General features: G+C 41.7%; 5 protein-coding genes and 1 long non-coding RNA gene across 7 annotated transcripts; 3 read left to right on the plus strand and 3 right to left on the minus strand.

Moving 5' to 3' along the window:
* Window positions 1-7,502: 7,502 nt before the first annotated feature.
* Window positions 7,503-51,481, plus strand: dmxl2 (Dmx-like 2). 2 transcript variants are annotated; one of them, XM_088004191.1, is made up of 55 exons: window positions 7,503-7,934; window positions 15,239-15,364; window positions 15,628-15,699; window positions 15,824-15,902; window positions 16,108-16,252; window positions 17,600-17,666; window positions 17,779-17,951; window positions 18,957-19,137; window positions 19,234-19,414; window positions 19,506-19,724; window positions 19,821-20,092; window positions 20,691-20,960; window positions 23,055-23,284; window positions 24,510-24,712; window positions 25,894-26,015; window positions 26,291-26,380; window positions 26,481-26,589; window positions 26,693-26,812; window positions 26,909-27,136; window positions 27,360-27,637; window positions 27,730-27,902; window positions 27,988-28,639; window positions 28,719-29,048; window positions 29,134-29,253; window positions 29,537-29,672; window positions 31,066-31,176; window positions 31,865-32,034; window positions 32,234-32,331; window positions 32,440-32,605; window positions 33,675-33,936; window positions 34,044-34,246; window positions 34,353-34,736; window positions 35,344-35,526; window positions 35,627-35,917; window positions 36,005-36,196; window positions 36,647-36,723; window positions 36,807-36,937; window positions 38,029-38,274; window positions 38,559-38,741; window positions 40,671-40,861; window positions 40,967-41,100; window positions 41,194-41,279; window positions 41,381-41,582; window positions 41,890-42,007; window positions 43,819-43,884; window positions 45,620-45,706; window positions 45,917-46,038; window positions 46,156-46,294; window positions 47,930-47,990; window positions 48,068-48,195; window positions 48,300-48,377; window positions 48,478-48,569; window positions 48,650-48,702; window positions 48,806-49,023; window positions 49,592-51,481. In XM_088004191.1, exons 1-55 carry the CDS (start codon window positions 7,848-7,850, stop codon window positions 49,799-49,801), a joined length of 9,345 nt encoding a protein of 3,114 aa, XP_087860317.1. In that variant the 5' UTR covers window positions 7,503-7,847; the 3' UTR covers window positions 49,802-51,481. The 2 variants fall into 2 exon arrangements, with proteins under 2 accessions (XP_087860317.1, XP_087860316.1); XM_088004190.1 differs by lacking the exon at window positions 38,559-38,741.
* Window positions 50,987-60,657, minus strand: gldn (gliomedin). The gene is made up of 10 exons (XM_014979045.2): window positions 58,324-60,657; window positions 57,904-57,955; window positions 57,799-57,816; window positions 57,576-57,674; window positions 53,759-53,851; window positions 53,561-53,677; window positions 53,325-53,405; window positions 53,117-53,242; window positions 52,877-53,027; window positions 50,987-52,800 (listed from the first exon to the last, which is right to left on the minus strand). Exons 1-10 carry the CDS (start codon window positions 58,846-58,848, stop codon window positions 52,335-52,337), a joined length of 1,728 nt encoding a protein of 575 aa, XP_014834531.1. The 5' UTR covers window positions 58,849-60,657; the 3' UTR covers window positions 50,987-52,334.
* Window positions 60,658-62,294: 1,637 nt separating this feature from the next.
* cyp19a1a (cytochrome P450, family 19, subfamily A, polypeptide 1a) lies at window positions 62,295-65,334 on the plus strand. Its single transcript, XM_014979046.2, has 9 exons — window positions 62,295-62,580; window positions 62,663-62,813; window positions 62,903-63,057; window positions 63,151-63,315; window positions 63,397-63,511; window positions 63,598-63,706; window positions 63,796-63,958; window positions 64,168-64,409; window positions 64,891-65,334. The coding sequence occupies exons 1-9, from the start codon at window positions 62,385-62,387 to the stop codon at window positions 65,146-65,148; spliced, it is 1,554 nt and encodes a 517-aa protein (XP_014834532.1). The 5' UTR covers window positions 62,295-62,384; the 3' UTR covers window positions 65,149-65,334.
* Window positions 65,335-72,715: 7,381 nt separating this feature from the next.
* Window positions 72,716-95,603, plus strand: tnfaip8l3 (tumor necrosis factor, alpha-induced protein 8-like 3). The gene is made up of 2 exons (XM_088004192.1): window positions 72,716-73,191; window positions 94,500-95,603. Exons 1-2 carry the CDS (start codon window positions 73,146-73,148, stop codon window positions 95,060-95,062), a joined length of 609 nt encoding a protein of 202 aa, XP_087860318.1. The 5' UTR covers window positions 72,716-73,145; the 3' UTR covers window positions 95,063-95,603.
* On the minus strand, window positions 73,548-99,569 carry LOC106911184 (uncharacterized). Its single transcript, XR_015762486.1, has 3 exons — window positions 98,595-99,569; window positions 88,591-88,741; window positions 73,548-73,633 (listed from the first exon to the last, which is right to left on the minus strand). It is a non-coding gene; the product is annotated as an uncharacterized LOC106911184 (long non-coding RNA).
* A 6,843-nt stretch (window positions 99,570-106,412) lies between these two features.
* LOC148160183 (uncharacterized) lies at window positions 106,413-107,691 on the minus strand. The gene has a single exon (XM_088004617.1). It carries the CDS (start codon window positions 107,655-107,657, stop codon window positions 106,413-106,415), a length of 1,245 nt encoding a protein of 414 aa, XP_087860743.1. The 5' UTR covers window positions 107,658-107,691.
* Window positions 107,692-112,391: the final 4,700 nt, after the last annotated feature.

Here is a 112,391-nt window from a genome sequence, read left to right on the forward strand (position 1 = left end):
GAGAGACTACACATAGGAGCATGCAGCAGCCACAAAGGCTTCACCCACTGACTGACAGTGTGGCTGACAGGTGTCCAGCCTTTTTAACAGGGAACTTAGTTTGACTCCACCTGCTCCAGCCTTTAACCTGCTGAACAGACTGAATATCACAGAGTGACTGACTGTCTGATGCTTTCTGCTGCTGCAGTGCAATTATTAGGGTGTTACCCATTTAAAATCCACACAATGTAACGGGATTCTTACCCCGGATTACAGACTAAGGGTTGTGCAACATTTACATATGTTTGAGAACCATTGGATCCCAAAGTTAACCTATGGAGCAAGCATCTGCATTAAATAAACTGTTTAACATCTCATATTGTCTTGCAGCACGTCATCTGTTTTCTTTGATGTGCTGCTTTGTTAACAAATAACAGTCGGTGTCTGAGTAACTTGGAGAGTCTTATGTGGGATAATGAGCCTGGTATTATCAGTGGAAGTGTGTCTGTATAAATGTGTGCGTGCCAAGCCCTTGATCTTCTCCTCACACTTTAGAGTGACCTTGCAAATCTGTTTATGCCTGCCATCTGGCCATTTGTTAAATACTGTGCTTTGTATCTAACAGCTCACCGCGTGTCCATATATGTCGTACGTTTGCGCGGATATCCGGAAAACATGCTCATGCGCACAATGCAACGCGAAACCCTGCTAAAATTAGTGTGGCGTCTAAAAGATGCCATCTTGAAGCTCGATAATGTTGGGATAAAACAGGTAATCCTGTTAAAGCACAGTGGGTGGTGGGGAACATTAATACAATAACGCAAACACAGAGAGAACTGCAAGAATTGCATTTCTGACCAAACTATCTGACCTAAATAGAAATCTAAATCCCCAAAAAGTGAAGGCTCTAATTCGCACACGCACACGGCGCCAGAAAGGGCCATGAATCATCCCTGAAACAACTGCACTTGTGAGAGATCCATCAGCTGGTCCAAGGCTGGCAAGACAGGAAGGCAGCAGAGACAGATGGACTAGTTTAACCACAGTAAGAGAGGCTGACCTTCTTCAGAGAGGAGAGAGGCGAGGAGAGCAAGTGTGAAGAGGGAGAGGGAAATGAAGGGACGATGTCAGAGACGGAGACCGTCCTCTGAAATAGCTGCCATTAATCTTCTCTATCTCTGCAGGCACAGAAATCTCTGGCAAATCAAGCTTCCTCAGCACAAGCAAATGACGTGGAGAGCAGCATTAATTAGATCGTGGGACGAGGAGACGCGATTACACTGGAGACTCTACGCAGTTCCTACAAAATGAAATATATTTGAATTACAAGATGTACGCTGCTGCTACTTTACTCCAAGACGAAAAATAAGAGACGAGCATATAACCAACTAGAGCAAATCTTTAACGAAGCTCTTCCTACATTACTGTTCAAATTATTTTTTTTAAATTGTCTTGTAGATGCTGCAAGCCCATCAAAGCCCATAACTGAACAAGGCCTCAGTGGAACTGAACCCTATTTACAGTAAACTGCTTCCAGCAACAATCCCAGTTAATAACTGGTTACTGTAATCCACAGTAACGATGACTAATGGTGGATTTAAAAAGTGTACACACGCGCTTGTTATAATGCCAGGTTTATGCACTGCCAAGAAATGAGACCAAAACAAACCAATCCAAGATGTTTTTCCATCTTTATTTTGAGGTATTGTTTCAACTTAAGAACAAATAAAGCTGTCAGAGGGAAAATGTCTCGTTGAAGGAAGTCTGCATACAAACAAAGCTGAGGATAAAGCATCACAATGACTTCAAATATATGTCAAAACAAACTATATTAGAGTTTTACCACAAGAACAAACTAAAAATGTGTGTGTGCGCGCGCTCATTAAATTGTGTCCTTTGTACACAACATGTGGGTCCTTTCACCACCGTGCTTTAAAAAGGCCCGTCTTTAAGTCTGCCCTCTGGACGTTATCGGATCATCTCAGACAAATGGAGGTTCCGAACGCAGCACTTGACACATCTATATCTCATTCAGTGTTCAGGGATCATTTTAAAGCAATGTATGAAAGATCCAAAGTAAAGCTTAGAAAAGACCTTGAAAAACTTTCTTTAAAAGGTCTCAATACGGTTAATGTCCTGATAAAATGAATACGTAAATGCATGTATGCATTTAGTTTTTGATATCAAATCTTTACTTTCACTTCATTTGATATATGATGTGTCTCTCGTTGTTTTCTAAAACCCAACCAAAGAGATAACTGTGTAGAAATATCCAGAAAAAACAACTTCTTTAGGATTAAAGCACAGCTTGCACTGTATATTACAAAAAACGACTGTACTGTCAACGTTTGATTTAATCAGATCAATTTCCAGCAAGGGTAAAAAGTTTCACTGTTTTTTTCTTTCTGTATAAACAATAATCAACAATAACCATTGTACTATCTGAAAAATTATGCAATAGTTAGTAAAGAAAGCAACAGATACCGTAATGTGTTTGTGCAGCCCGTAACGGTCGCAGACCCACGTTAATGTTTTTTTTTTTTTTAATTATTCACATATTCTTTTTATCTGAGCAGCCATCATGTGATTGCTTTTGGCTCCATTTGTGCAGCTGAACACATTCGGCTTTGTGAAACGGTCAAGAGGAGCATAAAGACGCTGTAAATGACTGAACGCTTCCGGATCTGAGACTGGGAGCGTGTTCAGCACATCTGTGCATGAATAGCGCAGAGGGAGGAAAACCTGAGTGTCCTGCTTGCACGTCCCTCACTCATTCTGCTCAGTTTGAGATCCATGCGGGTGTTGGTAAAAAAAACAAAAAAAAAAAACAGCCAAAGTGTCTCAGTTGTGTTATTTAATATTGCATATCTGCCATTAATAGAAGAAATCTCATTCTCTCTCTGAGAAGATTGTTCACTGTTTCGTTTAAAGATTTTCTGGAGAATTTTGTCCTGCGGTTAGTCTGGCTTTCTACCACAGTCCAAAAAACATGACAGGGAGCTTAAGTGGTCTCTTGTGAATTGTCCTCGGTTGTGGATGAAAACATTTTCCGAGCTTTATTGAGCTTAATAAGAGTGTGTCTGATTACTTATTTAGTGCTTTCATCATTCCAATGAATGAAGTTTAATATTTTTTGCATTGTCATAAGCTACAGCCATTTTGCTTTTCAAATCAATAAAACATTATTTTTAGCATCCTATGCAAACCTTCAAACAGAAACAGATTTTTATCTGATATGTTAAGAGTTCACATGAAAACACATCTTTTTAATTGCCTATTATTCCAAATTTTTTGTACTTTTTAAAAAACATTTTTAAAATTTCATTGGTAAATTGTGTTTTTTTTTCTTTTTTTTCTGATCTGTAAGTTAATGTAGAGTTTGAAACCAAAGCCAGAGGAGTAAAAGTCCAGTACAACTGAGGTCATGCTGAGGTTTTTTTTTTTTTTGCTCCTCAGGTACCTTTAATGCTAATGTCGGATTAGAGCCTGGTGCTCTTGCTAGATCTAACCTGGCTGGACAGGTTAAGGAGTATCGGCCAGACCGAAGTGTGCGCTGGCTGAATTTTATGAGCTAAGCTTACATACAGCTAAGATAAAGAAGAAAACACACAAAACAGCGTTACAAAACCACAAAATAAATTTAAAAAATGGGACGTCTCCACGCGTGGAGCCACGGGGCCAACTCAGTTCTGTCAAGCGTGAAAATTAACATCGGCAGATGGAACAAGGTGACATTACGCAAGGGAAGAGAGATCAGACGAGCAGCAGTTTAGATGAGAAACTTCAACCTTGCCTCGAAATGAGAGGAATTAAAGAAATGGTAACATGGTGGACAGAGGAAACTGACTTGGCGTGCCCAGGGGAATGGGAAGAAGGAACGAAAGCGAAGCTGACAGGGAAACCCGCAGGCAAGAAACTAGGCTATACTTGGATCCAGCAGGAGAGGAGGGCACAGGACTGGGATGGCTAAAGAACTGCTGTCAGTGACCCATTCTACAAGGAAGCAGATCAGCTGCAGATGATGGCTGAGGTATTTGGTTAATTCATGACCTCAGAAGAAATAGTTTCGGCTGACAGTGGAGTTGAGCTCCGAGTCTGAAGCTAAATAATTTGCAAATTTCATTAATTGATTCTTCGACTGCATTACATTTCCTTCAGTTGTAGCATTTGTGTGGAGAAGTATTGAAGTCGTTGGTGTTGGTCAACCAATCAGAATCAGACTTTAAAGAACATGTTCTCACATTTCAGGCAAACTAATGAAATTTTTCTTTTATTTTTATCACATTTCTCAGACTTATGGGAGAGTAAATATCTCCTGGCTGAAGCCCTTTCAAGTTCAAAGCATCAACAAAACATTTTTATTATTTTATAGACTTACTTGTTTTAGATATTTTTAAAAATATTTTTAAATGTTTATGTCAGAATGACACCATATGTGACACATATCAGAATATGTTGACACATGGAGACTGATTGTAACACTTCAGGGTCAGACACACACGTTCATATCGTTATGGCTCAGGATGCCTCTCGCAAGGGATAAGAGGATGTTAAATCTAAAACATTCTTTACAACATTTTAAAGAAAAGCGGCTCTTGTGGGTGAAAGTTCTGATCTGTTTTTGATTCGATCTCTGATGGCTCAGAAATAATATCTTATAAATTTCTGTGTGTTTGGGAGGAATGTAATCTAATTACCAAACGACAAGTGTATCCTGCATTTCCCACATAATCTTCACTGTATTTTTATTTTATTTTTTTTAGCTGCAGCTTGCAAACATTACATTTCACCAGTATTACTGACACATCTGTTTGGGAGCATGCAGAAGGTCCATTACAGTTTTGCCACAAGGAGCTGAATGTTTTTGCACCTCGGGGGGCCAGACTGGAACTCCCTTCAGCAAGCAGCCATCCGTGAAATGGGAAAATCTATAACCCGTTTAATTCTGTTCTCTGTAGATCACAGCCTTCTCTCCAAGTGACACGAGAAGGCCTGCAAGCAGCGGTGACCTGCAGACAACCTTCCCCCGTCCTTCCTGCAATATTGAAATAAACAATAACTCTTAGGTTGTCCAGTTCGCCCACACTGTTTTCTCCTGACTAAGCACTTTAGTATTTGAGTTTCACAATGCTACTACATTTATATTTAGACATATGTTTTTATTTCAGCATGCTTGGCCAAATAATCAGTACTTCTCGAGCATTAATTAATAGCTTTTTATAATCTACACCGGATTCCTCATAGTCCTTGCATGAATAAGCAGTCCGTGGAGCTGTCTGTCTGCTTTTCTCTTGTTTGATTAACGTGGTTTGAGCCGCAAGCTGTCAAGAAGTAGATGCGTTAGGACGATCACCTTTTCAGTTAAAAGGAAAACATTTCAAAACTTCATCCTCCAGGGATGCAGTCACAATCTTAGTCACTCTGGCTCTCTGCAGCCTGCCCTTTAGAACTATTCAAAGACTAAAAAGATGAATGAGGCAGATATCTGGCAGGGACTCACTGAATTTCAATTTACTGGATGGCTCCGTAGGTTACATAATGCCAAACATGGATTTTTTTTTTTCCCCCACCTTGCTGATTAATATTGCTTTCAAGGGCCTATAGCATCCTGGATGCAATTTTAACCAAGTGTTTTTAGTTCACTGACCGCTAAAAATATGAAAATAATAAAATAAAATAAAGAAGTAAGCCAAAATGACTGATTCATGCTTCTACTTTTTTGGTTAAAATGTAGACCAAGTTGTGTGAGACTTTTGGTGCCATTAAATGGGAAATGTAGAGATGCTAAAACATTTTGACTTTTTTAAACCTGCCGTTGTTGACGCGTTTATGCGTGTGTCATGTTCTTTCTGAACTTTTGCTCTTCAGCTTCCTGCTCTTGTTGTCCTACGTGTCACTGTGGCCTGAAGGCGACTCCTGCCTGATATCAGTGTGGTGTGAATAAGTAGGCCACCGATGTGACTGTCAGCTGTGTATCAGTTGTATAGATCTGTCCCCCTACTTATCTGGGGACAATAAAGCAGATTGCTACTGTGAATCTGTGAATGGGGGTGTAAAAGTAAGCGTAGATATACAGCAAAAACTCCCTGTGTGCTGCTCTTAATCACATCAGTGAGACAGAGGGGAGCAGATAAGGAGATGAGAGACCGTCACCGAGAAGTTTAATTAGGTCTGCCTCACTCACCTTACTCTACAAAATATGACGAGTAGATATCACTGTCCCCTTTTTTGTGTCAGTGGCTTTTAAAACAAAGGACAATTGGAAAGAACTGAAAATGTTCTAAAGATTGTTTTTTTTTTGTTTTGACATTTTGACAAAGTTTCTTTTGTCACTCTTTTGACAAAGTGAAAATCATGTTCTATGGCTTCATTACACGAGGAGGGAAATATTACAAGCTTTTATTTCTTGAAATAAAACCAAAGATTCAGTGTCAGAAAACTGGAAGATTACAAGATCAATTTAAAAAAACATATTTTAAAGAGAATTATCAGGCTTTTATAAAGTATGTTCATTTCTATGCACTATATACTTTTTTGGGCCTCCATTTGCATTAATTTGCTATTAGCAACTTATATTTTATATATATTCAGCAGCAGCAGCTTTATTAAAGACACAAATAGGTCCATAGACAGATAATTAAAGAAAATAAAAAAGAAGGAAACAATCACATAAAAAGATAATAATCACATATCGTATACAAGTCACTGATTTACCGAAAAGCTAGACCGCCAGCGATTCCACATTGTGGACTTAAACCTGACTGAGCTTTGTGAAATATCTGTTAGTATCTGGATGATGTTTGTAGAAACCTTACTAGATAGAACCAGACTATTGTCAAGGCAGAATGGCATCAAGTGATTCGCAAATATTGAACTTTTATCAGAAATATCTGCATTCATGACGCCCACAATTAAATATTGGTATTTACTACTAAATGCCACATTTAGTTGTATTTTCAGGATTCTAAAATTGCTGACCCTTTGCTGTCAAAGCAAATAGTGTCTTGATCCAAATGCCACACAAATTCACTTTAGTAAATATGAGAAATGATGAAGTAGAACTATAATTGAGCATGCAAGACAAGAAAACTGGCTTTCATAGGTGATGAAGACATCTGAGATCAAGCTTTATTTTACAAGGTCCATGTTAGTTCATGAAAACATGAGAAAACAGCTCTCCTCTGACATTCCAGTCACAATTTATTTTTCTAAAGTATGTTTTCATTATTACGTGCGCATTGTTTGCTATTTTGTCTATGATTACATATAAACTCTTAATACTCACTTTTTTTTGCCTCATATGATCAATATCCTCAGTTCCACGAACTGTATAGAGCAACAATTATAGAAGAGCTGTAAAGGGAAACAGGACGAGCTTAAAACTATATTGAAACTTATTTATTTAAGCTTCGTTCTCTCGTAGACACAATAACAGAATATTATTGAGGGATTCATACACGTAATTTGCCTGCGTTATTCATTAATTCCCATTTCCATATCTAGACGGCACAGATCTATGGCCATTCAGTCGTGCCTTGACAACGTCGGGAACGCGCATGTCAGGATCGTTGCAGAGATCCTGCTGCCTTGGCTCTCACGATCAATCGTGAGGATGGTGTTGTCTGCGAGGGGCTACGGACGCCTCGTTTGTTGTTTTTAAAACAGATGTCGGGAGCCGATGAAGTCACATGAAAACGGACTCTAATACCTCCTGAAGCCGACTGTCTGTGGAGAAAAAGACGCCACTGTCAGACCAAGGACAACGCTAACATTACTGATGGAATTCCCAGTCGTTGCTAGATGGAGAAGCCGAAAGGGTGGACTCGTTATAAATAATTAAAGAACACTGCTGCTAAAATAGAAGGAAAATGCATCTGCACCAGGTGCTGACGGGAGCGGTGAACCCTGGGGATTGTTGCTACTCGGTGGGGAGCGTTAATGACATTCCCTTCACGGTGAGGCTTTGAATTTTATTGCTGTTTGCACAAAATGACAGCGGTTCGGGCTAACCACTGACTAGCTAGCTGGGACAGTTCGCCAGCTGACGCTTACGTCCACCGCAGACGCGGCTGGCGAGCGAGCTAAAGCACCAGCTAGCCGGGTTACCTTAGCAGAAGAGCCGCACCGACATATTCCCAGAGTCCAGACTACAAGTAGCATCCTAGTCACGTCCCCTTTCTGATTTACTCCCACGGCCGTCATTGATAAGCTAAATATGCTGCGAGTGACATGTTATCGCATTGAGCAACCCAGGCACTCAGGTGACCTTTAGCTGCATCTTAAAACGTTAGAATTACCGCAAGGGAATCCCTGTTTTTGCGCAGCCATAAGGTTATTGAGGAAACATATTTACTACGGGACCAACTCCGACTAAATAATGAAGCTGGGCGGTGCAATTTTACCGAGACCAGAATAGCGTTTGAGCATTGTATATTCTTGTATGTGGTCGTTGCACAGGCTAAGCTCGCTACCATTTGGCGTTAAATCCTCCTCACGGATCTTTAACTCGCTGTCATCCCAGCATCAGCTGCGCCTGCCATGACGTAGAGAGCCATATATGGATACATGCGCTAAAAAAGCCTGACTGGCACAGTTTGTTGTTCAGATTCAGAATGTTGTACATTTTAACCCAACACTGTCTACCACAATTTTCACACGCAGGACTCAGAATATAGACGAATATTACCGAAAAAATATGAATTATTTATATTTTAGATGCTGGTGTAGGACAGCAGTCATTCAGTAACCTGTTTATAAACATGCTGATTAAACAAGGAACACACAAACACACAAAAAAAAAATCTGTGTTTGTGATTTGTTGACCCCTTTGGGTTGTAAAAATCAATGTGTCAGTATGTGGTCTGGCAGCTTCCCAAAATTACTGTGTGCCTCAAGTAGATAGCACAGAGAAGCCAAATCAATATTCCATTTTGTGCAGTGGGTGATGGCAAAAATCTACAGTCTCTGGTATGCAACGTGCTCCTACTTGTTGGCATTAAGTGGATTGGTCCAGGCAAAGCATTGAGATAAGGAATGTAAATAACAAAATGGAGGAATTCTTGAGTCAGCTGGGTTATGAATGCCTGCACGAGGCTTATCGAACATCTTGTAAGGGGGGAAAAAAACAACAGAACCTTGATTAGGAGAACACAATATCCTGAAATACTGTTTTGCTAAATGATCCGTATGAAGTATTGAAGGTAGCCTGTGTTGTGCCAGTTTGCATGACTTGAATCTGCTGAATGTGTGTTAGAAATTCTTCAGCAGCTTTCAAGCACAACAGCAAACAAAAACGAAACTGTGTGGACCTGTTCCTGAAACACGTTGCTTATGGTGTTATTTATAACATCTTTTAACATCAAAACATGCAGATGGATCGCTTTTCCTCTTCTTTTTCTGATTTTCCCCCAATCTGCTGGACAATACAAGACAAATATTGTTAAACTATGGCAGGGTCTTCTCCATCCTTGCCCTAGAACCCGGTTTCCAGATGAAGGCAGTTCAAATGTAAACAGGCGGATGTTGAACCCGCGGTCATATCTGCTCAACAGCAAAGGACAGGCATGGTTGTAAAGCTAAAGCCTTGGTAGTCGCTACAGGGCCCTGATTTCTATGTCTGGTGTTTTTCTTTCTGTGTTTGAGAGGGTTATTTGAAGAGCACTAGACATCATGTCCAATGCGTTTACGCTCACACTGACCCCTAAGGCTCCTAGGCTTGACCCTGACAAAACACACACACACACACACAAATACATAGCTTACGTCGACCATGAATGGACAAGCTTTGGCAAGGCATTAACAGCGATTCATGGTTAGATTTATTCTTAGATACGATAAGAGATTTCCTTAAAGTAACACCGACGGTGAACCTTGTCTGACCTGTTAGATGGTGTTTATGTTTTTTTTTTTAGAGTCTGCCTCCAGACTAGCTAAAGGCCTTTTACATTAGTAACTGAGGAAAAAATAGATATCAGAAAATATAATGCTGGCTAATTTTTAACCAGCATTTTAACACAAGATTTCCCTACAAAAACGTTAAAAAAAAAAATAATAAAGATAGAAAGTGAGACTGGTTTTATGAACTTGCTTTTTTTTTTTTTTTTTGCAGATATGCTTGGTTTTGGTGCAGACTAATGGCACTTTCACACCAGAGTTGTTTGGATTATCTAATTTGTTTGAGCAAGATTGGCTGTTGTTGGAGCTGTGGTTTGGACCTAATAAGCCAATCTATCTGTATGATTGATGGAAATCTGTGTGACCCGAAAATTATAGGAGTTTTTAGCTTTGACTCATGTAATGTCTCAACATTTGTCCATCACTGAACAGAACTGAACGGGACGCATCAGAAATTGTCCGATTCTGTTTCTCTGTTGAATTAATTGGACTGTTTGTTGAAGAACTGTAATCAACAAGACTACTGAAAGCCTCTTTTTATTATTATTATTAAACTAAATTAAATTGTGTTTTGAGTCATTACGGGGCTTTTGTAAGTCTAGGACATTTTACAAGGACTTGCCTATTGCCTAAATAGAAATCACCAAAACGAATCAAAAATGCAGACAAAATACACTTTATCTGGCAGTAATTATGGCTGAGGATTCTTGTTTTTCACCTCAATGTCGCACTTTGTGGAGTGTCTGTGTGTGCGCGGAGTCTTGTAGTTGGCTGAACAAAGAGGCCACTGTTAAATGTGCTGTTTGTAGGATTATTGTTGTGACGGAAAATGTTAAATAGTGTCTGGGAGCAGGTGCAGAGCTCTTTATGTTTAATGGTGAAAGCCTAGTCAGCTCTGCGGACTCTATGTGTACACTTACCCCGTATGACTGTGCAGACTGAATAACGGCTGAATTTTATTTTTATTTTTTTAAGGTTTATGTCTGCTTTTTTTCTTACTTGATTTAAAGGAATAACCCACCAAATTGGATAATAAAAAAAAAAGGCAAAGCATTTTGGGCAAGATGTACAACGTTTTATTTCTCTAAGGAATTTTCTCTCGTGTGAATTTAAACTGTAACCAGAATTCAAAGGCGAAAGCCTGATGGAGAGGCACCAAGCACGGCCTGGATCTCGTGCAGTTTTCTCGTTATAAGCATCTGTTTTGTTTGCTGTCATGTGACACAATAGCAAAGGCCCCAAAAGTATAACTGCACACAGAGGGTCAGAGTACAGGTTATATGGATAAACTGTGCCTACCAGCTGACAGAACCATCACAGTTAACGACGGGTCAACAACTGATGAACTATAGTCAAAATGTTACCCTCTAAACATGCTAGCTGAGACAAACATGGATCTCACACTTGATACTAGCAGCTGTGGTTGTGGAAAATGTGTCAGTTTTTGATGTATGAAGGCAGAAGTGTTTTATCATTCTCCTTCCTCTTATCTGTTTCCATCAAAGCACATGACTGCTTTTGCTCCTTTTGTTGAAAACACACACACAGTTAAAAGCAGCTTCATGTTTGTCCTGTAATAGTTTACCTTTGCTATCTTTCAAAAGTCCGCAGTTTGCTGACTTTGCTTTCAAAAGTGATACGGGAAGAAATCTAAAGTAGGTAAAAAAAAACAAACTAACCTATGCTGTTGATTTTCTTAGAGCACTGGTTTTTTTTCCAGACAGTGCTGCTGAAAGTACAAAATTAGAATAACCTCTAAAAACCTCAGATTTTTTTATTGTTTATTTTAACATGACGTTTTAAAGTGCAGTTCCCTGTTTTGAGGCTCTGCTTATTGTTACACCATATCCAGTTGTATTCTTGCTAGATAATGCTTTTATGTCAAACAACTTTGGGGATTTTGCTGCATTTGCATTGCACTAAATAAACCACTGAATGGTTTATGCTGCCTGGATTCAGTGGAACGATCAAAAGCAGTCTGATCAAAAAAGCAGTCATTGATCTAATCTGATCAATGACTGCAAATATTATGTAATTTGATCTAATTCAATCAAATTAGATTATTTGATCTAATCTTTTCTTGGATCAAATACTTAGCTTTTCTAGCTTTACAGTGTTTTGATTGGACGAGGTTTTCAAAAGATGTCGGAATTTCAGCTTAGTTCATTTGGAAAATAAAAACATCTGTCAATCAGTTCCATAATCTCTAAATATATAAAATAGAAAATGAATCTTTCTGTAAATACGTCAGTATTATCTGTTGCATTGTCCATTGATTAATCTTTTTTTTTTTTTCTAAAGTGCGGCCCAAACGAGAAACAGAACTGCTCAAAATGTAAAAGGAGCGTAATATAAAATCCTCAGAAAAATATCTGGATAGTTAGATTTCATTTTATTTTATTTGAGCATTGCTGTGGAAATGTATCTTCACAATTCTTCAGAGTACTTACCAAAGGTACATGAGTAGGAAATGGTCTGGTCCAGGTGTACAAAGTAGGTTGTTGTTCTGATAAAAAACCTTTAATACATGCTAGTAATAGGACCTTAGTTTCTCAGTGAACTGCTTTCAGATACATTATTGTTTTTACTTAAGACCCTACTGTCAGTTTACTGACAATTATAAACAGCTTTTATTTAAGAACATCTTTCAGTAAAAACCTGCAAATTGTTGATTTGTATTTTCTCCGGAAAAAGGAAGATGATTATAAAATAATGTTCTAATGATTTCTCATTTTACTTTTGACGTTTAAGTCTTCCCCTTATTGCTTTTTCCCACTTTAACACGTGTACTTCTTTTCCACAGAAACCGGCAGTCACATGATGTGCTAAAATGCTTTTTTGTTTCAGATCAAGGCAATGACTCGCGTGCCACAGAATTTAGGAAATATAAAACTCTGTTGTTGAAGAGTTTTAGTTGTGTGGGCCACATTGTCTTTTAAAGTACAATCCTGAATCTCTATATCATTGTGTAACAATAAAATTAACTTTTGAATAGGACCAAATTTTAAATTGCCTCGTGATCCCAAAGCAATGTTTAAACTTTGAATATTTTTAACACGTCTTCTTTTGTGGGAAGAGAGAAACGATGCAAGCACACCGAGGCTCAACGCGTCCAAGGTGTGAGGTGTGCTGCCGACAAACTGGGTAGAGTGAGCTCTCATATTATGCTTGTGTGTGTGTGTGTGTGACTAAGAGAGAGAGGTGCAAAGCAGTCCTAGACGGTGCGTGACAGTGACTGCTTTTAATTTCTGCTGTAATGTGCAGGTGGAAATGCTGCAGTAATAGTAAAGCAGCCGCTGCAGCTGCCTTAGCACTGTCTACATCCTACAACCTAAATCTTAGCGAGGTCCAAACATGAGCCAGCAGCGGTCTCCAGTGTTAACTTCACCCACTGGCTGTGGCGTTGTGCCGCTCCGTGACCCAGCAGTTCTCAGCTTCTCCTCCTGTTCTCCTGAATAATGAAAGACACGAGTCGTCATCTTGGCCGCGCTGCTGCTTGCGAGGCCAGGCTTGCCTGTCTACCAGGTGCTGTTATCATCTCTGCCATTCTACTATTGCACGCTAGCTGACAGCTCTAACTGCTCTCAGATCAATTTACCTCTCCGTTCATGCTCCAAATCCAAATACAGGTCGTCCCACTGAGCCTGCTGGGATATAAGCCGGTGCTGTATTTATTTGAGCAGATGGTTACTTTTGAATTCTGCAATGTGTGTGGGTTATCGGCGATGTTATATAACTGCAGCAATGTGTTTAATATTAATTAGGTCTGTTGGAGTTTTGGTTTTCTTTAACGATAAATAAGAATGCTGCAGTAATTGTTCTTCTGTTGTTCCTTTGAGAATGTTTCTCTTTTTCGCCTTGCCTTATAAAATCAGCTGTTGCAGGGCCGTGTGGCGTAGACCAGAAATGACCTATAATCAACCCTTCAGTCAACATTAGTGTGCAGTAATGCACGATATTTTTAATGTCGAAATAGAGCCACGTTTGTGATTTTCTTTTCAAAGACGGTAAAATCAAGTGAGAGTCTTTCAAGGATGCTTAGAAGAAGAAGTACGAATAGGGAAAAACACTGCTTCCCTGCAAGACAGTTAAAACTATGGAAGCCTTGGTGTTTCATCTGGACAGCAGATGCCCTGCAGCCATCCGCTGTAAGGACCAGTTGTCCCTCAACATATGTAGCGAGATGTTTGAGCGTGTTGAAGCATGCTGCTTTGCATGTCTCTTTAGGAATTAACAATAGGGTTACAGACTTTGAAAGAAATGCCTGTGCAAGGTTTTTTAATGTTTTTAGTACTTGCATTTTAAAATACCCTGGGTTCTATTGATTACAATCGATCTGGTCATTTGCGAAATACATAAAACATTTCGAAGCAAAAGCAGGTTCTTGCACACCCGAGGTTTTTCCTATAAACTAAATTGGGAAAGTGGCACATACAGCAACACCAAGGAAACGCTGTGAGATAATGTGCCTGTTTTTATTTTCATGGTTGGTTCCAAATCATCAATAAATATCAGTTGAAGAGTTGTGTAAAGTCTAGCGGTGCAATTTAAATTAAGTTTTATTACAGCACTATTTGCAGTTGTGGAGCCCTGATCATACACAGTGAAAAGTATTGAAAGAATGTTTGTGATCATTTTTTTAAACCTCTTTTCAGCCACTGTTACCATTATCACAATGAAGACCAGAAAAATATCGTGCTGAAATCCTCATCCCTAGTTATTCAACTGCTGTGTTTTTGTGCAGAACCTTCCCACTGTTTCTTTTTGCTTAGTTGGATGCAAATGATTCTTTTTAAGTAGAATTTTGCAAATATCCCCTTCAGTTTTTTTACCCAGCACTATTTTTACGTTAAGTTACTATTTTGCTCCTCTACTTCCAAAAAAATAGAACAACATCCTGTTTTACTATTGTGATTTAAATTAACAAAAGGGAGTTGATCTGTTGCTTTTATGCCTCATTTTGACCTGCAGATACGCATACAGGATTCTAATAATCATCTCTAGTCAAACTTTATTGCATATTTATAACAGCTCGTGTTTCTGCTAATGGAAAACTGATAGTTTGTTGCAGCCAGAGATGCTTTTATTTTCCATTTACCAACTGCACCGCACAGCTGGATATGTGAGTCACGATGACAGGTGCACAAGAGCCTCCCACACTGTGCATTTGTTTCTTGCATATTAAAGGACATGACGGTTTACTTCTACATGCATTTGCGTATCCCGAATTTTAATTGGCTTGTGTCGAAACTGAAAGCTTCAAACTGTGGACGCAGTTGTGAAGAGCTAGTGTACAAGATGTCATCTCGGGCGTGAAATTTAAAACCTTTCAGCCTTGTTTCCTGTGTGTCCATCTCGTCTTCAGGCCTACGGATCAGGATGCGATGTAGTCATCTTGGCTAGCGACTTCGACTGCGTTCAGATTATCCCGGGAGCTCAGAATGGAAACATACAGGTGGGCTGTGTGGAGTGCTCCCACCAGCTTGGCAGGGTAAGTGTTGATTACACCCTTCAGATTCGTTCGCACATAGTTTTTGTCCGTCTGCGAGAACCGAGGATATTATCAATTATGTTGAGCAGAATGAGGAACATTCAGCCCTGTTTGCACCAGTCTTGTACTGCCCAAGCTCTGTCTGCTATCCTGCGCTCTTGTTTCACTCCCCTCTCTATCCTTCTGTCTTCTGGGAATGACTGTGCATAAGAGCTGATGGGGTGAGTAATGCTGCGATGATGAACATGGCTCTTTATTTTTAGATTGCCGCTTCTTACGGAAACACAGTCTGCATCTTTGAGCCGCTTTCTATCAATCCCAATAAACGCCACAAGGTGAGTACAGACACCAGCATATTTCACTGATTTTCGTGATTTCAGACAGCCTTCAGTGGATTTTCATTAAACTTGTGTGCAAATAACATTGCATGGTGTGTCTCGCTCTCCTACCGACTAATAGCAACTTAACTATCAGTGGCAAAAGACAGGACAGTTCTTTCTTGATGCCATCACCTACAACCTGGCCTGGGACCCGCAAGGTATACATACGCTTTCTGTGTTTTTAACCTTTTCCCAGAATAAAATGATCCACATTTTTATACACAGCTTCCACCCTTAGCCCCTTCGATTTGTCCGTAATGACATCTGTGGTATGAAAACATGACCGTATGCCTGCTGCGTTGTGTGCTGTGGGAGTCGCCGTGGGACGTAGGGTGTGCTAATGAAGTGCTTTTGTGACCTCAGGGAACCGTATCCTGGCAGCAACTGAACGACTCCAGCTGTGGGCTCCTCCACTGGCAGACGCTCTCATAGAAGAGGAGGATGGGCAGATGATGGAGGACAAACCCCACCCTGTCCTCAGTGACTGGAACTGTGTCTGGCAGTGCAAGTGAGCGTTTGCCTTTTTCTGTCCGTATAAGTGAAAATCATCAAACGAGTCTGTTGTCGGCAATGACAACACATCTGTTGATCCATGCATCATAATTATACGATCGTCTCCAAGCATGGCAGTTATGTTCACTGCCATGTCCAAAATCATAAAGTACCTACTCGGACCAATTGATTCACCAGGAGAGTTCACATTATACTGAGAAAACATTTACTGGTTGTGCAAATGTCTCCCAATGAGTCTGTCATTTTTATTTACACTACTGGTGAAAATAATTTGGTTTAATTTGGGAAAAAAGTCAATGATGCTAAAAGTAATTATTTTGAAGCTGTAATGGTTTTTCTTGGATCACATTTGGATTTTTCCTCAACTTAAGTCTAAGGTTTCAGTTGGGTTATTAGCTTGGGGTTGAAATGGTTTTTCATCAGAGAAGAGTGTCTGTGTTGGGTGAGGAGAGATCCGCGCTCTCTGCTGTGTTCACTTCCACAAAGCTCTTCCACGTGTCCTGCCTCGATGGTCTTAGAGTTCTCACTCCTTCCCTTTTTCTGTTTTGCCAAAAAAGTGGCTGCACATCAATTTGAATGATTATGTTAAAAGGTTTCAGTTCCTTCTGTGATTTCCGTGGAAGTTTCCAGATTATGCCACTGAAGACATTACGTCATTGTCCGCGTTGCCTTCCCGTGACTCAAAAGCCTTTTTATTGTTTCAGAAAAGTGAGTTATATACTAAAAAACGGATACAGAGATCATTTTTTAAAATGTTTTTTTATACTTTCAAGATTTTCACACAAAAAATTATGAAGGTGTATGCACCTTAACCTTTAGTTTTTAAATGTCACATGATATAAAGAATGTTTTTTCCTCTCTAAAAACCACTGTCCATTTTTGCTGTGGAAAATGTTATTTTAAATGTTTTTGCTTTTACAGGTTCAAATCGAAACCAACGTGATTTTTTTTTTTCGTCACCTCCCTGTACTCTATGAAGTTATTAACTTATATTTTACACCCTGAACCTTGCGGAAGTATAACTTTTCCTCGTAAAACGTTATTGGCGGCTATGTTTTCTCAGAAAAGTGAGAAAACACTTGCGTAAAATGACTTTATGCCCAGCTGTAAGCCACTCCACAGTCACCAGACCTAGCTTAAAGCTGTGTAAACACACACACGCGATGTTACTAATTGGTATGTGATGACACATGGAAAGCCAGTGAAACAGGGAAGTGCAAGCTCACAGTGACGCAGCGCTCTGGACTTCCAAAATGCCTTTGGTTTTGTTTTTGTGCAGTCTTCCCCATTGAAAAGTGAACGTAGCCAAACATGTTTGTGCTTATTGTTTTTTCTTTCGCAGGACCGCTGCGTCCATTCACACCGCCAAGTGGTCTCCCGATGGGGAGTACTTTGCAACGATTGGGAAGGTATGACTTTCATTTAAAAAAAAAAAAAAAAAAAAAAAATGGAGCAAAAACTGATTGTCTGTGTGATGTTTGTCTCATGTGATGCCGCGTGTTGATGTCTGTGTTTGCATAGGATGACTGTTTACTTAAGGTGTGGTATCCCACCACTGCCTGGCGCTCAGCGGTGGTGGTCCAGGACCCATCTGACAAAAAGTCTCCACCTGTTCACTTTTCCTTTGTTTACTTGGCCCATCCTCGCTCAGTCACTGGTATGTCCTGGAGGAAGACCAGCAAATACATGCCCAAGTAAGAAAAGACAGGATTCTGGTCAGAATAATGTCTTTTTGTTCTTTTAGTGTGAACAGTGCATGCAATCTTTTCAGCTGTTTTATCCCTGGTTTCATGTTTTAAACAGACTGTCATAAAAAATGATAACGTTAATGGTTTTCCCTACGATCTTTACCAAACTGGGTTTTTTTATTTATTTATAATGTTCTGAAAACTATATCAGTGCATCTTTTTTATGCATGATTCTTTTTACAGAACACGCCAACACATGCTGGACCTTACCCTAAATTAACAGTCACAACTAAATATTTATTCCTACCTCATAGCTTAATGATGATTTACTAAAGTGCCTCGTTTTACAAAAATCACATAGTACTAATTGCATGAAGCCACTGGGAAATCTTCATCAGGTAGCAGAAAAAAGAAAACATTCTTATTTTGTTTGAACCAGCAAAATAGCGCTTCTTCCTTGGCCTACTAAAATCCAAAGTGAAAACGTAGCCAAAGTGTCTCTCAGGGTGTTGTGTTTCAGACGGCATCCGAATCCCAGGATAATTCAGGGCTAGCTTTAAATAGCTCCGGCAGAAGAAAAGACATTCTGTAGAGCTTGATCAGACTGTGTTGCAGATGAGATGCTTCCCGCATTGATTTGTTTGACAATTGAAAATATATATATATATTTTCAGATATTAATTAAGTTTTTATCTAATCCAAGGTTTGATCACAATTAATCCGCTCCCCTCTAATATAAAAAAAAAACAACAGATCTGTGTTTCAGGGAATATTTGCCTGGTGCAAAAATATGCTGTAAAGGCTTCATCAGTCAAAGTATTTTTGATTGGAAACTGGACTTAATCGTTTGGAGACCAGGGATATTTTAAACACCAGGGCCGACAGTCATATTGATAAGATATGACTCTGTCTGGGTTTACAACGATTGTCTTGACATCTTTGCATCTCGAAAGCGGCTCAGAAAGTTTCGGTGAATGAATCTCGAACGTGTGATTTGCTTCTGATTTTTAGGGGAACGGTCTGCAACGTCTTGCTCACGTCCTGCGAGGACGGTGTGTGCAGGTTATGGTCAGAGACCCTACTACCAGAAGACAGCCTGCTGGGTGGGCAGATCACTGAGAACACACACACTTTCAGCTCCAGCCTCCCGGGTCTGGCAGGAAATAAGGACAAAATCCAGCACGCTTTAGAGGTGCGTTCTGCCTCAGCGCGCTCATTTGAAAACTGCGACAGATATTCGTGAATCTGCATTTCTCATCGTTTTTGTTTCTGAACTCCGCTTGCTTAGTCAATCCACCACCTGAAACAGTTGCGCCGGGGCCGGCGGCGGTCTTCTGCTCTGGTGGCCCACAGCGACCTGCTGCCCTCTCAGCTGGGCACACAAGACGCTCACACTCACCGCCACATTGCTCACCATGCCAACGCCCTGTGTCACTTTCATATCTCTGCCAGTATTAACCCAAACACAGGTAGGTTTCCTGTTGTTTAGACGTTTTCACCCCCGTGCAGAGTTTTCATCTTCACCACAGGTTCTTTCTCGCTCCCTCTGCTCCTTCCTAGACATCCCCTCGACGCTGGCTGACTCCTCAGTATTCAACCCTGAAGACAGCACCGGTGGTGGAGGCTTTGTGGTTCACTGGCTTAACAACAAGGACCTCAGTTTCACTTCATCAATGGACCTTTTTATGTCGCAGCTCCGCAAGTTCTCCGAGCAGCACCTGGACCAGACTACTGACGAGCCTCTAGACGCCGAGGGATCCCCTATGAAGTTTGATTTTGGTATGGTTCACTTTCGGTTCCTCCAATGACTTTCTAAGCAATCCTAAAAGTCGCATAAAGTGGTGAATAAAACATACGTTTTCTTTGTCTTCTTAGACCTGGATGAGATGTCTGACAAAGCGTCCTCGGAGCACGGAGAGGAGGGGGATTCAGGGGAACAAGGAAGCACTAAGGCGTCCTCCCCTGGATCCAGCTCCAGCATGCCGTTACCGTCCATGCTGCTGGAAAGGAAGATGGAGACTCTGACCATAGAGTGGAACAAGAGTCCAGACATGTTGTTCACAATACACCCCGCTGATGGTTCCTTCTTGGTTTGGCATGTGAAGTACTTGGATGAATTCAACCAGGGGATTTTCAGACAAGTTCAGGTAATCAAGAAGATTAGCTATGAATATTTAGGTAGGCGTTAATAGCTAAAAAGCATCAATTTTAAGAAACTAGCACTGCAAAAAGATGTTAAAGATGCTGTCCAGAGATGTATTTTTTTTTTAAAGTTACAAATGTAGAGTGACATTAAAAAAAAACAAAAAGCATGGATTTCCACTGTGGGGTATCTAAACACACAAAAAACACAGTGAAGAAAAATACAACAAATTCTGTTGTATTTTTGAACACTCATTGGCTATGAGTGTTCATAGCCAATGACATTTAAGAGACAGAAGAGCTAATCAGCTGGTTTTAGTGAGCAGTTTGAGAGACCTTCTGCAGGATTCTGAAGCGTCAAGTTATTGAATCTATTTATATTTCTGTTTTGAGTTATTCCTTATAACTAGATTTTCTCCGTATCCACCACTTGTAAAATGAGCAAATGCCATATTCAGCTTGTATCACCTCATGTCATATTGCTGTGATTTTATGTTTTAACCAGCTGTACAAAATACAACAAAGTATCAATTTTATTACAGCTATAGAAAGAAAAAAATCACTATCAACAATTTTTTTTTTCCTCCTCCAAATCTTCGCCAGGTCTCCTTCTCCTCGCGCATTCCGGTAGCATTTCCTGCAGGTGATGCCAACTCCCTAAGTAAAAACATCCTGATGTACGCCTGCACTTTGACTGAGAGCGAGAGCGCTGGTACCGGCGAACAGGGAAGAATGGTCCAGCGGATGTCCCGCTCAGCGTCCATATCCACCGGCCTGGGCTCCACCGCTGTCTCTCCCTCACCAAAACTTCGCCCTGGCATTAGCCCTGCCGTCATGATGGTGTCGAAGCACGTCGACGGATCTCTCAACCAGGTACAAGCCTGGGAATCGGCGTGTGATTTCTCACATGAATTTCAAATGACGTCTTTTATACTTTGCATCAGGGCCGTGCAGAGACCACTAAAGGGGCAGGTGCCCAAATAAAAAAAAAAGGCACATTAATAGGACAGACTATTAAAGCCACACAGCTTTCAGAGTTTAATAAACAATGATAAATTACAAAACTGTGAGATATACATTCAAAGCTAAGGAAAATCTCTATATAGAGCATACAACTATGCATATGTAAGATATTTTATTATGCAGGTCTATTTTGTTATAGGAAAGTATTGCAATATTCAAACCCGCAATTTAGCAAAATATGTAAATCAGAGCTAGACCACACATATTTTGTCTTTACAGAATTACACTATTAAAAATATAAACAAGGGCACAATGCAACCTTTTAGTGGACTGTAATCTATAAAAAAAGAGCTGCCTGTTTGCTACTGCAGTGGAGATGAAGATGGTCCATTCAGGAAAGCAGAGCTGCATCAAACTTTAATGTGGAACTGCAGAAAGACGGGGGAAAAAAAGCAAAATTTGAATTGTTAATGCATGTCACTATGAGAAAAACCTACTGAGTTTTGCTTAAAAAACTTTTAAAAAAATTAAAATCACACATTTTTGTCTCATGAAGTGATTTTTTTTTTTTTGCAAAATAAACTTATTTGCACATGTCAGAAATCTTTTCTTGCTATTCAAAGTTTTTGTTTGTGACTCAAAGTTTTGCTTGTGATTCTCACATGACGTCGGGGGCAAAGACTAAAATCACAACAAAATATTTCTGATGTGTGCAAATAAAAGTTTGTTTGGCAAATAACTTTTTTAGTTCATGAGACAAAAAATATTTAATTTAAAAAAAAAGGTTTTTAAACAGAATGTTTTGTTTCTTAAAAAAGAAATCATTACATTTCCAAAAGTTTTGATTACAATTTTATTTTATTTAACTGAGGTTAGTTTTTTTTTTCATTGAATAATTGGGGAAAAATTTAACTACATACTCTGCGAACCAGACCCTAAACTTAAAGTCTGGGTTGAGTTTTTTCCCCTTCATTAATGACACACTTTTATTACATATATTATATCTATCATGGTAATTCAGGTTGAGTTATTTTTAATTCTAAATTAATATCCTTGTTGGTCTTTTATTTAAGTGCTATTCTTCAAGATACATTTACCTAACGCCAGAATAAATGCAGTGTACATTATGCAGCAAAGGAAATTAACAGACATATATCCATAATGGAGATAATAGGTTTTGGACGGGCGATGAGCATAAGCGATACTGAAGAATGACTGATATCATTAATGATACAGGGAAGAAGCTTTTTAGTTATCTTGCTTTGCTAGCAAAGTCGTAGCTAGCAGCTAGCTAATAGCACAACAACAGCAGCCTAATGTCTGCATGATAAAAATACTGAATCGATAGATAAGAACAGTTTCTCCTCCCCTGGCTGTCTCCTCCCCTCAGTCGTTCTTCAGAGAAAGGCAGACTAGAGGCCTGTCAGTGTCTGTTGTATTTCATTACCTCTCTGCTTAAACCGCTGAAGCAGAAACGATACTTTCAACGTTTTCCGTCATCTGACAAGCAGCAAGTCTGCTCCATTTATTCACCAAAAACGTTTTTTTTTTTTGTAATTCACCAAAAACTGATCTGTAATCTGGAACGTTCGCTACGTTGAGCTCCAGTTAGCCGCCTTATCTCGCTGCGCGAGAGGCAACTGCGTCATGCGTCACGGGCAAAAGGTCAAAGGTAACAAGGTGACCGTAAGGCTTATTATGTTGTACAAAAACCCCCAACAAAAAAAAACAAATAATTTTAGTACATGTTATTATGTGCCAGAAGAGGGCTTAGAAAATAGTAATACAAAAAAATAAATAAATTTGACCAAAAGGGCACTTGGGGGCAAGGAGCAAAAGGGGCAGGTGCTCAAGCACCCCCAGCTCCCCCCTATCCGCCTCTGCATGTGCCTGCTTTGCATAATTTAATAGTTTCCTCCTCAGCTATAACATCCTACTGATCAGATTTGGTGGTGCTTTATGTTTTTCCTCACAAGCTGTCTTCTTCGTTCTCTTTAACCGCAGTGGGCGGTGACATTTGCTGAGCGTTCCGGCTTCTCCAACGTCCTGACTGTTTCTCACAAGATTCGTTACTGCGGCCACCGTTTCCACCTAAACGACCAGGCCTGTCACACTGTGCTCCCGCTGCTGCTCACCTCCTCCCACCACAACGCGCTGCTCACCCCTCCCTCTGCCCCCAGCAGTTTGGAAGGGGAGCAGCCCCAGTCCTTTCCTCCACCAAAAGGGCTCCCCAGGTACAGAACAGACGAATAATGCAAACAACTAATTCTTTATTCATCAGGCTGAGCGAGAAAATAGACTGCTAATCATTGTGATGCTGTAATGGAACATTTTGTGATGTGCTCCTCACCCCTCTTCTGCTTTAGGTTATCTGCGTAGTCTTATCATGAGATTGGTCAAGACCTCTGCATTGTCACATAACAGCAGGGGAGAGCTCCTTGATCCTGGAGGCCGTCTAAGTGTTACTTCCCCCGACCCAGAACTTATCTGCCCTCTTTAGCATGGAAGAACAACTTCCTATCTTTAACAATAGACAAATGTCCAGACCATCTGTGTTGGGCTCCGCAGAATCCTTGGTACATAACAATCAGGGATTCACACCTTTTATAGGTTCTGGTCAGAGAAGACAGACTTGATTGAAGAATAGTTATGAATCCCTGATTGTTATGTACCAAGGATTCTGTGGAGCCCAACACAGATGGTCTGGCCATTTGTCTATTGTTAAGGAAAGGAAGTTGTTCTTCCATGCTAAAGAGGGCAGATAAGTTCTGGGTCGGGGGAAGTAACACTTAGACGGCCTCCAGGATCAAGGAGCTCTCCCCTGCTGTTACTTGACAATGCAGAGGTCTTGACCAATCTCATGATAAGACTATGCAGATAACCTAAAGCAGAAGAGGGGTGAGGAGCACATCACAAAATGTTCCATTACAGTATACCAATCTGAATATGAAGCATTTTCTTCTGTATCTCGGGATCTTCTTACATAATGAGAGCAACGCCCACAGACGAGCCCATCTCAATCATTGCTGTGTCCTCCAGATCAGAAGTGCAGAGTTTTGTTTAGTGCTGCCTTTGCTTCCAGCACGTAGACTAATCAATACTGCCACTCCAGTTGCCTGAAAATGGCAAATGAAAATCCATCCTGCACTCAGAGAAACATTCTGCATGATAAGAAATAGATAGCTTTTTTTGTGCGTCAGATGAAGGCTGTGTCCAGCCAGAGCCTGATGGGTAATTTACTTTGTGTGGAAAATTCACGCATCTTTTAGTCTTTGTATGTGTTTACAAATGCAGCTTTTTTTCAAGAATAATGTAAAAATAAAAAATTGAATTGTATTGACATTTTATTTTGAAAATGTCAGAACTTGTTTAGTGCAACGCATCCTGAATGACGATTACAATGATTAAACTTCCTGTCTACTTGAAATATGATTTCACCTTCTACATTTGCACTGACAGGAAGCAGCTTCGTAATGCAGCTACAAGGACTTTCCACGACCCAAACGCCATTTACAGTGAGCTGATTTTGTGGCGAGTGGACCACATCGGACCCCTGTCCTGCACCGGAGGGGTCTCTGAACTGGCCCGCATCAACTCTCTGCACACGTCTGCCTTCAGCAATGTGGCTTGGCTGCCTACACTGGTACCCAGCACAGTACTTGGTAAGTGCTTCATATAAGGCTGAACGATGATATATAGGACATATATCATCATCAATGTGTGCAATGCTAATATTGTGAAGGACATCTAGCATTCTGTTAGATGTTATATTCATAATAGGGATTGCACTAATCAATATTATGTCTCATTTCTAACCTGTTTTATTTTATCTTTAAACAGACCAGTTGGTCTGTTCTAGTGTATGAGTTTATTTCTAACATCACTGAAAAACAAGAGTTAAAGAAGCAAAAAATATATAATAGTAAACAGTAAATAAAATAGCTTCAATGATTTTACATTATTTACTGTGTAACAGCTGGATGTTATGTTTATCGGGAGACGTATAAACTTATTAAATCCAGTAGCTCAACGTGAAATTTAATTTTGTTTGATGTGTCAGTAGCCATTACACTTTTCTTAAACGGTCATTAAACTTATCTCAAAATAGGATTGTTGCAAAGTTAAAAGTTGCATTATTAGATCTGTGTTTAATGAAGAAGAGATCCCAGACATTTCCAGCATAATGCCAACACTTCCAAATCTAGCAATTTTCATAAATAGGCGTAATGCTTAAATGTCTTAGAACAACAGTGTTGTGCTCCTTTCAGCTGAAAGTTTCACTGACTGTTTTTCTCTAGAAGCCTGAATTAATCTCAGACGTGTCTCTCTATGCACAACATAGTTTCTCTTTTAAACAGCTCATTGCATCTTTGTTTTCCATGATTACATTTTTAAATGCTTCAGTGTCGTTTTTTTTCAGTAACAGCACGACTTGTACTTGGCATAGTACATTCACTGGTTGGAAAAGATCACATTGTTGCATTTGCAACTGTAACAATAATGGTTTTTTTTTCTTCTTCTTGTTATATTAAAACCCAAATTTTTATTTGGCTAAAACATCAGAATTGTGTTTGACAAAAGAGTTAGATGACATCAAGATGATGTGCTTGAACAAAATAATGTCACATATCCACCAAATATCAAGACATTCTAGACACGCATCATAGCTGCTTACTAGATATAAACATGTTTGTAGCCCATAATATAATTCCTCTCACTTGAAATATATTTATCAGTACATAATAATGAATTAATTTGATATTATGTCATATTTAGGTGTTGTTATGAGTCTGTGATTTGGCTATGACATTACTTGAGCTATAAACTGCGTTGTGTCTGGCAGGAACCTACTGTAACAGTGCCAGCGCCTGCTTCGTGGCATCAGACGGTAAAAACCTGCGTCTCTATCAAGCCGTTGTGGACGCCAGAAAACTACTGGATGAGCTGTCGGATCCAGAAACATCTGTGAGTGAACACGTTCATTTCTGCTCATTTGAAATATGTTGTTTCTGTCTTGAATATATGAAACCTATGAGGATATATCTTCCAGATTTCTTTGCTGTAAAGCTAAGGAGTCTGGACTTTTGTTTCTCTCATCTTTCCCATATTTTTTTTTTCTTTTTGTGAAGACTAATACGTGCTCTACATCTTTAAAACCCTCTACACCTAATTCATGCCACGCATGACAATTAGTGGAGTTCACGGCTAATCACCAAATGCTCATGCATATTTCTGTTCAGAAACTGGTGGGCGAAGTGTTCAACATTGTCAGCCAGCAGTCCACAGCCAGACCTGGATGTATCATCGAGTTGGATGTCATTACAAACCAGGTTAGCAGCTCTGCTTTCACACGCAGCTCACATCAGCGATGCGCAGCAGTTCGTCAAAGTCCTTGTTAACCTTTCTGATCCCGCGTCTCTGTGCGTCCAGTGCGGCTCCAACACCCAGCTGCTTCATGTCTTCCAAGAGGATTTCATTTTAGGTTACAAACCTCAGAACGAATCAGAGGCTTTCACACCAGCCTTCTCGACTGGAGAAGGTAGAGGGAGACTGCAAATTTAACTGGGATGTTTTCTTTCTGTCAATTACGGTCGTTAAATACCCTTTTTTTTTTCTTTTTTCTTCTTCTTCTGCGCATGCAGATTACCAACCTGCCCCATTTTCTGAGAAGTTCTTCTTGGTGGTAATAGAGAAAGATCTTAATGGGAACTCTGTGCTGCAGATGTGGCACCTGCACCTCCAATCCGTGCAGGCCTGCGTCGGTAAGTCCAGCTTTGCAGCAAGAGATAGAAATCTGATTTATTTTGGATATTATTAACAATGAAGAATATCATATTGATATATGTAACTCTTTCCAGATGAGCCCAGCCAACCATTTAGTTTCCAGAGCCAGCTCCTGGTTCCCAGTCAGGTCGTGAATGCCGACTCGTCCCCGGAGACCTCTCCAATCAGACCCCTGCCTCGATCTGCTTCTTCAGCCAACTTGCAATCAGCAAGCAAACTTATCCTCAGCTCCAGGCTGGTGTGCAGCAAGCGACTAGACTTACCGCATGGGGTGGAAGTTACCAGGGCAACGCCATCTGCAGGTTGGCCAAAATGAATTGTTATCTTCCTTATATGACGGTTTTATTTTTGCCTTGCTGGCACAAAATGTTTCACTTTTTTTTTTTTTTTTAGCTATACTCAATTAGGTTTGAACTTTTTCCATGTCATGGATAATTTGGAAAAGCATGTGTCCAGACATTTGGTTAATTTTGGTATTTAGATGAAACATTTCATAAATCATCTACTCCCTGCTCCTTCTTCCAGGTCACCTGAGCTCCTCCTCCATCTACCCCGTGTGTCTGGCTCCGTACCTGATCGTTACCACCTGCTCCGATTCTCACGTGCGCTTCTGGCGCTGCGCTGTAGAGGGCGACGATGGACACGACACAGACAACCGGGTGTACCGCTGGGAACCGTGGGTCCTCATGAACGAGGAGGAGGACAACAACAGCGCAGTGTCTGTGTCGGGACGGCCTGTCGCCGTTTCCTGCTCCTACATCGGCCGGCTAGCCGTGGCCTTTAAGCAGCCGCGGCACGGACTGGTAGGATATGAGAATTGATTAATCATGATTGTCTGCAGGACTTCTACTTTTTCTCAGCCAGGATTCAAACAAAGCGTCCTTTTTGTCTTCAGCTGCACAATTCTGTGGAGGACTTCTCCATGCACGTTTCCATCTATGAGTGTGAATCCACTGGAGGCTCTGAATGGGTCTTAGAGCAAACTGTTCACCTTGACGACTTTGTCAGACCTTCTTCAACACTGGATCCGAGAGTCAGCGTGGACTCCAACCTTTTTGTCTACAGCAGGTCAGAATGGAACCATTTACTTTTTATTATTCGATACTTTCTGTATCTTACAGACGTGTTTTGCTGGGGGTTTTTTACCCTTCAGGTCTGATTTGTACATGAGCAGAGACCATAGCTCACCCAACATCAAGCACTTCGTCCACCTGGACTGGCTGTCGAAGGAGGACGGCTCCCACATTCTCACAATTGGGGTGGGCTCCAACATCCTCATGTACGGCCGCATCTCTGGCATGGTCAATGAGCAGACCAGCAGCAAAGAGGGGGTAGCAGTAATCACCCTTCCTCTAGGGGGCAGTATCAAACAGGGCATCCGTTCACGCTGGATCCTGCTTCGCGCCATTGACCTCCTGTCGTCTGTGGACGGGACGCCTTCGCTGCCGGTCTCCCTGTCCTGGGTGAGGGACGGCATCCTGGTGGTGGGTATGGACTGTGAAATGCACGTGTACGCCCAGTGGCACCAGGACAAGAAGCCCGGCGAGGGAGAAGAGGGCAACCTGTCATCCGCAGACATCGCCGGAGGTCAGAGCGTGGTTACCTCCTCCGTCTTCGAAGGGAGAGCCAGGTCCAAGAGCGTGTTTGAAGGAAGCACTGGAGTGGATGAGGCGCTCCGCGCCCCCGCAGGTCTACATGAGGGTGGACTGTTCGAGGCGGCTCATTCTCTCTCCCCGACTCTGCCGCAGTACCACCCAACTCAGCTGCTGGAACTCATGGACTTGGGAAAGGTCAGACGGGCCAAGGTAGGTACCTTTCCGCTCGAAAATGAATGTTCAGAAATAGCTACTTAAAATCTTAACGCGTACGTCTGAATTTGTTCAGGCCATACTTGCCCATCTGGTGAAGTGCATAGCCGGAGAAGTCGCCGTGGTCAGGGATGTGGAGGCAGGTGAAGGCGGATCCAGGAGGCATCTCTCTCGAACAATCAGCGTGACCGGAAGCACGGCAAAGGACACCATAGTGGCCGGCCGAGACGGAGGGAGGGATTACACGGAGATCAACTCCATCCCTCCACTGCCCCTGTACGCCTTGATGTTGGCCGACTTGGACACCTCATTCAAGGGAGCGGAAGAAAGCGCCAAAACGGCTAAGGTTGTTGACGGTGATGCGGCTCAAAAATCCTCAGAAGACCAGTATGCCGATCTCTTCCAGGTGAGCTATCAGAATTACTGTGTCTTCACTGAAGGTGCATTTTGACCTGCAGGTAACTAAAACTGTTTCCTGAATGTTCAAACAGGTGCCAACAGTTACTACTGATGACTTTGTAAACTTTGCTACTGATAAACCAGAGAGAAAGTCTCGAGTCATCAACCTCTCTCAGTATGGGCCCTCTTATTTTGGACCAGAGCATGCTCAGGTAATGCTCACTTTATTGACCTTGCAGTTTCTGTGCAGAATTATTATTTTTTTATTATGTGGCTAAATGTAGAGTAAATAATACAGTAATGAAGAGAATTAAGCACATTTTGATGTGTTAATACTTTATTTTGATAATCTCATAATTTAATTACTGTGTGGATTGAAAGCTGGGAGAAACTTGTTCAACAGTTTCCTTCTCTGCACAAAAAGGGGAAAAAAATCTATTTTTCAGTTCTCTGTTTCAGTTGTTTTTTTTCTTTTTCTTTTTTGTTTGTCTCCAGGTGTTATCCAGCCACCTCATGCACTCGAGCCTCCCGGGACTGACCAGGCTGGAGCAGATGTTTTTGGTGGCCCTGGCCGATACGATTGCTACCACCAGTGCTGAAGTTACGAGCTCCACTGATCAGCAGTACACAGGTTGCTAAAGGCTTTGAGTTTACCTGTATCCACTGCTGTTCCTTGTTTTTGTACCTCGACGGTTAACGCATGAGTGAGCATTCTGGCCACAGTGTGTTTATTCTACTTTAAATGCTGCTTCAGTTTGATAGTAAAAATTAAAGATCTTATGGTAATTCTCATGCTATCTACCCAACAGCAGCAGGTGTTCTGCTCCTGCATTAATATAAATCTCATTGAGTATTTATATTAATACCAGAGGCGATGTCACACTGTGTGAGAACAAGCAGTTGCTGTAAAACAAGCTTCTTTTTAAAACGGCGTGATCTGACTTTAAAAACGTAGTTTGGCTGTTATCACCACTAAACACTAAAAACAATCCCAGTGTTTATCCCTCAAAGAATGAAAACTCTTATCTTGACTCTATGCCATGGGCAGAAACAAAGACTGAAAAGAATAAAAGAAAACCTCTTGTGTTGTGTACTGTAATTTATCTTTGTTGATTTAATTGGCATGCTTCCATAGAAAAGAGTTTCAGTTCTAAAAAAGAGAAAAAAAAAAAAACTGAACCAAATCTCCAACCTCCCGATTGCTTGGTGCGTCTGTAGCCGTTGACTCCATAAGCTTTTCTAATGTCTGTAAACCTAATATTTCTAACTCTGCCACTGACTGTAGAGCTGTTCAGGCTGAACATAGACACCAGCCTGCATGGTGAAGCAGATGTTTTCTCTTTGAAAACAAACTCAGCCTTTAAAATGAAACATGACAGAGCTTCTTTTAGCAAAGTAAGTTTTTAGTTTTTCAGTAACGATTGACTTTGAGATTGTAAGAAAAGTATTTCGTAAAATTGTTTGCTCCAGGATAGCCCATATTTTCATATTTAGGATTATGCAGCCCACATTTAAGCGATGCAATTTGGCATTGCCTGTGAAACGCCAAATCAATCAATATGTTTTTTGGAGGGTTTTTTTGCCCTGCCTTTTTGTCTAACATCACTGTAGTTATTAACCTTTGTAAGAGATAATACTCTTTAAAAGTTGTTATAAGAGTGTAAGACAAACATGCTTTTATTTGATTGCGTGTCCCAGGTGTCTTTAATCTCCAACCATCAAATCTTCAATGACCAAATCAACAAAAAGTGCCTGAACTGTTCCTCCGTACTTTTTCATTATCATCGTCTTTTTTTCCTTCTTCTTCTTCTTCCTCCTCGATTTTCCCTCTTGTTTATTTAGTCTTTTGAGAGCAAGACATAAGCAGGTTGTTCCAGGGCAGAGGAATCACAGAAGAAGGTTCACGGTCAGGAAACGTATCTCCTTTGACAGGATTGCACGAACTGACATATTACAGGAGGGGCTTTTTTTGCATTTTTCTGTAGCCGTTACTTGGTAGTAATAAATCTCTTCTGTTTGTTTAGGTGGCGAGGCTCTTGATGAGTGTGGACTGAGGTACCTGCTCGCCATGCGTCTTCATACCTGCCTGCTCACGTCTTTGCCTCCCCTGTATCGCATGCAGCTGCTTCACCAGGGTAAAAAAAATAATAATGATAATAAAACATAGTTTGTTAAATCACCAGTTAAGGCTGTCAGGTGAATCAAATAGGTCTCATTACATTGAGCCGTCTTGATCTACAGCACAAAAAAGTATTTAATAGTGTTATTTATGGATATGTGTTTGTGACCTGTGTGTGTATGGAGTTAATGAAGTTTTACTCATTTAAAAATGAAGAGATGCGCTTCTAGTTATAGTCACGTACACACACCTTTTCCAATCTGCTGCAGCTTCCACCTGGTACAATCTGTATTACCTATTTGGAAAGTCTTTAATTGCAACATTTGTGTACATTAGGAGGAGGTGGCTCAGTGAAATGTAATGTATTTCCTAAGCAGTTATCCTTCCTGTAGAGGGTGTTTCTGACCTTCTGCTGTCAAGCTTGTAATCTGTCTCACGTTTTTGTCAGACATCATTTTTATTTCTGTACTAATACCCCAGTTATTGCCCCTGTGCAACATTCACATCTTCTGGGAAGCTTAGCTTTTGGTTTTAATTAGCTGACAACTGTATGCATTCTGTGCAATAAACACAAGTTTCACTTTATCTATTAAATCCGCGTCGGGTTCATGTTTCACTTTTATTAAATCTGTTTCTGTCCAAATTCAATTCAAGCCAATCGTGCCTCTCTCTCCTCTCCATCCCTCCATCCGTCTCCATGCCAGGCCTTTCCACGTGCCACTTTGCCTGGGCCTTCCACTCGGAGGCGGAGGAGGAGCTGCTGAACATGATTCCTGCCATGCAGAGAGGCGACCCACAGTGGTCTGAGCTGAGAGCTGTGGGAGTGGGATGGTGGATACGCAACATCAACACGCTGCGGAAAATGGTGGAGAAGGTACCGATTTAAAAAAAAAAAAAAAAAAAAATCAGCCTGAACACTTTCAGAAAATCTAGAATAAAAGTGTAAAATAACCTGCGATTTTTATTGAGAAAAATGTCTAATTTGCTCAGCACGTCTGAGTATTTGCTGTTGTGAAGTATCAGTTTAAGGTTACAAGTAAACCAAGTAACTGAGCCGTTTTGTGTGACATCAGCTGGGCAAAGCTGCGTTCCAGAGGAACAGCGATCCTTTGGATGCTGCGCTCTTTTACTTGGCCATGAAGAAAAAAGCCGTTCTGTGGGGTCTATTCCGGTAGGATCATGTCACGGGATGCACTGCTGCTCTGTGTATTGTGTGTTTGTTTTCAGTGTATTTTTAAACCTCATTGAGATATTCAACAGTCTCATTTTCATCTCTCAGGTCTCAGCATGATGAGAAAATGACTCAATTCTTCAAAAACAACTTCACTGAGGACCGCTGGCGAAAAGCAGCTCTAAAAAACGCTTTCTCCCTGCTGGGAAAGCAGCGCTTTGAACAGTCTGCTGCTTTTTTCCTATTAGCTGGCTCCCTTAAAGACGCAATAGAGGTGAGGAGAAATAGACACACAGGGTATCTATTCTGATTTACACAGATAGATACCCAGGAACAGCTTATTACTTCTGAGTCTTCTCCTGATCTCTGTTTTCATTTCCCTCACAGTGGCAGTAAAATGAAAGAAATAAAAGTCTATGAAATTAAAATTTCTACATGAAGCATAATAATGATATATGTTGCTGAGAGCAGCCTGGCAGCCTTTTGAGTAAACACTTAACGCTGATAAAATTCATAACAATCTTGTATATTTTTCTTTGGCCTGAGGTTTACAGCCGCACAGTCAAAACATGCAGATAGAAAATTACAAGAAAGCAACTTTGAGCATTATGTGTTTCTAACTCAAGGTAAAGTGAGACAAGAATGACCAAGTTAAAGAAATCTAGAATGGCTACGTGCAAATTACATGTTTAGGTCCATGCTCTGTGAGCACTGTTGGATTTTCACATCAACAAAATAACAGGGTTTTTATATTGTCTGTTATTAGTATGAAAAAATTAGGGAATTTATTTATTTATTTTTTTACATATTACCATGTCTTTAACTGTGGAAAAATCGGAGAACAGTTTGAGTTTCTATACTTTTTCTTATTCTGCAAAGACAAAACGGTGGCATTCCAGCAAAAATAAAAGCATTTTTTTCATCAATTTATGTTAAGATGTTGATCCGTTTTCCTGGTAATGCTAATCATAATGTTGTTTTTGTCCAGTTTGATCACAGTAGTTTATGACTTAAAGACATATTTACAATTAAACATTTAAAACAAAATCCAAAAAGGCTGTTGTCTTTTGGTTTTTGGTCACCACTTCAACTTAACTCTGCATTTATTCAGTTAATTTGTGAAATGAAGGTATCACTTGTCATAAATTACAGGATCTAATCCAGAATGTGTTGGGAAGATTTGTAAGAACCCTCAAACTTTTAGCTCTATTAGCTGTTGCTCTATAATCACTCAGAAAAGCAGAGTATTATGAGTTCAACCGTTTAAAAATGTGTCATTTTACCCTTCATATGAAGTTTAGTTGTGCTGCACTGTAGACTGAACGCTCCTTCATGACGTGCAGGTGTTGATGGAGAAGATGGAGGATCTCCAGTTAGCCATGATAGTAGCGCGGCTGTACGAAGCCGACTTTGAGAATTCGTCCACCTGCCAGGGCCTCCTGTACGAGAAGGTTCTGGGCTGCAACCGGGACGGGAGCGCCTATCACTGCTCCAGGCTGCATCCAGACCCGTTCCTTCGCAGCATAGCCTATTGGATTATGAAAGATTACACCCGAGCCCTGGACACACTCTTGGAGAGAAACCCAAAAGAAGAGGAGAATCCAGGTAAGCAGAAAACCTGGGAACAAAACGAGCCTTACTTCCTTTCGTCATGATTTTTGTTGTATGCAATCCTTATTCTTCATCTCCTTCTCTTCCCTCTTGTGCGTCAGATGTGATGGTGAAGTCTTGCAACCCTGTGGTGTTTAGTTTCTATAACTACTTGAGGACACATCCTCTGATCATCCGTCGGCACTTTGCGAATCCAGAAGGCACGGCGACCAACGTGGGCCTCACCGCTGAGAAAAGCGGTGCAGATGAGATCAACCTTATAGAGCGCAAACTGTTTTTCACCACTGCCAATGCACACTTTAAAGTAAGCTCGGTTCTGAAATGGTTACTGTCCAGTAGATGTCTGGTATCTCTGATGCGTCGTAATTATGTGATGTTGATCTGTTTACCGTGTTTGTTTCGTGCTGTAGGTGGGCTGCCCGGTTTTGGCTCTGGAAGTGCTCTCCAAGATTCCCAAAGTAAGCCGGAAATCTGGCTCCTCGTCTCCCAGCAAAGCTCCGTCGAAGGCAAACGTGAATGCGAGCCAGCCGTTAGAAAATGGCACCCAGGGCGGTTTGGACTGGGGTTCCTCTGCAGCGCCGGCTCCTGCCTGGGGAGCCAACAACGGCGTCGGCGGGCTGGACTGGAGCCAGCCCGTTGTCAAGGTGGAGGAAGACGAGCTGCAGCTCGACTGGGGCGATGACAGGGAAGACGATGAGGATGAGGATGAAGATGGCTTAACCATGAAGAAACCAGAGATTGAGGACAAAGGCTCAAAGAACGATGGTCCCAAACTGCAAAGAGAAGACTCACAGGTATACACATCTATTAAAAACTGCTCCAGTCACAGATGAAATCTATTTGTTTTTGTTTCCACTTTGCTTTAATATTCATATTTTTCTTTTCATAATCAGTTTGAACAAACTGCTATATATACAACAATCATACACATAAAACAAACGTCTTGAGTTGGGAGCAGCAATCCCCCCAAAAAGTCAATCTTTATTTTCTTTGACTCAATCCAAATGTCCTGTGTTCTTTGTCGCTGTTCTGTAAAATGTCCATTGTGTCCTCTTTTCCTTGTGTTGGTCTTCCTGTCATCTTTTCCATCATTTTCAATTTCTACTACAGTTTGTATCTGTTGCGTTATAGTAAGGGATCTTTTTACCGGCTACCAGCTGTATTTAAACCTGGTGAACATTCATGTACTGTATCACAGTTAATATGTTTGTATTTAACTTGCAAACAGTTAATAGCCAGATTTGTTCTTTATGACACTAAAAGCAGCCCAAGTACTTTGAGTGAAAATCATGGCTTAGAGGATTATTATTAGAAGATGATGTAATATTTCATACTTTATAGGACTGCTTTTTTTTATATAGTTTTTAAAACCTCTAAACACTCAGTTTTCCTGTTTTTTAGGGCGAATCCGAAGTGGATGTGATTGCAGAGCAGCTGAAGTTTCGTGCGTGTTTGAAGATCCTGATGACCGAGCTGCGAACGCTGGCCACGGGTTTCGAGGTAGATGGAGGGAAGCTCCGCTTTCAGCTCTACAGCTGGCTGGAGAAGGAGATTGCAGCAATGCACAAGATCTGCAACTACAAGGTAAACTCCAAGAAAACAAACTCAGCTGGGGAGAAAAGGAAAGCTTTGCCCGTCTTTTCTGATTTAGTAATTCTCTGGACATATTGGTTGAAACACACAGGTGGAGGGAAAAGAGGAAGGCCCAGAGTTCGAGAGGGACCGTACGGCGTCTGTGGACATTTCAGACGAGGCGCTGGAGAACATGGAGGCCGGGGCTTACGAGCGTCACCAGATGGAGCGACGTCGCCTTCAAGCCAAGCAGCAGCACTCTGAGAGGCGTAAAGCCTGGCTGAGGAAGAACCAGGCCCTGCTGAGGGTCTTCCTGTCCTACTGCAGCCTTCACGGAGCCAAAGGAGGAGGGGTCACCTCCGTCCGTATGGAGCTTCTCTTCCTTCTGCAGGAGAGCCAGCAGGTGCGCGCCACGCTGCCATTCACAATCTTTTATTGGCCTGCTTGAATGTTTGGCACGGTTTCAAACGCCTCGTCTGTGTCTGGGTAGGAGACAACGGTGAAGCAGCTGCAGTCCCCGCTGCCTCTGCCTACAACCCTGCCCCTGCTGTCGGCGTGCATCGCCCCCACCAAGACGGTCATAGCCAATCCCGTTCTCCACCTGAGCAACCACATCCACGACATCCTCTACACCATCACAATGATGGAGGCTCCACCACATCCGGACGTCATCGACGATCGGGTCAGGACTCAAAACTGGAATTTTTACGTTTCAAACTTGTGGGGATTGAGGAAATGATGATTTCATGACCACTCGGAGCACTTCTTGTTAAAAATATGCTAACTTACAGAAACTCTGTGTCGTAACTAAGGTGATTTTTCTTTTTATCTACTCCTTAAAGCAATGAAAACTGGAGCAGTGGATTTTTTTCTCTTCATCTCTATTCATATTTTATGGCAGAAGTTTGAGAGCAGCTTGGAAAACATTTGGCACCATCAGTACCAAATGTCACTGATGCTTAAGACAGAGAACAAGTTGCAAGCTTCTTGTCAATTCATGTGTGCTTGAGTTTGAATGCAGCCCGATGTTCTGCCAAAAACATTTCTTTCTAAGGAAAATGCTGCTGGAGTTGAAGTGTGCAGCTTTTCCTTGTATTTGTTGTTCATTTCCATGATATTCTTTCATCCTCAGGTAAATGCTCTTCACACGCTAGCAGCGTCTCTTTCTGCTTGTGTCTACCAAGCCCTATGTGACAGTCACAGTTACAGGTAACCCCAGGTCCATCAGTCAGCGAGAGACTTGACTCCTGCATGGTGAAAATAAACACTTTTCTCTGCTTTTGTCCTCTCAGCAGTCAAACAGAAGCTAACCAGTTCACTGGGATGGTGTACCAGGGGCTGCTGCTAAGTGAAAGGAAGCGGCTTCGCACAGAAAGCATTGAAGAACATGTTACTCCAAACTCTGCTCCTGCGCAGTGGCCTGGTAACCAGACACTCTTCTTGGGGTTTTCCACATTTGGGGGATGGATCAAAAACTCCATCCCCCAACTACATTACTGCAATTATTTCTGTAAACATCTGCCTGCTTTAGATTTGTTATAAGAGCTTATGCCGAAAGAGCAGATAGAACAATGAGCTTGATTTAAGTTGCAAAATGTACTAAATAAATGAATAAATGGACATCGTAAATTCAGACAAAATTATACCAATGACAGAAACCATTCCCCCGAAACATCAACATTTCAAAAGATGCCAAAAACACCACAAACATTAATGAATGGGTCAAGGGCGGTTTAGCTGAATTGAAACATTAACTGAAAATAATCAGTTGTCCTATTTCAGGACCTTGAATAGTTTTATCACAAACTTCTCAAAAAAAAAAAAAAAAATTTCACCAACAGTAAAATTAACAACCCTCGACAAAGCCGCTGAAGTTTGAAGCTCCCAATCAGGTTTTTGTTGAGTTTTGGGATGTGAAAGCCAGACAGGTTCACTCCAGCCAAGTACAGCCAGCACTTTTATAACAGCGGCTGGATGAATGAACAGGCCTACAGGCTTGGTGGAAGTTGGTTAAATACCTGCAGTTACTTTGCTCATCTTTTTCCCCTGGTGTTGTGACCCCCCTGTAGAGCTCTGGCGCCCCACACTTCGAAAAGCCCAAAAAAGATGACAGAGGCTATAATAATTTTCCAGAATCCTCACTGGATGAGGAAGTAGCATATATGAAAGCATCAAAGGGTTGACTTGGAGGAAATGTGAACAGCAGAGGGAGGTGTTTGTGTGTGTGTGTGCGTGCGTGCATTTGTGTGTGTGTGTGTGTGTGTGCAGGGGGCGGGGGAAGCAAAGCAGACAATCTGTGTTTATGCAGAGAGGCAGATGGTGTTCTATAATAGGAGCTCCATGGCCTTCAGGAAAGAAATAGAAAGACAGAGACTTATCACTCCATCATGCAAATGTTTCATAAAAGAGCTCTTCATTGTGTCTGTTTTTTTTGTTGTTGTTGTTTTCTATGACTTTGCAAATAATTTTGGGGAAAGAAAAAAAGCACCGTGTCCCCCCCCCCCCTCGCTGCAGGTGTGTCGTCCCTGATCTCCTTGTTGACGTCTGCGAGGGAGGAGGACCAGCCGAGGCTCAGCGTTCTGCTGTGCGAGGCGGTCGTGGCCGTTTATCTTTCGCTGCTTATCCACGGCCTGGGTACTCACAACAGCAACGAACTCTTCCGCCTGGCCGCTCATCCCCTCAACAACCGCATGTGGGCGGCTGTCTTCGGAGGAGGAGCAAAAGTCATTATTAAGCCAAAGAGGCCTGAACTTCCACCAGGTAAAAAAAAAAAAAAAAAAAAAAAAAAAAAGAAAATGCAGTTTTGTATTCACACTCAAACGGTCCTCACATCGTCCTCATCCCCCTTTGCCCTCCTCTGGGTATTCACATCCCAGCTAACTCTGATCGCATCTTGCGCGTCCGTGGCGACCGCTCCATCCTTCTGGAGTCTGTCTCCATCATTTTTTTTATTCACCTACCCCTGACCTGATGATGTTCCAAAGATGCTGCTGCCACTGGTGTGTAGTGTCTTGTGTGAGTGTGCCCTCTGCCCTGTGTCCCAGTGCCAGCTGAGTTTGAGGCAGCCAGTCCAGAGGAATCTCAGGAGACAGGAAGACCTGAGCAGAGCCACCTCTCCCCAAACCCCTCTCCCATCCCCACTGAAACCCAGCACCCCAATCGACCCCCTCCTCCTGTTTCAAGGGGAGAGGGGCTGGGCACTGTGGCCCCAGCAACTAAGGCCAGCTGTGAGTAACGAGGCTGGTAGATTGCAGTGCTGGTTTGCAGGATTGCGGTGCATGGTAACTGTACAGGTTTGCGTTGTTGCCGATGCTTGACTGACTCTCCTGCCTCTCTCTCTCTCTCTCATGAAGCTCCCTGCTGAATGCCCTTCAAGAACATTAGAACTGATTAGTGCTATGAAGACATTTGTGCTCATTGTTATGATAAGCAGCAACCATGTGAGGGTGTGAGTGGATTTGTGTGCGTACGCAGCATCGCATGTTCATGTCGTAATGTCTCCTGTGCTCATTTTTGTTGTGTCACTAAACAGCTGCCCTTAGCCAGGAGTGCTCAGTGGCCAAGGCTGAGCAGGCCTCTCAGACTAGATCTGAATCTGAGACTAAACCAGGTACACTCGGAGAGGGTTTAAGAACAATGTGTTATCTAGAATACTAGAAGTATGTCTGCTATTTTTATAGCCGTGTTTCATTCTGAATGTTCTGTGCCTCGTAGCTTTTTCACATCTTGACACATTACAACTACACGCCTGGTTGGGTTTTGAGGTTTTATGTCGTAGACCAGCACAAAAGAGTGCATGACTGAGCAGAAACTCGAAGAGGGATTTTATGAAATCTGTAAGCGATACAAACAGGTTTAAATAAACAGAAGTAGTTGAAGGATATGACTACATTTTACACTCTGAATGGCATTTTTAAGTGAAGTAGTTAGATGTGAAAGAGCGCAGAGATTTTGCCACAATTTTTCCGGAAATTATGGGATGTTCCATTCATTTCAATGGCGGCTGAGATTATCACAAAAGCTGAATATTAATATTTCCACGTACAGTGGAAGATGTCAAACTAAAAGACACAATGTCCTGAATGAGCGAAATACGGCAGAAATTGAATAAATAATAGATTTAATGTGTGGCTCTTTTGCCATGACTAAGTGTTTTTATCTGCATATAACCTAATGCAGTACCTGCGCTGCTAGAAATCCAGGTTTACGGGCAGAATTGAACACCGTTCATTAATAGTATTTCACTCTCCAGCTGTTTTTGTGTGGAGAGAAGATTGGAGCTGGCATTTGGACGGCGCATCTCTGTCACGTCCGATGCAGCTCTCAGCCGCGGCCGGGAGGCTTTCAAAGAGCTTGTTTGGAGCTCAGACGATCGTAAATGTCAGACCGCTGAAACAGATCTCGTGTTGAAACTCTGCCCTTTTGAGGTTCGCTGCAGTCTCACCTCCATGCTGCAGAAACACAGCCATGCAGAAGCGACATTTATTTTTAGCTCCTTATTGACATCCTTAACACTTTTTTAATGAAATAGACAATTACGTCTGTCTCACTTGAGTGCTGTGGATTGAAAGCAATCCTTTGTTTATGACTACTCAGCACATGTGTCATCTGTGTTTGTCTTTTGTGTGTTTTTAAGTATCACTTCCTGTTAATTTATTTTCCTTTATTTTAAGTTATGTAATAGACTGTGTGGTATCTGTGTGTCTAACTGCACTGTCTACTCTGGTTTGTGTGTTGTCTTGTTTTGTCTGGTGCAATGCCAGAGATAGTCACCCAGGATGATGGTGCAGGTTTGTGCATACCCTACAGTGTCTTGCCCTGTGTCTCCATCCTAAATGTGTTTGTCTTCATGTGTCACCCTCTCCCAAATGCCTGAGTTTTCATTTGGGTGGTAAAAGAGACAAAGCCAGTGCTGGTATTTCTGGTATGACTAAGGTTGTTGTTTGCAGTTTTAACTCCAAGTCCATGTGGCTTAGGCCCCTGATAGAGTGTGGATGCGGTGTTCCTCCTCCTGATCTGCTTTCACCTGCTTCTGGAATGAAAATGAGGCTGAGTCTAAGCTCATCCTCATTATTCTCGCAGCCTCCCCGACAGCTTTCCTTTTCTGAGGTCAGTCGTAAATATCTTAAGCTCCTTGTCGCTCCTTCACATGCCAGCGGCCCCCCCTCAGCCGCCTGCGGAGGACGTGGACCGATACAGACGCAGATTCAACATGAGGATGCTGGTTCCTGGACGCCCCGTGAAGGAGACGCCTGCCACCCCGCCTCCTGTGCCTGCAGAGAGACCCACCTACAGAGAGAAGTTCATCCCCCCCGAGCTGAGCATGTGGGACTACTTCGTAGCGAAAGTAAGACATTAACCTGACAAGCGGTTCGTGTGACGCACAGCCTCCGCGTTACATAAAACAAGCATTTTTTTTCTCTCTCCGCTTACCTTCCTCTCTTCCTCTCAGCCTTTCCTCCCGCTCTCAGAGAGCAATGCTTTGTATGATTCAGACGAAAGTGGCGCTGAGGATGACGACGATGATGACGATGCCTTCCTCTCGGACACACAGATGACGGAGCATTCGGACTCCAGCTCCTACAGGTTGGCTCCATCTTTTCCTGCTTAGATATAACTTTCTTTTTTGAGCCGGTGTTTCAGGTTGAAGTCTTACCGTTTTGTTTTGTTTTTTTTCAGCTGGGCTTTGATCCGTTTGGTTATGGTCAAACTGGCTCATCACAACGTCAAGAACTTTATCCCTCTCACTGGACTTGACTTCACAGGTACTCTGCTTAAATCTAATGTGGACCCACACATGCAGCATATCAGTGCACTTCTGACTATATTTAAGCACACCATTTCTCTTTGTTTGCTGTGATCTCAGATCTACCAGTCACTTCCCCTCTCAGCAACGCAGTGTTGAAGACTTTGGAGAACTGGGAACAGCTTTTACTGGAGCGGATGAACAAGTTTGAAGGTCCGCCTCCCAATTACATCAACACCTACCCCACTGACCTGAGCTCGGGATCTGGGCCCGCCATACTGCGACACAAGGCCATGCTGGAGCCGGACAACACGCCCTTCAAGTTAGTGCATTCAATGTCATTTTTATTTCAAGACTCTAATTTCACAAGCATTTGTATTCAGACCCCTTTACTCTGACGCACTTACATACAATTTGGGCACAATTGCCTACAGTTTGTATATGTATACTTACGACTGGATCCTGTGAGTTCTTGAAAATCAAAGCCAGATGTTTTTTTTGTTTACACACAATTATGGGGGGGGCGGGAAATACTATTCTGGCAGGTATTTTACGAATTGCTGGAAAAATCTAATTTTAATTTTAAAAAATTAACTGGATCTTTTCTTTTGCCCTATTATTGTTTCCAGGAATAAGAGCCATCAGTCCTTCCCAGTTCGACGTCTTTGGCATTTCCTGGTCAAACAGGAAGTTCTCCAGGAGGCTTTGATTCGTTACATCTTTACCAAGAAAAGGAAGCAGAGTGAGGTCAGCGGAAGATTCATAAAGAAAATCCTAGTTCAGTTTTCCCTGATTAGCTGACTAAAAACAACATATCTACTTATTAAATGGTTCTTTATTTGATCTGGCCCGTTGGATCAATTTTATTCCATATTTTGTCTGTAATTAAGAACATCCTCCAACATGATTATTTTGTTGGTTTGAAGAGATCCTTCAGATTTTTCCAGTGATGGTTTTATTTATGTGTTATGAAGAGTCTTATCTGCGATGAATAACTTTATTAATGTTCTCACTTTAATTTAACACAAAAGTTTTCCATGTGGTTGAAAATCAGAGCAGGACTAAAGCAAAGTCAGATCTCAGCTTGTTTTCTTTCTTTCCTTCTTTGTTTATTATTATTATTATTTATTATTATTATTATTTGCATGGGGACACATGCTAAGTATAAACAATTACAGAACACTAACATTTATAGCCTTAGCAAAGTTGTAATACACATCACCAGATAGACCTATAATAACACAAAACGCTATAAGACAATAAAATCAATGTAGTAAGATAAAATATACACAGCATAAATCCTAGATTTAACTTGAAGTAGACAACCATGAAACGAGAAGAAGTCATGGAAGCATCATGGGCTTGCTGGTAACCATGACTACAAAGCTGGTTTTCTTTAAGAAAGTCTTAAAACGTTCCAGTCTGGAATCAGTGTCAAGTCCACATATTAAAACATTACAAAACATTTCCATTTTAATAAATGTCATAGAGGCACAGGCAAAAACTGTTTTATAAAACTTTAAAATGGTTTTACTTTTGGATTAAAAATGTCGTGGCGATCTAATGACAGTTATCTACTGCAGATAAGACATTGACTACTCATAAGTACATGATAAAACCCCACTTTGAAAATTTTGAACTATTCCTTTAAGGAAAGGGCAAAATATCCGTGTTTGATGACATTGCTTTTTTAACCTTCTCATTTTATCTTGCAAACCAGTTGAATTTTTTTAGACGAACAGACCAAGAATCACAACGTTAGATTACAATAACCATTATAGTGTGAGGATTAATTAGGCTTATTTAAACGAAGCAGGTACCATTTTGTTTGGCCAAAGGAAGAAAGCCATTGAGTCTTTATTATGATTTTGCCACATGTTAGTACAGTTTTCCTCCAGTATGAACAAACAATCTACAAAGAGCTCATGCAATTTTGCATTGAAAGCTTCCTGCTTTGATGTCTTTTGAGACCTTTTAGTGAGATTATTTGGACCAGTGAGGAATCGTCCACCAGACAGAGTGCAGGCCTGACCGTCCACCATAACGCTGTCGGACAGAGGAAGTTGCCCACTGAGCTTTTTCTCTCTATTTATGTTTTTTCTTAGTTTCATTATCTTTGCTTTGACTTCTCATCTTTAATCAGGCACAAGACAGATCACTGCCTTCTGTGATGTCTGGATTTGTTTGGAAGAAAGTAATCACTTATACCCCCTCCCACCCTCCCCCCCCCCAAAAAAAAAGAAAAAGAAAAAAGCTTTTATATCTATGAGACACGTTCCAGACGATTCATGTGCTTAGTCTTGTATTATTACAAGTGAGATATCAGGCAGCAGCTACAACATTCAGATTCACTGTTCATCCATTCTAATGACGAGGACTTTATTAAAATAGACAAATTTAGCTATTTCTATTTTTTTAACAAGATTACAATGACATTCTGTGAGTCCTCTTCATTTTCATTTCATGTTTTTTTTTGTTTTTTTTCTGTTTGTGCATGTGTTTTGTGTTGTGCCATGTTGGTTTGTTTCGTGTCTATATTGCCTCTGTGTGTTGTGTAGTCTTTAGAGAACCATGTGGACCGTATAAACCCAAACTGCATAGCTGGAGCTAGCAGTCCCTATAAGGTAGTATCATTTACTGTCCCAGCCCGGGCCCTTTTGTCTCTGAGCATCACTGCAAAGCCAAGCTTGAAGGAGAAAATGTTTAAAAATAAAAAAATAATAAAATAAAAAGTCTGCTGCACCAGCTGCATAAGGTTTTGGTTTTGCGGTTTGTGGCGTCACCAAACTGGGTGAAGTTCTGGTTTTCTCCTCTCCAGCTTGGCCTAATAGTGACCGCTCTGGCTTTTTGATTTTATTTTTATTTTTATTTTTCCATAAAATCTCCTCCTGGCTCTTAGGCTTAGATCTGATGTTTGATCCTTTCCTCTCACTGGGACATCCGTTCACATTTCTCCTCACAACCAAATCCTAAAAATAACACGTCTCCCTTCGTGTCTCACTCCTTTTTTCCTGCCTAACTGGACTGATTCTGCTGGACTTAAAGCAAGCAAGCGATGGCACACTCAGTAGATCGACTAACTTGCATGCTCACTGTCAGGGCTGCGGGAGGCTTTTGTAGCTGTGCAAAGTGTTATTTACAGCAGCAACTCATATCTGCAGTCTAAATATTTTATACTTACATTGAAGCCATGCGTCTACCATGCAGTGGTGCATCTCCATAAACTAAAGTGATATCAGAAAGTTACATTTTAATTTTTTTGGTAATTCAGTTTTGAAAAAGTGGAACCTTTTTACAGATTGCCTGCTCATAGAGTGATATATATTTGTTTCTACTAATTTTAACATAAAAAGAAATGTAAAATTCAGTTTCTTAGAGCAAAATAGTTTTTTAATGCAAGAAAGTGTTAGCCTACTGAAACAAATGGGCAGTTTCAGCACCAAAATTAAGACTAGTGGTGGAAACTTCCTTGTCGCAGGACGTTATATCCATTTCATAGCCGGCTACAATCTGATTAATGATAGGCCGACACCGGTAACTTATCAACCAGCACCGATAACTGAGCAGACGATACTCACAAACAAGGAGGAGGCTACTCACTTGCGTTAGCTTTAGCGTTAGCGTTAGCCTCTCCTAGCATGCAGAGGCTACATGCTAGCAGCCTCTCCTAGCATGCAGAGGCTACATGCTAGCAGCCTCTCCTAACATGCAGAGGTTGGTCACCCACTGCATTTCCTTCTTCCTCTGCCGGCCAAATGAAATACAACATCCATCCTCCAGTCCTTTCTCGCCTCAGTTTAGCTAAGTTGTTTTGACATCATTTCTGGTTCAAGACTGGGTTAGCACAACCAGTATAACAGCTGTTGCTAAAGGTAACATAGGTCGTGACATTTCTGTGTAAAAAAATCTATTTTTATTAGTTTTATGCAATAAAATATACAGAGAGGAATACGTTGTTCATTATATGAGCTTTAACAACCATGGAAATGAACAGAAATAGATGGTTCAAACCATCTACATATCACTCTGAGTAATGAATCTGTTTCATTTCTTAAAATTGAATTACTGAAATAAATAAACCTTCTGATATGATTCTAATTTAATAAGATGCATCTGTAATACTCTTATTATGGCCTTTCTCTTTTATTTGAATGAAACTTCAGGGTGCGGGAATCTTTTCTGATGCCCCAAGTCGACATTTTAAATTTACAGTCCTTTCCTGCTTCACTAATTTTACCGGGAAATTAATTTAATCTTCTTTTCAAAGAGCAAATCTCTCTGTCTTTTACTGACTAGCTTCAGATCCCTGAGCTGCAGCTCTGATGTCTCCTCAGCTTTGGTTTTTCTTTTGCTGTTCAGGTAGAGGCAGATCTGGGCTATCCTGGAGGAAAGGCCAAAATCATTCACAAGGAGTCTGACATAATTATGGCGTTTGCCATTAACTGGGTAAGTGTTTTCACATTTTGTGTCTGAATTTTTCTTGGAAATATGTATATTTTTTTTGCCAGCATGCAAGAAGTGAATTGACATTTGTCAGAAAATGTCCTTGAATTTAACAAATTTGTGTTATTTTCAGTAAAGTTAGAAGCAGTTCCTCTCTGTTAATCATTGCCCTTCCTCCTTCTCCTCTTCCTCCCTGCTTCCTTCTTTTCTCAGGCTAACTCCAATGAGATCGTGTTGGCGTCCACCCACGACGTCCAGGAGGTGGACGTCTCCACTCTAGTGGCCGTCCAGCCCTACACCTGGATAGGAGACGACTTTGATAAGGAATCCCGAAGGTCAGAGTCGCATCAGATGAAAGAATAATTTTTTGTTGTTGTTGTTTCCTTCTAGCACAAAAAACAAAACAAAAAAACAACTAAATCTGCACAATGTTTCTCTGTTTTGCTTTACAGCTCTGACGACTTGGACCCCCGCTCCTCTCACACAAATATCGCCCAGGCGAGCTCTGTGTCCTTTGCGCCGCCGCCGATGCCGGTCTCTGCATCCATGCCGTGGCTCGGTAGCGGTCAGACCAGCATGGGGGCCAGCGTGGTACGAGCTACTTTGTTGTAAAATTTTGCACCAGGCAGTGTTGAGTTTGCAGTTCCTAGCCTCTAACAGCAGGGGGAAACCCGGTTCTTTTCCCAACTCTGCTGATGGGTGAAACTCTATGAAGTGACTCTACTTAGCCTTTTTTTTTTTTTTTGGTCTAGTGGTCTACATGCGTTAAAACTTGCTCGTATTCACTAACAGCAGAAGGAACGTAAAATGTCAGATTCAGTCTTTAGCTCCAAGTCTCCGCTCATCCGCAGACAGTCTATGTTTTTAAACCTTATCGACATCGAGCCAAACAAAGCCGCGCCGACTAAACACCTGACCTGCTGCTGAGTCTATGAGCGCTGATACAGAGGAGAGGGCAGCTCCGCGCGGCAGAGATCGCTTGCTTATAAACTCAGATAGCTCCCGCAGCCGTCTGCCCAAGGTGCAGATTTGCGTCAGAGTACCTTACAGCCAGAGACCTCGGCGTCCCAGCCAGGCTGATAAATGTTCGGTGCGATACAGTGAAGAGGATGGGGCAGGCGGTGATCCTCTGCTCTGCTTCTGTCGTTTTCTACACATCCGAATCCTCGTGCCCTGCTCCGCTGAATTGTGGAGTTTTTTTTTTCTGCAATAAAAACGGGATCATTTTATAATGTTCCTGGTATTTGCTTTTGAATCTTTAGCAGGTGAAAAATGAGTTAAAAAGTGGAATTTTTCTAGAAAGTTGTGATTGTTTTTCTAAATTATGGTTTATTTACTTATTGGGACAAATGTACTGACTTGTGTAGAATATTTGACCCATCCAAGATCAATTTTATGGAAAATAGATTCGAGGAAACGTGTGGTTCAATATTGGGGCAACATTCAGCTTATATATGATGTATTCAGCTAAATTTGAAGGTGGCTTCACCTGAGCTGAACAGAAAGAAAAGACGAAACGTTTACTCCACTTTTAGGGAGTATATCACATTTTGCCGCTGTGTGGTGTTTTGTTTTTTTTAATAAAGTTTCTAAATGACAAGAAAAATGCTTCACAGCAACATTAAAAGACACAAAGCACCAGGATTTTCTTTTTAACACCTCATGTGTTTGGATGACCTTTTAATTTTCTTGCTAAGAATCTTAAAAAGTTGCCAGATGAACGGAAGGCTGTCTCAGAGCATCACCTCAGTGCTTCACTGTAGGCACAGCGTTCTTTATTGCAGGCATTATTTTTGCTCATCCGTAGCTTCAAAGCGCTCTTGTTTTGATTCCTCGCTCCACAGAGCAGAGTGGGGCTCGTTTAGTGCGTTGCGTCCCTTACTGTGGAAACTGAAACCTCAGTGGCCGCAGCCACCAGGTGCTGTAACAGTTTTTGAGCACCTGCCTCCTCAGGAATCTGGTTTCAGCCTTTACTTCCTCTTTTGGCCATGCAAACACTTATGCAATGCTAAATCCTTTTTGTTTCTAATTTGCAGAGGGGGTTGAATAATTTCAGATTTATCTGAAATTGTACAGTTTTAAAGTGAGTGGTTTACCAAGCTGATATAAATTAACTGTTTATAAATGTACATAAACTCTATTAAACCTCTATTTTCTAATTTTACCAATCTGGATTGCTGAACATTTTAGAAGACTTTATCAATATTAACTTTATTTTTTTTCCAGATTATGAAAAGAAATCTGAATAACGTGAAGAGGATGACATCGCACCCTGTTTATCAGTATTGTAAGTGACTCCGCTTCGCTGGTTTCAACAGTTAGTTGTGATGAATTTTCCTCTGACATGTCGGCGTTGTGCCTCAGACATGACGGGAGCTCAGGACGGCAGTGTGAGGATGTTTGAATGGAACAGGCCGCAGCAGCTCATCTGCTTTAGACAAGCAGGCAACGCTCGTATCACCCGGCTCTATTTTAACACCCAAGGCAATAAGGTACACACATACACACACACACACACACAGAGAAAGAGGGAGAATATTGGCTGTGTTTTGTCTGCTCGCTGGGTTGTTCTGATTTTTCTGAAATCCTGCTGCAGTGCGGAGTTGCTGACGGAGAGGGATTCCTCAGTCTCTGGCAGGTCAACCAGACGTCCTCCAACCCCAAACCGTACCTGGTGAGGTCGACTCACATCAAACTGTTGGCAACAAAAACAAACGCTTCCAAGTAAATCCTGAAATCACTGTTCTTCATTTTTGTTCTTTCGTTGCTGTCAGAGTTGGCAGTGTCACTCCAAGACCTGCGGCGATTTTGCGTTCATCACGTCCTCCAGCCTGATCGCGACAGCCGGACAGTCCAACGACAACAGGCAAGCGTCCGCGCCGAGAAACTAAATCCAAGACGTTTTGTTTTTAAAAGTCAGGTTGATTATTATGTTAATATTTGCAGAAATGTTTGCTTGTGGGACACTCTGATTTCACCTGGCAATACCATAGTCCACGGTAAGAAACCTGATGTTTAAAAACATAAAAGCCACAGGTATTAATCCACCATAACAAGCTGCTCTGTGATGCACCCTTCATATTTCTTCCCCGGCCCCCTCAGCGTTCCCCTGTCATGAGAACGGGGCCACTGTTCTCGAGTACGCTCAGAAACAGCAGCTGCTCATCACTGGAGGCAGGAAAGGCTTTGTGTGTGTGTTTGACATCCGCCAGAGACAGCTGCTGCACACTTTCCAGGCCCATGACTCGGCCATCAAGGCGCTCGCTCTGGATCCCTTTGAGGACTTCTTCGTCACCGGCTCTGCAGAGGGAAACATAAAGGTAACCAGTTTTTATTGGATTTTTTTTTTTTTTTAAAGTCTGATTGACATATTTCTTATGGTAACTTAAATAAATACGAAGTAGTAGTTATGACTTAAGTAAAAAGAAAAAAGAAAGAAAATGGACCACATTCCATAGCCTGTAAGTCTTTGGACACTCCCCTTTTGGTCTCTATCTGGTTTCTGTTTGTAGAAACAAAAATGAAGCAAAAAGTAAAAGCCCGAGAAGTGAACTGTGCTACGCATAGCACTACGTGGAACTACAGATCAAAATCACAATAGATTGAGTCAATGAACCTTGGTACTAAAGTACAAACTAGAATCAAGAAAATTGTAAATGTTTTATTCTAAAATACATCCAACATTTATTCCGGTGTTTGTAAAAGGTAACAGATTTCTAAATGCTCACACGACATCAGGCCGAGACACATTTGCTTGTGAAGTTGTTTCTTTGATCAGTATAAACAACAACAGTGAAACATCCTCTACAAAAAGAATTGTAAATATTGATTTGAGAAAAAAAAACAAAAAAAAACACAGTGATGTCGGATCTGCGTTCTTCTCTCCAGGTCTGGAAGCTGGCGGGCCACGGCCTCATGCACTCCTTCAGCAACGAACACGCCAAGCAGTCCATCTTCCGCAACATCGGCAACGGCGTCACGAAGGTGGAGACGCGTCCGGGGAACCGCATCTTCACCTGCGGCGCGGACGGCACCCTGAAGATGAGGGTTCTCCCTGACCGCTACAACATCGCCAGCAGCATCGTTGACATCCTGTGATGCCTGCTTCCACATCTGACGGTCCAAAGACGAAAAAGACAAGTAGAAAAAAAAAAAAAGACAAGCAAAAAAAATGCGAAGGCTCGTCAAACGGCCTTTTAAGTGAGCATAGTTCGTCAACAGCTTGCCACGCTTTTTGGCACCTTTGAGTGCGCAGAGGTCATGGGTTTACTGCGGGAGTAGGTGTCGTCCAGAACGACAAAACCAGAGCTGCAAACGTTTCTTTTCGCCCCCGAAGGCTGAAAACAAAAAGTTACAAGCAAAACGGTATCATACTTGATTTTAAAAGCTAGATTTGTTGTAATTTTATTGATGAATCTCTTCTCATAGAGTGTGTCCATAGGGAAGTTATGCATGTCCTGTTCTCGTTCCGCGGTGCAATCACAGGTCTATTGATAGTGCTCTGTAAAAGTGCTCAAGCAAAAACTTTTAAAAAGTGTGTAACTGTCGTCATTTTGTGCCCACAGCTGAAATCTTTTAGCATCTACTGTAACCAGCTCTGTGGTTCGTTATTAAGTCAGTGGTTTCCGGTGTGATTCGAGTCGTTGGAATCTGCTTTTTGTTTCAATAGTTTTGGCCCCTCCGGCTTCTCGCCGAAGAGCCGACGGCGCGTCGCTCTTAACGGCGACGCCTCTCTTCCCCTTTCCCCGGCCCCCTCCGTCCACTGATCACTGGCTGCCCATCGCTCACTGTGGCCTCTCCAGGTTTGAGTTCGACCCGATCCAAGTGTGTGTTCTCTCTGCCGTGTCTGCCTACCAACCCGCCCGCCTGCCTGTTAGTGCGACAGCCTCCCTGCTAGAACATCGAACGCCCCCCACCCCCGTGACTGTAACTTTAAATGTTTCATCTGTGTCGTCTAACGCTAAACACCCGACCGCCCAGAGCGGAAACACAAAGGTTCACTGCTGGTTTTTGCACAAAACGATATCAGTTGTATGTTTGTGAGTTGTTTTCTTTTGTTGTTGTTGTTTTAATTGAGTTGAGTTTAATATTTAAAGTATTTATGTGTTTGTGTTTGGTTTACTGTTCCTTTGAAGAACTGTTTTAACTTATTGCCTTTTATTTTAGGAATGTAAGAGCTTTCACTGTTTCCGATTGGACGACGTGCAACAGTCTACTGTTTGTGTGTTTACCTCGCCAGCTGTTTTTATTTCATCCATGAGAAAATAGATATTTGCACTCAAATTCTGAAGACACTAAAAGTTTATTTCAAATATATAGGTTATCAAAGAAACTGTTGTATACAAATGAATGTCTGGCTTTATTTGCCCTGGTAGTAAAGCGTTTAAGATAGTTTTACTATATAAATTATATAAATATATATATATATATACAGTACGAACTACAACAACAGCTTGTACAAACATGAAGACATTTCTTTCTTTTTTGGTTTGTATCATACCAGTTGGATTAGTTGTGACTTTTGTTAAGTGTGTGGTATTTATTAAAGAGATTAGTGTTCCTCCCTCTTTCTGCCCACTACATGTGCTGTATGTGTTTTAGGAGTTTTACCAATGCTGTTCGTTGTGCGTGTGTGTGCGCGTGTGTGTGTGTGCATGCAAAGAAAGCCAATATCATCGTTAGATGTTTGCCAGGGCCATGGAGCCTGGGGGTGTTTGTGAGAGACGGGTCAAGGTAACAGTTTTACCTTTGTAAAGTGAATAAATGATTTTTATTTCATCGGGTTTGCTTTCTTTTTCTTTTTAAAAGTTTTTTTTTATTGAGAGGCGTAGTCAGTCGGCACTGATGCTGATTCACCACAAACTGTAGAAAACATGCAAACATTGCGGCTAAGGCCAAAATTATCCATATGCTTGGCAGATTTTGCTTTAAAATTGTTTTCATTTAACAAAAAGTTTGTTTCTGAAAGGAAGTGAGACTTTCTCAAAATCTCAGTGTTTTCCTTTTTTTTTTTTAACTGCTTATTTACATATTTCCACATTGTATCTACAGCCACAACAAACTGTAATATTACTTCTAATTGGAAGTAATATGTTGGTAAAATAAAGTTTAAATGTAAATCTGCCCTGGATATGGATAATTGGGGGGTATAAACTTTACAAAATATGGATTGCCATTATCATCAAAAACAGACACAGAAGGTAAATCATTGGTTCAGTTTGCAACAACAGGTATTTATCACAGCTTTTTTTACTTGTAGTGGGGAAAACAAGTTATTTTTGGTGTTTAAGGAGATTTTGGTGCTTGTTAAAAGTTGCAACATTAAAGATACTGAAATGTTAAGTGTGTAAAGTGAAAAAAATACAAAATTCTAAAAAAACAACGAGTTCAGTCTATTAGTAACACTGAAATCCCACTTTCAACTCATGCAAGAACAAACGCACAAATAATATAAAGTCAGTTTCCTGTAAAAAAAAAAAAACTATTTAAAATCTGTTCAGACTCATTTGGATAAATGTTCCACATGACAATGAAGGCTAATGTATATTTCCCTCTAAATCTAGTAGTGCAATAACTGTCAACACGGGGTTTGCTTCGAGAGCATGACGTAATGGTTGTGTCTGCGTGGTTATCACTCATCAGAGATGTAATGGACCACATAGAGCCTGACGTAGCTCTGGTCCCAAACGTACAGGTGTCTATCCTTCGGGCTGTAGGAGAGCATAGCCAAAACTCCCCCAGGGGACCTCAAGTCAAATGTCATATTCACTGCCTTCCCCTTCAGCAAGTCGAAAGCAAAGGTAACTCTGGCGTCCTTGGTGTCGGTGACGTACAAGACGCCACAGGCGATGAAAGCGTTGCCGGCCTTGGTGCGGGGGTACGTGGTGTTTATGTAGGACGTGACGGAGAAGGTCTTCTGGTCCAGCTGGGCTACCATGATGCTCTCATCCGCTCCCGAGGCAAATATCAACCACAGGCCGTTTTCGTCTGCCGCCATCTTGAAATAGGTCTTGGAGTTTGTCAGCAGATACGACAGGTTGTTGAACAAGGCGTTGTCTATGTAGAGAGTGTGAAGCCGCCTGGTTCTGAAGTCAAATCTGGGAAGGGGCAAACCAAAAAGTGGTGAATTCATTGAAACTGGGATGGAACCGCTCTAAGACAAATAACACTTACCTGGCGATGGTAGAAGTACCAGCGATGTGATAGTAGAGAGAGCCGTTGTGGACGGTGTGGCCGCAGCCTTGGTAAAACTTCCTAACATCCACCGTCTCGCTGCTGCCGTTCTGGAAAGCAGCCATGCTTTGGTACTCCTTCACCATGCGACCTGAGGGAGTTTCAGGCACAACGTTCACCCAACCACCGTCTCGGTGTGAGGACTCCTTGGCAGAAACGAAGAGAGTCAAAGCGGCTCACCTGAGAAGTGTTCTGCCACCCATATCCTCTCGTCGTCCAGGTGAGCTGTGTCTTTCATCCACGTGCCAAACGTGCTCTCCATCTTCGCCACAATTCTGGGATTTATCAGAGACTTGATGAGGCACTCTGAGGGAAAACAAAACACGATTAGATGCTTACGCCTGTAGGTAATTGATTATTAGCGCTGTGGAAAAAAAAACACGCTCACCGTTCTTAACCGGCTTTTCGTGAAGTTTCACAGCTTGTTTCACGGTCAAAGTTTCGTCGTTTGGCACGGCGTGCAACAACCCTGTCAGACAGTGTGATCGGTTTAATGTTCTTCCCTTCTCACTCCTGAAAGTTATGCTGAAGTGCTTGAAACCTTCTAGCACTAAACATGTCAAATTCAGAAATATGGGATGATTGTTTCGTCAAGCTTTAAGGTTATATAGAGTTCAAGTCTACCCAGAGTATGAGCGGTTTGCAGGTGAGCTCTGTGGTGCCTCGTCCTAGGAGGCCCTTGAGGCCCAGGAGGTCCCATGGGTCCAGGAGGCCCTGGAGGGCCAGGAGGACCAGGAGGCCCTGAGCAACAAAAGATAGCAACATGAAGATGTCTTAACCTTTGCAATTTAAGAAAAGGCTTCTTCTAAACTGTCTCCTTACCCTCAACAATGACATCATTGGATGGTTCATATGCCTCTCCGGGTGGACCAGGCTCTCCTTGTTCTCCTGGTTCTCCTTTCTCACCCGGAGGTCCTGTAGAAGACATCATGTTAAACAGCAGAAAATCATCCAGTATACAGGTGCTGGTCATAAAATTAGAATATTGTGATAAAGTTCATTATTTTCCATAATGTCATGATAAAAATTAAATTGTCATATATTTTAGATTCATTGCACACCAACTGAAATATTTCAGGTCTTTTATTGTTTTAATTTTGATGATTTTGGCAAACAGCTCATGAAAACCCAAAATCCCTGTCTCAAAAAATTAGAATATTATGAAAAGGTTCTCTGAACGAGCAATAAAAATAATCATCTGAATCAACAAAGTAACTCTAAACACCTGAAAAAGATTCCTGAGGCCTTTAAAAACTCCCAGCCTGGTTCATTACTCAAAACCGCAATCATGGGTCAGACTGCTGACCTGACTGCTGTCCAGAAGGCCATCACTGACATCCTCAAGCAAGAGGGTGAGAAACGGAAAGAAATTTCTGAACGAATCGGCTGTTTGCAGAGTGTTATATCAAGGCACCTCAGTGGGAAGTCAGTAGGAAGGAAAACGTGTGGCAGAAAACGCTGCACAATGAGAAGAGGTGACCGGACCCTGAGGAAGATTGTGGAGAAGGGCCGATTCCAGACCAAATTAAATTTTCATCTCCATAAAACTTTTCAGCAGATGGAAGCATGAAGTGCTCCAAAATCTTCTGATAGCTGCTGCATTGATCCTGCCCTTGATAAAACCCAGTGGACCAACACCAGCAGCTGACATGGCACCCAGACCATCACTGACTGTGGGTACTTGACACTGGACTTCTGGCATTTTGGCATTTCCTTCTCCCCAGTCTTCCTCCAGAGTCTGGCACTTTGATTTCCGAATGACATGCAAAGTTTGCTTTCATCCGAAAAAAGTACTTTGGACCACTGAACAACAGTGGTCCAAAGTGCTGCTTCTCTGTAGCCCAGGTCAGGCGCTTCTGCCGCTGTTTCTGGTTCAAAAGTGGCTTGACCTTTGACCTGGGGAATGCGGCACCTGTAGCCCATTTCCTGCACACGCCTGTGCACAGTGGCTCTGGATGTTTCTACTCGAGACTCAGTCCACTGCTTCCCCCAAGGTCTGGAATCGGCCCTTCTCCACAATCTTCCTCAGGGTCCGGTCACCTCTTCTCGTTGTGTAGCGTTTTCTGCCACACTTTTTCCTTCCTACTGACTCCCCACTGAGGTGCCTTGATATAACACTCTGCAAACAGCCGATTCGTTCAGAAATTTCTTTCCGTTTCTCACCCTCTTGCTTGAGGATGTCAGTGATGGCCTTCTGGACAGCAGTCAGGTCAGCAGTCTGACCCATGACTGCGGTTTTGAGTAATGAACCAGGCTGGGAGTTTTTAAAGGCCTCAGGAATCTTTTTCAGGTGTTTAGAGTTACTTTGTTGATTCAGATGATTATTTTTATTGCTCGTTCAGAGAACCTTTTCATAATATTCTAATTTTTTGAGACAGGGATTTTGGGTTTTCATGAGCTGTTTGCCAAAATCATCAAAATTAAAACAATAAAAGACCTGAAATATTTCAGTTGGTGTGCAATGAGTCTAAAATATATGACAATTTAATTTTTATCATGACATTATGGAAAATAATGAACTTTATCACAATATTCTAATTTTATGACCAGCACCTGTACCAAAACACACTGACATTTTTTTGTGACATACTAATACACAGGCTTTGTTGCATCCATAATGCGATCCATTGTGAAGTGGAAGTGGGAGAATTGGGAGATTTTCCTAAGTCATTCAGCTGAAGGCCAAAACCACAGTAATGAGTAATATTTGCTGGAAATGTGAGGGGAAAAAAGAGCTGTTTCCACCTCCTCTGCCATTCACGAGTAAGACAATGCAGCATTGAAATATCTGACTAAGCGAGGTGAACTAGCAAAAAGAAAAAAATACCATCTGCAGTTACAGTTCGTCTGCTCACACGGCTTAGCAATCAACACATTCCCTTTTTATTGTTGCAGATTTACTGTGTTTACATAAAGAGCCAAAAACATTATATTTCTTTGCGTGAAAGAATCAAACAAAGCATTTCCACAATGCTTTCAGATTCCCTCTTAAAATGTTATTTTATTTTTGTATCATAGTCTAGTCCAGAGGTTCCCAAACTGTGGGGCGCGCCCCCTAAGGGCGGCGCCGTGTCATTGCAGGGGGGGCGCGGAAAGCCGTCTGGATGAAAACAAAACAAAACATGAACACTGTATGCGCTGGGTTTTTACCTTAGAATGGCCAACTCTCTGTTATTCCTATGTCAATTTGATACAGTAGAGGCTTCCACACTTCCCATATTTGTGTCCTCTGTCACTTTTATCAGCAGTTAAAACTGTTTAATCCGTTGTTAACATGTTGTAACCTGTTTTTCCGAGCCGCCTTTAAACGCAACATGAGCGCTACGACGCTCGCGCTGGGTTTCCACCTGTGAAGGAGACCTGCTGCTGCTGGGCGGAGCTACAGGTGTGTTAGAATCACGGCAGCAAACCAGCAAAACGCAAAGAACTTTTCACAGTTTTTCCCTCCAAACTAACCGACTGAGTTGAGTAAAGCTGTTGGATGCAGGTAATGTTAGCTAAAAGATGACTAGCTAATATCAATACAGAACCTTAAGCTTAACAAGTACCTTGTAGGCTACCGGTGTTGGTGTCTATTTTCACACGCGACGTTTCAACCAGACAGCCATTTGTAATCCACAGGGGGGGCGCAGAAAATGTTTGGAAACCACTGGGGGGGGCGCAGAAGAAAAAGTTTGGGAGCCTCTGGTCTAGTCATAGTTTGAGGTAGAGCTGAGATTCAACGTAAAAAAAAATTGTTTTGATTTGCTCTCAAATGATTATTTTTACATTTTATTTAGGAAAACAGCAAAATAATCATGTCAGTGTCTAATTAAAGTTTTCGCACAAACCTATTAACGTTGTCCAAAAGCTGTCCAAAGTTTGAACAAAATAATAATAATAAAAGAAAGTACAGAAGCACCTAAAGGTCAGAAGTTTGACAACATGTCAAACTTAATGAAACATATTTATACCAATATCTATATTTTATCTGTATTTTCTTGATATTGGATTCATACCAAAATATGCAGCATCACACACCTCTAGTATGCCAACAATTTAATGAGGCTCAAACCATCTGAGATGCTCAGTTTATTACAGCAGCTACCTTCAGGTTTCAAACATGCAGCAGCCATATCGAGTCTCAACTTTTCCAAACTGAAATGTTGATTTTAAGCAGCCTTCCAGCTGATTTGTCTTGCTTGTCTTACCTGGATCAGAGAGAACAGACATTATGTGCCATAAACCTAATTAATATGTATTTATTTACTTACTTATTTATTTAAATCCTTCAATAACTTAATGGTTATATTTAAAAAAACTGCACTATGAAAGTCATGCCTTTGCTCAAGTGAAAGGATGTAGTACTACAATTCAAAAGTGTAAAAACAATATGTAATACCAGAGTATTACAAGATTACAAAAAATTTTCAGCCCCAAAATGTTGCTAAGCAGCCTGTGAACTGGGCTTATGTTTATTTATCCCATATGTATCTGAATTCTCCAGTAGAGCGCGTTTGTTCGTAGTGGATTTTTTAACCCTCAGGTTATCTTTAGCCCTTTGATTGTTCCATTATGCCAGTAATTCCTCTCTATTATGTCCATAACTGCCTGGAGCTTTAATAAAAATGGCCAGAGTAGATCCTCCCTCTCTCCATACCCTTCTTCCCTCTTTTTCCATCCGCTCCAGGCAGTCCATTCAGTCCTGGGATGCCATCGGTCCCATTGTGGCCTGGAAAGCCGTCTGCACCAGGCAGACCTACACAATAAATAGATTGAATGGAAAAAATAAATAAATTAGCAGACAAGCAGCTCCTCCACTAATGGAAAAGAAAAATAGGTGGCATTTCAGATTAGGGTTTAAGATGTAAGGCTTCACTCACCCGGCGGCCCCGGCGGTCCTGCAAAGCAAAGTGTGAGGTCGTTAATGAGTAAAGTGTCAGCTCTGTCTTTACATGTAAATTTGCAGCTAGTTCATGAAGGCATACCAGCGAGGCAGACTCCCTTAGTGCTGTTGCAGATGTCAATCAGCAATTTGATCTGCAGAGGAAGAAGGAATATCTAGATTTACGATTATAGTGAAGGGCATTGGATTAAAATGTGAGCAGATTTTAAAATACATGCAGATAAACATTATTTTTGATTAAAGCCCATGCTGATCTGTACGAATAACAATGTCGGAATCTTATTGGTTGAAAAATTCTCCTGTTGCTGTAGTAGTTTTGTAATCTGCAGATTGCGTTAAGCAGCTCATCGTCTCGGATGCGTCATAATAAACTGGGATAAAATCAAATCTGCAGCCTGTGATGATGGAACAAACCAATTTAGCTCAATTGGATTTAAATACAGGATTTAAAACAGGAAGGTGGCTGACTTTAACAAAATGATCAACAGCTCAACCATCTCACCGGCACCATGGAGTAAGTCATCATCATCATCATGTCATCCTGTGTGTTGTAATGCTGGCCGTGTCGGTGCTTGTGCTTCAGTTCGTGCTTCATCTCGTCCTTCTCCTCCCCGACCTCCTGGCTGGCCTCCTTCAGCCGTAACCCCTTCCCTTCGTCGTCATGGTGACGCTCCCGCTGCAGGTCCTTCTCCAGCTCCTCGCTCCTCTTGTTCCTGGAGTATTGCTGGTACTGCGAGCGGTCCCCGGGGCCCGCTCGCAGCCCCGCCGCTCCCCTCGGCACCTCCTGGAAGAACTCCACCACTGAGCTCTGCTCCACCTCGGCCAGCCTCGCTTCGGTCTGCTCCAGCCGCGCGTGCTGCTGACTCTGCTGGACCATGAGGACGAGGAGGCCCACGGAGTTGACCAGCGCCACCACGCACGTCCCGTACAGCACCATCCGCTGCGGGACGGTCATGCTGGGGGTTGGGATCCACATTGTCAGAACCTCACCTCCTGGTTTCTGAGGGTCCACGACTTGCTTCAACATTCACGGGAGGATGAAGTTCCAGCTTAGGCTCGGAAGTCCAAAATACCAAATCACTGTGGTCGGTTGAATTCAAAAGAAAACCATTCGAGCGCTCCAAATAATCCCGGTGAGCCTCAGTGCGAACCCTCTACCATGGTGGTCTGATCTGAAGACTGACTGGTAAACACAGTTGTGGATGTGCTGTTCACCCAGTTGCAGCAGAGGTAGTGTGTATGTGCGCGCACGGCCAGCGTGGGAGTGGGCATTACACAATCTTCTGAGCTGGTCTGGGAAGAAACCCCGGCCTGTTCAGTCACCTGATTTATATTCATCAGAAGCCATTTTACTGCACCGCCGTGGGCAGACTGACATCACGCACATCAACACACGCATGCACATTTTGTGTGATGCACACGCAGCGGCGCTCACATGCATAACACATGCAAACATTCAATGCGCCCTGCACAAAGTTCTTTGACGTTGCGTTATAATTTGAATTCAGAGAAAGCAGACAACATCAGAGAACATCAATGTCACCGCGGCGCCTCTAAGTTGGTTCATCTCCCTCGGTTTCCGAGCGCCTTTGTCTTCCTCTCCCCTCCGGCTCCTCAACCCTGTCACATCTTTGCGGCTTTCATTCACCGACGGCACCACTGACCCATTTCTTTTCCTTCGATTTGGTCCACGACGGGGACATTTCACCTGAAGAGTGACAGCTCAGGAGGGAATTACATAAATAACGACCTCCTAAAACACGGAAAGATCTCAGAGCTGGTAGCGGTACCGCTTTGGAGTTGTTCAAAGCCGAATCACTTAACTTTTCTGGAGATATTCACTGAAACAGACTTGATGCCTTTTCCAGCTACTTTCTGTAACTTTTGCGGATAAAGACGTACAGATTTCACATGGATGAAGGAAGAAAGCAGATTCTCACTACTGCTTTTAGAGTTGGCGTGGGGGCTCATGCCTGAGGCTGTGGGTAATGGACAAGCAGCTTGAATTGCTCCTCCAGATGTGTAGACATGTACACAGATAATGTCTTAAAAACATGGAGGCTGTTCCTTTGTTGCGCGTCATTCACTGCCCCAAGCTTAGCTGATAAAAAACAGAGAGAAGCCTCCATTTGGCAGATGAACGCCAAAGGAAAATGTCAACTCCTGTACAGATGGCTCGACTTGAAGATGTTGCTATAGCTGATGCTGTTTCAAATTTACAAAGTAAACATTTGTGTTTTGTGATCATCTCCAGGTTTAATGATTTTCCTGCAGAGCATCTTCATGTCTTCTTCCAGGCAGTTGGACTCGGGAGTTTATGAAGGATACGGAGATAACCTGCCGTATGTTCAAGGAAAGTTCACCCTCCTGCTCAGTGCTTGCAAGGTTGAGTTTTATTAAAATCTGTCTGGTACAGTTCAGAGAGGAGGCCAGCTAAAAAAAAAAAAAAGCCATGATGAACATTAAAACACTGTTTTACAGAGAAAATCTTAATCAAAGAAAGCAGCTGCAGCTGTTAAAACATCATAAAAGTTTAAACTTTACTAGAATGAAAACATTTAAAATCATATTGAATCCTGTGAGACTCGCAGGATAAATATGCCTGTAAGATTTAAAAGTTTCTGCTACTGTATACAGTAAGTGAAGTTAATTGCAAAATTCAGGGAGCGGACCATAAAACTGCACTCTCTCTGGCTGCTAGCTCCACGTTTTGATGAGAGCTTAGGGCTGATCTTCTCTCCATTATCGTATCTTTCTTCCAGCCCTGCAAAGCCCTCCTAAACTCGATGAGTTACATTTGTCAAGGTTTCTTAAGGAAGTCGGTGATTTAAACCGAAGTCTACTCACATTTTCCAGTGCACATTTTTCATATTTTTGTCAGAAAATATGGGCAAAGATGGGGTTAGGGTTAGATAGGGTTAGATGGGGTTAGGTTTAGTTAGGGTTAGATGGGGTTAGGGTTAGTGTTAGTTAGGGTTAGGCAAATGGTTCTAAAGTTGTAAGTTTTGATTGCAAGACAGAGGCAAACATTTGTTCATCATCTAACATTTAACTGTTCAACCATCGCCTAATCTTCAGATGCAGTAAAGACAAAGTTGTGGTCGACCACAGCCCTGAACCCAGAGACAAGTTTACCGAGGGGCTGCAGTTGCCTAATCATGCAGAACAATCTTGGTCTGAGCCGTCACCCAGGCCTCGGTTATTGTGGCAGGCCCTGAGCGCACAGTCGCGCGTTTGAGCCGTGCGCATTCTTGAACTCGAATGTGGGCAGTGAGTGAACTGACAGAGCCTTTCATGCAGAGCGATTAAACACGGCAAAGGGAGAGATGAAGCCAAACACTGTGGACTTTGTCTTGAATTACAACCCTCAGCTCCCCAAACAAGATGTTAAAGGAGGGCGTTATGTATGTTACATTATTTATATTTCAAGAAGGCAGAAAGTTTTGCTTCCAGCAAAGAGTGCACACTGTTTTATTTCTTCAATGTTTCTCAATCAACTGAACGATAATCATGAAAGAGACGATTTCTATAAATAATAAAATTCAAAGTTTGATTCTAAAAAATCATATTTGGTGAATTGCATTATGAGAACAAATTGGCTTCCTAAACCCAGGAAAGCTGTTGGTGATTATCATTAGACAAAAAAAAATCCTAAGCAGCATGAATTTCTGCCTTTCTTTATAAAAGTTTTATCCATCTGTGAGATGTGGTGGTGGTATTATGGTGTGGGCCGGTTTTATAGTATAATAAGTAAGAGAGGGGTTAATATTAACAGGGTGTAGCAGGTAACGTGTAGGTCTGAGGTGAAACTATGAAGTTTAGGAAAGGGAAACAACTGCTTAGTATGTGAATGAATTTAAAACTAAGGAAAACAGATGTTTTAAAGTGATGTCTGAGGCAAATACATAAAAAAATATATTTGCAAACGATTAATAAAAGCAACTTTTTTATCCCATTTGTACCTTAACAACAGATCTCGAAATCCTCATTTAAATCGCTTATTTTGAATGATTCATGAGTAAGGAGGCAGACCCTGTGAAGCTCTTAGAAACCCTAATCTGACCAAACCGAAAGCAACAAATCATATTAAATAAAAAGTGAGCTTGTTGTATATCATCCCAACTTTATCAGCCCTGCCTGGCCTGCAAAGACGAAAACTACCAACGAATTTGGCTGCAGAGATAAACCTCCCATAATGGCAGCGATAACACGGGGTTTCCCATACACTCTGAAACCAGCTGTTGTGCGTAGGATCACATTCCTCTGATGTTCAAAGGACGACTCGATGCTTCTCATCAACAAAACGACAAACAAATGGTCCTGTCAACATGCACTCGCTCAACTAAGACCTGTACGCTGAAGGGCACAGGCGCAAATCCAGCTTCTCAAGGTCCTCCCTGTATTGTTTACCATTTTCCAAAGATGTTGTGGCTTTTGTTTTACCCTGACCTGGCTTGTCACCAGCTCAAAGAGCCTATAAAGAGAAAGCTCAGGCAGCTTTCATCATTTTACACTGGCTGGGCTTGAGGAGCTTCGTCGACGCCGTTTTGTTTGCTCCGTCTTATGGATTCGATCCCTTCCTGTGGCGGGACCATGTCTAATGTGGATATGGATAGCGCGGTGACAGACCTGGTGTCCATTTCCTTAAACGCCACAGCACACCTGTCACCTGGCATCCCGATAGCAACAAGAACCCTCATTCTCCTCGTTTGTCTGCTGGTGGTGGCCTGGAGTCACACGGAGAAAAACACGGTTCCAGGTAGGTCCGGCTTTAGTTTCTTAGCCTCAGACAACGAGCTTAGAGCAAGCTCCAAGAAATTCACTGTCATCTACCACAACAGGCCCTTCGTTCTGCCTGGGATTTGGTCCACACTTATCGTATTTGAGATTTATCTGGACTGGGATTGGCACAGCCAGCAACTACTACAACAAGAAGTACGGAGACATTGTCAGAGTTTGGATCAACGGAGAGGAGACCCTTATACTCAGCAGGTTGGTTTTCTCCTTTAACGCTAAATACGCTGTACACATCTGATCAACTTTTATAACAACCTGTGCATCTCTTTCTCTCCCTTCCTCAGGGCCTCAGCAGTTAATCATGTTCTGAAGAATGGAAAGTACACCTCCCGTTTTGGGAGCAAACCAGGACTCAGCTGCCTCGGCATGAATGAAAGAGGCATCATCTTCAACAACAACGTGGCCCTGTGGAAAAAGATACGCACCTATTTTGTCAAAGGTATCTTCTTAGAGCCTCAAACCGGCTCTGTGGAGTGCAGATAGTTCACACGACTGTAAATCACAAACACTCCCCCCCGCCCCCCTGTTTTAGCCCTGACAGGTCCCAATCTGCAGCAGACGGTGGAGGTCTGTGTGTCCTCCACGCAGACCCACCTGGACAACCTGGACAGCTTGGCTCACGTGGACGTCCTCAGTTTGCTGCGCTGCACTGTGGTTGACATCTCCAACAGGCTCTTCCTGGACGTCCCTCTCGACGGTGAATACAGCCGGGCGTCTCATAAAATAAAAGAAGTGGTGTTTCAGAGCACGTTGAGCTAACCGTTTGTGTCGTCTGCAGAGAAAGAGCTGCTGCTGAAGATTCACAGGTATTTCGAGACGTGGCAGACGGTGCTGATCAAACCTGACATCTACTTCAAGTTTGGCTGGATTCACCAAAGACACAAGACAGCAGCGTGAGTCAGTGTGCCGTCGTGTGCATATGTTGACCTGTAGGGGTTTATTTTTAACGGCAAGGCAACATTGATTTACCTTCTCACAGCCAGGAGCTTCAGGATGCCATAGAAAGCCTCGTGGAACAAAAGAGGAGAGAAATGGAGCAGGCAGATAAGCTGGACATCAACTTCACGGCAGACCTCATCTTTGCACAAGTTGGTGTAATAATTGCATGGTTCCAAACAAAGCCTTGAGTGTTTTATTTTTTTAAATTATTATTTTCTCCCCATCTCTTTGCTCCCAGAACCAAGGCGAGCTGTCGGCTGAGAACGTGAGGCAATGCGTGCTGGAGATGGTGATCGCTGCTCCGGACACTTTGTCCATCAGCCTCTTCTTCATGCTGCTGCTCCTCAAACAAACCCCCCATGTGGAGCTGCAGCTGCTGCAGGAGATAGACACCATCATAGGTGAGCTGCTCACCGCGCTGAACTAAACACTGTAGTGTTGCATCGCAAAAGCCGCAAGCCTGATGCTTTCAAGTGAGTTGGATTCAACACTAAACTAAAAGGGTTGCATTCAGTTGTTGCTCCTGACATTTATTTCAGATAACTTTCTTAGTCAGTTAGCTGTGGAATATCCCAGCTTCTGGTAATAAAATAAGATTTTTATCTTGAAGGCGACAGACAGATGCAGAATGGGGACCTGCAGAAGCTGCAGGTGCTGGAGAGTTTCATCAACGAGTGCCTGCGCTTCCACCCGGTGGTGGACTTCAGCATGCGGCGAGCGCTGTCGGATGACGTCATCGACGGTTACCAGGTGCCGAAGGGCACAAATATCATCCTGAACACGGGCCGCATGCACCGGACGGAGTTCTTCCACAAGGCGGACGAATTCAGTCTGGAGAACTTCCAGAAGAATGTGAGTGGTGAGAAGGTTCACGGTCCAAAAACAAACTTTTAAAGACTGCTGTAGTTCTAATTTAAATGTTTAATGTGTAAATGTAAGGGAGCAAACTTCATTTTCAAACTTGTTTGATTGTTGTTTTTTTTTCCTCTTTACTATCCTCATTGATGTGGATTAAAATCTGATTAAACCACTTGGCAGAAGTTTCAGCGAGGCATTGCTGCAACATTTTGAGTCTTCAGTCTGCAAAATGAATCGTGTCAGAAGAAAATCCTTATGTGAAAGTCTAACCAACTGCTGGAAACATTGATGATTACGGTGGATAATGACTGAAAATATTAGCTGTAGAGAAACTGAAATATGGCATTCGTTATCTGCCTGAGTGAATACAGTGTTTGAAGCTGCAGCTTTGAGTTTTTGTTTCTTAAAACTCGACCATTTCAACCGGCTCTCTGCTCACTCCTCCCCCTCAACATGCCGCCTGTCCTCTTTCCAGACTCCTCGCCGTTACTTCCAGCCGTTCGGCTCGGGCCCTCGCTCCTGCGTTGGCAAGCATGTCGCCATGGTGATGATGAAATCCATCCTGGCGACTCTGCTCTCGCAGTACTCCGTCTGCCTCCACGAGGGCCTGACCCTGGACTGCCTTCCACAGACCAACAACCTTTCCCAGCAGCCCGTGGAGCATCAGGAGGAGGCCGAGCAGCTCAGCATGAGATTCTTACCGCGACATAGAGGAAGCTGGCAAACGCCTTAGACGCACCAACAACGTCCACATAACATTGTATGGATGCGCCCTCTGTCACTATTGTCTTGTGATTGTACAAAGCACTGCTGTTTCATTTTACGAGTCATATATTTTGTGTTTATACTTATTTTGTTGTGAACTATGTACAATGTAAGTGTATGCTAACTTTGAAGTAAATGTAAATTATGTTGAGAATGTGTGTTTTCGTCTTCCTTTTGGTGGTTTTAACGCTGTATGAAAACTGCTTAATTTAACTGGAAATAGTTAAGAAATAACAGTTATTGTAATACATAATATATGCTTATCAGTACAACTAAAATTAAACAGAAAGTGTTGCACTAACAACTTTAGAAACATTCATGGCAGTTAAATTAAGAGTGAAAATGCAACATTAAGTAGAAGTAATTTAAATAAAAGCACATGGTGTGCAGGTCAAGACATCTGTAATGTATCATAAGCATCTACTTATAAGTTCAGATAATTTTTGAAAAGCCAAAAAATAAAAAAAAGTTTAATTTTTTGTACATGATGATATTGATCAGCAGAGGGCGCTATTGTACCTCCAACAGGCCTGCGGTTTATGGTTTAGCAGCCACGTCTAAATAAAGTAACCAATCTGTTCATTTTGTTCAACTGGACTTCCTCTGGGCAAATTTCACAAGCTGATGCTTTGCTTTCTTTCTTTTTCTTTTTTTGCTTTCTCATTGTCAACACCACTTCAGGAAATTAGCAACAAAAAAAAAAACGAAAAAGAAAAACCTCAAGAGCACATCTCAGAAGTTTGCTTGCCTCAGGATGCCCTTAAAACAATAACAGAGATAAATGGAGGGAGAAGGTTTCCTCTGCACAGCACAGTCCCTCTGGAGATGTCAGTTGTCAGCTGTCTGTCAAAGATGCAAGACGGCGAAACATCTAAAACGAATGAGTGGGCTCCGTCCTGCACTGACACAAAACCACCTGAGACCTGCTTTTGCTGATTAAAGACAAACGAGGAAAGAAGAGACACACGTACTTTTTTCGTAGCAAATCAGCATCCGCAACAAAGCATTTCAGAACGTCGGTGACAAATTTACTGATCGTGTTCGGGTTGGGTTGGGGTTTGTATATCTGCATTGATGCCTGCTGTAGGATGAAAACAGATCTATGTTTAAAAAAAACATCTGTAAGGGAGATTGGGTTTTTAAACTTTGCTGCAAAACTGTTTTACATCAAAACAGAAATGAGAAATTGCTATAAAGACATGGCTTTTTATGTTAAGATTACAATTTATATATATATATATATATATATATATATATATATATATATATAAAACTCTTATTAAAGAAAACAAGTGTAACGTACAGAAGCAGTATGGAAGAACAAGACGTGATTTGATTTCCAACCTGTTCACACCCACTATTTGAAAACAGTTAGTGCAGAAACACAAAGCATGAGCATCCAGTAGAGATGTCACTGAGTTCCTGTTATATTTGACAGTTCCTCATCTGAGTTTTGCTCTGTCTCCCAGCATTTTTTATTTATTTATTTATTTATTTATTTATTATTATTATTATTATTATTATTATTATTATTATTATTATTATTATTATTATTATTATTATTATTATTGCTTTGCTAAGCTAACCTGTCACATCCTGGGAGGTTTGACCACAGCCTGAGCCACTGATGAGGACAAGCTGGATCCGGTGAAAGGCTGGTTTAAGTTAAAAGAAAAAAAAGAAATGAATAGAAGAGGATCTGTGTTCAGCTGAAGTGTTTCCTCCAAACGCGATCTGACAAATGTGTTAACACTTACTGAAGGGTACAGAAGTGGCTTCAGGCACACAAAAAAAACAAAAAAGAAAAAAAACAAATAAAAAACATGCCAAAATTATGGACTACTCACACCAGGACCCAACTACTGTCATATCCGTTTTGAAACATGGTGGTGGGAAAACATGCCCATCATACAATCTACCTGAGCTCGGCCAATTCTGTCAAGAGGAATAGATAGATAGACGTTAGTGAAGCAGATTGTGCAAATCTGATAAAGGATTTCCAGGCTTGATTTGCAGCGAAAAGTTGGTTCTGTTCCCAACTTTTGACCGAGACAGGCTGAACGTACAGTAAATTCACGGCTGAACCAAAAGCCTCAAATTGTTGAGAATAATTGGATCCACAATGGAAAATAATAAAATAAATGTGGCTCCAAACTGAGGGACGCCAGACATCTGCAGAATAGATCTGTGGTAACATTTAATTCACATGCACTGCTGTTGTTGGATCGATGTGTGTGTGTATGCACGTGTGCGTGTGTGTGTGTGTGAGATACAGTTTATGCAATACTTTTAAGAAGGAAGTGAAAAATGCTCGTGTTTTCATTTTGTTCATCGGCGCTTGTTTATGACACAAAGATTTTACTGCATGCAGTGTCATGTTATTGTTAGGTTGACTATGATGAGACGTCTGTATTACAGCCTGCTGAGCTGCATTTCACTTGGAGTCGCTTGTCAATACCGGCTAAACTTTATGTATTTAGTTATGAGAGTCTATTATGTTTATTTTGTGGTTATTGGAAGCCTAATGGTCTATGTATGCATCTAATTCGGCTTCCCAATTACAAATTCATGGAGCCAGGATGACAGATGGCTTTTAAAAAAAAAAAAAAAAAAACTCCAGCCTCGCAGCAAAAGTTTACACAGTCTTGCCTCGTACTCTGATTGACACTCTGATTGATTACATACTGCTAAGGACCCACACAAACACAGCCACCGACAAACACACACCCACACATCATTTTCAGCTTAGATTCTCAAATGCCAGCGGCCATACTGTCTTTCTGTTTAAGTCCCCTGCTGGATTAGTGCTTCATTAAAAAAAAAAAAAAAGGAGCACTGGTGGTCATGGAAACATCCAGTAGAAAGGAAAAACTGGCAGTGTACTCATCTCCCTTCATCGTCGGAGCGCTGTCACTGTGAATAGTACCTCCTACAGTCAGCAGTGACACTGTTTTCCATGATGCTCCCAGACATTTGCCTTTTTGCATGCCTCTCTGCCTCCCCGGTAATGAGTGCACCAATTTTCAGAGCATTTCATAAGAAAGTGGGACAAAATATCTCACCGAGCTCCAGTCCTTCTCATCAAGCTGCTTTGTAACAGGAAACCCAGGCAGGCAGGACCGATCAGTCTTTTATGGGGCTTTTACTTGCCAAACTCAACTCATTTGTTTCTTGTTAAACAGCAGAGGAGACTGGTGACACTCATCGTCCCAGCACAGTTTTCTGCTTCAAGTTATTTCTGTTTGTTGTTGTTTTTTTACAAACAAGCCATGGGGGGTGGGGAGGAGTTTGAAGTTTGAAGGTTTTCAGAGTTATGTGGCTCTTAGTATCCAACATGAGCAGCTCTAAGAGTAGAAATCTGTGACATTCTTGGTCAAAAATAGTTGCAGAGATATAATTGATCATATCATGTATTATAAACCAAATGAGCAAAACCAGGCTTTTGAAGGATGCATGATTCCCAAAAAGAAGGCAAAAATAACCGAGATGTACCTTTAATCTTGGCTTCTATAAACATTTCAGCACGGTGCCTTGATGGGATGCCACTTAACAAAGCTGGTCTTTAAATGTTTTTGACACTAAATATTCTGAGGTCAGTTATTGGTGGTATTGTAAAAATCTGGAAGAACGTTGGAGCAACAGCGACGTGACCCGTCTTAAAACCGAGGTTTGGGGTGCGCACAGGCTACCAACTTTGATTAGATTCAGAGGCTACTGATTAAATGTCATGCTATGTTCAGATTAGAGCAAAAACAGCACACAGAGAGCTTCATGGTTCGGCTCAGGTGGTGTTAGATGCGGCGACGCAAAGCGCTCCAGAACGGCGTACGGAGACAACGCCCAGGCTGGAGTCTGACCTCGTAAATGCATTTCTGGTGGAACGGCCATAAATTCCCCAAGCACACTTTTACACCTTTTAGATAGAGTTTGGTTTCAAAACCAGGTTGAAATTAAACAACAGAATCTAGTACAGTCTTAAGAACCCGTTTAGTGCTGATGACAGACGGCACCAAAAGGCTAAAATTAGAGCTCAGCTGGTACGACCTACACGGAAACCAGAGAGGCTGCACGGCGCTCACTGATAAGATCTGTTTTGGTTAGATATTTTTGTTTCTCCAAACACACAAAGGTGCAGCAGACAATCATTATACTGTTCTGTCTCAGGCCAGGAGCGATGTGTGTGCTTCTTATTCATGCCCACACATCCACTCTCCATCTCACATCAGGTCAAAAAAAAAGAAAAGAGAGAGACAGAAAGAGCAGCTTTATTGCCAGGATCAAAGAAGCGCAGCTTGTTGTTTTTACTGCCACATCTTTATTTTCTTTACTATTATTATTATTTTGCCTCCGCAGAATTGCAGAGGCGAGTCGACGTGACACGCAAACAGGCAACAAATGCACGCCGAGTCAAAGACAAGCGAGCCTCGGGCGTTGGGAAGGACGGCTAATGCCATCTGGTCCCCAGCGTTCCTGCTGAGCGGCGTTCAGGTCCACACCTGGGACGGCGGCGATGCCTGTGAGTTCTGTCGGACCACCGACTGAACGCCCACCTGCCCCCAACGCGCCGCCCAGACTCATCTAGCAGAAATTAATTCACGTTGATTAAAAAGAAACACAACTTAACGATCTTTTCACACATGCATGGTGCCCGTGTGTTACATTTATCACCACTCGACTGGTTTCGGTCGGGATCCTGATGGGTTTGTAATCGCAGGATCTATAAAGGCATTTTAACAGCATTGGCTAAAAATGACCACTGACTCTTGGAGATGTTTCAGCTGTGAAATTACATCACTATTGACAAGTCGTCGTGGAAACATTCAAAAGCAGATGCTTAGAAAAGATATAATGGACCCTGTTCCTGCAGATACGGGGACACAGCATCAGTCCATTGTGACATATTCAGTTCTAAACACAGAGTGCATGATTAAAACAGGACCTTCAAGCCTTCAACAACCCATGTATGGAAGAGAAAAGCTCAGACATCAGCTGACGGAGAAGTGAAGTAGCAACAAAATCAAGAAACCTTCTGATGTTTGACATTAGCAGCAATAATCACAGCAAATTCAGGTTCATCTAAAGTAAAAGATGAGTGTTATAACACTCATTTTAGAGTGTTATAACACTCTAAAACATGAACAGTTTAATTTGAAACAGTAGATTGGGGATGTTGAGAGATCAATATCATTTACCAACACCAAGACTCATCAGTCTGTCCATTTCGTATTCGCTACGGTCCCATTAACAAACTTTTTATTCTTTCAGAAAATTTAATTTGTTTTTTTAATGCAGCTCGGTTCTTCTCAACCTTTTTCTGTGACAGGCTTTTAAAGGGAAAGATGGAGAAAAAAAAAGTCAACTCTTTAACTGAATGCAGCTGTCAAGGTTGTTTTTCCTGCCCTCAGAAATCTGACAGATACCTTCATGTTTTCTTCTGATTCTGAGTCCTTGGATATTAATTAAGTTCTGATGTGAGTTCAGCCGAATGAAAACATCCTTCAGTGGCGCATCCAAGGACTCGTTGTCAAGGTAAAAAATAACACTTCCTGTGAAAGAGAAGAAATAGTTCTTCCTTTTGTGTTGGAAAGTTGGTGTTTCTTATGTAACCAAAGTGATGGTGTTATGGTGTTATAAGCTCAAATGTAAAGCCTCTGTCACACCTTTGATCAATAATCCTTACAGCAGACGCTCCCATACGGCACACTTTGCCCGGTGGTCTTGACTTAATCCTCTCTATTCCAGTGATCCTTACCTCATCTCTGCACATCAGCTTTCCACAATTAACTCTGATTCTGCGATGTAAAATCTAGCAAAAATTCATGTAAAATCTTAGTGGCGAGCAGAAGTGTTACTGCAATTTGAACTTCCACATTTTGGTATGCGTCAACCAGAAGCCTCAGCTAAGATGTATTTTATTGGGATTTTATAAGATGGACAAAGTAATGTCAAATTGCGAAACTGATGAAAAACGATACAGTGGACCGACTCCTGATATTCACAGAGGAGAATAGCTGAAACCTGTGAATATCTGAAGCCCCTCTAAAATGCTTACAGCTGCTTATTTTAATAGTCAAAACACCAAAAATGCATTCATAAACATTAACAGGCACATTGGAAACTGCACCACTGGCAGAAACCAATATCTACAGTGTGAGAGTCCAGCCAATCAGCAGCAGGCAAAATTAAATGGCTGCTTTTCAAATGCGAGCCATTAGCAGCTAAAGTTGGCTAGCATTATAGTAGCTTCCCAAGCTGCACTTTCTTTCAAATATTTTAAATATGCTCTATGAGAAAAAAAAAATCAGCAAATATTAAAATGGACTTAACTAGGCCATTCTGACACAAACCAATCCACTGCAGTTGGAACCTCATGCTCAAGTCTTTCTTATTTAACTGTGTGTGTTATATTATGAAGCTGATTGCTCTGCATTTGTCTTCACAAATTAATTTGAAGTTACATTGTTTGTTTTGTTTCTTTTCCACAAAGCATTTTGCATGATGGTCAAAAACGTCAGTCCTCGTCTATCAATTAACAACACCTTGGTCCAGATGTTTACTTCCCTACGTTTCTCATGCAAAGCTGCACATACGATTCGTTGCGGCTCCTTTCCAGCAAACGGCATCCTGCCTCAATACAAGGCCAGAATTATGGATCCAATAGATTCAGTCAGCAGATTATCCCTCTGGAGCCGTGGCTCTCTGCTGCTCCTCCAAAGTGACCATGGGCCTCTCGGCTGCTTCTCTTCTCTCTCCTTGCCTGAGTACTTCATAGTTCGGTTTTAGTCGTGCCGTGCGCCGTTTGTCCTCAGATGACAGACTGAATATGTAAAGCTTGGCATATTGTTTTATAACCTCCTCTTTGCTTAAACTCCCTCACAGAGCAGCTGAACTTACACTGAGAATAACTCGACCATAACTGGACTCACCTGCTCAGTCGCTCATTAAGGCATAACCTCCATTATGGGTCTTCTTTTCAAACCACTAATTGTCAAACCCCCTGCATGAGTCTCAGTCTGCTGATCTGCACCCGCTGACGTTTATACGTTTCAGTGGCATGCACCTGGCTACTGAATCACCAGCCGCATATTTGAGATGATCTATGAATCTTAGTGACCAGTATTCACTGGTATTCAGAAGAAAAATCCCAACAATGTCTCAGTTTCTATGCCAATTAGCGGTGGATGCAGTTTTTCAGGTATGAATCATCAGCCGAATATCAGGCTAAGTGATCCAAACACATCTGAACCAACCAGTGGTCGTCATGTGACCACAAACAAATACCGCATTCCTGATTTTAAACTGTCCGGCTTTGGGAAAAGGTCATGGGATTTTTTTGGTGCTGCAGTTGCATTTCAAGTCTCCGTGAATGAGTCCTTCCCATTGCTGTGCTGAAACACAGGCAGCACTCTTAGCCAGTGACAGAAAGGGAGGGAGAGAGGAAGAGCGAAAGAGGAAGAGACAGCGCTCGCAGCATACAGAGAGAGGTAAAGAAAAAAAACAGTTTGAGTAGAGGGAGAAGAGTGTCACAGCAATGAGGAGGAGGAGGAAGAGGAGGAGGAGGAAGAGGAGGGACAGAGTGGCAGGAAAAAGGCAGGGAGAAATGCAGAGGGGGACGGACTGAGAGTAAGCAAAGGGGAGGGAGCGCCAGAGACGGGAAAGTAGATGAGAAGGAGAAGTAAAGAGGGAAAGTGAGGGAGCTCAACAAAACCCAAGAGGACAGACAGCTCAGCAAACCAGCAGCGCTCCTCTCACAACTACAGAGATCCAGGCAGAGGGAGGAAGCTCAGCTCGTTAAGAGGGAGAGAATAAAACACCAGAAGTTGCATTTTTTTATTTTTTTTTTTTCATGTCTTCTTTTTTCCCACTCGGTTAAGAATCGCACTCTTCTCTGAGAAGGAAAGAGACGAAGGAGGGGAGAGGACTAAGAGAGTTTCTGCAGCCTCCGCTCGTCCTAAAAGGGGGAAGATGGATTCAGACTCTGGAGAGCAAAGTGACGGAGACATCTCGGCAGGTAAGCTCATTTTACTGTCATGCAGGCGGCGCTTACAGTTACACACACTCGTCTTTTGAAGTGTTTTGCAAAGACTCAGAAAGTTCATCGTCAGCTTTAAATACGTCATCAGACTCCCAAACTTCACATGAAGCAGCGATTTACCCCCAAAGCAACCAAACCGTTTGACATTTTCCCGATGCTCTCCGAGGCGTTGGAGAGAAGTCGTGCTTTGATGCTGGTGGCAGGCACAGCGTCACCGGGTGTCTGGATGAAAGCTGCCTCAGTCGCCACCAGGAACAGGCAAGCTCTGACACGTGCAGCCGGTTTGTTCATCAACACATGCAGCCAGAGAGAGAGAGAGAGAGAGAGACTGCAGGGTCCCCAAACGCCTGGATCCTCCTGATGCATCGCAGGGTGCGAGAGAGGATGAAAGCCTTTTCCAGTGGATCCACAAAGGTTGCTTCATAAAAAGGAGAAAAGTTTACGGTGTGACTGAGTGCACAGGGCAAAAGTTTACAGCAATAATGAGGAGAGTTACACATTAAACTCTCAGGCAGGGTTTTTACTGCGGGCGGTTATCTGGATTGTGGGTCTTTACAGGATTTAAAGCAAGACGGTGGGGGATGAAGCCAATTGGGGACGCATTTTGAGTTAAATTGCAGGACTTGACATCATCAACAAGTGAGGCGTTTCTCTCCTGCTTGTGTGCGTACAGCCAGACAAGGCTGTCGATCAGCTCTGTCCAATGATTTCCTCCTTTCATTTATTCCTTAATCATGTCGATGTGGCCTTTTCCATGGACAACATGGAGCTTTCTGTATTAATTATGCCCGGATGAACCATCTGTCTGTCCATCTGGACCTTTGTCTGTCTTTCCATTTGGTCCATTTGAAAGGAGAAGGGAACCTGAATATAAAGAGGCTTTATTACAGCTTTATTCAGATCATAAGAAGAGAGTAATAACAACCTGAGCACAAAAAAATCACAACGTTCATGGATGAGGATGTGGGTTGTGCCCTAAAGACGTGTGTTAAATTCAATCTACCAATGATGAGGATGGATGAAGAAGGCTTGTTGTCATTGGAGGCAATGGAGAAAATAAATTCCCACATCACTACTACTAGTGTCTGCAAACCCACAGCAGTGTCTGATCAGGCTGCTGGCCAGCAAAAGCAGCTCCATGTTCATGAATGATAATCCGCAAAGGGGAAAATCAACAGGCTTTCCTGTGATTTATTAGCCAAGGAGCTAAAATGATTAGTCAGATTAATTGTGATTAATCAATATTGAAGTAACTAATTTAGTGATACATTAATCATTAGCTGCTGAAAGAGCAACACACTCAAAGCAGGAATTAGACTGTATAGAAAATATGCACATTTTGTCTTTAAAATAATAACCTTTTTTGTAAATATGTTTTGTCCAAAACTCCTCAAATGCCATAGTTTTATAGTTTTAGCTTCACCTGGTTCAAATTATGTAAAAAAAAAAAAAAATAAATATATATATATATATATATATATATATATATATATATATATATATATATATATATATATATATATATATCTTAAGCACCTTTTGCTATCCATTTAGTAATTGGTTAATCTAAAAAAAGAAAGAAAACAATCAACATGCCAGCCCTGTATTGATGCCAAGTCAAACCAGAGGGCTGAATTTTTCACATGTTGATGTTAGAATGAAGTTTTAGCTGCCAGTGCATCGTTTGCTACAAATAATCAAGTTTACACTCCAGGAATGCTATGTTGTTGCATTTTAGGCAATAAAAATATTTTAAAAATGAGTTGAATTACTCGTTTTATGAATCTTAATGTATTTCTAATGTTGCATAGAAAAGGCTTCAATGAAAAATGTGCAAAAAGTGTCACTTTTTTCATCCAATTAATCGTCAGAACAGTCTGTAAATTAATCGATGACTAAAATAATCGTTAGTTTCATTGTGGCAACAATACCAAAAAAAAAAAGACTTCCTTTTGTTTTTGTGCCAAGTATATTTTTAGTATGAATGTATGAAAAGATAGTTCCAAGTTATTTAATTTACATAACTTTTCAGTGCTTAATAGCGTGGAGATTTTTTTTTTGTCACCTTCACTCCCCAGATTTTAAAAACCCTGCATCTGAGAGGAACAATGTTTGTTGGTTACCTTTGCTTCTCATGCTGAAAGGAACTGCGAAGGCCGGATATTTTTGCAGATCGAGAGTCAGTGAAAGCCTGACTCATTCTCAGAATGCATCATGTTTTGTTGCTGTGCTGCAGTTCCTGCCGCTGTGTTGCTATCAGCGGCAGGATACTTTATCCCACAATGAAACGTGATACATGGCATTCTGGAAACAGGTTTATTTGGAATCTCTCTCACTCTCACACACTGCCACCATTTTTAATTTTTTTCCCCAGTGATGATGTGTGACTGAACTCAGCTTGATGCGCGCATACCTCGCTCCACAGCGTCAGCCGCATAAACACCGAGGGATTTTGTTTCAGGTGACTCTAGAACTCGAGTCGCTGATAATTGCTGTGTGCGGAACATTTTATTTGTTGAGTTTATTTCACCCTCACATTCCTGCCCAGGAGCCTTAGGTCACAGTTTACCTTCTCTGAATTTCACAAAAGCCGCGCTGAACTCAGAGTGCGTGCCTGCGCTTGGATATTGAGCCACTTATTAAGCTTCTTCTACCTTGATCTCACGCAGTTGTTTTGAACACAGAACGTCAGCGGAGGTTTACGATGTTTGTGGAGAACATTGAGACGGTAAAGTCATGACAGCGCTGTTGCTGACGAAAGGAAAATACGGTTTTTAATCACCTGAGGGGGGAAGCTGGCGCGGCTACGCATGCACGCACGCCAAAACTGTAAATAAAGGCAGTCGACCGTGTGGTCTTTGCATTTTGTTGTATGTCAATATGAAACCTGCTGGGCAGTTCCAGCAGCACGGCACAGATCCACTTCCTCTGCCACGAGAAAGTGCTGGTTTGGTTGTAGAGCACCCCCAGCTCATAATGTAGATAAAAACCATGCTGGAACTAGTTCCAAATCATCTGAGCCATCAAAAAACAATGCACTTGAGATTTTCAATCCGTGTGGTAATTTTTTATTTTTTATTTTTATTTTTTTATCTTTGTTTTTCGGGTCCACAGCAAATTGCAAATCAAAACACAGGCCTTATCCTTGAAATGTTCTATTCATGTCATACAGATAAATGCAAAACTAGCTTAAAGTCTATGGAGACGTCTGTGCAGCATAAACTCCAACAGAAGGAAAGGCTTGTATGCTACAAGGCTTCTGCTTCCCAGCCAAATGTAAATGCTGACATATGTTCAAAACGGTCTATAAATAAAGCGAACCTTTTCTCTCATCCAATTTATTTCAGATGGAGTGAATCTCAAAGCCAGAAAAGGTTCTTCACATGTTGCTCAAAGGGAGAGAAAAACATTTTTTAGGTACATATGTAAATGCCAGCATTAAAAACAACAGGAATCAAGTCCAGCATTTTTGAAAAATGATCCTGACACAGCAGGAATTATGGGATGCAAACTCAGTTATTCTGCTAGGCATTTACAAAAAGAGACCACATCATTTACTTATTTCAATTGAAACAAATGAAAAACAACAGCTTTCTAGTGAAGTTGTTGTTTTTCAGATGTTCAACATCAAACATCTGATGTTTGATGTTGAATAACTTTGATTCTGATGTTTGATTCTGTCTGTACCCGCCTAATTTAGAGCACAAATGATAACAGTGCATTCTGTTTGTACTTATAAACAGTTTCCAGTCAGAAAAATGTAAACTAAATCCCATGAAGTCCAAAGTCCTGCTGAAGAAAGTTGGAGTTCACCATGAAGTTCAGAGTTTGGTGTCAAAAATGGCTGAGTGATGACAGAATGCAGCAGAAGCTGCTGGTACTGGCCACTTATCGGCACTTTTAATGGTTTGTATCCGTTTGGACCAGAGGTGCACAAAATGTTACAAAAATATATTTGTGAACATGTTCCTTTATGTCCTAAGTTAATTATATTAGGATATATGATATATGTTTGGACTGCTAAAAGTAACATGTTTTTTTTAATAATGAGTACTTTTTTTTTTTAAATCTAGAAATTTGTAGTTCACTCTGCAAATAAAGTCAGGTGATTATTTCCAGTCTAGATGATCATACGTTCTAGAGCAAAGTAAACAAAGTTTGGGGGAAAAAAAAAACAAAACCAAAAATATATATTTTAAAAAATGCCAATTTTCAGCTGCTGCTATAGTCTCTAAAAACTGCATCCCTGTAACTGATCCTTAAAAATATAGTTAGATCAATAAATGTAACTAATCTGAATCAGTTGATGTATTGATTGGGTCATTGATTGAGCTGACTGATGTTCTGCAGTGTGACGTTACCAAAGCATTCACTGTAGCAAGTAACTTTGTTAGCATTAAAAGCAATTAGCATTAGAAACTGTTAGCATTGGGAACTATCTCTCCTTTGTTCATTTACTAGACGTTTGACATTACTTAATAACTAATTAGCAAATAGCTGTTAAGTTGTTCTTCACGCTCAAACTAGCAATGAAACATTGCAATCTGTTTTTAATATGTAAGGAGTGTCGAACTGGTGCGTCAATTAGCAGTTAGCATTTAGCTCATTTGATGCTCGATGTTCATATTAAGCAGGTCATTGTTTTACTATTAACTCATCCCCTGCTGTTAGCTGAAATGTCTTTAGGAGTCAACGATTACAGTAGCTAAAAAATATTTTTGGATTTCATGTAAATATCTGTACAAGTCTTCGAATATTATCACATTTAAGTTGGTTGGTTGAATTTTAAGTTTTTAAAAGACAAGTCTGAATTTCAAAATCTTAAATTATTAACAATCCAGACAAAGAAAAAAGTTTCAAAATGTGCCAATAAGGCAACATGCTGTCTCTCAGAAGAGCACAAGCTCTGAATTTCACGAACGTTTTTATTTTCTTCTCATTCCCTAGCTGGTTTCTTTCCCTCATTTATAATCACTCATCTGTCTACATCTGTGCCCATTGATAACTCTGTCCTTTCATTATACGGTCACAGTCTGATCTGCAGCCCACGCTGACTAGACGCTGCATTTCACCGATCTATCAGATATCTCTAATGTCCAGTTTGAATTGCCTCTGGAGTTGTTATATCATGTTGGTGGAGAGAAAAATCAACCCACGGAAAAGTTTTGGCTGAGTCATCATGGTGATGCGACTCTTAACACCAAACCCCAATCAGCCATCTGCAGAACTATTTCCAGCGTTTTGTTTTTCAGTCCGTTTTTCCAGGGAAGATGGTGTTGATGAAAAGCTTGGCTGTTGTAATAATAGATCTGCGATCCATCAGGGCATGAGGGCGGCCGATGTGCCTCCATTCCAAACTCGCACCAGCAGATGTTTCTGAAGACGCAGCTGAAGTTTGATCTTCCGCCAGCCGAGTCCCAACTCTCACCCGTTTACACACCCACAGACAGCAGCTTTACCAGAAGCGAGTCGTACCGCTTGAACTTTGCCACATTTTGTCACATGACAACCACAAACGTTTTAACGGGATTCTCTGGGATCGGCCAACATGCACAGAAATAGAAAAGGACGTGTGGCCTTCCCGTTTTCTAAAAATAAAAACTGTATTGTATTTAGCCTAACTCTCTCTGGTTGTACATGATTTTAAATACGTGCATCAGTTGCCGTTACACGTTGACTTGTTAATAATGAACCCACCTTGCTCACTGCATGATGAGTGATAAGTAAAGGAAAGAAACCGAGCTAAAATTGAGAAGAAAAAAACAAAACAGATTTTTGCAGTGAAATTCAGTGTGTAAGTTAAACCTACCAAATGCAACAAAAAACATACTAGTAGCATAACACGGTGGTGGCAGCATCATGCTATGGATGTTCATTTCTTTAGCAGAAACAAGATTAAAACAGAGCATTTATGAATTAAATTTGTTAGAAGCTGTGAAAAAAAAGAGTGGGGGTGAAATGGGTTTAACTCTTACAATGTCCCTAGACTTTTATTTAGACATAAATCTGTAAAACTTTCTTCTACTTTGTAACCATGCATTTCATTTGTTGGTCTATCACATCACACACTCCTGCAGTGAGAGACGACTGCCACATCCTAAATGCACAAAGGAGTGTAATCGCAGATCCTTCCTCCCAGCAGCTGCTGGATATGGAGTCACTTATTCAGCTACTTTTAAGGTTGTTTTGAATACAGAATGTCAGAAGTGGGTTGCACCCAACAAAATCAATAAGTATTTACATGTAATTTTGTATTTTATACGTCTATGTTGGCATTTGTGCAATCATCTACTCTGTTATTACTCATGTCATGGCCACACATGAGACAGGCAGCTAGATCAAGTCAGCCTGCAGTCACTGCAACACGTTCATATATGCTCATCCACACTCTTTTCCCTTTCCTCTAGTCTTGAACGCCACAAATGCATGCAACCTCGACTCTCCCCTCCTCTGCCTTTAATCTGCCCCACAGATGCAGTCTGCACAAAACCAGCTGCGCACACACACACACACACACGCACACACACACACCCACACACACACACATTACTACACACAGGTTCAGGACACTGAGAGCTGGGTCTGGAAAAATATAACACTAACTGAGGAGAGGAAAGAAAAGAGGGAGTTTAGCTGCAAGTGGAAAAGACGACTCAGGAGAAAGTTTTCCAATCGCTGCTGCAGAAAACTATTCCTACAACTCCCAAGTCACTGCTAGAGCATTTTCCCCCGGTGTGCAGATGCATGTGCTGACACTATAACTCAGTGGCATTTTATAGGGATAGTGGGACATTTGAGAAGGGTTTAGTCCCCCTCCACTCTCCTCCCACGGCAGAGCTGTTATTAAAAACTGATATTAAATTGAGTGTGTTACGGTCTGTGTGTGTCGATGGAGAGTCGGGCTGCAGCTGACGTCTGGTCCGAATGTCTTAAACATTTTGCTCTGATGCAGAAAGTCTGAGATGTGATGCTTTACGTTTCCACGTTGGGATTGCTCAAAATAGTTTTCTTCAGCTTTCAGTTTCAGCTTTAGTGACGCGTTTATGGAAAGGCGCCGCCATCTGGGTTCTGTCTTCGCTACCTTTTCCTAAAATACACGCTTACTACAGCATATCCAGATGGTATTAAGCTGAAATTGCTCTCCGCAGAAGGAGCTAAAGTGTGTTTCAGAAAACAAGGTGAGGTAGGAGGCTAGTTGTACGCACAGCTTTTCACACTTCGCTCTGGCACAGCTGAGGCGAAGTATGCTGATTGTAGCATTTTTTTTTTAAGGCTGTGGCAGGAAAAAGTGGAATAACTATGAAAAACCGGTTCGGCAGTACGTCACATTAAAGCTTTGTACCTGGGAGTTCTGAGCACTTTGTCAAGAAAAAATAAAAAATACTTTGTTCCTCACATGAGAGCCAGGATTTAGATAAACTCTTGCAATAATTAGGCTTAGGTCCAGAGCAAAAAAAAAAAAAAAAGCGTTAGAAGAAAGAATGCAGTCAGAACACAAAAAGCAGAAATGTGCATTTGGGTATTTATTCGAGTGCGAGCGAACCACAGTTATTTCCTGGTCATTAGTTAGCGGTAAAAGTTGGGAGTAGAGAGCTTTGGCTTTTACACTACGGCGTGTCAAGCAGGCTGAGCTCCTGAAAGGCCAAAGCTCACAGCATTTCCAATTTTATGACTCCAATCAAAGCGAGAGCAACCTTTTAATTTAGGCGCACAGACAGCTGAAGCCCTGCCCCGTTTCTGGGTTAACCTTTGCCTTCTTAACATTTGTAACTGGGTGTGCGTTGGGGATTACTTCAATCTGTTTGCTACTGTCCTGTTTGTCTTTAAATAAACATGTGGCATCAAAAGCCCAAACGGCATAGATTATAGGTCAAGAATCCCGGAAACATCTTGTTTGTAGGAGAGGGGGTGGCGGGGTGACGTATAAATCAGTCAGTGGTCGAGGCGGCGTTTCTCATTCATGTAAAGAAACCCAGTTAAAAGAGAGTAAACTCAAACAAACCAGGAAGAGGAAGGCCTGAGGAAAGATGTCGGTGCTTGGACGGCGGCACGCTGAGACTTGGCCACGGGTCGATGAAGGAGAGGCTTTCTGAGGGGTCCGTAAAAAAATTTAATAAATGTAAAAAATTAAAAGAATGCTTGCTTCCTTGCCACTCTGCATTGTGGATGTGGTAGGAAATGGACAGAGAGGAAGAGACAGACAAAGAAAGACACTTCAATCTGGAAAGATTCAGACGGAGAAAAAGGAACAATTAAAAGATTAAATGACAGGAATGAATAAGTTCTTTGGCGCTCGGGCCCCGGTAGCTGATTTGAGCTGAGATTTGATGTGAACTCGATGAACATCCCGATAACCGATTAGGGATGCTCTCCCCCGGGGCCCGACACTGGTGGTGGAGGTCAGGAAAGGGTGCCATCCTGGAGAGCCGAAGGTTGTGGGTGGAGAAGGGGCGGTGGTGGGTTGAACGCAGCTGGGAAGCGGCTGACGGCTTCGGTGTGGATCCTTTTATGAAGAGCTTGATTGATCATTGGACGCGCCGGGTGAGGTCCAGAGCTGAGGTCGGAGATGAGCATGACGCCGATGGGCGAACGGAAGAGGCGGAGTCTTCCAGCTTGAATTTTTGCTATTAGCTCCATTACAGGCAGCTAATTATGCAGCTGCAGACGATGCTAGAGGTGGTGACAGTGTTTTAGGTGCAGGTCTGTCTCTGAAGTAACACAGAGACAGTCTAAATATGGGCATCCTGTCTCTTACATCAACACCTTCTTTGTTCTCTCTAGGATCCTGTCACAATATCTTGCAAAAATGAAGAAAAAAATGAAGAAGTCTTTGGTTGTATTCATTCCTTTTTATGACGGCGAAGTTAGGAAATCCTCCCCAAATGTCTTGCCTTTCTTTTCCCCGTATCCCTCCCACTTTCATGGGATAACTTCTATCAATCTTGACTGAAAGGTGTGAAATTAAAATGTACATACTGTCCGCCCCGCTCACTTTTTCCTCGCCCTGTCTTCTTCTCGACAAAACTCACAGCTTCCTTCATTCGGATGAAAACCACAGAAGAAACTTTGAGTCCGGGTCTCGGGGGCCGCAAGACTGTTTGGATTTTATTATCGTCTTCTTCTGTATTTTATTGGGTCCTGGTTTCACGGTCTGTCATTATGGCTCTCTCTGTCACATAAACAGACACGCATTCATCTTTCTATAAATAGAGAGGTGCTCTTTTATGAATCAAATAATTTCTAGGGAAGCGCTGCGGCTTGATTCTTTGCTCAGCTGCATATCCAAATCGTTGCGTGTCTGCAATCCAAACAGCAAACGTAGCGAAGGGAGGAAGGAGAAAAAGAAGAAAGAAAGAAAAATAGCAACAAAAAAAAGCAAGAAAGGAAGAAAAATGTGTGGCGGAAGTTGACGTTGGACAGAAGGAAATCTGTCATTTTCTCATTTAGAAGTCTTGAGTATTTTTGGCTTCCACCAACACCCACACAACAGGAGTAGTTTTCCAGAAACGATCCCAGAGGAGGGAAGCTGAGAAGTGGGATCGCCTCCAGCCAGTTCCCATGCCCAGCTAACCAGCTAATTGTTGGCCTGACTCCATTCGCTTTGTGAACAATAGCACACAGGAGGGAACGACATCTGCCGAAGACATCAGCTGTACAGGGTCAGCGTGTCGCATTCTCTCAGGAGCCTGCGGTCCAGTACTTGTGCCCTCTCCGGATGTCCTGGATACCACTTTTTGACGTCATCATCTTCTCCTGCATTCACAAAAAGAAAGGTGCAGCTCTAAGCGCCGCTGCATCTCTCACCCCCTCTCTCGCTCCTCTCGTGGATGCAGCAGGCCTTTGGCACATTAATCAGTCAAAACGTCTTTTGCCTCTTCCTTCTTTCGCCTCGTCTCTCGGGCTCAGCTCTTTAGGGATGTGGCCATTAAAACCGAGAGACAAAGAACGAGATGAGGGACTACGCATTAAATAAGGCTGAGCCGGCGGCCAAAGGCGATCTGCTCTGTGTCCTTCCTGATTCAGAGAAGTTCCTAAGTGACTTCCTTCCTTGCAGAAGAGACATTTAAACCATTCCCCAGACAAATAGAGCTATTCTTTCAAACGTTGTCTTATGGTGGGAGACTTGTCTGTTACAGGTGCATTCATCTACAAGCTTGTGAGGTCTGTGGCTGACGACTCTTGTACTACTTTTAAATGGTTCTTGTGCTGATCGGTAGAGAACAGAATAATCGTCCTCAGACGGGATATAACGACGCTGACTGAGATTACTGTGAAGTTTAGATGTTTCCATACAGAAACTCTGATGTGCTTCTAAGTAATTTGAGAACTCCCAAATGATGACGAGATGACTGCGAGTTTCTTGACCCTGCATTTTGTGTTAAATATGGGGACGACTGTGGATGAAGTTTACATTTTCCAAATTCTAGCCAACAACTAAAAAGCAGCAGGAAATCTTAGACATATGTGTTTGACTCCCATCATCATAGAAGTGAATTTTTCAGTGCATCCAACCTTTGTTGGTAATTCCAACATCTGTAAAATTAATGCCCTCGTGCGTCGAAGCAGCTCTGGCAACTTACGACATGTTGCTTTTCTTTTCCTCTGTTTTTCTGAACATCTAAAGAAGTCTAAAGTCTTTTGTGGAGATGAAATTGGAATCTGGATGTGAAAACAGCAGAAGGAACAGTTTGTTCTAGATGTCAGATTTTGGAAACGTGTCGTATTTGCAGTCGCTCCGAACGCGGCCGTAAGGTTTCAGCTCTAAATGCACAAGCCTGTAACGGAGATATCAGCAGATCTTGTTCAACAACACCCGAGGCAACGTGGGGGGTTATTCTTTGCAGCTGACCCGCGCAATTAAAATGTCAAGCTTTGTTTTGAAAAGTAATTTTTATCACTGCATTTTAATGGAAGAAGGAAATGAAACTTATTCACTTCTCAAATTCTGCCAAAAGTGTGTGAAGATGTCACTGTTTTAACTTTTTTTTGGCATTTCTGCACCAAATAATTCAGTAAGTTGTTTGCAAAAACTAAAGGAAATGTATTCACAATTTCAGTGGTTTAAAACCAAACAAAGCCATGTAAAATAGATATTAATTAAAAAAAATAATCTGTCCTTTTATTCACGCTGTATTAGAAAAATATGTCAAGAATTACTGATACTTTCATTCTAATCATTAGAAAAATCTTTGAGGCCAAACTGATCAAACGTTTTTTTTTAAATTGCTCTAACAGCTTTTTACAGAGTTACTTTTAAAGTTGATCTCTAAGTTATTAAGGAGTGAAGGGCTTCTTGCCATCACCCTAATCTTTAGCTCCCTCCAGCGATTCTCCATCAGATTCAAGTCATGTAAATGTCACATACTGTATTAAACATAAATCTGAGCGATTTTATTCACTTACCGTCTTGTTCATTTCTGTTCTTTGTCTTCAAGTTACTGATGTTTTCATTGTGCAATCTAGGCTCTTTTTTTTTCTTTTTTTTTTTTTTGCCTCTTACAGTTTCCACAAATAAAAAGTAGGCTAAGCAGAGAAAGTATCACCTGCATAAAAGTAAAACACAGCAAAAAAAAAAAAGGACTCACTTTGTCTTCTTGTGCGAAAAAGTGATTCCTAAGGTTTTAAACCCATTGAGGCGACTTCTGCCGTCACATCCACAACTCTAACTGATCTACATCTATAAAGACTGGCGAGTCCACGACCCCACTTCATTCAGGTGCCAGTCATCGAGATATTCAAACCGAGTTATTTATTAACGTCGAAGCTCTGACTGCTCCCCTACATCTTGAGCAGCTGCTAATGGCATCTTCCATCTCAGGTTTGGCCTTTGCAGACTGCCGCGCCGTCAGACTGCCGCGCTGCTGAACGACACTTGCTACAACGCTGCATTGTCCCCGTGGTCCTTCTCATGTTTGATATTGTATCTTTCTCAATTGCAATCACTTACTTTCATCCAGAAACACACACACACACACACACACACACACACACACACACACACACACACATGCAATATAACAGACTGCGATTGTGCAGGGGCGGCGTGTCTGAGTCATCTGTGTCGTGTTGTGGGAGTCAAAAATACATTTTGGTGGTGCAGATCCAAAGTGAGGAGACAAAAATGACTACATTTCATTCCTTCTGGTTTTTTTTTTTTTTTTTTTGTTCCCTTCCCCATCACATATGAAAGTCGGTATATAATTTGCAGTGTTTACTATCTATTTGTGCTCTCCAGAAGAGGGAGAGAGAAGCTCTCGAGTCTCGGACTCAAAAATAAAAGCCTTTCCTCCAGTGCTACCAGCTGGCACAGGCCGCCTCCTCTGCTCCCTTCCTAAATCCACTGGCCTCTCAGGCCTGTTTAACACTTTACCCAGCAAGCTATTAAACCCCCGTTTAAGTCTTGCCGAGTGACCCGCTCCATTGTTCTGCTCAAGCCTTGTAAATCCAGTCAGAGAGGCTCTGCTGCAGCTCCTTATATTCAACCAAAGGCAAACCAGAGAGCCAAGGCAATGCAGGAGGAAGTTCAGCTGTCAGCCTCCTGTTCTGTGAGGAGCTCTTTCCCCTGGTGGCCTTCAGGGCTTGCTGAAGCTGTATTTGTGCTCTGTGGATTTAAACTTCACAAAGAATCGCCTTTTTTTAGACTTTTTTTTCTCCCTTACGGTCCAATCGCGAGCTTCTTACTTGTATGTGAAACGCAAATTCTAAAGGTCGACTTTATGACACACCTGGAGGCCCAGAGGAAATTAAGGAAATTGCAAGAAATGGAAAAACATGTCTGGGGAAATTATAGCTGTGTCAGCTTTTACGGGGTTCAAAGTGTGACCTGGTATCCACTCGTGCATTTACAAAACAGGGCTGCCTGTGAATGGAAAATTGGTTGCAGATGGAAAGAAAATGACCAGCCAAAACTTTTGATGGCAATAAATGGGTTTCAAAGAAGTGTTGCAGAAATCAACAGCGTTTTTTTTTTTTATTGTTTGTCGCCGTCGAAAGAGCACTCTTCCACCTTTCTGCACTTTGGAAAAACAGGCCATCTGTCAGCAGCCTTCATTGTTTGGCTGTTTGAAGTAACACTTTTTGGAAAGAGCAATAAATGCGAATCTTTTGGGAGGAAAAGTAAATACAGGCCTAACTGATTCAGGCATAGCCATATGAAATGAATGTCCATAGACCTCCATGTCTCTAGTGTACCCAGATAATAATGTTCAGTGTTGGCTGGAAATACGTCTCTTGCACCTGTTCTGGTAGAGTAACCAGGTTTTGTTCATACTGGACACATGTTATCAGCAACAACCTCAAACAGGTTTTGTGTGTATGAATCATATTTTTCTTTTTCAATGTCGCCATCTAGGAACAGCAGTCCTTCTAAGGGGGTAAAACGAGTTTGTCCGTGTCGACCTTATGGTCGTAAGGTCAAGGTGGGGCCCAACCTGGACAGATCACCAGAACAAGACACCAAACAATTTACCACACACCCTCAACTCAGGGCAATTTAGAATCTCCTTTTCACCAAATACGCTTGTTTTGGACTGTAGGAGGAAACCTGAGTCCTCAGAGAAAACCCACACAAATCATTGGGAGATTATGGAGACTCCTCACAGAAAGGCTCCAGCTGGACCCACATTACTCTGAGGGAACCAACATAAAGAAGAAAAAAAAAGTCTATATAATATAAATCAATACCATATTAGTGGTAAACCGACTGCAGATGACAATTGCAGAGACGGATTTTGTCATTTTGGTCAAAATTTGGTCAAGTTTCCTTCTTCTTCACTGTTTTCATCTGCCTTTTTGTCTGAGACATACTTGTTGCTTATCGTTGCGTGGCAGAGAAGGAGACGTGCGTCTCAGATCTGGACTTGAGTTACGCTTAAGGACCAAAAACAAAGTCTTCAGATTGGAGTCAGAATGTGAGTCTGTGGTTTACATACCATCACCCCTAATTAGAGGTGAAGGTAAACCATTTGTGAGCCACAGACCACATGTCTGTCTGATGGAGCAGAGCTGAGTCTTCTATGTGAGGGTGCGCTTGATTTATTGCCCGGGAACTTTTTTTTTTTTTTTTTCCAGAATGCAGCCGATTAATTGCTCGTATGTTCACCATTGTTCTGACAGTCAGTAAAATATTAACACGTCTCCATCAGATTTGTTGCTGTTGTTCGGCTAGCATCGTTAAAAAGACACATCTGGCTTTCCCAAATGAAAGCACGCTCTGTTCTATCCAGATAGTTTACTTTCTTAATGATGGCCTTTGTTCACACATGTGCACCATTTCTACAGATTAACCAGGATTGCAACTCAAATGAAGCAGCAGTTAACTAATGATAACCTTATTTAATCCCATGCTAAACTGTGCTGCTTGCACTAATGAAGATTTCTGATACGTTCTGATTGAGTCGCCTCAAAATTATTTGATCCCTCAAGGATATTCGTGGAGCATCATAATGTCTGTAAGTAAGACATTAGACGTGCCTCATTCAGCAAAACTGTGTGAATTCGACACGTGTGCACAGTTCAGAATTGCACAGATTTAACATCCATTAGCTTAGATTTTATGTTCTCAGAGAACCAACATTAAATTATTTGTGTTAAATAACTGCACTAAACTGCAGGTAAATGTTATTTTTCACTTGATAAATTTAATTAGGAATATTTGCTTTGAAGAACCTTGTATTTGTTTTATGATAAATCAGCTTGCCATACTTGTGTTGATAGAGACCTTTATATGGGAGAGACACTTTCGCTTTGCAGTGAGCTTATCACATACCTTTATAGGAAACATATTTCCTAGTTTCGGTCCACATTTAAAAGCACATAAAAAAGAATAGAAATCCTGCTGTAAGGTTAATATTTGGGTCTTTGGGATTGAATGTCCCCAGCTTTTTGCCAGTGGCAAATTCCACAGCTGAAAGTAAAATAAACTTAAGATTATATTTAAACTGCTCTAATTACATTGATGGTTTTTTATATCATAAGCCATTCAACGCCTCCTATTTCGATCCTTGTGAAGCGCGAAGTTGTATTTTAAGCAGGTTTGGGCTTCTGGATATTTTTTCTTCTAATTTATATGACATCCAATTCAAATCATGTATGCTTAATTATTAGGTAAAAATATTTTTGAATATTTTTGATGACATTTCTGTTACACCAGTGACAGAAATGTCATCGAATCCGCCACGAGGAGCAGAGACCAATCCTATTTTCTCCTACGTCCCTGCTGCGCCATCATCATCCACACGTTCCTAAAATATTCCAGATATCCTGACAGATACTCATTCTTTTCATGGTGACGACGGCTGCAAATATTCAGCTGCCCTGAACTTGCTTCTCTCTGCCGTTGAGGTATGAAGCAAAGCACACCTTAAAATAACTTACATTCTGGGCTTACAGGGCCGCCTCAGTCAGACGTGTGTGCTCTGCTGCGATCCGGCTGATAATTCCCCCCTGGCTTTGACTCAGTGAAGGCCAGCCGCGCTCCTCCGCGTTAGCCACCGGCCCCCGCTGATGGCTCACTCTTCTGGTTACTCTGGAATGAAACCAACACAAGCATTGGGATCCGAGCCCCATTTAGCATTCGGACTACGACAGAAAATGTGCAGAAAATTAACCTACTTGATGTTTATCTTTGCAACACATTCAGATCTGATAAGGTGTCAAAATCAACTTTGTCCGTTTATTTTTTGTTGACTTTATGAATAATTAACTGATCCTCCATTATTTTACTCAATACGAATTTGATTTATTCTTTGCTGATTCTTTTCATCATAGAAATATTTCATCCAATAATATGGTACTATGTTCAGTGGTCATTATTTCACTTAAGAAATTGTGATTCAAGTCGCAGAATTCAACTCCTGAGAGAGTCAAAGTTCATCTTTATCTCATTAATCAATTGATAGAGGTAAGTCTTTATGCTTGAAGCCACAGAGAGAAGCGCTGACAGGTGGTTTTTCATATTTTCCCGTAAAATGGTACATTTGATTTATTAGCCATGGTACATTCCTGGATGTGGCTTATTAATAACTCATAATTTAATTATGTTAGTTGTAGATTTAAAGTCTTGAGCTCATGGATTTCTCTCAAACTTAAAAATCTTAACTCGGGTCTTTTCAAAGCTTAGCTTGTCCTTTGACATTTTCGCTGCTCAGCTGGCGTCAGTCACTTCAAAATAAAAGCACTTCCTGTTCAATGCATTGCAATAACAACATGCTTTCATTCGCGCACTACTTTGCGTACTTATTTTGTAACTTGTAATTAGTTGATCTTATTGTGTACTTTGTAGATGTGGCTTTCAAATAAGCTTGTAAATCCTGAAACTCATAACATTCTTAAGAAAAGGCTCCGACTCTAAGCATCCAGCCAATTTGAACACAGGGACTAAAAGGTGCCACCTATGTCATTACAAATACATTTACAGATTCTTCACAGAACAAAAGTCATCTCATTGTTGCTATTTTTCTTTCTACGTAAAGGGCTGAATATCATTTCTTACTCCATCCATCCATCATCTTTACCTGTTTATTGTTGCAGAGTCACAACTTTTCATTATTCCTCAGTGATTTTCAAAATAATTCAGCTTTTTTTTTTTTTGCATGTTTACATTTAGGAGTATTTCAAACAATATTAAGTCACATTGTCACATATTAAGAGACTGCTGTACAATTGTATAATTTTTATTTGTGCCCCATAGCAGTAGATTGCCATAGACAAGATGGCATGCATCCAGTGAGAGAATGTTTATCCAAGTCATCAGAGAAACGAGACCTGACTTGGGTTTGGAAAATGGATTTCTGAGCTTCTCTGTATACCTGCAGTATTCTCTGGTCAGTTTGGGGGAAACAGGAGAAGTGTTTTTTTGTTGGAGTTTCTGCACACAAGGGCTCGAATGAGAACATAAGCATTACTTATTCGATAAAAATAAAAACTACTGCATCCACAGAAACTTTAAATTATTTATCTTTCCTACTAAAAATAAAAAAAATGCATAGGCTTGTTTAAACATGCTGCTGTTGCCTCACACATGGATCATTTTCCTTGGCAGCTGAACATCTAATCTCAGTCGCATCCTGAAGCTCATCATTCATTACAAATCTAAGACCCTCTTCTTGATACACTGCGAGTGTTTCTGGCTAAAATGGAAATGATCCGTCCAGTTGGACGCTTTCTGCCAAAAGACGCCTTCGGCAGAGCTGGCCTGGCTGTTCTCCAGGTTCCACACTGGATGCATGCTCTGATGCAACGCAGCAGAAACTGTTGACTCAGGCCTCTAAAAACATCAGGCGGGACAGAGAGAGACTGTCTGGTCAACAGCCACAGGCAGAGAACAGCAAGCACCTTACTAATCCTCACGTTAAAGTAAACTTCACAAACTCCCACAGCACTCGTGTTCAACCGCTTTGATGGGGCCAGCGCTTGTGCAAAGGCCCCAACATCGGTGGTTTGTTTCCCAGCAGCGAATTCCCACATGCCGCATGGAGCGCCTACTTTATTTCAACACTTCAGGACAAGTGAGGCAGTAAAAATAACGAGCAGGTAGCGGAGACGGTACAGGAGCGGGATGAGGACGAGGAACAGGGCGGACAGTTTTCTCTCCTGACAGCTTGGACTCTTCTCTAACTCCTTCTGACACTCTGGTTCATGCATGTCGTTCATCACAGCCTCTGGGTGACAGGCTGTGTGCGAGTGTGTGTGTGTGAGAAAGCTTGGACATCTCAGCGTCTTCATGTGCACTTTCCGTAATCATCCACCCTCGTTCGCTCTGTATCTTTAGCCAGACTCTGAATCACCCACCTCGTCAGAGGCCTGTTTATAGCCTCGCAGAAGCAGAAACAAACTCTCTCTGCAGTCATTATCTCAATCTGCGTTGATTGTAATAATCAGGGATCTCTCTAATGAACAAAAGATGAATGCGCTTAGAGAGCGAGTGGCTCCACAAATTGGTAAAGTCTCATATCCAGAGCAGCTCTACAACCAGCAGGCTGTCACCTTTATCGGCGCGTCCTGTCGGGTTTCTGAATATCAGAGGCTCGCTGGAACAAAGAGCCGCTTGATAGAAACGGGAAATGACAGTGACAAAGAGAGCCTGTTGATGAGCGGCGCAGATCTGACTAATGAAAACCAGTTACACACCCTGATGCTGCTATTCAAATATCATGGAAACTAGCATGCACTTGTAATATTTACGTTGATATATTGTTTTTTTTTAGCCCGCGCTGTGCTGTCACTATTCTTCACATGAAGAGCAGTGAGAAGGAGAAACTTTCAGTAAATTGTTTAAAAGTGTCGAAGGTGTCCTCCTAGGATTATTTCTGTTATGAAATTATGTTTTTTAATTAGATTTTACAGAAAAGGAAGTGAAGTCCCAGGATAAATTGAAATTTCTCAGCTGATTTGGTAGCTGCTGAAAAGTATTTTTGGTGCATATAAGAATAAAGACATAGTTGGAAAAAATAGCTGTTGTGGAGTAGTGATTAAACAAATAGCTGAAATATAATGAGTTTTGGTAATTACCTTTTAAAATTGAGCAGATGAAATGGCCACATAAATATTTAAACATAAAACATTTAAGAGTTTGATGAAATGTGTTAAAACAATATTCGACATGGCAATAATTACTAGTTCGCATAAAAGAAAAAAAAATTAAAACCCAACATCAATCTGTGCAACTCGCTTAGAATCAAATAAACACATTGAAACTATCAGTTTCATGGCACACAACCTTTATATTCATATTTTATTTTGTTTAAATAAATATATATTTATATTTTTTAGGTCTGGGTATCAACTTTCCCAGAAATGGTCTAAAAAAACCCTCCTGAAGTTAGCCATCTCCACAGAGTGATAATTTTACACCCACCAAGCAACACTGCAAAGGTTCATGTGAACTAATTTAAATGAAGATCTCTGCTGGTGTTATCCAAACAGATCAAACATCTGGACGAATGACTCTTCCCAGAACAAACCGTGTAGTTTTGGACAGCCAACCTAAAATATAACCACCGAAAACTGAAAGTCTGGGGCATGACGCCACTGAAATGGGGCATAAACTCATAAGACTGCACAGGCATCCAACAGCTGGTTTATGTCTCTCCCAGCCACCAAACGTGGGTTCGTCATTAGCCCAGCTAATTTTTTTGGTTAAGAGCACCAGACCTGTCGAAGGAGTAGGAGGGCCGTAGTTGTGGTGGTGCTGGGGGAGAGTGAACGACTGTAGACAAAGGAATTTGCCTTATTTGTTGTTAAATGTCATGATGGGCTAATTGTATTTCATGAAATGTCATTTAGCTTCAGACCAACAGATGAAATGTCACTTCTCCACATTCATGTGAAATGCCACGGATTAGGTTTCTCCCCGATGTGGGGGCTGGGGGGGGGCACCACTCAACCTCTGCTCTGTGTTTGTATTTCCACAGCAAACAAGCAGATCATGATGCGACGCTGGTGTGAATTTAAAACATGCCAATAATATCCGTCTGGTAGAAACAAAACGCAGTGGCGACAAATCGTGCGTTGTTCCTTGAATTTGGCCTCCTCCTCTCCCCGTCTTTAGAGGAACATGTGGAGGAGGAAGAGGAGGCTTGGCGATGTGCCCGCGGAGCAGGAGAGAAAAGTGAAGCCTCTCTCCTCGCCTTTAATCATAAAGGAAGTTATCCGGTGTGTAATTTGAAGTTGGGTGGCGCCTAAATAAAGCCCCACTCCTCACATTCACACTGACACGTGCCAGCCTGCCGGCTCCCGCTGGATAACCGAACAGAGAGCCTTTCATGTTCGCCTCTGCAGGACAAATTGTGGATCCAGAGGGACTCCACAAAAAATGGGGGATTTGTTTTCCGGACTTGTTAAAGACTCCTATCAGAGGACAGCTGTTTGATGTGATCCAGAGCCGACGGCGAAGCCTTCCAAAGACGGCGGCCTGCTCCGGGGAGGCCGCCGCCCTGCTGCAGAATGAGGCTGCGCCTCGTTTTGAGTGCTCATGTTTCTAATTTGTTTTGTTTTATATGAGCTTTATTCACTGTGACGTACACAGATGTTTGCCTGACATGTGTCCGTTGTTCGTGAATGGGTTGTATTTTGCTGTCATATTTACTGAAACTACCTCAACTGCATCCAGCTGCATAAACGCACAACAATAAGTTCAGAGAACATAGTTAGACCTCTGCATTGCTTTGTTAAAAATAAAACAGCGCATACTTATTTGGGGGGGGGGTGGGGGGTTATGAATGTAAGGTCAAAGAAAAGTTTGGACTTTTTTTTTTTTTTTCAAATAGGTCAACAGTTTCAAAAGCTAATTTATCCAGATGGACTTCAGCTGGTTTGTGCAAACACACTGAACACCACGGAGATTAGTCAAAGCTCATAGTATAAACACGTACAGGGATGCACGCTGTGTTTTGTTTACAGTATCAAGATAAAATTTCAAAGACTCACTGTTCTCAAGATAAAAAAAAAAAAACAGAAGACTGCAAGGTACTTTCTAGAACCTACACGCTGCTTTCTTAAACAGCTTGTAGGTTTCATTTCTGGTACTTTTTGAAACTTAATAATACAGAGTCATTTCCTGGTAGATTCAACTTACTTTCCCAGAACTTACAAGGTGCTGCTCGGAAATCACCACTTTCAGAGACCAGAGTGTGTTTGCTTTGCATGTATCCTGTACCAGTAACCTGAAATACACAGGTTGGCAAAAAGGACGTAAAGGGTATTTTTCTCAATTTATAGTCTAACATAAAGAGTACTCTCCAGAACGTAAAAGTTTCACATATTTTCAGGTTTTTCAGGAAAAAGGAAATAAAGAAAAACTTTCTTAGAGCTTGAGAAAACATACTTGGCAGTTTTGTGAAGCTGCAGGTTTTGCAGAAGTATCCTTGATGTTCCAGAAAATGAACTTAGAAGGACTGGAATGTTATCATACAGGTTCAAGGACGTGTTCACAAAGATTCAGGAAATAACTTGCCAGCTTGTGACAGAAACATGTAATTCTCTTGGAAAGTAAAGTATCCCTTAAGTACTCCTTAAACACAGTGTGAATTATTTTGGTAATCTGCAGTAAGCATGTAATTATGTGTCATTTTCAAAGTGCAAATAAGTTACCTCATCATGCAGTACTCTGTAAAATGGAGTACGCATCCTGTAAGCTCTGATGAATGACCGTTAGCATTATGAACACAGGCTGTAGAAAAGCAACATTTCAGCAACATTTTCAGCTGGTTTTTGATGTTGCTGTGAAACTTTGAATTACCTTCTCGTCTCACATCCTGCTCTCTGTTCCCTTTGTCTTCCTTCAGGACAGGAGAGCTTTAACTCTCGCTCCCTGGCCATGCAGGCCCAAAAGAAGATCCTGAGCAAGATGGCGACCTTGGCGGTGGCCAACATGCTTACAGACGACACCAGCAGCGAGATCCTGGACGAGCTCTACAAAGCGACCCGGGAGTTCACCAAGAGCAAAAAAGAAGCGCACAAGATCATCAAGGACGTGATCAAGATTGCCCTGAAGATCGGCATCTTGTACCGCAACCACCAGTTCAGTCCCGACGAGCTGGACACCGTGGAGCGCTTCAAGAAGAAGATGAACCAGGCGGCCATGACGGCGGTGTCGTTTTACGAGGTGGAATATACCTTCGACAGGAACATCCTGGTGGAGCTCCTGCTGGAGTGCAGGGACCTGCTTCACACCCTGGTGGAGGGGCACCTGACCGCGCGCTCACACGCACGCATTGATCACGTTTTCAACCATTTTGCCAACGGGGATTTCCTGGTGGAGCTGTACGGGGACGGAGAGGAGTACAGACTCTCTCTGAGGAAGATCTGCAACGGCATCAACAAACTGCTAGACGAAGGAACGCTTTAACCTCTCGCACCTCTACTCGCTCCTTCTCCACTCGCTCCTTTCCCTGCCGGTGTCTCCTGCCTCCCATTTCCTTTTCACCTGCCACTCCTGACAGCAAAACACCCTGCCTCTTCCTTATCTCTCTCGTCTTCCTGTTTCTTCCCCATCCATTTCCACGGAGGTTGTTGTAACATCTTGCTGCTGTGGGTCAGTGAGGGATTTCTTTTTTTTTTTTTTCCATTTAGAGTGTCTCTTCACTCAGTAGATCATTGCTGCAAACCAGGACACCGTGTTTCACAATATACGCATTATACATTCCCTTCGTGTGCTAAAGTTGTACTGTACCAACAGCCAAAAAAAAAAAAAAATACTGTAGTAGAGAGCTTGGATATGGAAGATAATCAGTCGTAGTCTCTGTGTATTTTGAGTGTGTTCAAAAGTTTGCGATTTGCTTGAGTAACGTTGCGAACTGTGTCATGGTATATTTGTTATGAGTCCGTGTCAATCTTCTCAAAAAGGGTGATAACACTTGTCTTTTATTAAAGATTTCTTTAAATCGGTACTGCGAAGTCATCCATTCATCCAAGAGGGGGAGGGTGGGCGTCCATCTCATGAGGTCAGAGGGTCACCAGCGTCTCACAGCAACAGAGAGACACAAAACCACGGGAACACGTTCACACACACGGACCTTACCACAGGGGCTGCGTTTCATTGGCTAATGCCCATTTCACATAACAGCGCAGTTACCACGTGCGTGACCGTCTCGCAAACACAAGCTACAGTAGTAAACACATGCTAATGTACATTGTGGACTAGCAGACCGGCAGAAAGTTTTTGCATCAGGACTCGAAAAAGAATGGTTCTCTAGAACTAGAGTCTAGTTGGGGCACCCCTATGTCTTGAATTTGGGGGCGGGGGGATCATATTTTATTTATCACTACAGAAGGGTTCAGTGAACGCGCACATGAAACTGGTGGGTTCGGTACCTCAAAAAAGGTTAAGAACCACTGCTTTAAGCATTCCTGCTTCCTTTCTCTGGGGTAATCTGAGCCAAAGGGTGAGTTGAGTCACCCCCTGCTGCTAGGAAACAGTCATATTCATCATGTGACCAAATAGTTAGGAGGAAGGCCTCATTTCATGGAGTCTGTGAAGTTGTGAAGGTAAGAACCACAAGAGTAAAGTGGGTAGATTTTTGTGTAAAAAAAAACAAACAAAAAAAAACTTATCAGTGAAAGTGAATTTAGCCTACCATATGTTTCATAAGAATTATGTTTAAGGTCATTACTAATATTTTAAAATCTGTTTTAATATATGAGCTGCAACACTTGGTCAGAAACCTATCATTAAAGCACTTTAGCAAATAAAGTCAAAATGGTAGATTTGGGTGAGTTGAGTCTTTTGGCAGGAGAATGTCGAGTCATGACAACTTTTTTTTGGACATACTATATTATTAAAACAGTTACATCTACACTTGTTTGATTGAAGGAATGCACAATATCCTGAAATATATGCAGAAATACAAGTTAGTAACCAAAGCATAGTTGGTTTGACGTAATGATCTGTTTCATCTTCTCCCAGTCTCCCCCAACACATCCCAACATGGCCCCTCAAGCTCGCTGCACTGTTTCGGATCCATCAGATTGTGGGGTCTTCTTTTATCCACTGTAGAGATTTTCAGGCAGATTTAATCCTGAACTTTGGCTTGGACTTCACAGAACATAACGTTTTGTGATGCTTGGACTGTGATGCTGAAAAATTAAATCTCGCTTCATCTTTCTTGTAGGAAACATTTTGGGTGAAATCAGGCTGTTAGAACAACAAATAAATTCATCCATCATATTTTATAGAAAAGCATTTCCAAATCATAATTTTGCAAACATCATATCTTAGTGTACCCCGCCTCTCGCCCGGAACGTGAGCTGGAGATAGGCACCAGCACCCCTCCCAACCCCACTGAGGGACAAGGGTGAAGGAAAATGGATGGATGGATGGATATCTTAGTGTTGGTGTCTTTTCATTAAACATACAATAAGTCCAACAGTTCAGCTGTCAGTCAGTTCCCCTGACTTGGACTTTCATACAATTAGGTAATTTGCAGACTCTCTCCAAACTATGATGATAGCATAACAATGAGTACATGTCAAGAAACTCCAACAATCAACTTTTATTTCGGATTGATGTAACCTCAAAATGACTGAATATTCCAAGTGAAGTAAAAAGCTTCACCAACACGGGTACTACTCAGGGGTTGAAATCAGTTTATTGTAGATTTTTATTTGTTATATCTGTCCCTCTATTTTGATAATCTTTGGTTTTGCATGGATTTAAAATGATATGCAGAACATCAGTGTGGACACACAGAGCTAAATGTAACAACGCTATCAGGAAGGAGAGACACACAAAACACAGAAATGCAAAAAGGAGCAGCTGAACAATAGACACACTAAGCTGACTTTCACAGCTGGTGGATTATTTTAGGATTTGATTTGACTACCAACTAAATAACACAGCTAATTATGTGTTGCGTCAGAAAGAAAAAAAAAATAACCGGTGTACATCGCTTGTAGTTTCCAGCTTTGAAAGTTTCCTCTTCCTTGAAAGCCAACACGCTATCTGAATAACCAAGACAGACCAGCTCTGACGAGGTGTCGACTGCTTATTTATCTGATTTTGAAGCACATAAATCACCATGTCGACAAGTCGCGGGATTTGGTGTTTGAAATTAAACGGTAAGGATGCAGATATATTAGGTCTGAAGAAGGAACAATAAATGGCCCATGAAGCCGCTTCTTTCCTGCCCATTTGAGCCGCACGCAGACCGAAGTGAAGATTTAGTAGCTTTTCAAATTGAGGAAGGGAGCAGAGATTTCTGGTTCATTAGATGCCCTCTGCTCCATTCGGCTCCCGGTCTGGGGAAACATATTACCGGTGGCTTGGTGCGACTCCAGCTGGATAACGTCTGCAGCCAGCGGAGAGGACTTTTTCAGCTTCATGTCTCTGTCTGCTTGCAGCGTTGCAGAGCAGACAGACCACCCACCTTCTGAGCCCCCGTTTGCGCTCACACAGTCACACATGCACATTGATGTCAATTACGTTTCTGGAAAGTAACACTGATTCATTTACCCTCGACATAATCTGCCCCCTCTCTTAAACTCTCTCCTTCCTGGCTCATCCTGAGACTTGATGAATAACAGTCTGAACATGCAGGAAAAATGAAGCGTGATAAAAATTGTTGATTCAAATAATGATCCTCTATGGGAGAAAGGAGAACTAGACTTGCAGACACATATTCCTTGAATTTAATCCCTCTATCTTATCTGTTGTAACAGTTCTTAGCTTCTTTTCTAATCGGTGTACGCAAAAAGATGGCTGGGTAGATGGCGAAGATTAGTTTGATTTCTGCTGAGTAGAAATGGCCTCTCTCTGCCTCTGCTATTTTTTCCAAATGATGCTTTATGTTTTCCACCAAGTTTATGAACATGGATGTTAAAATAAAGAAATCTAAATTGGGAGTAGGGGGTGTGTACGGACGTGAGTAGAGTAATAAACTTACAGGTCCAGGACGCGTCTAGATTCCTCCCTACAGTCTGACGTGGGTACTGCAAAAAGGACAGATGTAAAGACAGTCACAGGTGTGAGATAGTCATTTTTTTTTAGAAAACTTACTTTTAAGATAAATTAGCTTTAGAAATATAAATAATGGATGACTCATTATGCATGCATTTAAAAACAAGCATACCTAAAGTACACATGTATGGAGTTATACTCAATAAATTAGAGTGTTACCAAGTTGATTTATTTCAGCTTGTGTCATGCTCTGTTGGATCAATCTGAAGTCAATAGTTCTGAATTAACATAGAAAGCTGGATGAAAACAAACTCAGAGAGAGATCATGAGGAAGACAGAAAATGATAATGGAAGAATCAGCAAATAAAACAGAGTTTATACCAACACAAGGGTGCTGAATGATATTAGTTCCCTCCAGGTGAGATTAATCAGGGGGATTTGGAACAGCTTTGAGAAAGACGAGAGAGCCAACCAGTGAACACACAGGGACGTGAACTAAAACACAAATCAATCTGCAAAGCAAGAGGGGAAAAAACAGAAAACACAAAATGTCACTCATTATTCCTACATTTAGCTAAAATAAACAACTATAAAAAGAAGGAATGTATAATCTGATTAAAAGTTTATATATTCTATGTAAATAGAGATTGTCTTGAAAGCTAGCAAAACTGAACCAATGGCATAAAATGAAAACAAATGCAAGGGATGTTTTTCTGAAGTATCTTCTAAACTCTACACAGATAAAAAATGGTAACCTTTCACAATGCCCCTTAATATGAGACATGGAGTCAGTGAAGCGTCCAGTCTGCCCTCAGTCCGACTTCAGAGGCAAAAACACAAACAAAAAAACCCAGATCCAAGATGGTTTTTGCCTTTTGTACAGTTAATGGTCCCATCTTGTTGTGAATCATGCTGAAGGACACGCGGTCAACGAATGAAGCCATGAAAGCAACAAAAACAGAAGCCCTTGGCCAAATGGTTTGTTTTCTGTTCTAGTGCAGAACAGCTTTCTTTTTTTGCAGCACTTACAGTTCCTCTCAGACACCACTTAGCACTTTTTCTGGCCAAGGCCGCAGGTCCCCTGTCTGCAGCAAGCTGAGGTCCTGCAGACTTCCTGCAGATTAGCACACTGGTCAGTCGTATGTTTTCCTCTGCTTGGTGGGGTCATCTAGACCAGGACTCTGCAACTCTTGCTAGAACTGCAGCTCTTAGATGTGCCCCTGATTCATCACACTTTAATCAAACACTACGAAGATCTATTCCTGAATGCATGCTTACTTATTGTATTTTCCAATACAATAAGGGATTTTACAGCACAATCGAGTAACTATCTTACCTTCAGTTGTTATAAAAAATACTATATATCAAATATGACCTAAAAGAAATGTTGCTTCCTAAATTAACACCTTGAATTTGCCCTTTGTCTCTTTAAAGACTCCTGTTCATTTTGAAACTCCACCTTCAGGAAGTCATCACAACATTGCTCCTTTCTTACCCCTTTAACGTTTTAACCAGGGTTTCACCAAGAAGTAGCTCCTATAATGAGCTCAGCAAACATGCAGTTCCACCAGGCCTGTACTTTCATAGCGCATTATCAAGTTTAGAAGACCCCAAAGCTCTTTACCAGTCATTCACGCACACATTCACACTGATGGTTGCTAGCTACTACGCTGCAGCCACAGTCTGACAGAAGCGAGGCTGCCATGCTCCAGCACCTCTGGGTCTTCTGACCACCAACAGCAGGCAAGGCGGGTCAAGCGTCTTGCCCAAGGACACAACTGAGGCAGACGAAGCGGGGTTTGAACCGGCAACCCACCAGTTACAGGACAAACTCCAACCACTGTTGCCCCAAGCTGTAGAAACAGGGTGTCAAAGTAGAGTCTGACTAAGCACCCAATAAAAGAATTAGCATGAGGAAACAATTAGTAACGCACTAATCCAGCTTTTCTTTGACCTGCCAAGCATTAGTGTGTTGCTTAATTGGCAACAGCAAAGCAAATAAGAAAATAAGAGCACTGGAGACAATGACAAAGATCTGACAAGGAACCAGAGAAAACTCTCCATATGTTATAGCTAGCAAAGTTATGGTGCACATGTGCCAAGTGATTGAGAATAAAACAAAGCTTACCCTAAACCACTAGAGTAGTAAACCAGAACCATCAAAAACCAAATAAAACCTTAAACAACGAGGGAAAAAAACATCGCAAACCACCAAATTATGACAAACTCATGAAATTTTTATGGCAGCAGTTTAGAAAAGCAGCTTAAACAGGTAGTGAGAGCTGATAAATGAGATGTTGTGAGACAACGCCCCTAGGAGGTCATGTGTGTGTCACTGTAGGACCTGTGACCTTTTAAATGTTCTGGAGGAAGACAGGAATGCTGGCTCATTTACTGCAGCTGCCTACAGGTGGTGAAATGTTTAAGTGGTAAACCCGAAAAAAGGCAATTATGAAGCTTAATTAGGCAGTGCGATGTAATGCATGCGAAGTGGCATTTCACCCACAATTAAGCCTCATTAAGGAGCAGCCATTTACTTCTCTGGCAGTACTGAGGTCCTGGACTAAGGAAGAAAGCATAGACCTCTAGTAGTGAAGCTGCAATCCCGGATTAATACATAAAGCACTGCTCTCCGCCCTGCAAATGGCAAATAAAAAACCGACTGCTCCCTGACTTTTTTGCTGTCACGGACTGCCTTTGAGGTCCCATCAGCTTTCCCCTGAGACTGATGATAAGAGGAAATGTTTCTCTTGCCATCTCAGTCCCAGGGGTTTCCCAGAGAAACCTCGTGCTTAAACGTTCCCAAAACCCGGGGTCAAAAGGCAGTTATAAAGAAACTGAACGGACAAACAAATACTGCCATTGGTGTGCCGTGTCACTTATTTGTATAAACACAAGCTCAAGTTCACATGCCCAACAGAATCCAAGAGGATTCTCACAGATGTTAGCTTGTTCCTTCCTCATTTAAGGTCTTCTGGGAAGTAAATGAAAGGTACGGCCCTTTTGGAAGTCATAAACTACACAAAGGAAAGGCAGCTGCTGAACGCAACCCGAGACGACTACACGCCTCGAATCTTATCAGCAGAGAGCTCCGACCAAGGCCAAAGACTGAAACCAGAAGTAGGGCCAAAAAAAATCCAAAAATGTCTTCCTGTTGCTATTTCTGCATTTAAAATCACTTCCTCACCACTTTCAGAGAATATCACTAAATGTAACATACACACAGCACTAGTACGGCCACACAATAACGTACACACACATTTGTGCAGATGGTCATAAATCTACACCTGAATGTGCAGGAATCTCACCAGGGCATGAGAAACCCAACAGGTCAAAACATTTGACTAAGAAAGAAAAGAGCTTGGTTTTTCTGATTCATGGAGATCTGTTTAAATGGTTTGGACTGGGATTGAATTGTTATTCTGCAGCTCTGCTATGACACCTAGTGGCTTCATGGGTTGCATCAAAAACCATCTACAAAACTATTCATACTTTATTGTGACAATTATTGGTTCCTGCTGTTTATGCTGTAAACCAGTGGTCCCCAAACTACGGCCCGCCTCTACATTTGGTCCGGTCCCCTGAACAATAGCAGAGAGCATTTAGATTTTTTTTTTCAGATAGTCTACCGTATTTTCCGGACTATAAGCCGCTACTTTTTTCCTAAGCTTTGAACCATGTGGCTTATATGTGGATTTTTCTTCAACCACAAGGGGGCTTTTTAGCAGGAAGTGAATCATTGTAAGTCAAAATTGGAAATAAAAGAAGAAAGCGCCCATTAAAATGGAATTAGGTTTTAATAGGGAATTGAAATTTGAGAATGTTGTTGATCAGTTAAATAGCATTGAGGGGAAAAAGAAGATTTTTCATTTTTTTAAATAATACTGGGATCATTATGAGAATTTGAGGTATAGATATTAGGATCCAGTAGATACATTAATGGATGCAAGCTGCCGTTGAAATCTGAAGAAGAAGAAGAAGAAGAAGAAGAAGAAGAAGAAGAAGAAGGAAGCACCCATTTTCATTGAGCACATGCTAGTAGCAGACACGAAGGATCAACACTTTTACTGTTACAGTTACCATTCGGAAACAACCGCAATCAGTTCACTTAAATCTAAACTTGGCAACTTTTCTTTTTCAACTGTAATAAATGTGATATTCAATTTACCTGTTATGACTCAAATTTTGAGTGTCCGCCCCCCTCTGCTGCTGCTGCATCGCTGTGGAAAACCTGGAGCGGCAGAGAGATCTGCGGCTTCTAGTCCAGAAAATATGGTATTTAATAAATAGTGTTACTTCCTGGATTTTTTCTGTGAAGAACCCAGAGAGGGTTATTTGATTGTGCTTTTTCTGCTACAAACCGTAGTTTGGGGACCACTGGTTTACAGCATAAACAGCAGGAACCAATAATTGTGTCACAATAAAGTATGAATAGTTTTGTAGATGGTTTTTGATGCAACCCATGAAGCCACTAGGTGTCATAGCAGAGCTGCAGAATAACAATTCAATCCCAGTCCAAACCACCAGAGAAGGGAAAAGTTATGTGGCCCTCACAGGAAAAAGTTTGGGGACCCCTGCTGTAAACAAATAACATTTCTTCCAACAGATTTTACAGGGTTGGAGTCATACAGAGAGGTCTTTGAAAGTTATCATCCAGAGGCCCTGGTCCTCTCTTATGTAAGCTCTTTTAAAATTGAAGAGAAACTGCTGTGCTCTTCATGTTGCCCTTTTTGATCATGGTTATGTTTCTTACTGCTGGTTTTTCCATCCTGCTTAAAGGTTCATCAACAAACCTCCAAATTTACTATTTTCCACACTATAAATAAGTGCGCACCAGATTATAAGGCGCACTTTATAATCCGATCCAGTCATTGTTTCACTCACGGTGTTAGTGTTACGATATTGTGTCCAACTGCTTTCTAGGTAACACAGACCAACCGATACGCTGCCGCCGCAGTCTCCGTCTGTCTTCCCCCGCACCCCCCGACTTTAAATGTATAGGGGCTGGTCCCTTGGTAACCCTAGTCGAAGCACCCCGGATGAATGTCTGAAGCCACTTTGTTGACATAAAGAATGTCAACAAAACAGTCCGACTCTGGTTGGCGACTGGGCCGGGGCGTGGCCGGACGATGGTCAACGTTCTCCGTTCGCGCACAGCATGTTGGTGGAGAACGTGGTGCTAAATGACCTGCAGACGACCTGATTATAGACGGTCGATAGCTATATAGGTCAGTCAAACTTTATTAACAAACCAGCGTTCTGACAACTATCCCAGCATGCACCGCGCGCTTCTTCTTCTACGGGCGAAAATTAAGTCGGCGGCTGCTTACCGTAGTTGCTAGACCTGTTGTGGCTCAATATTGGTCCATATATAAGGCGCACCGGATTATAAGGCGCACTGTCTGCTTTTGAGGAAATTGAAGGTTTTTACATGCGCCTTATAGTGCGGAAAATGCTGTACTTTTTTTTTTTTTTACATCCTTATCCTTCACTCTGAGTGGTAGCCTTATTTTTACTGTAGATTTAAACCTTTTAACCACTGCGGAAAATAAAGTATATATATGTGGACAAATAGCTGTTTTATCTCAGGTTTTTCTTGAACTAAGCAGATGAGCAAACATCTGTCTTACAATATAGTTGCCGATTTCTTCTTATCTTTGTCAATTTGACAAGAGTAGGTAAAGGAAAAGGGCAGAAAATCTGGGTTTACCCAAACTTACAAGAAAAACACTTCAGCTATATTTACCATATAGAAGTCAGCAGTGGTAATAACTATAGTGCCAAATCAACAGCTGATTAGATAATTTGAACAACTAATATAAACTCATTGCATATCTGAATAGTGCTGTTTATTTATTTTCAAAGATTTTATTGGCTCTAGTGGCCTTTATTTGATAGTTAATTGACAGGAAAGTGGGTAATGAGAGAAGGGGGAAAACATGCAGCAAAGGTCACCAAGGCCAGGAATCGAACCTGCGACAGCTGCGCCGAGGACTAAGGCCTCCATATGTGGGTTGTGCTTAACCCCTGTGCGGTGTAGTTATATTATATCTTATATGCATACCATCTAGTGGTGGCAAAAGCAATAAAAAAAAACTACCATGCTCTGGACTTAAGATGGAGTACATGGCATCCACACATATTCATGACATGCTTTGATTAAACTAATTTATGTTCGGTGTAATTCCAGTACTGAAAAATTTCTTCATACTATGGTGAGTCTCTCTCACCTGAGATTGTGAACCTGTACTGGGCTGATTCTGTGCCTTCAAATAATTTAAACAGCTCCTAGAGAAGATTCATAACTTATAACTTATAAGTCTGAAACAGGAACAGGTCTGAAAAAACAGTATGTGTGCTACACTCAAGAGAGAGATTCATTTGATGCATCAAAGAGTGATGTCATCACTGATGTAATTGTTACCATAGGAACTGAACATTCTAATGGTGCATTCACACCAAACACGTTTTGAGCGTCAGGCGACTCTGGTTTATATTCAAAGTCTATGTGAAGCGTTCAACGCTGCGCTAGACGCTCCAAACGCCGCATCAGCCCTTGACACGCCTCCACATAGAGTTTGAATGTAAACCAGACATGCCTGATGCTCAAAATGTGTTTGGTGCGAACGCACCATTATATGTACAGTGTCATATTATGTCCATCATAATAGGACCAAGACCTGGTCCTAATATGATGGATTCATTGCTTTGGATCAGGGGTAACATTTAGAGGTAAAGTGCGAATTAAGTTTTAGTTAATTAGGAATAGACTAGTATTGGTTAGGGTTAGGGAAAATCGCAGCTACTAAAATGAAGGGAAATCAATGCAAAGTTCTAATATGGGTCGAAATAGATTTGACAAGCCTGTATAGGATTTTGTTTTCTAAATCATTCTATAAATAAGCAATGATGATATAAGGTTAGGTTGTATTTCTGCCAATTGCATAGCTGCAGTACATTAGTAGTCTAATGTGTTGAATGTGCTGAGATATATTCAACGCATCAGAAACCAATCAGAACCAAACGTTTGCCTTTTGGTTCTGATTAGTTGTTTCTGGACAGTTTTAATGTTTATTTTGGGGATTTTAACTCTGAAATTGATCTTGTTTTCTCCATTGATTTTGGAGTCAGGAATTTTATTTGCCTTCGTCTGTTTTGATTTCCTAAATTTGTGTAAAGCAGGGGTGCTCAAATTCGGGCCTCGAGGACCGACTTTGAGCACCCCTGGAGTAAAGGAATGAATTTACAATAATGCCCAGTGTTGGCAAAACCTGGGTTTGGATAGTGACCTAGGTTAGTACCACCTGGGTGTGGGTCGGTGTAAAGGCCGAGCCGGGCTTAGATTGGTCTTCATGCCAATGCCAACATGAAGGCCCTCCATGCAACCAATTGAGGTTGGTCGCATGGACGCCCGTCTTTCTTCAGACCTCCGTGTTTGATAGATGGTCTGTCTTTCCTTGGACCTCCCTGGTTGATTGGAGGTCCATCTTTCCTCGGACCTCCCTGGTTGAGTGAAGGTCCGTCTTTCTTCAGACCTACCTGGTTGAGTGAAGGTCCGTCTTTCCTCGGACCTCCCTGGTTGATTGAAGGTCCGTCTTTCCTCGGACCTCCCTGGTTGATTGAAGGTCCGTCTTTCTTTGGACCTCACTGGTTGATTAGTCCGTTTTGATTTCCTAAATTTGTGTAAAGCAGGGGTGCTCAAAGTCGGGCCTCGAGGACCAACTTTGGGCACCCCTGGAGTAAAAGATTGAATTTACAATAATGCCCAGTGTTGACAAAACCTGGGTTTGTATAGTGACCTAGGTTAGTACCACCTGGGTGTGGGTCGGTGTAAAGGCCGAGCCGGGCTTAGATTGGTCTTCATGCCAATGCCAACATGAAGGCCCTCCATGCAACCAGTGGAGGTTGGTCGCATGGATGTCTGTCTTTCGTCAGACCTCTGTGTTTGATAGATGGTCCGTCTTTCTTCGGACCTCCCTGGTTGAGTGAAGGTCCGTCTTTCCTCGGACCTCCCTGGTTGATTGGAGGTCCGTATTTCCTCGGACCTCCGTATTTCCTCGGACCTCCCTGGTTGAGTGAAGGTCCCTCTTTCCTCAGGCCTCCCTGGTTGATTGGAGGTCCGTTTCTCCTTGGTCTCCTCAGTTTGTAGGGAGCCTTCCGTTTGCAAGCTGGATGTGGGTCGGCGCAAAGGCCGAGTCAGGCTATGCATAGAGACCCCTTGCTGATTGAAGGTCTGCCTTTGCTTGGGCTCCTCTGCTTGCAGGGGGGTCTTTGGTTGGGTGGAGACTCTAGGATGGATATTTTCTAGAGCAAGTTTTAACTCCACCTTAAGGTCTGCAACCTGACCCTGGAGAGCTTTCATCGTTTCCTCCTGAGCCTTAAATTTGGAAACTTGCTCAGAGTGATTTTTGAGCTGCTCCTCATATTTAAGTCTCACTTTGTATTCTTCAACCATTACTTCAATTAAACCTTTATTGCGGGAGGCGTATTTTGCAGCCTCCCGCTTGAAGTACTCCAGCTGTTGAAGAACACTCTTGTCAACTGTGACTTTGGAAGAGCAAGAAACCTTTGGCACATCTTTAATCTTTTGCTGGTGACGTTCTTTTTCCAACATTGTTTGCAGCCTCAGAATCTCCTCCTGCTGGGATTTAACTTCAGCCTGACATGCAACCCTTCGGTCTCTTTCCTCGTGGAGTTCAAGATTCTTTCTCTGCAACTCTGTTTTAAGATCGTCTACCTGCTTTGTCAGATCTTTGATGTGTTGGTTTGTCTCTTCCAAGTCTTCCACTGAAGGGGTAATCTTGAAGCCAGCAGAGGGTGTTGTTTTCTGCTCGACTTCCAAAGATGTTGGACTCTCAAAGTTGCCGGAAGGACTTGATTCCCCCTGGATCTCTGATAGATCTTCCGGCTCAATGGGGCTGACGCTGTCATCTTCAACAGGGAAAATGACAGCGTCGTAGTCGACTTGGATGTTGAGATCTACTATGTCGACCCATGAAAGCTTAGCTGGAAAAGCTTCATGTTTAAAAGCAGTCTGCTGTTGCTTCATGACTGGTAAATTCTCACTTCTCTGGATTCGATATCTAACAAGCTCTGAAGGGTGATCTGCCGCGATTGAACTGTGGAACAGGTCAGAGAAAACTCTGTCTGCGAGCCACATTCAAGAGAGCGATTCCCTTGTGATATCATAGAGTGATGACATCACTGCTGATGTCACTGATACCATTGGAACTGAACATTCTATCCACCTTAATCCTGGGAGGCTTACTGGGGAAACGATTATGGGTCTTACTTCCGGCGCCCACCGGAAGAAGCAGTATTTCATGTAATTTGTAGGGGTTTTGGCTAATCTATATTCATGATAGAAGTTACATCTCTCTGTTCGGTTATTGTACAATATTTAATAAAAGCCTTCATATTTTTCACAACAGGTAATTGCTGTATATGACTGGTTTAACCCAACCACTGTTACACATGGGATTATTGTGGCACTTTAAAATTAAGCTTAGGCAGTGCACAAATGGCCTTTACCATAAAATAAAAATCTCCCAGGTTAGTGCAAAATATTCCTCCGCTAGAGTGAGAAACGGAGAGGATTTCTGACCCCAAAACAGTTTTTAACTCACCCTCATGACCACAAATATATTTTGGCTCTATTGGTATGAAAGTCAGTCATGATGACACCATCTCAATATTAGTGCACTGCCATAGGCGGCAGTGAATTAACATTAACACAAACATTAGCATTTTACTGCCCACATTAGCATTAGCCTTTGCCCTAAAAATAGCTTTTAGCTATTTTTCTTAATTAGCCACACTTAGTACACTGAATGGAGTAAGCCAATGTAAGACAACATGTTAGTGATGCCCCACATGCTACTGACAGCATTGAGGCTAATGTTAGCAATTTAGCTCATTACATTAATTTCAACATACTGAATGGAGTAAGTCCATGTTATTCAACGTGCTTGTGACTCTCCACATGCTATTGAGTACATTGCAGCTTACTTTAGTATTGATGCTAATTTGTAGCATCAGAACGCTGGGTTCCAAGCAACGGGCACACTTTGGCAGGCCTCATTTAAATTTCTTCAGAAATTTTCTAGTTTTACTTATAACTTTGTGTCCCAAAAACTTAGCAAGATTCAACTTAAAGACAACCCCTTAAAGTAAATTCAGTTATAAAGTCACCATTTCATATCAATCATTTATTCTTATCCATAGAAAATCCTGACGCTTTAGAGCCCAGGAAGCCGCGTTTTCTCGGCTGCTGTATCAATGTGAACAACATTCACAAAGAGCCTGCCTGGCTGGAGCAGAGACCAAAAAGAGACATTTTTAATTTTTTGCTCTAGAAGAAAAGCTGGTTGTTGGAAAAACCCTGGTTAATTTGATCATGGTGGTCGAATGTGTCAGCATTGGTTACTGACTAGTTTTGATGAAAGCCACTTATCCGTTCAGCTGCAAGAACAAACACTGACTTATGCATTTTATTAGTGTTGAACTTGTTACGAATACAGTTACTTATGCATAGAACCATATTCAATAAATTGGGTCAACCTGCCAGCATGCCTAGGTGGGCCCCATGTGGGGAAAAGCAGGGCAAACCATATGGGTCCCATATGGGTTTGTCGGTGGGTTCCACGATGGCCCCACATGGGTTTGCCCATGCAGGGCCACAGCCCACATGGGCCCTACATGGGCTCTATATGGTGGTGGCCCACATGGGTTTGTCCATTTAGGGCCCATGTAGGGCCCATATGGGCTGTGGCCCTACATGGGCAAACCCATGTGGGGCCATCGTGGAACCCACCGACAAACCCATATGGGACCCATATATCAGCCCTCCTTTCCCCCACATGGGTCCCACCTAGGCATGCTGGCGACATTTTCATTTATTTCCGGAGTTTTTCTACTCAACTTATTAAGTGAAACGTGTACAGATGAAATACACACAGTGTAGTAACTTGTTCTCAATCAAAGAAAACAAAACGAACCTAATCACTGGCACTGGGTTGACGCGTCCTCCTCCTCCTGGATCCAATGAATGAAACTTCAGGTTATTTTGATTGCAAAACATTTATCGATGTTGCGCTCTCCAACAAGAGGCGAATTTTAATGTTGAACACTTATAATCAACTTAGTACAATCAAAAGGTTTCCAACCCAGCAACAACAAACCACAACGATGACGACGGTCAAAAAACTGCGTGTTTCCGCCGCAATCAGCACACCTGTTGAAAGATTACCTGTGACTCCACTTAAACATATGATGCCACCCACTGTGACTTTTAGGTATTACACCGAAACAAAAACTAAACACACAAACCCAAAAAATGTGGTTCTAATTGCAGACTGACGGTTACGAGCCCTTATCTAAGTTAGTCATGATGATTTTACATTTACAGACAATAAAACATTAAGATTTGAATATTACATGAGACCAATAGAAAAAAAAAATTTCAATACAGAAATGTAGGCTCCTTTAAAAGCATACATACATATTTCCATCCCAGACTATGATAATAAACTGGGTGGATTGTAAGACATTTTAAAGAGTAATATTGTATGTTTGGTTTATATACTTTATATATTAGCGTGCACTTGTTTAGTCTTTTTTTTTAACTCCTCTAACTTAGAGGCCGCAATTCTGGCGGTTAGCCGCCAGGGGTCAGTGATGCACCACACATACTCTAAGACTGAACCAAGAAATAACAGAGAAATGGGAAGAAGATTAAAAATAAGTGGTAAATATATTTGAACAGGAGTGAAAGCAAGCAAAACCCCCTCGAAATATGAACATTCCCGCATCTATGTAGCATTGTTTTTGGATGATTGCTAGATATTTTTAGTGTCCATTAAGGATCCAGTCGACTGAGCATCTGCTACACTTTAATCTCAGAAAAAGCTCCGTGATTTCTGATTTTGGCAGGACTTGTGTTTTTCAAGGCCGCTGAGGTAAGCAGAAAGCAGGAAGCACAGTCACCGAACAGAATCAGGCCAACATCCCATCATGCACTGCTCAGAGACAGATCAGCATCACGATTTGCAAAACGACCAGTAACTCTGACTAGGTGCAAAATGACTAATATTTTCACAGGAAACAGAGAAAACTAAGTTATATATTTACATTTTTCAAAACGCGTCTCTGTGTATGGAGATGAATTATCATCACAAGTTCTGTTGGACAAACTTGTGGCCATAATTGACGTGACGTAAAAGGCAAACATGGAGACCCGACCATGAATGCGCCCAGGCCTTAAAGTAGGGCAGCAGCTAAATCTGTTTCCTCCTAAAGTCCGAGCCTGAGAAGCAGATTGGCTGCATGAAAACTCTGCACCCAGAGGGAGTGAAGCGATGGGAGGCACTTTAATCTCACATAAAGCTCTCATAAATCAAAGGGATATCAGTGGTGGACCACATCATCCAAATCACATGCCTTAATTCAGCTTATAATAATTGAATAAAAAAAGAAGCATTACACAACATGCTCCCTCTGCTCAGACCTCCACACACCCTGAACATGAAAAAGGCACTACGAATAAAAGGTGTTTTTTTATTTTTATTTATTTTATTAAAATTAGCATGCAGTCTATTTCCACACACAGTATCCTTGAAATTTGACTTTGGCTCCAACTACCATCCCTCTATCTTTTGCCTTTTGCTTAATTGGGGTCACTTGCACAGTAACTTAACCTGAGAAGTTCAGACTACCCTCACCCCAATCCATTAGACAAAATCCTCTGAGAGAATCCCAAGGTGTGGCCACACCAGCCAGAGGATGCAGTCCCTCTACTGGGTCCAGGGTCTTCATCTGCTTCCCAAAGGAGGCATCCTAACCAGATGGATGCTGAAACCACCTCGACTGGCTCCGAAGGAGAAAGGGTAAGGCTGTAAACACCAGCCTTTAACAGGCAGGGTGTCCTTATCTTATCTTTTGTTCATGGAGCAAAACAGTGTTTCATTGGGTGTTTTTTTTTTTTTTTTTTTTTTAAGTGCATTTAAATCACTGAGACAGATGCAAATGACCATATGAACATTTTTAATGAACACCTTTCACCCAATTACCACCAGAGATAGGCACCAATAAATGGATAAAAACAATGGATAAGTGGAGGGATTTTTAGTAGCATGTCCTGATGTTTTCATATGACTTTGTGATTATTGTGTGAACGCCACCCTGCAATGGACTGGTGACCCGTTCAGGGTGTACCCCGCCTCGCCTGGGTGTAAGAAAATGGATGGATGGGATGGATGTGAGAACACCAACTCTTGACCTCCTGTTGACTCGGTTTGCTAATCCCTCTAGCTGACTGCACACTAATTGAGTTTAAAATAAAAAAATAAAAAAATAAAAACAATCAGGTCCTTGTACTGTACTCTTGTTCTATTTTGGCCCTCCTTGGTAAAAGTGATACTAACTTTTTTTTTTTAATGTTTATGATAAACTGTCCAAGATCAAAATATTAAATACAACTTCTTTTAAACACTCCTGGTAATATATCAGATTATATTATTCATGTAATCATTTTTCCGCAACATATAAAAGAAGAAGAAGGGAGAGAGAAAAAAAGAATAATTCAAGTTACAATTGTTGAGAGGGGCAGCTTAAGGTTACGGAAACCGACCAGATGATAGGATGTGCGACAGCCCCTGCAAAATGACATCAAATGAGACAAAGTTATTAAAGTAAAGCAGCCATAAAACTGATTTACTTTATGTTTCTCTTTGCTTATGTGGCTAATTGCTGCTCTAATAGCATTTGTTATTGACCGTTCAGTGGA

Source organism: Poecilia mexicana, unplaced genomic scaffold, assembly GCF_051168715.1.
Source record: "Poecilia mexicana isolate PSO_F unplaced genomic scaffold, ASM5116871v1 scaffold_3, whole genome shotgun sequence".
NCBI classification, from domain to species: domain Eukaryota; kingdom Metazoa; phylum Chordata; class Actinopteri; order Cyprinodontiformes; family Poeciliidae; genus Poecilia; species Poecilia mexicana.

Excerpts from the sequence above, each read along its gene's own strand:
- LOC148160183 (XM_088004617.1), bottom strand. The coding sequence starts at position 107,657 with ATGAAGCAACAGCAGACTGCTTTTAAACATGAAGCTTTTCCAGCTAAG.
- gldn (XM_014979045.2), bottom strand. The coding sequence starts at position 58,848 with ATGTTGAAGCAAGTCGTGGACCCTCAGAAACCAGGAGGTGAGGTTCTG. Across the intron at positions 57,956-58,323 it reads TGACTTACTCCATGGTGCCG|ATCAAATTGCTGATTGACAT; the intron begins GTGAGATGGTTG and ends CTTCCTCTGCAG. Across the intron at positions 53,678-53,758 it reads CAATGATGTCATTGTTGAGG|GGCCTCCTGGTCCTCCTGGC; the intron begins GTAAGGAGACAG and ends TTTGTTGCTCAG.
- dmxl2 (XM_088004191.1), top strand. The coding sequence starts at position 7,848 with ATGCATCTGCACCAGGTGCTGACGGGAGCGGTGAACCCTGGGGATTGT. Across the intron at positions 32,035-32,233 it reads TGCGGAAAATGGTGGAGAAG|CTGGGCAAAGCTGCGTTCCA; the intron begins GTACCGATTTAA and ends GTGTGACATCAG. Across the intron at positions 32,606-33,674 it reads CCCTTAAAGACGCAATAGAG|GTGTTGATGGAGAAGATGGA; the intron begins GTGAGGAGAAAT and ends CATGACGTGCAG.
- cyp19a1a (XM_014979046.2), top strand. The coding sequence starts at position 62,385 with ATGGATTCGATCCCTTCCTGTGGCGGGACCATGTCTAATGTGGATATG. Across the intron at positions 63,707-63,795 it reads CAGACCTCATCTTTGCACAA|AACCAAGGCGAGCTGTCGGC; the intron begins GTTGGTGTAATA and ends CTTTGCTCCCAG. Across the intron at positions 64,410-64,890 it reads TGGAGAACTTCCAGAAGAAT|ACTCCTCGCCGTTACTTCCA; the intron begins GTGAGTGGTGAG and ends TCCTCTTTCCAG.
- tnfaip8l3 (XM_088004192.1), top strand. The coding sequence starts at position 73,146 with ATGGATTCAGACTCTGGAGAGCAAAGTGACGGAGACATCTCGGCAG. Across the intron at positions 73,192-94,499 it reads TGACGGAGACATCTCGGCAG|GACAGGAGAGCTTTAACTCT; the intron begins GTAAGCTCATTT and ends GTCTTCCTTCAG.